Source organism: Rhynchophorus ferrugineus, unplaced genomic scaffold (assembly GCF_030347505.1).
Source record: "Rhynchophorus ferrugineus isolate W39M unplaced genomic scaffold, kcgeb_rfMv2 rfM4, whole genome shotgun sequence".
In the NCBI taxonomy this organism is placed as follows: domain Eukaryota; kingdom Metazoa; phylum Arthropoda; class Insecta; order Coleoptera; family Curculionidae; genus Rhynchophorus; species Rhynchophorus ferrugineus.
This window is the reverse complement of record NW_027472583.1, coordinates 55,319,908-55,464,086: the sequence shown is the minus strand read 5'-3', so window position 1 is coordinate 55,464,086 and position 144,179 is coordinate 55,319,908. Positions and strand designations below refer to the sequence as shown.

Below are 144,179 nucleotides of genomic sequence, written 5' to 3'. Positions count from 1 at the left end.
TATATATTTATATATTTATATAAATATTCCAATATGTTTAGACGACGTCCGTGAAATACCGATTACAATTTTCTAAACTGACGCAGATTTATTCTTTTGATAACATTAAAGGTAATATGTTACCAAAACATGTCAGAAACCACAAATTCATAATAATGATACGATTCTAAAGCTTTATTAGTAAGCAAATGAAGAGTTTATGAAAGTTACGGAAGCAGAGAAAAATGTGGGTGAGAACCAGTGTTACCAATTGAAATGAAATTCCCCAAATTGGAGAGAATTTTTTTTTACTACCCACAAATTTTCTTGAAATTTTTGTTAATAGATGAAAGTAGACTCAAGCGTAAAAATGACATTTATCTTTTTATTTATTTATAATATGGAAAAAAGTGTAATGTCGTCGATTATGGATTACAAAATTACATTTTTTCCATACTTTTCTTGCCTCTTGCTTGGTAGGTTCAACTTGGCACAGCCGCCCATTTTCTTAGTTCTTCCTTTATTGTCTTTAAAATTATATATATATATATATATATATATATATATATATATATATATATATATATATATATATATATATATATATATATATATATATATATAAGGCGGAATAATTTAACCCAGTAGCACTCACTATCAATGTTATCTTCCTGAAAGTCAACGCCATGTTGATCAAAATCGAGCATAGCATTTTAAAAAACTCCGTTTAAGTATGGTTATTGATAAAGTTATAAAATCATGTAAAAACAAAAACTACTATTTTCAAATATGAAGAAATTAAAGAAATTGAAGAATTCAATTGATGTCCATAAATAACTTTAAAAAATGTTATGTAGGAAATTGCAGCAATTATGTGAAATGATGACATATTTGGAGTCCTTGTAAAAGTGTCCTTGAAAATCCCGGTATTTTCTCCTCATAATGATCATTCCCAAGAAGTCCCTTATCAACATTGTCCACTTCTTTACAGAATGGGAAATTCTCCACAACTTGGCAACGCTGCATGTTACAGCCTATATCCGATTAAATTAGAAATTGATAATACGTGAAACCAGTCTGCTGCGTTTGTTCATTAAAAATAACAACACGTTTTTTTATTACTAATATTGTATAATATTGTTACTGTTATTAAATGCGCAAAATTTCGAGAAACCGCAATAGCAATTAAGTCCTGTTCTATTTAAAAATAATGACGTTTACCATTCATCGAAGCTCAAGAAGTTAAACACGAATGAGAACTCTTCAAGATCGTTTGTTTTGTGGGAGTTATTTTATTTGTTAAGTTACGACGCGAATATTATATGCTCGAACGATCGCAGAGAATTTTCCTGTGCGGCGTAAACATTGTTCTCCCTATAAAACAAATGCAAATACGGTAAAACATAGGCCTCGAAGAAACAACAATTATACGTTTGTTAGTTATGACAATTTCCCGGATGTTTAAGGTTAAAAGTCAGCTATAAACTGTCGTGCGCATATCGAAAGGATGCTGACCGAGCAGCTAATATCCCTGTATGAGTATGAGTTACAAATTATTTCATAGTTTTAGCAAGCGTCTACTTAAAATAAATATATGACCATAAATAGTACAAGAACTAGAGTAAATATTGTTGATTTAATCAAAATCATCAATATTTTGTTTAATATTAATTCATAGTGTCGTAAACTTATTGAATGATGTAATAATTTCTTGTACGCCTTTGTATAATTTTTACTAAATATTTTAATATCAATTGACTGTAAATTAATTAAATTAAAAAGAATAATATCAACATTTTATCAATTAACAAAATAGTGAAAGTAAGTTTAATACTATTGTTATTAACATCTTGCCATGAGTCACCATTGGGTATATTGGTATGCTTAATTTTATTATATCTGGAAGTTCCATTAGACCTCTTTGTGGGTTATCTTTATACCATCTAAATCCTATATTACACAAAAGTGTATGATGGGATGATGATCCCCAAAGAGCAGCATATCTCTAAGCTTTCTATGGATATGGATTTCCAAACTACCTTCAACAAACTAGCTTCCTCTAAAATAAATGTGTTAAATTATATTTATATTGTAAACACTACTCACTGATTTTATGCATTTCATATATTTTAGCGTTGGGAACTGTCGACCGAAAACAGTCGAAACAGTCGATAGTCGCAAAATAATCGAAACAGTGGATAGTCAGAAAACTAGCGACTGAAAATAGGAATTACTATTTTCAGTCAAATGCACGGTTCGACTGTTTTTTTCAATTTGTGATGCCAGACGAAGATGAACGAACCCTCTCCTGTATAAACTGTGAGAAGGGAAAAGACGGAGATCATTGCTTGGAGAAGTTAATTTTATCTGTGATTATATTTTCCAACGGTTGTATAAGCGAGATGGAGATATACATATTCCTTCACGTACTAACTTTTAAAAAGAAAAGAAAAACAATTACTCAATATTATTAACGCACAATTAATAATTTCATTTTAAACGAAGTAGGATTACTTTTATATTTGCATGTTCTGTGGATCTGTAAAAATAAATCGTATATTCCTATGGAATGGAATAATACCCCACAAATGTTTTATCGTATTTTAATATGTAAATTGCTATTTTTAAAAAATATACTATAATACATTTAAACTATACCATAGAACTTACCAAAAGGATCGTAAAATTATGTAAGGTCGCGACTAGGACGGCAGAGCCAGAACATTAAAAATCAGTAGAATGAATCTATTCGAACCAAAAATAATAACTAAAATTAAACGGCTGAAACAGTCGATAGTAAAAAGTAGTCAATTACTAAACAGTCGATAGTCGTTTTCAGTCGATAGTTCTCAACGCTAATATATTTAGTCTCTTCATCCAACTTCTAACATCCAGCTGATCTTGATTCGTCACCGGCTTCGAAAGAGGACGTTTTTTTTCGTTGAATCAAATATTATATTTTTCATTTTTTAAAGATATTCCATTACCGTGCTCATAGTAATATTCAGTACAGCTGCAACACGCTAATAAATATTTTCAATAAAAACCACAGTAACTCAACATTTAACAGTAAAAATGTTTATTTGGTTCCTGTTTGAAGTAACTAATTAGAGATGCACTCTATTCTATCCAGCTTCGACCTTCTTAATCAGAATAATAATAAGCAGCTATTTTAAATTTATCAAAACAAGCAAAGAATTAAAACACTTGCTGGTTTATAAGCTGTAGTTATTAAAATCAATATTTAGAACAATTTTGCAGTCTTATGACAATCGGACGACTTTTGCAGGCGGATTCGGTTACATATTTGAACGTACCAGACAATATTGTGTGTCTTTTTAACTAGAATAAAATGAGAGGGGAAATATTGTCTGATTCTAAATAGAATCTACAAATTGAAGCAAGCAATACATTAAACAATTTGACGATGAGAGTTCGCTGTTATTCTGAATAGACTACAAATAACAGCGTATGACATATATTTTGTTGATATATACAGTGTAGATAGAATAAAGAACGGAGATTACTTGTTCACTTACCTAGGGTTACATTGCGGATAATCACTACATAGTATAAAACAAAGTCGCCTTTTCTGTCCCTATATCCCTATGTGCGCTTAAATCTTTAAAACTACGCAACGGATTTTGATGCGGTTTTTTTCAATAGATAGAGTGATTCAAGAGGAAGGTTTATATGTATAATACATGCATAATATACTAAGGCAACATTGCTAATTTTAGAGGTTTCTAACGTGATGTCGTAAATTAACCTATTTTTTTAGGCTTATTTAGCAATTAGCAAAAACGCTGCCTAACCCTACGAGTTAGATCAAATTAATGCACTACAGTATTGTACACCATAAAAAGGTCTATAAAAAAGTCCGCGATGGTATATGTTTATCTTTTAGGGATAACCCACATTAACCATTTTTATTGTTTACTTTTTACGTGAGAAAATGGCTTATTTACGAAGCTATTTTAAGCAATACGGCATTAATCCTTATCGAATTAAGTACCTTAAATACAGTGTGCAATTAATATAGATCAATATGGTTCCTTACAGCATGTAAATTAAACAAATATTTTCGGAGATATTACAAATTTAAAATTTGCGTTTAAAAATGTGTAATGTAATAAAAATTGTATGAATTTAGATATTCCAAAGATAGCAGGAAATCCTCATAGTAAGTATAGGGGAAGAGGAATTGTTTTACTCCAAATTTAATGCGTGCAGGCCAAGGGCAGTAATGAATGAACCAAAAATACTGGATCGATTTTAATCATGTTTTCATTGAGTGACATAGGCATATATATTTTATGTCCGTGCAAAGTCGGAGCGGGCCGCTATGTTTTTATATACAAAAATGGTTTCGGGACCGGGCGATGGGAATGCTGATATGTTCACTTTTTGGATACAATGGCCGGCGCCTTGACTGTAAAACATATAGTTTCTTAGAGTCTCTCGAACAAACACTGTTGTTGACGTAATTGAGAGACGAATGTTATTATAATCACCATTATAATACCTTCTATATTATCAAGATAGTGACCATTATAACGTTTTGTTGAACATTTGTATTTTATTTACCAAGAAATAAAAGTATTTCTTACAAAATCGCTAGTTGTCAACAACAACTCGCACCCATTACGTGTGATTCTGTAAACGACTTCAGCTATTCTTCATGTTTATGTTACGTCATCGTTGGTAAGCTATTGATCAGTCCATACAGAGCGAGACCACCCCATCGCATGATTTAAGACAGTGGGTATCTATTAACATCCATATCTCGAAAACAATCTCGTCCAGTAGCTTTTGTCAGAACTTAACTGCCTCTCCCTTCGGTATTTACGCAACCGCTATGGGTGGCTACTATCCGTATGATTAGTAGGTCATTATTTCTGCACCGAATTGATGGCCGTATGTTACGTGTACACATTAAGCTTATTAGTTTCAGTTTACGACGACCAGCCACCAAACGCTCCTAATAAAAATGATTAATGGCGAGTTTTTAACATCGCCCGGCCCGATAAGGGTTATTAATTGTTTTAAAAAACAGGGAATATTAACGCCCGCGTCTGGAATTTTCTGTGGGACTCTCGTTCGAACGGCTCTAGAAAGAATACGCAACGGGTGGCGGTTCGATGGCTTCTTTCCTTCTTATGTGAACCGAGATCCTTATCGGGTAGATTTATCTGATATTTTATCTTATAATATATTAATTACTCGTCACTAATTTGTTTGGATATCTCGTCTAAATTGTTCAATACATTCTCGGAGAACTGTATCTTTCATAACATTACAGTGGCCGGCCATGAAGGATTTCGGAAATTTTGGCAAAAAAGACTTACCTACTTTTTATAAATTAAGTCCATCCTACATTCTTTTCTGTATACAAATTTAGTTCTTACTTTGTCACTAAAATTGTTTATTTCGGAGGTAAACTGTTTTTCAATAGATAGCATGGAAAGAGCTGTTAAATGATTAGTGTTGAGAAACACCTGTCGGCCTCTGATGTTGTCATGGGAGTTGTTACCAGTATTTCTATTAACTGTCTAGTCTTCTTCAACTTATCTCCTAGATTGTTTGCTATTAAACATTTTATAGAAGGTACGGAATCATTTATTAATATAGTATTTTAGTGATATTTCATCATTATTTTTTGGAAGCTTGTTTAGTTTTTTGAAACTCTGCAGGACTACAGCACTTATGCACCAGCTGCCACTGTGTTACACTTTTTTTTGCACTAATTTGTTTGGCAATATTCCTTTAACATTTCATATTGTCCTTTAATCATGTTATTGTCCTCATATCACTAAGATTGTGACTTATACAATAATATATATTTTGTATATATATTATGTATGTGTTTAATATACATTTATTCTTCATCAATCTATTTATTCTAAGCTAAGGGGGAACCGGGAACCCCAAGACGTTGGTCTCATATACCATTTAAGGGTACTTTTACACACTCTGAACATCAAAATGCAGTACTGAGGTACCATCAACTGCCCTTTATCTCTTAGGTTACATTGTTTTGTTACCCTATTAACTCTGTGTATTTTCTGACAACAAATAATTTTGGCAGCTTAAAAAAATGCTCAGAACCAAAAGGTAGAAAATGTCGTAGGTGTGTATTTTGAAGGACAAGATCCACCCATATTATTGTTCAGTATCTATTAGTCAGTTTATTCTGCTTGTAAACTAATATTCACGTTTCATTATTAATGGAGTATATTCACCATAAGCTTCGACTGATGATTTAATAGCATTTTCCTTTAATAAACTGAAGCTGCAGTAATTCGCATATTTGAAAACAAAGGAGATTATTTATGTATGTTAAGTATCGAAAAACTTTTCTACGATATTTTTTAAAATCCTTTTTAAAAATCTCTAAAAAGCTGATAAGGAGGTTAAGATGTAGCAATAAAAACTCTTGAAGTACTTTTTCAGTTTTACTAACATAAACCAAATTTATACATAATATATAAAATTTGAATTAATCTTGGCAAAATAACATATCAAAATTTCAAATATTAATGTTTATTTAAATATACAGTTTCTTCCATAAGAAACAGCTAATGCAAATATGGCTACTGCGGCAAACTCAACTAAGCTGACTAAGTCTCTAGAAATGCACAGAAGCAGTCATCTACCAGAAAGTTTTATTTTTTATTTTTTAAATATATTTTAAAGTCTCCTTTTACCAACTAGAAGTTTATCTGGACTGGGCCTAAAGTTTAACGTGGGCTCCGAACCACGGTCCTCGCTATTAAGCCTACCGACTAGCGAGTGACCAACTTTTCCTTGTTTTACTTTACACTCTTGTCTAGGACCGTCCTGTCGCCATTACCAATGCACCAACCAAACCGGCTACCAAAAAGTCACGTCGTGTAAAAATTTAGAGACAAAATACCTATTTTATCCTGAGTTAAAATATACTTATTGTCATTGTTTATTAATATTTTATATAAGCAGGATAATAAAACAATGTTTAAACCATTTTATTACAAACTGTATTAATATTCAAATTATACCGCAATATAACGGTTCAATGAAGAAATATCGCTGCATCTCAGGAAATAATGCATCACTGTTACGAAAACAAAATTTGATGTCGTGCATTCCAGCTTAAAAATATCTCTCGAGCTTATTGTTTGTTTACAACCATTCAATGGAAATTTCGGGCTTATCGGATTAAAATGATCCCAGAATTTCTAGTGCCACTCATCAATTGTATGCCCTATTATTTGAATAATTTTGAATAGAATACTGTAGTTTAACACGTTTTGAAAGCGTCGGTTTCTTGGTATTTATGTGCTGTTCAATAATTTGAAGTTAAAATAAAATAATGCCAAATGTGAAGTGTTTTAAATTACTACTTTAGATTTAGCAATTAACGCATAAAAATAAAAGTTAAATGAACTAAATATTTTTGATTAACTCATCTACGCATTTTCTCTCTTCTTCAGAATTAGTGTGAATCCAAGTCACGCCTCAGCGGCCTGAACAAATAGTAGATAGACATAAACTGTAGCTGAGAATCGACCAAGCCAAAAAAAAAACAAATGTTAATAACTTAGGGTGATAAAGGGAAATTCTAAGGAAAAAAGAAGAAGAGGTGAGCAGTATCTATTTATATCCTCAGGAAATTTGGACTATTAGGACTGCGTAAAATATGTAGGAATAAATACAGATAAAAAATTAATCAAGAAATTTAGAAATAGATAAAATAGAGATTGAGTAAATTAGTTTGAACACGTGATGAGCATCGCCTAAAGAGAAATGTAAATATAAAAACAGAATGGGTATCAGTAGGAAAAAAGGAAAGACAGCGCAGAGATCGAGACTGCTGGATGATGCGAAACTTGTTTTGTTGAAGATATGAATATGTGAATATTTTTGTACTACTCTTAGTAGTTCCACAATCTGCCAAAAGGGCAATAAGTATTTGTTATGTTAGTATTATATATACCTGCCATGTAGAAACTCACTTCATTAAGTGATCCCCTGTATACTATTTTAATTTATTAGTCTTATTTTGAGTCTCATTCTAAAGTCTAAAGTATATATGTCCAATAATCAAATCGGATGGTGTTAGACGTTTTAGTCTACGCACTGCAATGTCACTTCGCCTATTTAGCTGATTGTCGAGTACATTGGGATGCACTGCCACTCTTTCGAAGTACTTCACACAAGCAGGTTGAATTACACTCGTTAAGTCCAAGTTGTTTTTGTTTGGCGAGTATGTGCTTCTTCCAAGTTAGGCATCGATCTAGGTGCATACCAAGATATTTAGTATCATCTATTTGTGGGAGTTGACAATTATTGATATAGACTGGTGAACATGTTCTTCTAAGCAGCGTAAAAGTTATATGACTGAATTTTGTTTCGTTGACTTTAATATTAGTGTGTGTAGTGTTTAGTGCTAGTAAGCTCCTTATAATTATTTACTAATTCTTGGCCTTGGGAGAAATTTGAAGCTTTAAGCGAATCTAACATGGGACGTGATGAGTTCTCTAAAATAACAATGCCTCAAAATCTGTAAAATGGTTTAAAAACAGATACTGACCAGATATCACATCGGAATTTCAAAATTATTTTTACTGGAGGTATTTAAATAATTATCAGCCCTTATTTTAACTATTAAATTATATTAATTTATATGTTATTTATGTAAATTATATTTTCGTTATACGCATATACACCTGACATTTATATGTTATTTATTTAAATTACAGCGGACAACTTAACTTTCTAAATGGTTTGCATTGACTCACTCAATTTTGACCACGAACCGTCGTCATGTCCTCAAGTTATGTTACTGATGATTGTTTTGCAGCATCATGATTAGTTCGAAAGCGAAAAGGGTCAAGTTCGTTGCACTAGAGATGGAGATCGCCGATTTTGATTCGTAGTAATAAATTAATCTTTTTCAAATCATTTGACATGGAACCAAAACATCTACCTTCTTAACCAGTCCAGTGTTTTTTTTTCTATGTGTAACTCTCGAAACTATTAATCGGTGTCATCAATGTATATTTATTTCTTTTTTAATATTGTGTCATTTATTAAGTTTGATGGTAGTGTTCTAATGCAAGCAATGTTTATTTTATGTAATAAATGATCGCGTGAACTGTCTTATAATATTTAATAAGGCGGTCTATACTAATCTGTCTATAATAAGATAATCAGAATTTCAGTCACAAAAAATAAAATATACCAAAAAAAATCGGACCAATTTTTAATTCCAATTTAAAAGAGATTGTAAACATTATAAAATACTAAAGGTATGAATTAAATAGAAACCTTAAAATATTTGGTACGGATAACTTCATGGGCTTGCACCAACCAGCACTGTTTTGGACAATGTGTGTTATACCAGCTTAAGCTAGTCAAATAATACCAACAATGTTAAAATGACTGTAGTTGTAGTAGTTGACTGTAAAATGAGCCAATGAATTAATTAAATATTCATATAGTTAAAATTGGACAAACTAAACTAATAATTGGTGTAACTCTCTTGTTTTCTCTTAATTAATCTCGTATAATCCTAGACCAAAGCTGCTAGATATCAATTAATTTGTATCGATAACGTCTTATATGACTGGGGGTGATATAATAAGTCTAAGACTAATGTTCGATTATTCTAGACCGGATGTCTTCTGGGATGATTTCTAAGTTGGTCACTTGCCAGTCGGTAGGCTTAATGCCGAGGACCGTGGTTTGGAGTCCACGTTAAATTGTGGGCCCAGTTCAGATAAACCCTTAGTTGGTAAAAAGGAGACTAAAATATAACAAAAAATCAATAAATACGGCATGGAAATTGACAATTTATCTGGACATTTTTTTATTATATAATTATTACATTGTTATTAGTCGTTTCCGACTAACATCCAATTTGATTTATGATAACTTAAACCTAGGTATATAACTACGAGGACCCGTCGGCCCTATCTCAGTATCAGGTGAAATAATGTTTATAAATGTCACTAATGTATGTTTTATTATATGCACCTCATTACACAATACTATACTGACTGTGGGTCTCTGAAGGTCTCGATGTAAGTAATAAATCCTGTAGTATTTAGGTGCGCCCACAATACTTCTCAAGACTTTGTTCTGAAAAATTTGTATTTTGTTTATGTTACTCTTTGCAGAACATCCCCGTAATTGAACTCCGTTTGTCCATATAGGTTTCAGTATTTCCTTATATAATAGCAATTTGTTATGTACTGAAAATTGTAATTGTGTTCCAATTAGCCAATACATTTTCATATTTTTCAATTCCAATTCTTTTCTTTTTTTCTTTATATGTTCCTTCCAGCGAACTTTTACATTAAGATTCATTACGATTTATTTAACATTGTTGCTATATGGAATGATGCTATTATTGATTGTAATTGGTGCTTGTATGGCTTGATAGTAGATGAACTGCACATGCACAGATTTACTTTCGTTAACTTTTATTTTCCAAGCTTGTATCCAATTATTTATATTGTCACTAACCTGTTATAATTTTCGTGTAGCTTCTTCATTATTGTCTCCGACAGCTATAATCGCAGTATCATCAGCAAATGTAGCCATCGTAATATTCTCCAATTGTTGTATATCACAAGTGTAGAGTAGATAAAGCATTGGCCCCAGTACACTTCCTTGTGGTACGCCTGCTTTAGCTTCTTTTATTGTGGAGTTAAATTCCTCTTGTTTAACTCTAAACATTCTGGCTATAATGTACGATTTTAGTAGTTCCGTATGTTGTTTTGGTAACATTTTTTGCAGTTTATTAACAAAGCCTTCATGCCAGACCTTATCGAAGACTTGTCCACATCTACTAAGAATATGGCTGAGCATACTTTTTTACTTTCGTAGGCTTTTTCAATAATATCTGTTATTCTGTGGCCCTGGTCAATTGTTGAATGCTTGTTAATAAACCCAAACTGATATGTTGGTATTAGGTTTTTTTCCCTATGCGGACTGAACATGGCATAGTTTCTTGTTATTGTTATTGGCATAGTAATATCACGACAGGGTATCCTTTACATGAGGAATAATAAAAGAGTTATATTGGGTCTTGGTTGATGAAAAAGTAAGATGGTTAATTTTTAACATCTGGAAGTTATAAAAGAACAATTAATGAATTTTTTGTGGTATTTCTCACAATCAATCAGCATTTCTAAATTCCTCGCCTGTCAGAGTTCATTCATCGAAGAGTCCAAAACAATGACATCGAACCACATCTCCATACGAAGCCCAATATATTATTATAGGCCATAAACCGTTTGTTCCGAACATGAAATTAAAAAGTGAGAAAGTAGCCGAAAATATTTACGACTTCCACGCTATTAAAAACTAATAAAAGCCAGTTTAGGTGTTTTTGTGGACGGTTTTAATTAAAATAAATCATTTTTCGGTGCCGTTCAGGAATATTTTTATTATCTCCGTTGTGTGTGTGTTCAGCGCGAACCGAACAGTCGCTATGCCACCTGGAAATAAATACATTTGAATATTTTCTTGCCGTTTTAATGGCTTCCGTCGAGTTTTCGTACCTGTTCGTGGAGCTGAACCTGTCGGCTGGGCACAGAGGTTTTTGTCTGATTTATGTCGTCGACTCATGCACTTGTTTAAACCATTACCTTTTTGATCGAAACCATTTCATTCCGTATGTAACAATAAAATGTCTGGGTTTTCTAAAAGAATTTTTTTTCTGTGCTTTTTTTCTCTGACTTCATTTTATTTCGATACCTTACATTTTCAAATTGAATCACTTAAGAAGCATCCAAAGAATTGTGTCTCTACAAAACGTTTTCTAGGATTCTAACTTAATATTAAAGGAGCAAATACATTTATCCTAAACTGTAGAGGCTTTGAAAAGTTGATGTTCTTCGATAAACTCAAATTACAGTCATATAAATTATAATTTCTTTGATTTAATTGCAAATTTCCCTCTTAATTTACAAAAAAGGTCTGTTAAAATCCATGAAATTCGATCAAATATGTATGGTGAATATTTTCTATTAATATAAGCATAAATAATAATATTAATTTGTATGTTTTAATTGTAATGATATCGGTTGGGCACAGAGGTTTCTGTCTGATTTATGTCGTCAGCTCATGCACTTGTTTAAATCATTACCTTTTTATTATATATATATCTTAAACTTTTAAAAATATATATAAATTTATCTTAAACTGTAGGGGCTTTGAAAGGTTGATCTTCTTCGATACACTCAAAGTCCGGTCATGTAAGTTATAATTTCTTTGATTTATTTGCAAATTTTCCTCTTAATTTACAAAAAAGTGGTGTTAAAATACATGTAATTCGATCAAAAATGTATGGTGAATATTTTCCATCAATAAAAGTATAAATAATTATATTAATTTGTATGTTTTGTCTGTAACGCTTTCGACAGTTGATAAGAAACGCTCTGGAAACCAAAAATATATAAAGAGAAGCAAGCGAAAACAAATTGAACACAGAAATTGATAATTTATATTATTACGTTTAACTTTCATAATAAATAAATTGCGAAAAATGCAAGCATAAAAGGGTCAGACGTGCTTTTGCAAAAAAGCATTAATAACAAAAGGATTGGAAGGAGTAATAATTACTAAACTTCCTTCCAGACCTCCAAAATGACTCAGTGATATTTTTATGGCTTCTATAAGACAAATCCCCAATGTAATAAAAATACAAGAATTACATAATGTTTGTCAAATAAAAAGTAAAAAAATATTTAAAAAAATAAATTGGTAATATTTGTTGAAACTATTTATAATATTACTAATATATCTTTATTCAATTACAAATTATTAAAGACAAAAACGTCCGTGATAATCCACAAATGTTTGAAAATGTGGTATTGCAGTAATCATTGGATGAAGACCCAACACATAATTAGCAAATTATAAACTATTACAAGCAATGGGAGAGATCCAAAAGATGGTAAAATGGGTATCACATGAATTAAGCTTGAGATGTATGAAAGGAAATCATTTCACTATTGAATAGTAACGAGTGATAGAAAATTGATGTATTTCGGAAAGCCCAAGTGAATAGGATCATGATTCAGCTGGCGAAACCTTGAAAACTTCGACCACACGACCGTGTTGTCTGGTCGTTGGTGGCTAAGTAGGTTGTTGTAACATATCATGAACTATTGAAACCTGAAGGAACTGCTAATACTGATGATTATCGACAAGAAATGATTAACTTGAACTATGCATTGATAAAAAATAAGCCCATAGTTCGCTTAAAGGTTTTTAAATTTAAGAAAAAAGCGGGTTTTCACTATGACAAAGCATATCTCGCATTGAGAAGCTAGTCGAGATTGGGTTAAAACCACTGGGACGGAAAGTTTTGTCATACTGGTCATATTCTCCAGACCTGAATCCGTCCAACTACCACTTTTCGCATCCATGGGGCACGCGCTGGTAGAGCAGCACTTTTTCAAAATTTAAAAAATTGCTCGGTCAATGATTTAGCACAGAAATTAAACCATTCTTTTTGAATGACATACATAAATTGATTGGCAATTGGAAGGCATTAACGACAAACCTGCTAATGATTACCACCGGTCGTTAAAATTAAGATAATCCTAAATAACACATATTGTTTCATGTGTTGTTTCAATTGACATCAGGTCTACCCTTACTGAAAACCTTATGTATTTAGAGGGAACCAGAAAATTACAAGAGAGTTGAGAAAATATGTAAATATATTAATATCAAATCAATAGCAAATTACTACGAAAGTATTTAAAATATAGAATAATATGTACAGCAGCAATACCTCATATACATATATTCGCCTTCTGCACGGCCTTCAGGTTCGAGGTTACAATTCAGAACGTTTACAGAAGCAGCGCGATCATGCGGTCAAGCGATTCAAATTCTGGTGGTTGTAAACCAACCCCCTGAAAACCCAGGCCATTATTTTCCATAAAAAGCGTTACGCACTGGGCGTCTCGGAATTTAAGATTGAGACCGCAATAATTTCATGGCTGGATACTCCTCTACGGATCTAATATCTACTTCAACCAGATGAAACGGCTTCAAGTTTTCCAAAATCAGCTCATCAGGAGAATATTAAACGCTCCATTGTTTGTCATAAATAATCAAATTCATAGGGAAACTGACACTCAAAGAGTCAAGCACATAATATCTTAATCATTCCACAAACAACAACTCAGCACAAGTTCTTCTGAAAACGCGCTTGTTCGCGAGCTGGTCGACATGCTGGGAGCTTAGCTCCGCGGTACCTCTAACCTCCCCCATTTCCAGGCTGAAACAGCCTCATCTGTCGCTGCAGTAATAACTTTCGCCCCCATACGATAGTATGCAGTCGTGTGTTAACTCGAGTTCGCAAATCTATAGTTATTTTTACTATCTGCTTTTTCGCTGGGTCCTGGTAGCTAATAACAACTGGCCGATTAGCGGGTGCCACATACCCAAATTTAATGCAATAGCAGTAGCGACCTACAGGGTTCAGTATATTGGTAAGCTCAGAGGCAGTCCCACATAACTAGGTCCAACTTGTTATTTCAGGGCAAGTCTCCAGGTATTTATGCATTCCACCGCCTGGTTTTAGGCCAGAACAAATATATATATATATATATATATATATATATATATATATATATATATATATAATTACGCCGAAAACTCTGACATTTTTATGTTATATAAATCTTGAGTGAAATAAATTTGGTTATCGATACAAAACTGTTTTATAGAACCTATTGATACAGATAACAGCGGACAATATATTTATCAAAGGTCAAAGACGCTATTCAGTCTTATTCTCACTCTTCAGTCAATATAATAGTCAGTTTAATTACTGCTATAGTTTATGACGCGCGGACTGCATCCATTGTGTCTTGCATCCTATTCAGAGAATTTAGTTGTAGTAAGATACTAAAGTTTTATTGCTTTATGACAGACACCCAATAGGGATAAGAGATTTACGGTTTAAGCATTTTGGATGATAATGATTCTAACCCCATATAAGTGAAGCTACGAGGGCTATGTGTATTTAAAAAAAAAATTTTTGTACTTTTTCAGGCAATACTGTCTAAAACTCAAGTAGTTGTTAGGTTTTGTTCGGAAATAATAGCCAGCACCACTTGTAATCCAGTGTATTTCAGAAATCATTTTGATATGACAAACATTCCGCAGTATACCAGACGCTTCTTACTTATTTCATTGAATTTTAGGACAATACATGGTTATATAACAGTTAATTAGGAAGAGAATAATCTAAATATTAAGTTTTTGGGAAAAAGATAAATCCATTGATAAAAATGGTTATGTCAACTTATTAGATTTGGCCAAGAGAAAAATCTATGCGTTGTCACTTTAACTAAATGTTATGAGTTAGGATATAAATTGCTTCTACTTGCACTATATTGAAAATATTGGAAAAAATCTTACTCCAACTGTGGAATATACGCTAGTGCCTTTATCGAGCAGGTGTTTTTAAAGTTTCAAGGGTTTGGCCCTCTTCAATAAACTTATATCAATTACAATAATAATTATGTTGAATATAAAAACTATTTTTAATAAAATTTAAATTTGAATTTCTGATTCTTGAATTTCTTTCTTCGAATTCATTAAGCAGTCCTCCTACTTTCAAGCAAACATGTTATATAACATGATTGACACAGTCCTGATTATTAAAAGGCAATTCGAACTAAACGCCACTTTACATTGAGAGAAAATGGTTTTTAAGTGATTTAAAAGCTTTTGTTTTAAATCCTACACCTAATCCTACATCTTTCCACAGAAACCCAGGGGGATTTTCATTTATGTATCTGTATGTTTAATTACCTAGTTTTATTTACAGCTGAATATGAATAATTTTTTCAGCGGTTGCGAAAAAGTATACAGGTATGCTGTATTTATTAATCTGTTGTTGTGGATATATTTTATAACAAGTGCCGTTCATACAAAGTATGTCAGTCATAGTATAACAGTATGTCCTTTGTTGAGCTTCAATTACCGAAAAAAAAAATGGAGATATTAATGGACCTCAGCTAAAATTAAAGACAGTTCGGACACTGGATTGAACACAAATAAAATGGGAAAGTTAAAGATAGGATACCAAATTTCAGACAAGACAAAAAAGGAACACAAGTTTAATATTTAGGGAACAAGGCATCATAAATAATATTATTTCAGATATGCCGAGAAAAGAGCATATTGACGTCGCCTTTTACGCTGACGACACTGCTTTCTTCACGGCCGCCAGGTTCGAAGTTACAATTCATGAACGTTTACAGAAACAACTCGATCATGCGGTCAAGTGGTTCAAATTCTTGAGGTTGCAAATCAACCCCCTGAAAACCCAGGCCATCATTTTCCACAAGAAGCGTTACGCACTGCGCGTCTCGCAACTTAAGATCGACACCGCAATAATTCCATGGCTGGATAACGTCACGTACCTAGGTCTTCACTTCGACCGGCGGTTCGGTTGGCATTCCCAAATCCAGAAAGCAATCCAAAAAGGTTCGGAGATAGCAAACCTGCTATCTTTTCTGATCTGCCCTTCTAGCAGACTTCCCATCTCCATCAAATGCTTATTTTACAAGATGTTAATTCGGTCAGTACTCCTCTACGGATCTAATGTCTACTTCAAGTTTGTTACACCCAACCAGGTCAAACGGCTTCAAGTTTTCCAAAATAAGCTCCTCAGGAGAATATTAAACGCTCCATGGTTTGTCAGAAATAATCAAATTCATAGGGAAACTGACACTCCAGAAATCAAGCACTTCATATCTCAATCATTCCACAAACAACAACTCAGCTCAAGTTCTTCTGAAAACGCGCTTGTTCGCGAGCTGGTCGACATGCTGTGAGCTTAGCACCGCGTCACCGCTAAGCTCTCCCCCTTTTCCAGGCTGAAACGACCTCATCCGTCGCTACAGTCATAACTTTTGCCCCCATACAACAGTACCCAGATGTGTGTTAACTCAGGTTCGCGAATCAATAGAATCGCCGGGCCTTCGTGCCCAATAACGGCTGCCCGATCAGCGGGTGCCATATTCCCAAATTTAATGCAGTAGCAGTAGTGATCCATAGGAGTCAACTGTGAGGCGGTTTCGGTTTAGTGTATTAGTAAGCCCAGAGGCAGTCCCACATAACCCGGTCCAACTTGTCACTCCAGGGCAAGTCTCCGCGACCAGGTATGCGTCATGCATTCCACCGCCTAGTTTTTAGGCCAGAACAAAAAAAATCATAAATAATATTTGCTAACACAAAACGAAACCAAAACAAAACTCATACAAGACCAACAATCAAGGATAATACTAATATGCTGAAGAAATATAAGAACAAGACGTAATTAATAATAGGCCCAAAGACAATGATTCTTCGTTTAGTAGCATGATTCCTCCTACTAAAAGAAGTTAAAATAAACTATTAATTAGAGAGAATAAGAAAAATAACTGAGAAACTGGAGATGCAGAAATATATTACTAACATAAAAATAGATTGAATGCCAGCAAGAAATAGAAATATGTGAAGATTAAAACTGTAATAGTTAAAAGCACATGTCTAGTTTGAAAAGGAGTGAGAGATGATGACATGAGAAGAAAAAACAAGGTAGGGATTATACTGGGAAAATTAGATCTATATTGTACATACGGGTATGTTTCTCCAATGCAGTATTCATAATAAGTATTTTACAATTTCTTTACTCTAATTTTAATATTGCAAAAATATTAGAACAGAAAATTAAAATTAATATAACAGCAACACAAGTAGTAACCAACATACTCGTACAAAAGAGAAATGGTGGTAACTCCTGAAATTTTTGACATAAAATGTAGAACCAACAAATCAATGATCACCGTATTGTTGTTTGGTGAAATGACATTTTGTCGCATTATTTTAATATACTATTTCTATATGGCATTGATATAATAAAAATGACAATAAATTTATCAGAAATCATGGAATTTAACAACCGTAAAACATCTGGTGAAACGAGCGGAGTAAATTCTTCGTCGTTATACCCCTTACGGCAGAAATAAAAGATGCAATAATAAATGTGCAACGCTGAAATTATGTAGCTCATGGACAAAGCCATAAATAGTGTAATTTGAACCAATTAAGTTTAATTAATTTCAAGTTACCGACGAAGGCATTCCGTTATTAAGCAGACATTAAAAGAACGAAATTTTAATCGAAATATCAAGCAACTAATTAAATAATTAATTGTATTGTTTCAAATTTTAATATTGCTGTACTAATCTATGATGATGAGTTTATAAATTCTGAATATTGCTATTAATTTATAAGTATTTTATATAACTGTTGCGGTATCGATTCGATAATTAAGAGTTTAAAAATTACCATTTTTAATTATTAATACTCTGGTATTTCAGGAATAAAAACTATAAATTAATAAATTTCTATCTAAGAAGTTAAAATTAAACGTTATTTCTAGGACATTAAAAAATTAACTGGAGTTTATTCATATTAAAAATGCAATTTTTATTAATATATTTAGTTATTAATTAATCTTACTACAAGGGTTTTATTTTATACAGACTTTCATTAAGATACATCAATCATACCTAATTTTCCTTATACAAATTTGTTATGTTGGTACAACATATAAAAGGCGTTTTCATTACTTTTTCATGTATAACTGGCCAATTGAAAAGTCCCGGGCCTACCATAGTAAAACACATTTTTTTGGCAAAATTATTTTTTTTATTCAACATATTTCCTTTCAAGGGTGATACACTGATTATTATTACCATTTTTGTAGTACGATTTGTCCTTTACTTCAAAATAGGCCTCAGTTTCGTCGATCACCTCTTCATTCGACGAAAATTTCTTTCCAGTGAGCATTTTTTTGAAATTTTGAGAGCAGGATATAGACGCTGGGAGCCAGATCTGGAGAATACGGTAGATGAGGAAGCAATTCGAAGCCTAATTCATGGATTTTTGTCATGGTTTTCACTAACTTGAGACATAGTGCATTGTCTTGGTGAAGCAGCACTTTATTTTTCTTCAAATGCGGCCGTTTTTCGGTGATTTCATACTTCAAACGGTCCAATAACACTATGTAATAGTCGTTGTTGAGGGTCCTTCTTTTTTCAAGGTAATCAATGAAAATTATTCTATGCGCATCCCAAAATACAGACGCCATAAACTTGCCAGCCGACTCTTGCGTTTTCCCACGCTTTGGAACGGGTTCATCGTGTGCAGTCGACTCGGATGACTGTCGATTGGACTTCGGAGTGAAACGATGGAGCCATGTTTCATCCACTGTCACATATCGATGCAAAAAGTCGAGTTTATTACGATCGATCATCTTCAAACACTGCTCCGAATCATTAACTCGTCGTTGTTTTTGGTCAAAAGTGAGCTCGCGCGGCAACCACCTTCCATAGAGCTTTCTCATACCCAAATATTCATGAATGATATGATGTACACGTTCAACTGATATCTTTAGAGTATCTGCTATTTCATCCGATTTCAATTTACGGTCATTCAAAATCATTTTGGGCGTCCACTTAGCATACCACGTCTAAACTTAGCATACCAATCCTTGATGGTTCCTAGATTGTTCTGGGGTAGTGTCCAGAAAGTTGGCATTAAGCCAAGTTTTTGCTTCAACTGTATTTTTTTCCTTCAAAAGGCAATATTTTATCAACACGCGGAATTCCTTAAAATAATAAATAATAATTCCAATAAACATTTCTGATCATTATATTATAACATGTATAGAATCGCTTGATTAAATTTACTTCTGTGTAAAATATTATCTTAATTAGTTAGTCCTATTATAAATGTTATTCTAAAATTTATATATGTCCTACAACTGCAGTATACATTCTGATATATTCCGTTCTGATACGTTCGTTATGGGTTCTATAGACATATTGCGTTGTATCACTGTATAATAAGAAGTGCCGACAATGGCAAGTAATAATTTATTTTAAAACCACTGCATGATTGCTATAATTAGACTTGCTAGCTATATCCCATGTATTGATCCAATAAGATCAAATAGATGTAAATATTGTTTCGTATAGTAATAACTTGTTATCTAATCTATCTCTATCTTGGTCTAGATAGGTGCATAACAAGATACCTAGCATCTTCAGCTTCATCTTGAGGAAGTTGACAATTATTTATGTTCACTAGTGGACATGTTCTTCTACGCAGAGTGAATGTTACATAAGTGGAATCTGCTTCATTTGCTTTAATACACTATGTCTTCAGCGACAGCTGTATTCTATCAACGTGTGTGGACGTTCTTTGATGCTGCTTTTCGATCTTCGTGAGATATTAGGATACGTCGTTTGAATATGTTGTCACAATAGTGATTTTTGTGATTGAGATGTGGATGAGCTGGGAGTTATTTAATTTAACATGCAACTCTGTATCCATACTTTGGCATTCAAGTTCATATTTAGTTTGTTTACAAGTCTCTTTTACGATCATTCTTTTATATATATTATTAAGCCACTTTATATATAATTTTTCAAAAACTTCGTAGTTTATCGGTAGTAAACTTATTGCGACATAGTAACATTTATTTATATTTAAGAAAATTGTTTAATTTTAAGTTTACGAAAATTATAATATTTTCTCTTATATATGGTTTAGGTTTATAATTTATTAGTATATTTAAGTATTTTTTATTTACATTTGTGTCATGGGAAAGGAATTATGACTTGATACATTTTAAAATACTGCATCGTATTGAATATTTGGTGAAGCTAGGCCAAGATAAGAAGAAAGTAATCGAGCAATCAGATAACATATGACGAGCAAAAATAATGTCTCATCGGCTCGCTGTCAAGTGTTCCGGATAATGGCTGTTCAGGTACCGGGGATTGCATGCTTGCTGCTGCAAGCATGTAAGAAGTTAGACCTGGTAGAGGACCCCTTATGGAAGCCCCTTATATTATTATAAATTTCAAGAACGCTCGAACTCGTGGAATTTTCGAGCTCTTCTTATTTTAGAGCTCTTCCATAATGCACGTGCTCTATGAGAAGCTCCTAGCTGAAAGAGTATTTCCCTCCCCAAAATCTCTGGAAGATTCCGGATTCAGAAAGGGCTTTCTTGAACCAATCTTCTCAGTCACCACCAAGTACCCGACGGAGGAGTTCCGGCGATAAAACACGATGCATCGAGAATAAGAATCAGAATAACAGAATTTGCCAAAGAATAAATACAATCAGTATTAAGAGAGAGAAAAAGTATCAAGAGTGAAAATCAAGAAATAAAACAGTAGAATTTTTGCATATGTATGTGTGATGAACATGGGTCAGATGACGGAATCAGTGTTATACTAAACCAGACAAACGGTATGTAAGTTATTACGTTCAGTTCATAATTCTTTTCACCATTTCAGCATCTTTTAATATGTATATTTTTTTTATTATTCATTTAGACTTCTTTGTACATTTAATTTCAGCAGTATCATATTAAGGATAATCTTTTATAATTTTACAACACTCTCTAATTTTTTCTGAAATTTATTTCCGGTTGTTAAATCATACTCGGAAGCTCTTTTACAAATAATATTTCTCATTATCACTACATAGTATAAAACAAAGTCGCATTTTCTGTCCCTATATGCCTATGTGCGCTTAAATCTTTAAAACTACGCAACGGATTTTGATGCGGTTTTTTTTAATAGATAGAGTGATTCAAGAGGAAGGTTTATATGTATAATACATGCATAATATACTAAGGTAACATTGCTAATTTTAGAGGTTTCTAACGTGATGTCGTAAATTAACCTATTTTTTTAGGCTTATTTAGCAATTAGCAAAAACGCTGCCTAACCCTACGAGTTAGATCAAATTAATGTACTACAGTATTGTACACCATAAAAAGGTCTAAAAAAAAGTCCGCGATGGTATATGTTTATCTTTTAGGGATAACCCACATTAACCATTTTTATTGTTTACTTTTTACGTGAGAAAATGGTTTATTTACAAATTTAAAATTTGCGTTTAAAAATGTGTAATGTAATAAAAATTGTATGAATTTAGATATTCCAAAGATAGCAGGAAATCTTCCTAGTAAGTATAGGGGAAGAGGAATTGTTTTACTCCAAATTTAATGCGTGCAGGCCAAGGGCAGTAATGAATGAACCAAAAATACTGGATCGATTTTAATCATGTTTTCATTGAGTGACATAGGCATATATATTTTATGCCCGTGCAAAGTCCGAGCGGGTCGCTATGTTTTTATATACAACGTTCATATTTTTTCTGTAGTGTATTTAATTTAGTATCAGCATTGCACCCGTGCGAAGCCGGGGCGGGTCGCTAGTTATAAATAAAATATATCAAATATAAGATGAATAAATTTATCCACAATGGTGGTGCCGTCAACATGTTAGTCCGGAGACCTGTTCAGGGATGTGTTGTGTCCAAGATTATCAGTTTTGTCGATAAACAGCCATATTTTATATGCAAATATATTTAATAATGTAAAAAAACTAAATTATATATTAGTCTTCTCCGCATAATAATAAGCAAGCGACGCGACAAGTGTAAATCAAAACACATTACCGTCCATCATGTTTATTTAAAGACGTTCGAAAAACAAAGACCAAAACAAGAGCCCGGAGGGCAAAAAATTCGCACGTTAATCCTCAAACCGCAAACATCAGCCACTAGGAACGCCTCCGTCGATTTTTCGAGAAGGTGTGTTGTTTTCCGAGTTCTTCGCGGATCATCGTAGCTGATTATACTGTTCGCGGATTCGGAACTGACAAAATTTCAGTTCGTCGAGTTTCACTATAATTTTCTACCTGATTAACGGTCAGCGATACTCCGCCATTAAGTTTATTAACGTCATAAGGCTGATGTTTGAATAGGAGAGGCCCTCCAGGCCAGGTAATCCGCTCTGATCACGTCGAGATTATTCGATGAGTGTTATCTGTTTCGTTTTTAAAAGAGAAATTATGGGTAATCATCTTTTTAAATGTGTGCGAACTTTTTTATAGGTGATCATTAGTATGTATGGGATCGCGCTACACTATATAAAAGCTTATCATTTTCTTTTAGATTTTTAGTATCCATTGAAATGTGGACGTATTAGGTTCTGACACTTTCTATGTCGTTTGCACTCGTTAATTAGTACCAGTAAATTGGACTTTAGTCGGTTCGCCTTTTTATCATCAAAGAAAAAGACACGTTGCATATTTGGACCCTGGAGCTTCGATTGCTTCTTTGACTACGTTGATTATATTGCGTTATCAACCAGCAATTCAGAGTGGGCTTGGGCATTCTCCTGGTAATATTGGCTGTGAAAAATCTCATAACTAGTTGTCTGAAATTGTTAATTCATTTATGGTGATTACATGTTGAAAACAACAAACTACCCTGATGATTAGCTTGGATCATTTTTATATGCTAATGAATCATTTAAAGATTGAATGAGTTATAACATCATAACGTTGATGTTTGAATAGAAGAGGCCTTCCAGGTTAGGTAATCCGCTCTCGTTACGTCGAGATTATTCGATGAGTGTTATCTATTTCGTTTTTAAAAGAGAAATTATGGGTAATCATCTTTTTAAATGTGTGCGAACTTTTTTATAGGTGATCATTAGTATGTATGGGATCGCGTTGCACTATATAAAAGCTTATCATTTTCTTTTAGATTTTTGTATCCATTGAAATGTGGACGTATTAGGTTCTGACACTTTCTATGCCGTTTGCACTCGTTAATTAGTTCCAGTAAATTGGACTTTAGTCGGTTCGCCTTTTTATCATCAAAGAAAAAGACACGTTGCATATTTGGACCCTGGAGCTTCGATTGCTTCTTTGACTACGTTGATTATATTGCGTTATCAACCAGCAATTCAGAGTGGGCTTGGGCATTCTCATGGTAATATTGGCTGTGAAAAATCTCATAACTAGTTGTCTGAAATTGTTAATTCATTTATGGTGATTACATGTTGAAAACAACAAACTACCCTGATGATTAGCTTGGATCATTTTTATATGCTAATGAATCATTTAAAGATTGAATGAGTTCTAACATCATAACGTTGATGTTTGAATAGAAGAGGCCTTCCAGGTTAGGTAATCCGCTCTCGCTACGTCGAGATTATTCGATGCGTGTTATCTGTTTCGTTTTTAAAAGATAAATTATGGGTAATCATCTTTTTAAATGTGTGCGAACTTTTTTATAGGTGATCATTAGTATGTATGTGATCGCGCTACACTATATAAAAGCTTGACATTTTCTTTTAGATATTTAGTATCCATTAAAATGTGGACGTATTAGGACCTGACAATTTCTATATCGTTTGCAATCGTTAATTAGTTTCAGAAAATTGGACTTCAGTCAGTTCGCCTTTTTATCATCATAGAAACATGCAATAATAACATTCTTTTTATTTATTTGTTTGTAGACCCGTTCCATATTTGGACCCTGAAACTTCGATTGCTTCTTTGACTACGTTGATTATATTGCGTTATCAACCAGCAATTCAGAGTGGGCTTGGGCATTATCATGGTAATATCGGCAGTGAAAAAACTCATAACTAGTTGTCTGAAATTGTTAATTAATTTATGGTGATTACATGTTGAAAACAACAAACTACCCTGATGATTAGCTTGGATCATTTTTATATGCTAATGAATCATTTAAGGATTGAATGAGTTCTGACATCATAACGTTGATGTTTGAACAGAAGAGGCCTTCCAGGTTAGGTAATCCGCTCTCGTTACGTCGAGATTATTCGATGAGTTATCTGTTTCGTTTTTAGAAGATACATTAAGGGTAATCATCTTTCTAAATATATGCGAACGTTTTTATTGATGATCATTAATATGTATGTGATACATATATAAAATACATATTTTTGATATATTAATTTATCTTTCAAGAATTCCAATAGTTCTAATAGATGGAGTATTATATTTTTGTACATTGTGTAAAGCTAACATATATAAACAAATAATTTAAATTATAATAACTAATTAATATATATGTTATATATTATCTAATATATATAATTAATTGTAATTAATTATATAATTGTTCGGAATCTATTCAAATTCTATTTTATTCAGAATTAGGTTAGAATATATGAGCAGAGGATGAATACTAACTGTTTTGTAGAGATGGTAAATGCATTAAGCAGAATTAATTGATTAATTTTATCAAGAATAGTGTACTCAGCTAGTACCAAAAGAATTTAAAAAAATACAGTGATATCAAAATGACTTGACAAGGAACCACGCCATCGAAGAAAACAAGAACTGAACGTAAAAAGGGAAATATGCTCTCTAACGAAAGTAAAATACATTACCTGGATATATAATTGTAGGTGGATTAGGCTCCCAGGGGATACCAAAACGTAAATAAAACGCGCCTAGATCTTTCCTCGTGGGAGATGTGGAAAAGAGTTGAATGTAAATATAATAAAACAACTGTAACCTATAAACTACTGTGGCTGCAGAATTATATTTAGTTTAAATTAATTAATGATATATGCATTATATGTACTATAATGTTAAAATAAATTATATTTGATCACATTCTTGTTTTTATTATTGTATTTTTTTTTGTATTTGATACAGAATAGAATTTTATTATATGTCAAAGCCAAAATAAAATAAAACTCAGACCTGGTATGACATTTTGACGTTATAAATTGAGATGACGTAGGTTCACTGCTACTTTGGATAAACTAATATGTCAAATCTCCTTGTTTTAGACTGGCGCATTAACGCTCAAATTTTAAAATATCGTTTTATGCTTATCAAATGATAAAAATTAAGGAAAAATCTGATATGTATTATTGAAAATGAAAACAAATAAGAACTAGTGGAAAAGACATTTGTAAAAAGCCGCGTAATCCCATCGTCGTCCCAAAAACGTAACAGAATATCACGGACTTCTCGAAGGGAAATTTCTTCCAATCGTGGCCGTTCCGCACACATTTCCACCGAGAGCGGGCCATGAAGAACCGTCATTCCGCGCCGCTTTCCTAATATTCGCCGTGGTTTTTACAAATATAATCGACACATTGTTGCGATTTTATGTGGAGACGTTAACTTTTACAAGGCGAAAGGGAAACGCCAGACATCGAACTCGATATTATCGACTGCCTATCGGAAAGTCGGATTTTCTTATCTGTCGGCTGAATTTGTCTTTATTGTTCACGCGTAATGGCGTGACAATTGTCGGGGAAAATTTAATATTGCTCTTAAAAGGGCGAAGAGGCAGAAGAAAAAAGAAAATACAATAAAACACGCTTTGTTATCGAATATCATTCGATTTCGGCGTTTTACGTGGGAGTCCTCCTCGAACGATGCTTTTTATTATTCATATAAAATGAATTTCGTGGAAAAAAAACTATTTTTAAAAAACACTTTTCAATATTATAATGGGCGTTCATTTCTTTTTAATAGTCATCGTAGTAGGGTTTCAAAACTAGTAAGAATCGAAAACATCGATTGTATTAATTTGTTTCTATTTTTCAAATAACTACATAGTAATTTTATGATCCCCGGGTTACTGTCTTGGTTACTGTTCTTTATCTGATCTATACAGCTGATATCTCAATAACAAAATAAACAGGACCTGGAACACTTACCGACGATACAATTATAATGGTAACAGATATATCTTTGCCTTAGGCTATCGAAAAAGTACAAGTAGCAGTCAACAAGATGTACAAATGTACTAGACTAGAAAATACAGCTTAATAGCTCCAAATACGTCCATGTCAATTTTGCGTTGTAGCGAAACAAAAACCTAACGATATCCCTTGACGGATGCCCAATGCCTCAAGCAGAATCAGTTAAATACCTCGGTATATATCTCGATGGTGAGCTAAATTCGAAACTTCACGATGAACAAAAAGAATGCAGAGCAGATTATACTTAAAGTCAAGCATCTGTACTTGTTAATTGGCCGATACTCTCAACTTGATCTAAAATCAAAGAAATTGGTTTATCAATTAATCATGAAGCTGATTTGGACCTAAGGGATGCAAATACGGGGTTTTACTATAACATCAAATGAACTAGTAATCCAACGAAAAGCTGCACAATGATTTCAAAATCAAGTGAATGTACGAAGTGATCCAAAATTTCGCCTTAGAACATTAAATAAGGTTGCTAAATCATACCAACGCGAAAGCAATAGCTCTATTGCTGGACAACATACAAGGAATTAGAAGATTGAAGTAAACCAAACCACCCGAACTTGTGTATAGTGTATAAGTGTATTCTTAAATTTAGCTTAAGTAGTTTAGTTTTATATTAATTTAAGATATACATACTGATGTATTAATGCAAGTGTAACAGAACAGTAGCAATAAATTAAATTGTAAATTAAGATAGTACTATGCATATCTAATGTAAGATGTATTTAATGCAAAAAAATGCCAACATTTCTATACGAAATAGCAAAAGATAAACATATTTTTTGCAGAAATGCACGATCTTTAAAACTGCCTAAAAATGTTTGTGTCCGATGAACACATCTCCTTCACTATTGGTTCTCAGAGGCCTGGAAATTGAAAATTGCATGAAAATTTTGACGCTATTACTTGCTTGTTTTTCTACATCTTAGGAAGTGATCTTCGGTGGTAAAATAACGATTTGTGCAGGTAAGATCTCTCGGTGGTCAACTCTTTTTGGTCTAATGAATTACTCTTATATCTCATAGGTGTAAAAAAGAAGAAAACCTGTTACATCTAGCTTGTTACCCGAGAAATAGGCCCACTTTTTTAAAATTTTCGTATACCTGCCAACCAAGGTCTTCATATTTTAATTGCTGTGTTTCTTTCTTGTGGTTTTTTTTGAGGACCACATAATAACTTGCAGAAATTTAAGCTTAAAAATCGCCATTTTAAAGCAGAACTGCTTTAAGGTTTCTTGTCGAGTTCCTGGACTTTCTTCCGTGTTATTTATTTTTTTAATATACCAAAATACATCATATACAAAATATAACATACCGAAATCATTTATTAATTAGATAGTTTCCGAAGATTCTAAACCGCGGTGTACCTTTTATTGTTGATGCAAATATTATATATTTTGCATATAATGACCTTGAGGCATATCGATTTTATATCGTAGAGTAACAGTCTACAAATAGTCATAAATATAACGGGGGAGGGGGAAGATAGTCTTGAGGGTTAGATAGTCTTGGAGATAGTCCGGCTTTGCCATCAGCGCCAAGTTGTATACGATAACGAATATCTGGCAACCCCGAGACTTTTATTTGGGACATTATTCAAGGGTGCTTTCATTCATTCAGTCACTGATCATCGTCAAGTCAGACGTGCCACCATCGTCCGCCCAAGCCTCGTCTACAGGTAAATCCCACGTCGCTATTTATTTAGCCACACGAAATTTTTTTATAAGTTCAATAAATCACGGTCACACCGTTATTTATAGTCTATTCAAACTTATTTTGTACATACGTCATCTAAATTTTTGATATCAAAACGTCACAATGTTGTCGCATCAACCCTGAGTTTTAATCCAGTTGGGCTTTGATATACTAAAAAATTCTAATTTAAATAAAATAATTGAATAAAAATGTTATCAAATATAATTTATTTTAACATTATAGTACCTCTAAAAACTATAGTTCATTATACAGCCGCATTAATTTATAGGTTCGACTTATAACTTCTTAGCACTATTGCTTTCAAGAATTTTGCATATGTCTGACAACCGGGCGACCTTCACAGGCTCACTCGTTTACGTGTTCGAACTAATCAGACAGCATTGTGTCTCTTTTTAACTAGAATAAAGTGAGAAGGAAAATATTGTCTGATTCTGAAACGAATTTACAAATTGCGACAGGCAATACATTAAACAATTCGATGATATATGGATAAAAAACTTTGAATATACTATATATGTAAACCATCGTAATTGAAACCGAAAAATTTACTGAATCTGATTTGTAGATGACAATATTAATCACGAATCAGTTATTGAGGAATATTTACATTCAGATACAGAAAGATACATCTAAATATAGAGTAGCTTAATATAAAGAGACCTTTTTAATATATATCTCTAAAATTTATTTCATATGTATCCAATTTAGATAGAAAGTAATATTTCCATCATCAATTACTTCAACGTCTCAATAAAGCTGTTGATTTCTTCGTGTAAACGAAACATTTTTTGCGTATTTTACAACACATTGAGAGTTAATCAGTGTAATGGAAAGATGGGGGCCTTGAAATTCGCAGGCCACTTTATTCCTGGCCAACTGCTATTTTATAAAAAGGACCAGTGCGTATTCGGAGCCTCCAAAGGTCGAACGGAGGACTGCGATAATAATGGTGGAAAGCTGAATGGGGAACGAACTAACTGATGCTATATTAATTGAGAGGGTTTCCTGGGTCGTAAGGGTGTAATTCACACTTATATCGGCTGTTTTCCTCGTGTACTACAGGTCAGATAATCATTACCATCTAATGTCCTACAAATAATTTATTATTTTCGCCATTTTGTTCTCAATATTTAAACAAGGAGGATATGGTTTCTTTTGTTTTTAATAAACCGAAACGTTTTATATGTTTTATATAGGATTGTAATTTAAATTCACACATCCCCGCTATGGCGGTCCATACACAATATGTCATATTTTAATGGAAGTTTAAATTTTGACCATATTGAGAACTGAACTCGATTTGTCCCATGATTTACCTGACATATTCACCCAGAGAAATCATTGAAATTATTTTTTTCATTAACTGCATGAAATAGTTTTAGTACAATCTTAATTTATACATTAATTTATTACTAGTGGTATGTTGAATTTGAATTCATAGTCAAGCAAGACAAGTGGGATTAATATATCAGTATGCACTTCCCATATTAAAATAAAACTAAACTACTCAATATAAAGTATACACTTAGACACAAAACAAGTTCGTGCAGTATGGTTCGCTTCAATCTTCTGATCTCCTACCTGATTTTTTTTTGCTTCTCTTCTATTGTACAGTAGCTGTATTGCTTCCACGTTGCTGTTATTTAGTAATTTCGATTTAATGTTAATCTGCTCTGCTTTTTGGCTAACATAATATGTCCAATTTAACCTACCATCGATATGCATGCCGAGGTATTTAGCTGATAGTTAGTTAGTTGAGGAATCAGGCATCCGTCAAGTGATATAATTAGGATTTTGTCATTTCGCCACAACGCAAACTTCTCTTTGATCTCCTTGAAATAAAAAAGGTTATATAACTCCAAAAACTTGCATTACTTGTGATCAGTTCCATTTACACCAATTTTATATGTTTAGGATCGATATTATATCCTTAATTACTTTACCAAGTCATCAAACGCAAATCACGAAACCAAACGCAAATTGCTAAGCCCTGTAAACTCCTTTTGAAAATTATTATAATGCTGTCCCATCATATCTGAGCTGTTGACTTTGCACTCAAGGATATAAAAGTGGCTTTTTTGATATCAATGATAAAAAATGATCTGAAGGACTGAAAAAGATTGAAGTCAATGAATCATAAGACTTATACACAGATATAGCGGTTCATGAATCGAATGTTTTTAGAAGTTTTAAACGCAGGAAAAAAATATACGGAGGGAAAACAGCTATCACACGAATATGTTAAAAATGCTATTTCCAAATATTTTCAACATCGTGGTGTTATTGCCTGCCAAGTATAAAAGATTTTCTATTTCTATGATATTCGTTTTGTGACTGGCGATGAAAAGTGGCAATCCTAAGAGGGAAGAGAAATATTCATGATTACAAAGAACTGCTGTGTATCCGGTTCATCTGGTGGAGATTGCTATATATTCTGGTTATATTTATCGAACAAATTATCAATATTGACATAAAAAGGAAACTAATGATTTGTTTTTGTAACCCTAAAGAAAAAAATTAGTAAGAGGATGATAAAATGTCTCGAGGTACTTATGTTTCCTTCATAATTGATAGCTCTCGTTTTGGACTCGCTGCAACGATTTCATTCAAAGCCGAATATGCAAATTAGAACAGAATCGCAACTTTTGTGTTCTGTTTTATGAATATTGTCTGTGAGAAAATTGTACAAATTTACTGGGAATAGTGAAGGTTGTTTCATGTTGTATCAAAACTATTTTCAGATGACAAAATTGTATATTATTGTCAAATAATAATAATTTAATCTGAAATAGTGAAGTTTAAGCATAACATAATACAGCAACGTTGTGGTTTAACTATTCCTATCATTTGATACTTGTTACAAAGCAGAAAATATGCCATGTTAATTAATAAAAGAAAAACTGTATGAACATGTTTTCCAACGGCCTTTTTTTTTATTTATTATATAGTTACTAGTCGTTGCCTACTAACCTAAAATTTGTTTATACAATAACACTGCTAATTTTCTGTTAGTACACCACATTACACAAGATCACACATGTTTGATTCTTTTGGATCTGTGTTCTGTTCTGGTGATTTCCAAGAGTTGTATTACTACGATATTGATATGAAAATAGAGCATCTCGTTAGATAGAGTCTTCATTTCCTGGGTGGCAGTCGGTATCTGAAAGTCTCGATGTACGTAATCAGTGCTGTTGTATCTCGATGCACATAGAACACTTCTAAGGACTTTGTTCTAGAAGTACAAGTCTTATATTTATCTTAATATTCACTGAAATTGAATTCCATATGTCCATATAAGTTTCACTACTTGCTTATACAATAGTAATTGCAATTAACCAATATATTTTCCTATATTTTAACTATGGAAATAAAGAAATATATAAAGCACAGTAGGGTAGCTTTGTAGTTTGATTTTGAGCCAAAATATTGCAAATCACCCTGATTGAACCAAGCGAAACTGATTGATCTTACAGACCTAGCGATATTGCAGAAAATGTATTGGAAATATTTCAATTAATACATATTGCATCAGTGTTTCTTCCAATAAATGCCTTTTTAAAGCAATAGAATGATCACCATAAATGCGGGCATCTGATAGTGTCACATCAAGTGAGGAAATTATTCGAAGTGGTGTAGATGTAAATATATAACAAAGAAGGAGCGAGAGAGTAATGGAACAGTTGGGAAGGAAAAATGAGGGAGATAATACTGTATGTACAAACATGTAATATTACATGGATAACAGTGAAGATCCATAAAGCAGAGATGACTATTGGTTTTGAAGGACACTGTGTTCAAAAGAAAAAAGTAACATTGGGTAGCAGTAACATTGAGTGAACTATAATAGTGTTGCATTAAAGAGATCTGCTAGATATATCTTTATTTCTTTATTTAATATCCACATAATATTTAATTAAGTTAAATGTTAGCTTACAAATTTACAATGTATTCAAATTAAAAGCTTGTGTTCATTAAATATTGATTTATTTATGACAAAATACTCTTGAAGCTAAACGATGGTGTAGAAAATATTAAAGGGAAAGTGGCCACAAAAATCGATCATATGTTAAAAGCATGGATGTTACTGAATGCTTTAAATATACCACCAACTTTTTCAACGTACGTGAGCATATGTAAATTTATTTCAAAGTATGTACCGTATGTGCTTATATTGGAGTAGCTGGTTCAATCCTTCAGCGATTATATACACTGTTAGAACTTGTTCACATGAAATGAACAGCATTTCCTACAATGGTCGTGACAAAACTGTCCAAAGAAGCCGTAGACAAATTGTTTTACAAAATATGTATTGAGTTAGAGCTGCATTATAATGAACATATTGAGGAATAAAGTCGAATTTTAATAAAACTTTAAATAAAAAGGAAAATAAATGAACTTTTGTTGTCAATATGACATGATTTCCTTAGGTCTAGATCAGTGTCATTATCCAAATATATGCTGTTAGATTTTTTATGTTAGAATATTTTGTTCAATTGTTTTACAATACTTATAGATGTTATATTAGTTATACAACAAAATAATTAATTGAATGTTATTGTACTCATAATATATGTTTTATTATCGAAATAAATTATTACATCCAAACAAATGTTCGGACAGGACGTCTGTCAGGCCTACTGATTTACTAAATATTATTTCAATATTACCTAGCAACATTTTAGTCATTCATTATATTTAGAATATAAAATCGATCTAATTTAATTAAAATATCAGTTGAATTAATCAAAAAAAAACATCCTAAATGAAGTTCAAAGAAGTTGAGCGAGCAGAATCCAAATGTATTTTTGACTCGGCTTTGAAACATCTTAAGAACGCATCCTTAAAAATGAGATTCAGACGAATACGCAGCCACCATAATACAAAAAAATGAATGAGAGGAAGATAAAACGTTTCGAGATACTTATGATTCTTTCATAACTGATAGCTCTCATTTTGAGCTCGCTGCAACGATTTCATACAAACCAAATGTGCGAATTAGAACAGAATCGCAACTTTTATGTTCCTAATAAGACGTGTTTTAGTTTTAATGATCTGAAGCGCATGTTATATATTCGTAATATCTGAATATTTTTTGTGGGATTATTGTACAAATCCACTGGAAATGATGAAAGTAGTTTCTTGTTATATCAAAATTATTTTCAGATATTATTATCGTGTATTATTGTCTAACAATGATAATTTAAGCTGAAATAGTAAAATTTAAGCTTAAAATAATACAGCGACGTTGTGAAGTAACAATTTCTATAAATTGACGAGTGCCTACAAAGCAGAAAATATGACCGGTTAATGAACAGCAGAGAAACTACTGAATATTAGAATATTCCATATGTTATTCAGTTCACCCTTTATAAACATGTTTTCTTTATGATAATTATGAAATATAAAATACTGCATAACAAGAGAGGCTAACAAATCTTCTAGGTTAGTTTAATTTACATCTAACCTAATAATACTGCAGAGCTAGTGCTAGTATGGTGTATAAAAGATTTACGCTAACAAATGATTTTTTGAGAATCGATGACCTGACATTCTTTCCTATAATGGGAATATTTAAAATGTAATTGTTAATTAATGTTAACGCAAAAATATGTATGCCATTATTTTCATATTGTTTCATGTTAAAATTTGTATGTTCACATTTATTATTTGTTTTATTTCATTTGAATAAATCTGTTGCCGCAGAATACCAAACGCGATGATGCTGCTCCGTCATTTTTTAGATGTTCGGTGACATTTAGAAAAACAACTTAAGCAATCGAAATATTTTCAAACAACTCAACAGTTGATGAGTCAACTGTTTCCAAGCTTTTGCCTCTGATGCGTATTATCTAAAAGGTAAGAAAATATCATTTCGAATCGTTTTAACTATCATTGGGAACTATCGACTGAAAACAATCGAAAGACTCGATAGTCGCAAAACTAATGATTACTATTTTAGTCAAATGCCTGGTTCAACTGTTTTTTTTAATTCGTGATGTCAGGCGAAGATGTAGGTATCTTTTTCCTGTATAAATTGTACGAGTGGAAAGGACGAAGATAATTGCTTGGGACAGTTAATTTTACATGTGCTTATATTTTCCAAAGGTAGTATAAACGAGACGGAGATGTACATATTCCTTCACGTACTAATTTAAAAAAAGAAAAGGAAAAAAATAATTACGGAATACTATTAACGTGCAATTAGTAATTTAATTTTAAAGAAAGTAGCATTACTTTTATATTTGAATGTTCTGTGGATCTGCAAAAAGTAACATCAGAAGTATTTTACTATTTATTATTCACAATTTTAATCTTCTTACCCTATTACATTCACAATCTTGAAAAATATCGTTTCCAAATGCTGCCATATTAATATACAATATATTATTATTTACAAGCAAACTACCAAAAAAAATATAAAACCAGGCATATCGCATATAAATTTATGTAAGCATAAATTGGGTACATTTTTGTCAAAGGCGCGGCTAGGACGACAAAGCCAGAATGTTAAACATAATTGAATAAAACTAGTAGAACCAAAAATAGTGACTAAAAGTACACGATAGTAAATAGTAATAAAATCAGTTGGACGGAAAATAGCGACTGAAAACAGTCGACTGAAACAGTCACTAGTAAAATGTAATAAAATCAGTCGAACCAAAAACAGTCGATAGAAAAAAGTAGTCAATTCCTAAACAGTCCATATTCAATTTCAATCCAAAGTTACCAACGCTAGTTTTAACATTCGACAAGTAAACAGAGAAGAGTAATTTGTGGCGCGTTGTGAATAGGGATGTAAAATATATTTACCACAACAATACGAAGCACAAGAAGTGATGGGTTAATCTACGTGGATAAAATGGATACAAAATAAACTCTTGCATTAAAGGATTTATTTATGACAAAAATATTCTCGATGGTAAACGATGATGTGATAAATATTATAGGGAACATTACCACAAATTATCTGTCATAAAAACATGGAAGTTACTGAATATTGTGTTGAAGAACACCAACAAATCATTCCGTGAAGCAGGTGATGCTTTAAAGTTACCACTAGATATCTACAACTTACGTGAACATTTGTAAATTTCTTTCAAAGTATGTACCGTATTTGTTTATATTGGAGCAACGTGTTCAATCATTCGACGATTAAATACACTGTTGGAAGTGGTTCAAGTGAAATGAACGAGATTTCCTACAAAGCCGTCCAAAGCAGCCATAGATAAATTGTTTTACAATGTAGGTATTAATGAATAAAGTCAATTTTCTACAAAACTTTTATTTGTATTTTGATATAGACCGGGAACTTATTTAGTGAATTGTTACTGCACAGTATTGTCTTTATTTAAATTTCATATCTAAACCTTAACAAGGCCGTAGACAAAAGTTATTCCCCGGAAATTGTACCAGAACGTTTCTAGTCGAAAGTTGAATAAATTCGAAAGTTAAATAGGAGCCATATAACAAAAGTTAAGAATTCAATTATAACCGCACATCATCTCGACGGAATTAAAATATAGTAAAAAAGCCACATAATTCGTATGCAGGTCAACTTATTCCGCGCCAGATAAAACAGTAGCGAGCTGTAAATAACGTGAATGCGCCAAACTTTTCAACTAAGTTGAATTGGATTGTCAGTAAGGCAGAGGAACAGCCTCGCGAATCGACTTCCGATAAGAAAATAAAGTTTTCCGAATAGTTCACTGACTGAAACATACAACACGAATATCGAATAGGAAATAAGGGGAAAATCTTTATGGGGAATTTAAGTTTTTCCGCTAGCACTAAATAGTATCGTATTTATATTGTTCAATGTTACAACAAATGAAGAATTCTTTTACATAGGAGTCGCTGTCTCTCTCTTTATTAACACAATTATCAATAAGAAATTTTATTAAAATGGAACTATTTAAATAAAGGAAAATTTCAACAGATTGCGTTATTTTTTTTTTAAATAATATCGCAGTGATATTACTAAGAATTGCAATATTTGTTTAATGAGTAATATTATGAAGACCAAAATTACTAACAAAACTGAATATTTTCCCATTAAAATCTCATAAACCCATAAACTTATATTCAGTAATATTAATATGTAGACTATCACTGTGCTCTGCTTCTGTACTAATACCACAATATACCTGCACAAAAGAGTTGTAGTCTTTAGTCGTCTTGTAAGACAAGCGTCGTCGAAAAGGTGGAATGACAACATTGATATGGTGAAGAAGTTTTTGCCACCACTACAGGGCAAGTACCTTAATGGCTATTTCCGAATAATTATGGAATACACACTTTCTGAGAAGTATCACCGTGCTTAAGAGAAATTCTCGATACAATATTTTAAAACTGTTAAATTATGTCAAGAATTTTCCTCCTGGCATAACCCCTTACCATATAAATATATAATACAACGAGGGGCAAAGGTTTCGCTACCATTTTAACTATAACTTTGCTCAAAGAAAAGATAAGTAAGTTTGGCTTTCACAAAAAGTTTATATGGTTTTTTTTGTTCTTTTCAACTTTCGGCTCTATTTAAGGCAATTTTTATGAAATCCTGCAACATCTGAAGCTCAATTTCTTCAACTTCGTAACGAATATTGTCTTTAAGATGTTGAATCGTTTGGGGCTTATGCGCATAAACTTTTGCTTTTAATAATCTCCATAAGAAAAAGCCTGATGCTGTTAAATTCTGAGATCTGGCTGTTCATGCTGAATCACCTCTTCGCGAAATTAGTTTTCGTGCAAAAGCGTCATTCAAAAATTGAATTGTTGAACGAGCTGTGTGTGCTGTCTCCCCATCTTGCTGAAACCAAATGTCCTCTAGTCCTTGTTCTTCCATTTCAGGTACAAAATAATTTTTTATCATGTCTTGGCACCGTTTACCAGTAACAGTAACTGAAACATCTTGGTTACTTTCAAAAAAATAGAGATCAATGATGTTTCCAGCATGAATACCACACCAAACAGTTGTTAGTGTGGATGCAATGATGTTCCATGAATTAATTGAGGATTCTGTGTTTCCCAAAACCGACTGTTCTGTTTAATGACATGACCAATGAGAAGAAAAATTAGTTTTCAAAATTCGCTTTAAACTGCGTGCAGAAATGTGTAACTGTAGACTACATCTCCTAATTGATGTTTCTGGAGACGCAACACTATCGCGCACCAGAGCCATATTTTCAGCCTTACGAGACGTTCGTTGTCCAGAATGAGGCCTATCTGCTGTCGTACCGTACTATCGAAAATTCGCATGTAAACGATAAAATGTGGTTTTGTGACACTGGACTATTAGGATATTTTTGACGCAATTTTAGCTGAGTGGCAATAATGTAACGAATATTTTCAATAAATATTATCACTATTTCTGGTCGTTTCTGCGGCGTATATTTATCCATAACCAAAAGAACTGGAATGTATGGTACTCCTGCTCTTATTTCTTTCAATTCTAAATAGACATCATCATTCATAATCATGTTGAATCCAATGCATAGTCACCCATGCTACACCTTACCAAAACTTGCTATACCTTCATGATACCAGGTATCATTTTCATCTTCGCTATTTTTCTTAACTTAGCCGCATATTTTAATCGAAAAGAGCCGTTTATTGAGTCTGTAACTCTATTTGTGTTCTATGTTCCGTTTGAATAATAATAATTGGATAAAAATTGTAAGATATTGCATATTAATTCCCCGAAACTGAAATATTTTTATTAAATTAATTAAAGTTATATTATTCAGTTCATATATATTTGTATCTTACTGCCTTTTTCAAACAAAATCAATGTTGCAGCAGACAGAATTCGTGTTGAGATTTGCGACGACCATTTTTTTGGTAGAATTTGATAGAATGTATTTTATTCAAAGTATTGTCTATCAATAGCTGCTTACTTTTTCCCATCTTTCAGGTAATTTATGGATCCCATCTCGAAATAACGACGTGTCATAAGAAATGATATGCTGATCAGATAAGCCACAACTCATTTTTCTAAACAAGTAGAAATCAAAGGAGCAAGATCTGGTAATTACGGCGTCTAACATTTCTCATTTTAATGTTTCCAAATATATTTTCAGCAAAATGCAGTTGGGCATTATCGGCTCGACATTATCAGTACTCGACTCAAACGAATCAATTGTAGTTCTTAGCTATCCCCATTAATGGTTTCATTAAGTTTTAGAAGCTCAGAGTATTTCACACCCAGCTATTCCCACCATGCCGTTGATTTTAATACATAACTAAGTGGTCCTCATTAAGTTTAGCTTTAGACTATTGTGATGGATCGACTTTTCATCACCAGCAACAATACAGTGCAAAAACTATTCCAATTTTGACGTTGAAGGAGCATCTCACACAAGACCGAATTCCTCTAATCTCTCTTGGCTCCAATCTCGCCAAAAGATATCAAGCAACTTTGAGTTGTTACTTGGGCTACTCTCAGCAATCATCGAATAATAAGCAGCATAAGCATAAGCAGCATAAGCAGCATAAGCAGATAGTTATCGAATAATCCTTTCAAATCCTTGAAATTATTGACATTTTATTGACTCTTCAGAAAGCTTTTCGTTTACGTTGTCAAAATCACTTTTGAAACATCGCAACCAGTATTCAAATATTGAAGTCGATGGGGCATGGTTGCCACAGCATTCGATGATCCTCATCGGCATATTTCTCCAAACTGAAGTATAAAATTAAATCGTCCCTCAAATGCGGTTTACTCGCAACAAATTCAAACATTTTCAAAGTGCTCCTTCACACCTCGACAAATATACCAAATACGATTGAATACACGGTAAGACCCATACGCACTCTGAACTGCTGAAATCATACCCCACAGAGAGATATTTTATTGTTAAATAAAGTGGCGAATACACTGGGACACTATTGTATCTATTGATACTGTTGCAACATATGCTGACGATACAGCGGTTTTATCATGACGCAAAGATTCGTCATCAGTCACAAAAAACCTTTAACTTCATCTGAACAAAGTCGAGTTATGGTTGAAAACATGGCGTATTAAAGCAAATGAGATAAAATTTACCCATGTGACATTCACCCTTTGTAGAAGAACTGGTCTCTCAGCAAAATTGAATACAGCACAAAACGCAAACAGCTTGGGTTTAAACTAAACAAATGTACTGGCTGATAAGGCGTAAATCTAATTTAGATAAAAAGGTCTTACTGTATAAGTCAATACTTAGGCACATTTGGACCTATGGTATTGACCTGTGGGGTACTACTATCAAATATAACTTAGATATTCTCCAGAGGTTCCAGAATAAAGTGTCGTGAGTCATCGTCGATGCCCCATATTACGTGTTCAACAAACTGATTCAGCGCGATATCCCCATAGAACCCATAACGAGTGTGATTTGGAGTGTTAGTGCGAAATACTCTGAAAGACTATTAGCATCTCAATGCATTTGCCAAACAGTTAAATGTGCGCGATGAGAGTGAAGTGCATAGGCTCAAATGCAAACTACCACACAAACTGATTAATAGAGTGGGATTTAATAATCTCTAGAATAAGCTAGAATATCATCTAGAATAAGATTTAGATTATAAGTTTTACAGAAGGTCACTTACTGAAGTTACCGACTACATGTCAGGATAGTTATATTATATAACTGAAATCATATAATAATTCTTATTGCCTATGGGCAGATTGTTGACGTTCTAGGAGATTGATTTTTTAAAAAATATGAGCCTAATATTTCACTCAATGTAACTTTAGTTCCCTATGTCTAGGTCTACTAATTTATTTTGTAACATACTTGCTGCAGTTTTCTGCTTACTCCTTCGTTTTGCCTCTAATAGCTGCAGTGACGGTACCAAATGTAATAATGATGATATTTTAAATTTGGGGTGTATGATAATACATATGTAGAGTAGGTAAATATTTCCCTTCAATACATTGTCTTTTCTTATGCTTGATTGAATTTCTTTTACTATTTCCACTAAGAATATAAGAGATCAGTGTAGTGCTTCTTTAAAATTTTTAAAATTTTATGGGAAAGCCCTTCATGTTAAATCCTATCGAAAGTCATGACACTATGTCTAAAGATACAGCTGAGCTAATATATAGGTCAGAACTGCAGTGTCATTTTAAATTAAAGTAACTATTACGTTTCTGACGCTCCGAAATAAATCATTTGTTTTTTCCAACAGTGTCGATACGTGTGGAACTGCCATCAATTTGAAGAAAGGAACCGAAAAAAAGAAGGAGATCTAAAATAGCGCCGCCTCCTACTACGAGAAATCCATTCCCTCTCGTCGAAGTTCAGCAGGAACGTTAAGTCCTGTTTATCATGGAGCGACACTTTTTTATTATTTACGATGGAGCCATCCGGAACAAACAGGCCAATAAAATTGGGTTTCAATTTGGCCCCCGCCGAACCGAGAGATATATAAAAAAACTGATCACTTATCTCTCTTTAATCCTGCGGACAAGTCATAAATCAGGCGATCGGAAATGCCACAGTCTCAACTTTGCAGCATTAGTTCGATCATAAAAAATAGTAATTTGGTTGCTACGTCATCGGCTTTTTTATTATGTTCGAGAATATTATTATGGAGTCATATTTATAATAACTTGATTGTTTCCAATCTAAGTGATTTTGTAAAATATATTAGACATACAAACTATTGGAATCGTGCCATCTTAATAATTAAAATATAATTCAACTAAGTAGCTGAAATACGAATGATCCTTGCACCAGGAAAACACCAGAAGATTTCACCTCCTAAAGGCCTATAACTTTATTACCGATAATCTCAAATGCTTTTAAGAAACTGTACATAGAGAGGCTCAATTATATAATCAAAAAAGTAAGATCATTCCAGAACACCAATTTAGGTTTCCCAATAAGCATGGAACAATAAAACAAGTGCATAGACTTAACAAGATAAATATAGATTTAAATGCCAAAAAATATTGTTCGGTTGCATTCCTAGAAATATCTCAGGTCTTTGATAAAGTATGGTAAACGGGATTGCGGGTTAAATTTAAAAACGTCTCTCTCATCTGGATTTTGAGCTATTAAAATATTATCTCACAGATCGTCATTATACTCTAAAACAGGGCGATAAGCATATGGAATTACATGTAATATATTCAGGAGTTCCGCAACGTAGTGTACTGGGTCCAGTACTATATCTTATGCACACAGCCGATCTACCGTACAATAAAAATAACTACTGTGGTAAAATACGCAGATGACACAGCAGTCTTAGTCTCTCTTGAATATCGAGTTATAGCATCAGTTAAAATACAAACACACACAAGTAGTGTAGTCATATAACTTTTACGCTTCGTAAAAGAACATGTTCACCAGTCAACTATATAAATAATTGTCAACTCCCGCAAGCAGAAGTTGGCTAAATGACTTGGTATGCACCTAGATCGACGCATAACTAGGAAGAAGCACATACTCGCCAAGCTGTAACAACTTGGACTTAAATTCTACCAAATTTATTGACTTATCGGGCGCAAATTCAAGTTATCATTAGAAAACAAGATATTATTGTATAAGTCTATTCAAAGCTATTTTGTCATATGGATTCAAACTATGAGGAATCGTTATCAAGTTTATTATATCCATCAACGAATGGTTCAAAAATATAGTGTTACGTGCCAGTGTCGATTCTCCGTACTATGTTTCAAATGAAGTAATATAGCGCGATATTCCTCTAAAACCAATAACGAGAGTAATTCAGTGTGTTTTTGTGAAGTACTTCGAAAGAGTATTAGTGCGTCCTATGTACTCGCTATCAGCTAAATATGCGAAGTGACAGTGAAGTGCATAGACTAACACCATCCGGTCTGATTATTAAGATATATATAGAACTTTAGAATTTTTTGTACAGGATGTCACTAAATGAAGTGATTTTCTACCTGGAATGTATATATAATATAAATATAACAAATATTTACTGACCTCTGGGCTGATTGTAGAACTACGAATAGTGATTAAAAAGAATTATTCATATAGCCTATATCATTTACTCTTATATATCACCAAACATATATATTGTAAAAACAATAAATATACCGGACTGATTAAAAGAATAGTTTCTTTACCTAAATCTTGAAATAAAATCGCTTAATTTTTTGCTAATTTATTCCACTCTTCGATCTCGCCCTTGCAGATACCTCATCTTCAATTTGCTTTCAACTGTTTTCGTTTATTTACTGCTTCCTACTTTCCCTTATGTTCCACGTAGGAACTAAAAACTCTATACAACTTCCATGAAGCTGTTTCATAATTGTGATTATTCTTTACGTCATTCATGTTAACTCTTGATGCACAAATTGACGTAGTTAATATCTGCAATATTCGGTCAGTGCTTTGTTAAAAAATACACCTTCTAACGAAATTAGAAATTAATCAGAAATAAATACCACTAAATGTACTTATAGAGAAAAATCTGTCTTCAGAACCACATCAATTACTATCAGTCCTTAAACAAGAACAATTATATATCAAAAGCTGATTCTAAATAACTTGTAAATAAAGAGGGCACAGGATCATTAGACGATTCATGTTATTCTCGAATTTTGATAATCTGTATTGGGATGACATTTTCGCATATGTCAGATTTTTCTTTGACACCTTCCGATAAAGTGGACACATTAATTTGTTGCCTCTACAAAACAATATTATATATAATTTTCCGTGATTTTACTATTCTTGATTGTTTATTATCCAATAATATGTTCCACGGGCATAACCGAAAATAACACAAAACCTAAAATAACACTGCCGGTTACATACACTTTTTTGGTTCAGAATTGCCAGATTGCTTTGATTCTAAAAATTTATAAGACAATATAAATGATAGTAATTGACTGACAGACAACAGAAGCGTTGACCAGAACCTAAAATAATTGTTTATATATTTTGTGTCACTTATCTGACCGCTATTCCAGCTTGCTTGATATGGGCGTATTTGGTTTTATTGGAATTTACTTAATTGTCATATAAGTTTTAACCGTGTTAAATTTAATGTCTTCAATTAATATATAGATTTATAGGTTACTATTAGCATTGGGAACTATCGACTGAAAATGGTCGAAACCGTCGATAGTCGCAAACCAGTCCAAACAGTCGATAATCAAAAAACTATCAAATGCAGGGTTTCACTGTTTTTTCAATTCGTGATGTGAGACGAAGATGTACGAATTCTTTCCTGTATAAATTATGAGAGAGCAATGGACGGAAATAATTGCTTGGAGCAGTTAAGTTTATTTATGCTTATATTTTTTAACGGTAGTATAAGTGAGACGGAGATGTATATATTCCTTCACGTAATAACTTTTAAAAGAATGTTCTGTGGATCTGAAAAAAGGAATAGAAATTTTCAATGAAAAGGAATAATACCCCACAAATATTTTATCGTATTTTAATATGTTAATTCCTATTTTTAAATAATATACAATAACAAATATAGAGAATACAATAGAACTTAAACAAAAATAAAGAAAAGTAAAGACGTACAATACCATAAATACTAAATAAAAATTAAACATATACATAATCATAGAAAGAAAACTAATCCATGACATAATTAAAAATGATGGCACAATAAATACTATAGCTTCTTTACATAAAGTAGATACTTTATTTGTTATTGAACGGAAATATATTTTATCAAAAATCGAGAAAGTAATGAAAAGGTTACCTATTATTGCCATAAAAACAGTACAAATTATTTTACTATTTATCATTCACAATTTTGATCTTTTTACCCTATTACGTTAACAATCTTGAAAAATATCGTTCCAAAATGATGCCATATTAATATACAATATATTGTTATTTACAAGAAAACTAGTAAAAAAGTTATAAAACTATATATATTACTTTTAAATACGTAACCATAAAACGTAACCATAAATTGGATACATTTTTGTCAAGGTTGCAGCTAGGATGACAGAGCTAGAACGTCGATAGTAAATAGTGACAAAATCAGTTGGACCGAAAATAGCGATTGAAACAATCACTAGTGAAATATAGTAAAATCAGCCAAACCGAAAATAGCGACTAAAACAGTCGATAGTAAAAAGTAGTCAATAACAAAATGGTCGATAGTCGATTTGAGTCGATAGTTCCCAATGCCAGTTACTATTGTACATTTTAGTGCTTACCAAACTAGAATACCGCCTGGTATTATCAAAGTCTCATATAACCTATTTTAATCCAAGGTGGCTCAACACGAAATCCCAATAGAACCCATCAGGTGTGTCATTTAATATATTTATCTTCCAAGGTCAACAATTGTAGTAATTTGTAAATTTAAATAAAAATATAGATAAATACAAAATCATATGGTCATTAAATAAATCATAAAATTTTGGGATTTTTTAAAATGTTTATTTAATTATTACATAGTTAATAGTCGTCTAATCTACAGTTTGTTTATATGATAACTTAAATCTAGGTATATTACTAGGAGGACCCATCGGCTCTATCTCAGTCTCTGGTGAAATAATATTTATACATGTCAGTGCTGTATTTATTATATGCAACACACAACACTACACAAGATCAGATGGTTTGATTCTTTTGGGTCGGTGCCCTGTTCTGGTGGTATCCAAAAGCTGCAATACTTCAATATTCTCATGAGAATGGAGTCTTTCCTCATGTCCCCTTGAAATTATCTTGTTTTCTTGGCTGACTGTGGGTACCTGAAGGTCTCGATAAAGGTAATCAGTTCTATAGTATTTGGGTGCGCCCACAATACCTCTTAAGATTTTGTTCTGAAAAATTTCTATTTTATTTATGTTGCTCTTTACAGAACATCCCCATAATGGAACTCCGTATGACCATATAGGTTTCAATATTTGATTATATAATAACAATATATTATGTATGGATAATTGTGATTTTCTTCCAATTAGCCAGTACATTTTCCTATTTTATTGGGAAATATATAATGAATTTTTGAAGTATATGTGTGAAACAATTGTCTTAACGACTACAAATTGCCTACTATTTTTCAGGTGGTTATGAGATTAATGGTCAAGGTGGAAGAACGGTCCTCCTACTGTTGCAATAGTTGTAGGTTCGAATCCCGCCATTACATAGTTTTATATTTAACCTTGATTATCCGATGTTTAATCTCACAAGGACAATCATAACCTGCCGATTCTTATGGAAGTTGGTCATATCATTTTAAGCCCCTCTATTCTAAGGAGCCTACTAAACAGTAGGTATAATCCAGACAAAAACCTAGTTGACAAAAAGGAGACTCCGAAAATATAATAACAAAAAAAAACTAATAATATTTCAATGCAAATCGTATATAGTATATAAATTGTTAAAGAAGTACATGTAAGATCATATATATGTATGTCCATCAATGATTAATAAAAACAAGATTGATAGAAAATGAAGCACAATATTTAATGAGTAAACTTTTTTATCTATATCAAATTTATCGTATATTTGAATGCTCGTATTATGTTGCAACTGCCATAATTTCGCGATTTTGCATCGAAAGTTATACATAATTTGTATTTAAAATTTAATGTTTTTTTGCTCTATTCGAATTATCAATATCGTTGAATATCAAATTTTCACATCAGGAATTAATTAGTTTCAATTTATTTACGTTTAGTCTGTTCATATGTCGCATTTTTTTCATCAGTTTTTGTTGCCGATTAATATTGTATTAATTAGAATATAGCGTATTTGATGTCAGAAAAAAACAGGACAATAAACCATAACAGTAACTAATAATGTATAGTATATTCATCAACTCTGAGTTTTAGTTTAGTTTGGCTTTGACATGCAACAAATTTATAATATAAATAAAATAATTTAACATAAATACTGTTATCAAATATAATTTATTTGAACTTTATGATACATTTAAAGCATATGTTATAGAAGGACTTAAAACTATAATTAAGGACATGGGTATAATAGTGTGTAGGTTAGAGTTTATTATATTTATATTGAACTCTTTTCCACAACACCCATGAAGTAGATTTCTAATCTCGTTTTTTATATAGTCATATCCCCTTGGAAAATATCGAAGTAATGTATTTTATTTTCATTCGAGAGGATATTTACCTTTTTACATTTAGTTCTTGTTTCCTTCGATTGTGTGTTTACTTGTAAAGTCATCTTGATATCACTATCTCTTCTACTACCTGTGTACATCATTCTTGATAAAATTAATCACTGAATTCTGAATAATGAATTTATCAAATCTACAAAACAGTAAGTATCATTCTCCTCAGATACTTTTTAACATAATGCTCATGTTTAATTGTGAACAATTACAATCATATCTGTGCACACAAATCTCTCACGCCCCACAATATCATTGTGGGGTCACAATGGTATTTTGGGCGGTGTTGTTATCACCCTGTCTCATGAATTTCCAGCATTATCACATATCCTGAAAGTTTTTTTTAGTCACTTACACTATCCGAGTCACTGTCCAAGTCAATCACTGAACTGTTAATTTCCAATCTGTATAAAACATGTTCACGATCTACCATTTATCAATAGTATACCATTTATCCTCTGTATGTCTTATCGTTCATCCAAACCGAAGGGGTTATGGTCGACAATGCTTCTTTTCACATATCCAAACAGTTCTTGATGGAATATCTTTCTCGGCCAGCATATCTATTATAGTAACTCTTTGCTACCCCTCATATCAACTCGATTGGATTGAATATACTGTGCTAGGGTGTAGGTCATAATAGTATGTGACCATTTATAAAAAAAGTATATTGTAAAAACCGCATGAAACATTTCATTTATATTTACTTAGTAGTAATTCGAAATAGTTCAGTTTTTAGCGTAGTTTCTTCAAAACTCAATTCATGTTTTGAAAGCCATTCCTTGATTACAGCCCTTGTGATGCTATTGTTGGAATTTTTTCCACCAGTGTACTATGATATTACAGTATATTGTCCAAAATAATAACTGATGGCTCCTCCAGGCTTTTATTGAATTTCAAACCATAACAAAAAAAATATTACGGTTAATTTCTTCATGGTAATCGCCATTGGATTTAGAGAAAAATACTAATTCTGTACGAGAAATAGAACCAGTCCTATTCCCTGCATGAACAACAATATATTTACATTTAATTCTTAATAAATATTATGATCAACAAAACCTAATCAAATGCTATTGTAACTTTTGCCTATTTTCATCAATTTTTGTTGTCTTTATAATTTTTCTAGTACCCCAATAAGCTATATTGAAATATCCAGGTTTCATCAAGATACACAAATTCAAATTTTTTGTCTTCCTTGATTTTCTTGCACGGCTTTAAAAATTGAATTCTTTTTAAGACAATACCTGGAATCCATTAGACCTCTTCTATAAGGGTGTATGAAGGGATGTCTCAAAAACTTCCCTCGAAAAGCTGCTTGTCCCTAATTCTTTTATGTATACTTTCCAGAAAATATTCGCTGAAATGATTTTATTAAATTATGTTTAAATCGATAAAATAGTTTGTGTACTCTGTGTTCTTTTACATTTCGTATATTTGATCTCGAATAACAAGATGGTCAAGATTCGTCACCTACTTCGTACGCAAAAGGAAACCTTCATTATCTCGTTCCTGTTGGAAATAACTTATTAAAGCCGCAATCAATTTGTGACCCTGAATATCTAATGTTTTCGACATTTTCGGACAATGTGATATGATATATTACTTAGCGATTTAAAATTTATCAAAACTATCAAAACGCTAGAACAACGTTTGCCGGTTTATAACCTGTAGGAATTATACCTAATATTTTGAATAATTTTACGTACGTCTGACAACCGGGCGACTTTGACAGGCTGATTCATTTACGGGTTCGAACTAATCAAACCGCATTGTGTCTCTTTTTAACTAGAATAAAATGTGAAGAAGAATATTGTTTAATTCTAAAACGAATTTACAAATTGTGGTAGGCAGTACAATAAACATATTTATGACGCGTATAAAAATAGCCTTTGAATAAACTATATATTTGATATCCGAAAAAGCTTCCTTTATATTTCAAGATTAGGTTAAAGTCATGTTTTGGAATTAATTCATTTTAACTATATATAGCAAATTAATAAGTAACTATAAACATAACCATGGAATTCGAAAATTAATATATATGACTAGTTTGGAATTGACTAGAATTTGGATTTTTTAATTTTATGTAGAGAAATGTCAAAATTATCGAATATCTCAGTTAGGTTAGGTTGTTTGCTGTGATAAGTTGCATTATCAGCAATAAATATTGCGGATTAAGAGACATACACGCACCTAATGCTTCTTTGTGGATTTTTATATTTGATTTTCACCTGTTTGTTGTAAATGTCATATATCAATATAAGTAAGTTCAAGCTTTACTTTTAAGACTACCTTCTTATATAAACATATTTAATATTATTTGTAAGAAAGATGTTTCTTTTCAGAGATAAATAAAATTGCTTATCATCATATCACAAACTATACAACAATACACAAAAAGAAAATTACTTGTCCTTTTTTCTAGAACAACATTAGGAGTAAAATCACGACCAGAAAAGTATCTCAACGGTCCCAATATTTTTCCGTGTGTCATCCTGATAAAACGGCGTTTAAAATCTAATATTATTCGGAATGGGAGTTATGTTCTCTTGTTGTTTACTCTGCTGCTGATATGATCATCAATTCTGGGACCTTCCACCCTTGTCACCCAAAAAAAGCCATTAAATATTTTTGTGTCTTCTTTAAGTCATAAAAGTGTTTACTCTAACGACCATTGATAAAATATTTTCGAAAGTCATTGTTTTGGTTTCCATTAGCTTCTGTTTTTGGTCTATTTTTGTTCTATTTATAATCAGTAATTAGGGTTTAGAATGTTTCTTTTTAAATCATATTTTAACAGTAGTAAATTAATTTTATTAAATTTTTTGTCCATTCCTATATTTTTATAACATGATGGAATATCTATTGGTGAGAAAGTTTATGTATTAACGCAAAAAAAACTGTTATATAATCTCACTAACTGCTATATTGGAAGATTTTGGCATTTCTCCACTTAATATAACATTTTCCAGTCAGTTTTTTTGAATTATTCAGTTTTATGAAACCACCAGAATTGCAATTTTTTCTACTTATTTAAAGAAAATTCAGATCAAACTCGCACTGCGCCTATGGTAAGATCAGTAAGCTGTAATATATTACGAGATGCTAAAACTGATTCAAGCTCTAACTGAAAATGTATACCGATGTCAATTAAATAAATTGAAAAATATATTCTTCCAATACACACCAGAAATAACGAGTAATAAATTGTCCTTCTTGCATGGTAATGCTCCGTGAGAGGTTGCAAGAACTGTGGAAGACGCACTGTTACAGCTTGTAGGAACGTTTGTCGGGTCGATCAGTCGGTCGAGATGTGTGACTGCCGCTGCGATTATTTGTTAGAACATTCACTACTATTTTTGGAAGGAATTTACACGAGAACTGAAAACACTGGTTGAAGAAATACTGTTTATTTCAATGTTAAATGATACATGTGGTCGACGGGATAATTGAAAGGATATTAGATTAGGTAGAGGAAGTACGGTAGCGCTGTGGAAGTGGTAGTATTACAAGGGGATGGAAAAAATAAAATAGAGCGAGACGTCGTCGTGATGGTCTTTTATAGTTTGGAACTGCATGGTACCAATCCACCGGCGTTGCCAAACTTTGTACTTTGTACTTGATGAATTCGTGGTGGCCTAAAGGGTCGTGGCGGTCGCCACATAACTCCCCTCCTAGTGGAACGTACCTCTATGTGGTGCAAGTTCCGGAGTGCACCCGCAATCACGCAAACAAACGCAATCACGCCCGGGGACTGCTGATGAGATAGGAAACCCAACTTGAGCGAGGAGTTTTACGGGATCAGCTGCCATCGGAGCTGTAGCAGGACGTCGTTCGTCTTGGGGCGTTTAGCTTTGTTTGAGGGTACCTATATGCGTTAAGTGTCCAGTTTCGTGATGCGAGGGTGTTCATGTGCTGATGGTATACATGGTGGGATTCTGTGGTTTTCGTCCATCAGGCTAGTCTCGTGGGATGTCGTCGACCATGTGATGTTGATGGGTACCGTTCCTCCTGTTATCTTTCCATGCACGTGTCAAGCACCTGTCGAGTGGCTTATGTTGAGTTGATTTACCTGTTAGGCACTTTGATCACGTCGGGTTCACCAATGGTAGGAATGTTTGTACTCACTACTATTTTTGGAAGGAATTTGCACGAGAACTGAAAACACTGGTCGACGAGAGAGATGAAAGGATGTTAGGTTAGGTAGAGGAAGTACGGTAGCGCTGTAGAAGTGGTACTATTACAAGGGGATGGAGAAAAGAAAAGACAGCGAGACGTCGTCTTGATGGTCTTTTATAGCCTAGAACTGCACGGTACCAATTCACCGGCGTTGCCAAACTTTGTACTTATTGATGAATTCGTGGTGGCCTAATGTGTCGTGGCGGTCGCCACAAGCTTATAAGGAAATTTCTTGTTATATTCTTTAGTATTCAGTATTCTTTGGGACGAAAAAATATTTGCTTGATATCAATATTAATAAAAACAACACCGCCCCTGGTATTGTAATAATTTGCACTTTTATTCCAAGATTTTTACTATCTTTGTGTTGAGTGAGTCACCTTTTTTCTTTTAAAAGCGTTAACATTGCTTCAGTATTTACTAATGAGTTCATTTTGATTTATTGATCATTCAACACCATATTTTAGTAGTTCTCCAAACCATTTTGAGTTTACTTCTTTATTTTTGTGTGTCTTTTATACACATTACACAATTTTCAATAAATCATTGCTTGCTGATTTATTTTTTCTTCTATATCTATTCCTATTTCCATCTTTAATTCGTGGTCAATATGTATCGATTTTCTGCTACTTTTAAAGATCCCAGCATGTCTCTCAATATTTTTTATCCGACCATCCTTAATTTTGCTTGGACTTGGAGAAATTCTTATTTTAGTATTTTTGAACTTTTCAATAAATCATTGCTTGCTGATTTATTTTTTCTTCTATATCTATTCCTATTTCCATCTTTAATTCGTGGTCAATATGTATCGATTTTCTGCTACTTTTAAAGATCCCAGCATGTCTCTCAATATTTTTTATCCGACCATCCTTAATTTTGCTTGGACTTGGAGAAATTCTTATTTTAGTATTTTTGAACTTTATCTGTGTTTATAATTTCATCTTTTGTTTATGTCTCCCTTTCTCCTTTCACTATTTTCCTATTTAACTTTATCATTTAAAGCTTGCTATTTAATTTTTCGTTCCCAAGACTAAGAGTTTGTGATTCCAAATTTGTATTTCTTATTAGTGCCCTTTTGATATACCTTCATTCTTTTAGCATTTATATTAATATATTTTACATATTATATAAAATTAGTGCGAGATAAATATGACGAATAATATGGATTCGTATTTTAATTAATCCATTGTACGAACGGTTTTTTGTTATATTATTGATTTTCTTTCCAGTCATTTTTATATATAATTGATACATTCTGGTTTCAATAAGCCTTAAAACTTATTGCTTTAGACACAGCAAGACAAAACACAAGTATATAGAGCTTGCTCTATCTTTAAAATATACAAATTAAATTTACTTATTAGTAGAAAATACGCTTTTGAGACGTTAAAGCAAAATAAATAATAAATCTGAGTATAAGTTAAATTATTTTTATAAATTAATTCATGTTTTGTTTAGGCACACTTTTATATTACAACACACTTTTTATTAATTAATTTATGAAATCTATATTTTCACGAATTAACATACATTTATTGATGCATAATTGATATGCCTGGAAAATATTAATTTTATATTTTAAAGGTCGAACGAGATAAGCCGCCGAAAATACTGAATAATTAAATTAGACGGGTCGATAACGATCATGCAGCAACAACTGTTTGCATGATCCCGTATTAAAAATAGGATAATTAACATTTATCAGTATGTCTAGTGAAATGGAATGTTGAATCTATAATATCACACATATCAGTATGGCAATTTTACACAAATATTTAATATACAAAGTCAATTTACATATAAATGGAAACGGTAGTTGTTAAAATCAATTGATTAGGTCAATATTAATTTCAAGCGAAAAACAAACAGCAATACTAGCATTACATTACAGCATTAGCACTTATATATTCGCATATCTTTAATATGTCATCTGTTTCTTCCATGAATAATAAAAGGTTAATTGAAAAGTCCCCGGTCTGACATATAGATGGCGCTACTAGAAATAAAGTCGATGTGTTTTTAGTTAGCCCTAACCATCGAAGGATTGGTGTGTAAATTTGACAGTTTCATTCATGACAGTCGGATCATTAGTTTGTGAATATTAATATTTTGAGCGATTGCTTTTGTTATTGTGAAAAAAAAAATGGATAAAAAGGGATTTCGCGTGTTGATAAAATATTGCTTTTTGAAGAGAAAAAATACAGTTGAAGCAAAAACTTGGCTTGACGCCAAGTCTTCGGCTACTGCTCCAGGAAAATCAATCATCAAGGATTGGTATGCTAAGTTTAGACGTGGTGAAAAAGACCCGAACACGGTGAACGCAGACGATCAAAAGGGGTTACCAACGAAAACATTAAAAAATCCACAAAATCACTTTGAATCACCGTAAATATCATATCATTTACGAATATCTGAATATGACGAGCTCACTTTTGATCAACAACAACAATGATTTGTTGATTCGGAGCAGTGTTTGAAGATGATCAAGCATAATAAACCCGATTTTTGCGTCGATATCTGACAATGGATGAAACCTGGCTCCATCATTTCACTCCGAAGTCTAATCGACAGTCATCCGAGTGGACTGCACACGATGAAGCCGCCCAAAAGCGTGAGAAAACATCTGTATTTTGGAATGCGCATGAAATAATTTTCATTGACTACCTTGAAAAAGGAAAGGTTATTGGACCGTTTGAAACGAAATCGCCGAAATACGACCGCATTTGAAGAAAAGGAAAGTAGTGCTTCACCAATACAATGCAGTGTGTCACAAGTCAGTGTAAAGTATGGCAAAAATCCATGAATTGGGCTTCGAATTGCTTCCTCTACCACCGTATTTTCCAGATCTGACCCCCAGCGACCTTTTCCTGTTCTCAGATCTCAAAATAAAGCTCGCTGGGAAGAATTTTTCGTTGAATGAAGATGTAGTCGCCGAAACTGAGGCCTATTTTGAAGCAAAGGACAAATCGTACTACAAAAATGGTATCGAAAAGTTGGATGGTCGCTATAATCAGTGTATCATCCTTGAAAGGAATTATGTTGAATAAAGAAAACTAATTTTGCCAAAAAAATTTGTTCTACTATGGTAGTCGGATTTCTTATACTGTTACCTTTACAAATAATAAATAAGATTCTAGTAATAAATAAGATAAACTACAATTATCTCTTAGAAAAATGAACGGCTCTATGGATATATATGATACACCATTCATTTAGCCTTATTTATACTGTTTTGAAGGCGGCGAAATGCTCCATTCTATGCGAAAAAGTAGTCGGTTGGAACCAGATCCAGAGAGTACTGTGGGTGTGATAAAACCTCCTATAAACGTGCTTTCAACACTACTTTCACTGGTTTTTCTGTATGAGACGTTGTCTTGTCATGCTGCAAAATTACCTGAGTTCGTCTCGGAATGTTTTATGGACTTTTTTGATCAATGAACAATTCAAACTGTTCATATAGTCGATAGTGAGCGGTATAACTATTTCTCCAGGTTTTAGCAGCTCATAATATACCAACCTGGTTCCACTAGACACAGAGGATGATCTGACCAAAGTGATTTGATTTTGCTGTCGATCGGCCGGCTACTTCAGGTGAAATTTTTCCAGGCCATTTGTTTTTAATTTAGTGTTTGGTTTGTCCAATTCAATAATTGGTTTCCGCACAACTGTTTTCTACCTAACAGAACTGTCTTTGCCTTGTAGGTCATTATCACCACATATGAATTATCTATATCACGTTTTATATGTTCTTATGATAGGAGCAATCTTACAACAATTATCTACCAGCAAGCAATGACTTTCAGCGGCTTTTTTCACTTGATAAAACATGAAAAGTAATGAATCCTGCAAATGCGCGATGAATATTAAGATATTTAACGTTTAATGGAATAAGATATGTGACTATATAACGTTTTATTCTTTGACATTTGTACCAATTATTTTGATTATTTACTTGATAGAGTGATACATTGAAAAATCAATAGTCAATTTAACGATTGTAAATACATTCCTTTAAAATTCATTTCTAAATTTTCAAAAATGAATAACCTAATTGTGTTGCTTGTTGTTATAGTATATATTTTCAAGTATTCTTTCTTTATATATACTTTTTTCTTAAGAATATATCATTCTTTTTGAAGATTTCCTAATAATTGGTTATTACTTAAAAAATTATATATTACTGTTTAATAAATACAAACTGACTAATTTAATCTTGTCGGACGATGATGATGATTGATGTCTTGAATATGAAATGGTTCACTTATTAACTTTGTTTTTCATAATGTTGATCGCACAAAACCGATTTTATAACTGAGAAATTATGAAATGTAAAAATGATGGTTAGGGAACAACTTCTTTTATTAAAATCACAATAATTATATTTGTAATTTAAAAATAAGTATTTTTACTTATGAATCCATATTTTTGAAATGAAAATATAGTACATCAATTGCGAAAATTTCATCTTATGGAACAAATACTATTTCATTTCACATATTTTTGTTATATTTTTTTCTTAGCGCACTAAATAGTTTGTGAGTTAATTTCACTAAAATATTCTAATTTTGGACAATGTAAAAAATGAAGTTACTCGAATACAGGATAAATAAATTAACCACACTCAAACGATTTATCACTGGGTCCAGTAAATCAAATTTAATCCAAGTAAATTCGCGCCAGGCTAGTAAAAACATCGAGAGGTAATTAAACGATCCCCGGAAATAACCGACCGCTTTTTTCCCGAATCCGCACAAGACGTAAATTACCGAACGATATCTGTAGCCCTGGCCCGGTTAGATATCGGCTCCATAGAGCCAAATCCACCCATATGAACTTGCTAATGAATATTTATGGGGCTTTAAGAGTATCGTCGCTAATTTTACCGGCTTTTTTTCTCCGCGCGTCGGTCTTCGATAGTCCGACCAGCAAAACACGCTGAGATCGCCCTTGGTCGGTCCGATTCGTCTCGGTATTAACGAAATTGGCGCTCATTGTTTTGCCTCTTGTTTGTTTAGGTTGTCTACTTATCTCTGAACAAACTCGGACACTGGCGAAGATCCGCGGTATGTGGTCGTTTTGTTTATATAGGTTAAGTGTTTAGTTGCTTCGTGTATTTCTGAATTTAATTTGGCGCGGGTTGGTCGAATTATCTAAACAATTTATAATTTATGTTGTAGCTTTCATTAGACACAGCAAAAAATCATAATTATTCGGTAAAAAGTAATGTTGGAAACTATCGACTAAATACGACTATCGACTGATTAGTAATTGACTACTTTTAAACCAAATCCAAATAATTCAAAAATAATAATATTATTTTGCGACAAATACATAAAATTAAATTACTAACAAAACAAATTTAATTTCTTGCTCGGTACTGACTTCAAAGTGATCAATTGGTGGTACTTAAAATAATATAGTAAATAATATGGGACGGTCCTCCTACCGTTGCGATAACCGTGGGTTCGAATCCTTAAAATTTGCGAATTTTCTAGGCAAGAGTGTAAAATCCGACAAGGAAAATGATCCCAGTCACGCCAGTAACCAGGTTGGGTAAGACCGGATGTCTTCTGGGATGATTTCTAAAGTTGGCCTCTCGCCAGTTGGTAGGCTTAATGCTGAGGACCGTAGTTCGAAGCCCACGTTAAACTTTAGGCCCAGTCCAGATAAACCCATAGTTGGTAAAAGGAGACTTTAATATATATATATATATATATATATATATATATATATATATATATATATATATATATATATATATATATATATATATATATATATATATATATATATATATATATATATATATATATATATATATATCATTATATAGTAAATAGATAAATTGGTGTAGGTAGGTATTAAGCTAAATTGTGTGTATATAGTAGAATATAAAATGCTTGTAGTAGATAGGTTAAATAAGGATTTTCTTTATTTTTATTTAATTATTACAACGATTATTATGTACGTATCTTATTTTAAATCGTTTTTTTTTTGTTAAAATTCTAAGTTTGATTATTTTCAATTTTTAATGATTTCCTTATTTATTTTTTGGAGTCGGTTCAATTTTTTTTGTTAAAAATAATTAATTACTATCGACTGTTTCAGTCGACTACTTTCACTTAGTAATTTCGGTCCGACCGATTTGGTTACTTTTTACTATCGACTGTTGTACATTAGCGCTTTTCTTGTTTTGATAAATTTCAAATCGCTGCTTATTATTACTCGGACTGAAAATGCCGAAGCCAAGAAATAGTCGGTCAGAAACAGATTATGTCTCTAGTCAAAAACTTCGAACAAAAACGAGGTAATGGGGCCCCATCTTGCCAGTAAAATTCGTTAGAGAGGTACCATTAATACTATTTAATATGTAATTGTGATATGTATGAGTTTTTATTGAAAATACTTTTATTGTGTTGCAGCTGCATTGAATATTAGTACTAAAATCTCTCAAAAAAAGTAAAACAATATAATACTGGATTCGTCTAACAAAAAACCCCTATATACCTAGATTTTAATTTAATTCGAGAATAAATTAATGAAGTGTATATAAATAGGTACTAGTTTTTCAATAATATAATTCAATATAATTATTTCGGAGATAACTGTTACTCTAGAAAGTATCCAAAGAAAACGTAGGGATATGCAGCTCCTTGAAGGATGTACGTCAGCCCGTAATAAACTATTAGGCAACATACGATTTAATTAATGTGAAGATAACCCATAATGAAGTTTAACAGAACTTCCAGACATAGCCTTAAAAAAATGCAATATAGATTGAAGTTTCATAAATAAATCACATATCAAAAAATGGAACATTAGGTCACTCTGGACACAACGCTAATAAAAAGATAGTGTAAATACAAAGGAATTTGATAGAAAAAGGTAAAATTTAGAATATTATTTGATTTATTTCAATTTATGTCTACATACAAATTGAAGTTTCATAAATAATTCACATATTTAAAAATGGAACATTAGGTTACTCTTGGCAAGACGCTAATAAAAATAGTGTTAAGACAAAATAATTGATGGAAAAAGGTAAAATTTAGAATAATATTAGATTAAATTCCATTAAACATAATATATTTTAATATACATTTTTTTATAATTCATTGGTTTACCCTGGGTAGAAGAAGATGTCCACCAGTGAATATCAATCATCGTCAACTCCCCCAAGCAGAGCATGTTAAATATCTTGGTATGCACTTAGATCGACCCCTAACCTGGAAGAAGCACATACTCTCTAAACGGAAACAACTTGGACTCAAATTATATCAAATGTATTGGCTCATTGGGCGTAAATCCAAGTTATCATTAGATAACAAGGTATTGCTGTATGATTGTATACTCAAGCCTATTTGATTATATGAAATCCAACTATGGGTTACCGCTAGCAAATATAATATATCCATCATTCAGCGGTGCCAAAATAAGGCGTGTCGTGCCATTGTTGATGCTCCGTACTATATTTCAAATAAAGTGATACAACGCGATATTCCTCTAGAACCTATAACGAGTGTAATTCAACGTGTTTGTGTGAAGTACTTCGAAAGAGTGTCAGTGCATCCCAATGTACTCGCTAATCGGCTAAATATGCGACGTGATAGTGAAGTGCGTAGACTAAAACGTTTAACACCACCTGATCTGATTACTGGACATATGTAGACCTTAGAATAAGCTTTAGAATAAGATTTATTAATTAAGATAATATTTTATACAGAAGATTGCTTAATTAAGTGATTTTCTACATGCCATGTATATATAATATAGACAGAAGAAATACTTGTTGCCAATACGGCAGATTGTGGAATCACGAAGAGTAAAAAAAATATAATAATTCATTGCAGATATATTGTTCTTCATTCGAAACAGAAATTATTTTTTTCGCTGAGCAGAGTTAGTGTTTTCCTCCAAGTCTAAGAGCGACTACCTTGAAGAAGTGAATCATAAGTTTTGAAAATCACTAGTTAAAGGACCAAGAGGAACCAACAACTATTGTTATGGACAATGGACACTATAGATCTATGGACACCATACCATAGTACACTTCTGGAAAAGATTCTAACATATATATCGACAAAGGCTGTAATTAAGAAATGGTTTACGTAACATAAATTGGTATTTTAATTAGTTGTTTGCTAAATATAGATTAAATGTTTAATTCCGTTTTATGTAATTTACTTTTTTAGAAATAGGCCTGAAGCAACTGCATATATCTCTGCATATTCAATCAGTTATACATATTCAATTAATACAGTAGGCATATAGGTAGAGAAATATAGACAAACATGAATTATTTTAACATGTGGAAAGAAAAACGATCCCTTAAAATTAATTCACTACTTTTCTAGTAACATTTTATAAAAACAAACTATAAAGGTCGAAAATATAACTCTAAATAATTTACTGAATTCTGAAATAGGGATAATTAAAAAAGATTAAAATTTTTAAAAAAGCTTTAATGTTTTAAATCCAAATAGGTATTTTTATAGTATTAATAAAAAACGAAGCGAATTAAAAATGTATTGTTGTTTGTTGTTCTGTAGACAAAAAAGGTGCATTTTTGCGTTAAAATGAATGTAGTAAATTCTGAAATAATGTCCGTTAAAAAATCTTAAAACTATGCTCCGTAAATAGCATAAACGTACAAAGGACTTAAAAAATGGACTATAAAGGATTATTTCTATTTTAAATTAACAATATAGACCGAAATAAAAATGTTTGTGGTGTATTAATTGTTCTACAAAAAATATTTTTACATAAAATTTACTTGGGCTTTCAAAATAACAAATATTTTATTACTGAATCACTTGCAATGTTTTAAATAATAGTTAGAATAATACGAAATTTCTGTCTCAACATCTGACATAAAGACAGAATGGAATGGATAAAAGAAATATTGAATATTTTCTGTATATAGTTTATTCAAAATAACAGTAAACTCACGTCATCAAGATGCTTAATGTACTTCCTATCGCAAAATGCAAAATGCATGTCTGCAAGATTCTTCAAAACATTAATAACAATAAATAGAGCTTATGCTAAGCAATGCTAAAAAGTGCAGTATCTCAAATTGTTATTGGAAAAATATAGACGAAATGTTTAATTGGATTTTATGTAATTTACTTTTTTAGAAATAAGCCTGAAAAAAGATAATGGTAGAGCAGACGGGTGAACAATATGGCCACATATATATTATTTATCTTCCTCCTTATCACCGCATATTCAATCCAATTGAATTGATATGGGGTGTGGCAGAGAACTATTATAATAAATATGCAGATCCAAAATGTTACATAAGCAAGAATTGTCTGGATATGTGGAAAGAAGCATTTTCTACAAAATAATACGTTTGCTTTGGAGGAACAGCAGCAGGCATACTGGTGAAGATCATGACAAATGGTGGAAATGTGTATCATAGATGTGTTAAACATATTGGAAATGAATAGCTTAGTTACTGAACTGAACAGGGATTCAGAAAGGGACAATAGCTGAATGAGACTTTCCGAATGTAGGATTAGGATCTAAGACTAACAATTAATGAGACGAGATCATAAGAGTGATTATGGGGTGATAAGAGACAACTATATAATTAATATAGGGTAGCTATTTGAGAACAATGCGCATATATATGTAATTGTTCAGAAAATACATGAGCATTTGGTTAAAAAGTATTAGTAGAGAAGGAATACTTATTGAAGGAACTTTTTTGGAGATGGCAAATATATTAGAGAGTGTTGCATTGGTTATGTCGAGACTTATCATGAAATATATATATACATATAGTGCGAGAAGAAACTACGGAGAAATAGAGTGATTTCAGTGATGTTAAGAGTGTTTTAGCATGAGACAATTTATGTAAAATTGTGTGCGTTCAGATTTAAGTATTTTAATTTGGGCCAAAAATATTAAAAATAAATGTACATATAATAAGTAAAGGTTAATAAGTCTAATTGCATACTTTTTGTTTGCTGAAATTTCATCAATCTTACACTTACTATCTTGCTTCGTTTACTCTATAAATCAATTAGCAAATGCCCAATGCTGCCCAATGCTAACAATAATACAATATATTATTTTGCATATTCTTGAATGTATTAATTCATATTATTTTAACATATTATTTTACTTAAAACTTAATTAAAACTTATATAATACATTAAACGCCATTCATTCAACAGAAATAATGCCCATTGTTAGTTGTATAAAGCGATTTTCTACGGATTCTCAATATTTAATATCATCCTTTCAACCTATTGTGTCGCAGGTTAATCAATACCTGACCGGAGGGGTCAGAAATGTGATAGTTTCATTTAATATTGGGTATCGGTGACATGGTGATGACTCATGTCTTTTCTTCCCTACAACTATTTGCAAAGAATGGTTATTCTGAGAATATCAAACCCTGATTTTGATGTATTATATTACTAGGTCAGAATTAATGCAAAAAATACATTTCTAATGACTTATATATAACATAATATATATATATATATATATATATATATATATATATATATATATATATATATGTATATATATATGTACATATATATATAAGTATAAAAAGTAAGAATAAATAACACATTAACTATAACTATTTACTTGATTTGCATGTAACTCTAAGGCAGGTCAAAAAGTAATTCCGAGTTTATTTAATAATAAGCATACTTATCTATCTACGCTATACTAAGCGCATTTGAAAGATAATAGTTTAAACAACATTAGAGGTAGGGTATAAAGGTATAAAGTTACGTATAAAGTTAGCTTCCTATATACAATAAATTTTGTCACATGTTACTTTTTGCTACTGAAAATATGAGTGTTTAGGTGAACGCCAGCGTCAAGAATACCTCAAAGTTCGACTACATTAGACCCAGTGAACCTAAGTATTGATTTGTAAAAGAATATCTTCCATATTCTTCTATAAGAATATCCCCCACTTCACAAGAAAGTCTGAAAAACATTTAAAATAATAAAAACACGATTCCCCTTATATTTAATTCATAAGTTTTACCTTCGCACAACATTATATAACACAGCTGCTATCTATATTACAGATAATACAGAAATATTAGCAATAGTAGTGAATTCATCCCGGTAACTCCTATCTTCTCTGAATAAAGTTGCTTTTGGACTAGGAAATCGCGAAAAAAATTAAATGAAGCACAGTCGATACATATTGAATTCACAGCGTATCTTTATTAACGGAATACAAATTCTACATGCCAATACAGCAAGATATCTTCACATGACACTGGATGCCAAACTTGTTTGCAAGGACCATATAAAAAAAAGCGTTATGAACTCAACATCAAAATCAGAAAAATGTATTGGTTGCTTAGACGGAACTTTGAGATTTCAAGTTACTTACTGTATATCAACAGATACTGAGATCGGTGTAGAGCTATGTAGTTCAACTGTGAGGCTGTGACAGTGACTCCAATGTCCAAGTAATTCAGATGTTCCAATATATGGTGCTAAAGTATATTGTGAATGCGCCTTGGTATGTATGCGTTTGTAACCTCCATCGAGACTTATAAAGTGATATGGTTACTGACACTCATAATATTAACCGATTCCCACCAAAGAAGACTCCAGAACTGATTCTGAACTGAACATAACAGAATGTTTGGATACTATTCAGTAGAAAATAGCTTCGTTGTAGTTGTTTGTTAGTAGGTTAAGTGAGATTAAAGTTAATTTTTAGTTGTATACCAGTTTTAGTAAATAAATTTAAGAATAATACGTTTCACAATTAGTTAATAAGTGTGCTAAAGCATATTAACTTAATTAACTAAATTAGTACGATTGTTGATAAGATTTTTTAATGATAATTCCACCAGAAATAACTTTATTATTACAACCTTTGTGTTAAAACAATTTAAATTTTCCAAATAGATGGCATCATACCGTGCTAAATACGATGGATGCGATAAAAGCAAGTAACAGATAAGATACAGCCAAATCTAACGAATTCATTTGAAGTAATAATGCTTTTTAGCTCTAGTGTAAAGCGCAATAATAACCATCGTTTAAGTTCAAGCAAACAGTTCATTAATTATTCTATTAGAAACGACCATCCTACATTTAATCCTTTTATTTATTTTTATAGTTTGAGATCTCGCCATTTCAAGGATATTTATTAGATATTTATTATAGGTCCTTTAGATAATATTTTTACAATACATGTTCACATAGCCAATATTGTATAAACGACATAATCCTTGAAAAGTTAGCATTTATAAAGCGAATAGAACTTAACTTGTCGGCTTGGTTGGCGAAGTGGTAAAGGCGACAGGTCGGTCCTCCGACTGTTGCGGTAGTCACGGGTTCGAATCCTACTGGGGCATCAGGTTGTATATATGTTTGTGATCCTTTAGCATTTATTATTGTCCACGTTCCAAGAGTGCAAAATACGACAAGGAAAATGATCCCAGTCACGCCAGTAACCAGGCGGGGTACGACCGGTTATCTCTGTTCAGAGTTCACGTTAAACTGTAGGCCCAGTCCTGATAAACTCCCGTTGGTAAAACGCAGACTAAATAGAAAGACTAAGTAAAGTATATATAAAATAAGAACTTGACTTGATAAAAGAATAGGTTATTTTTTTATTTTATTTAATTTAACGTGTAGCGACCTTGAGGCATGTCGAATTTTACATAGTGGAATAACGGTTTACAAAATACCCAGAAATATAGTCCCAGATGTTGAACACGGGCGGGGTGCCAGCAGCGCCAACTAGAACCCGATAACGAATAGCTGGCAAAATGTTATTGAAGGGTATTTCCATTCATTGAGTACCCGACCATCGTTTGGTTTAGACGTGCCACCATCGACTGCCAAAGCCTCGTCACCAGGTAACACCGCTGCCATCCGTTTTATCTGTTTTGTATTTTTCACATTTTTATATTACTTCAATAAATAACGGTCAAATAATATAAACACCACTGTTTCATTTCGTTTTACCTCCATTCACCGAGCCACATCATTTACCTTTAAAACGCATTAATTAAGTTTAAATTAATCTAATTTAACCTATCGAATTCGAAATTATTTCTGAGACATATCGTTAAAAATACAAGGACAGGAATAATTACAGCAAATATCCTAATAAAGCCTAGGGGCAATATATAATATTTTTATCCAGCAGTGTATACAATAATCAAGATGTTTACATTTTTTATCTGATATCATTAATAAGGCTTTGGCAGTATACAACATTTTAAATCATGCATGTATATGAAATATTTTTTATAAATCACCGCCCACGATATCATCAATCATACGATGTCATTCCGACATGTGTACGTTTTTATTCGCCAGAGCGGTTATATTCCCAAAACACCTATGACAACTTTATTAGGTGTAAACCAGATTATCAATACAGGAATAACTAAAACGTATCTACTACATAAAATATCCTGTTATACTAGATATTTAATTCGTTTTTTTTTAAATTTTTATCTCTTCGGTAATATAATAACTCATGATGTAATATTTTGTTTTTAATATCTAAAATATTTCTGCTAGGTATGTCAAAGGTACTCTCTTTTATTTAATTCATCATTGATTAAATCAAATTGAGTAGATGACAATCATTAAATTATGCAGTATATATTTATTGTTGGTCTGTATCTAAAAATAAACAATACCCGTAAAAATAAAATAGCTATTGAAAATGCAATTTTTTATATATTCTAAAGTCGCCTATTTTACCAACGAGTGTTCATCTGGACTGGACCTTCTGTTTAACGTGGGCTCCGAACCACGGTCCGCTAACTCTCGACTGGCGAGGGACTAACTTGTAGATCATCCCAGAAGACATCCGGTCTAACCCAGCCTGGTTAAATGCGTGACTGGTATGGTTATTCCTTGACGGATTTCCCAATTTGCCTATAAAGACATTTATAATTACAATCACAAACATTAGGTACTTCCGTGAATATCGGAACAGTAGAGAACCACTGCTAAAATATAACTTTAAGATGGTAATTTACTACACTCAAATTTATTCATTCACAGAATCAGTGAGATAATTTGTATTCTTGATGGTGCTGTTAAAATAGAGACATCACGTTAGACAAAATGCTGAGTAGATCAGATGGCAGATGCTCTCGATTTGATACATAATATTATATACAGATACATTCATCATGCAGACCTGTATTCCAATGCCAAAATAACAAAATTTTTCCACTACCAATGATTGTCGCCGAGTAACCTATCAAGGACTGCACGATGCCCTCGGAGTCAAATGGTTTCACTAATTATTCCAAGACTTCGTCGTAACATACAAAAGAAAGCTACCAAATCACAGAAATACAGAAGCAACATAACAGCTGGACGAGCAGCAAATATGGAACTTGTATAAAGGTTACAATTGTTACTATTAACTTAACTTACGCTCATTTAACGTTAATCTGGGAGTTACATATTGACGTACTAATCCTGCACTTATCTTGCTTGTGAATTTATTCAAGTACTAAGCAAAAATTGTTATATTAAAAAACAATAACTGTTTATATTAATTTTTAGAGTTGCAGAGACTACGAGTTATAATAACCGTAATAAAGTTGCCTGCTAACATTTAAAAAAAGACATAATCAACACTTGGCAAGATGCTAATAAAGAGAGTGTAAAGAAAACAAAAGTTGATGGAAAAATGTAAAAATATAATTTTTTTAAAAAAGAAGAATTCAATGTCAATATAACAATTCTAATCTAAAAGCTATTGTGGCGGTTTAACTAACTATAGTGTAGGGCCTTTGATAATAAATGCATTAGATGCACTATAATGTTAAAACAAATTATATTTTATAACATTTCTCGCAAATTGAGATGACATGAGTTCACTGCTACTTTGGATAGACCATACATAAACATTTTAAATATAGTAGCAACCATATAAAAAATGATCTGAAAATGTAAACAACTTAAAACATAAACAATACTATATTATTACTTAAAATATATATAAACCAGTTGAAATTAATTAATAAAAGGCCTAACTAAAAACATATTGAATTAGTTCTAGTGGCGCCCTCTATGTGTCAGGCCGGGGACTTTTCAACTGATCTGTTATTAGTTTGTGAGTTATAGCACTTTGAGTGAAGCAACTTTTGTTATTGTGAAATTTTTTTTTATATAATATCTTTATTAGATACGCTTAGTATAGTCTTAATTATAAATTAATTTATTACTACATTTTATTTGTACTTGGATTAATTCACAAGCAAGACGAGTGCGAGAAAATACATCAATATGCATTCCTCATCGTGAAAAAAATGGATAGAAAGGAATTTCGCCTGTTGATAAAATATTGCTTTTTGAAGAGAAAAATACAGTTGAAGCAAAAACCTGGCTTGATGCCGAGTTCCCGGACACTTCCCCAGGAAAATAAATCATCAGACGTTGTGAAATGAGTACCGAAAACGGTGAGCGCAGAGGACGCCCAAAAGAGGTTGTTACCGACGAAAACACCAAAAAAATCGACAAAATGATTTTCATTGACCGTAAATTGAAATTAAATGAAATAGCAGACACTTTAAAGATATTAATTGAACGTGTACATCATATCATTCACGAATATTTAGGTATGAGAAAGCTCTTTGCAAAGTGGGTGCCGCGCGAGCTCACTTTTGACCAAAACCAACGACGAGTTGATGATTCGGAGCAGCGTTTGAAGATGATCAAGCGTAATAAACCAAAAATCAAGCAAAAATAGAGTTTTTGTGTCAAAATGTGACAATAGATGAAACATGGCTCCATCATTTCACTCCGAAATCCAATCGACAGTCATCCGAGTGGGCTGCACACGATGAACCCGCGCCAAAGGTGGGACGACACAACGGTCGGTTGACAAGGTTATGGCGTCTGTATGTTGGGATGCGCATGGAATAATTTTCATTGACTACCTTGAAAAAGAAAGGACCATCAACAGCGACTATTACATAGTGTTATTGGACCGTTTGAAAGACGAAATCGCCGAAAAATCGCCGCCGCATTTAAAGAAAAAGAAAGTGCTGCTTCACCAAGAGAATGCACCCTATCACAAACCAGATAAAACGATGGCAAAAATCCATGAATTGTGCTTCGAGTTGCTCTCTCATCCACCGTACTCTCCAGATCTGGCGCCCAGCGACTATTTCCTGTTCTCAGATCTCAAAAGAAATCTCGCTGGTAATGAATTTTCGTCGTATGAGAGGTGATCACCGAAACTGAAGCCTGTTTTAAACCAAAGGACAAATTGGACTACAAAAATGGTATCCAAGCCACCCTTGAAGGGAATTATGTTGAATTAAAAAAAATGTAAAAAAAATGTGTTTTACTGTGATAGGCCGGAGATTTTACAATTGATTTGTTATGTGTAATTAGAATAAATGGAAATGTCGAACTTAACAAACATATAATACCAAAAAATTCCCTAAAAAGTCGAAACATATCAATGCAAATGGTCAACATCGAGAGATAATCAACATCCTCAGCTTCCGTTGCCGGACCATTGGCTTCTGCATCTTACGACACGGTCCTAATCAGAACCGATTGAACCAACCGAGTGCCGGCCGCACACACCATCGCCAAAAGGTGGCGAAGAGGTCCGTACAACCACCACCGCGTTCGTGGGCGTTCGGATGCCGTCGGCACGTTGGCGATTGGCCGATGTGTAAGCGCGTCGGGGAAACCTTTAGCGCCACCGACGCCAGTGGCCAAACGTCCGCTGCTTTCGTTGCACCAGGGAGCTGCTGAGCCTGTCGTCTCGGATATCATCAGTTTCGATTCCGATTTCCCTCTTTGACGTTGTCGACGGTCGCGAGATTCGCGCGCGTCCTTTAAATTGTGATTTACCGACAGTCAAATCGTCCTTACGCGGTGGATATTTTAGATTTGTTCGATGACACTCTCGTCGAAAACAATCATTGTTGCTGTTTGATCGGTGTGTTGGATGTTCTGGAGGAGGTCTGTGGTGCTTTGTGTTTTGTGTGAAGTTATTCGCCATTGTGTAACTAAGAAATAGTGTACTGTTAAGCTATGGTGGGAAAAGTGCTTGGGAAGCTCTGCGTCAGATTGCTGCTGATGTTTCTCATCGTCCTGCTGCAGGATATCAATTTAGATGCAGCGCATATCGAGGATGAACCTGGTAGGACCAATTACCATTATCTTTAATCAATGACTTTTTAATTGCAGTTTTTGTTGAATATTACGTTCTTTTATTCTAGTACGTGCCACAATAAAATCGGTTAAACCGTGTGGCTAGTTTTCATTAAAAAAAAATTGGATTCTGGTTTATTAAGGTCTAATTAAATTCTATTTTAATTTAAAAATCTTAGGATCTTTTTCATTTTTAGAATATTTTCGTGTTTACATCATTTCGTTTGATGATTTTACTGCAACATATATATATATATATATATATATATATTTTTATATATTTTTATGTTCAAGTGATTTTTATGAAGAATACATAATTGTGATCAATAGGTGATTAACAAAAAGTTCTTTAAAATAGTATATAATTTTGAAATTAAAACATATATATTCTATCAAAACAAATATCAAATCTAAATATTATAGTTTATAAGACAGTATCAATTATCGCTTAATTAACATTAATCGGGAATTACACCCAGTTTTGCAAGATTTCCATAAACCATCATCTTCTAATTCTCATAATTGACTAAAGACAATAATTATGACATAATATCAGAAATATCTATGGTATATATTAATTAATGAAATATATGATTGTATTTTAAAACATATTAACATTGAAGTAACGAAAATAAAATAGGCATTACTTTTCCACTGATTAGAAAGCAGAAAGAATATTAATTAAAGACAATAATAACCAATAAATAATGTTTTACCATAAATCCACAATTGGTAAACGCTAAAACTAAAATAGAATATAAAATAACTGTATCAATATATTTACTAAAATTATGTGAATAAGAACCTTATATATAAGAATATTCTTAAGGAATACATAAATAAAACAAATTGGGAATTATTCTTTGACTTTATCATGTATATTAGAATAATAGCCAACACAACTAGGCACTTTATTTTTTGAGTGTTTAGAAAAGTATATTAAAGGAATTTATTTAGTCATTGTATGAACCATTAGCCTTTCAAAACATAGGTCTATGCAGTAAATAATTAAAATCATTGATAAGAATGTTCCATATATTATACAGATGTTTAATTCAATGAAAGTATATTTTTTTATAAATACTTGAACGCTTTGAAGAAATTAAGTACGTTTTTTTGGAAATAGTCTTTTATTATTCAATATATTACTATATATATAGATCTATACATTACCTTTAAAATGTTTACAAATACGTAATATTAATAGTTATTTTGTTAAAAATAGTATATACTATATTTTTGAATGTGAATGCGTCTTAGAATTACTATATATAAGTTTGTTGATAATGGTTACTTGTACTGATAAGAATGCGAGCGTATAGCACTAAAACAAGTAATAACCCACGATAAAACATACATTGAATAACATGGTCTATTGAAAATCTTAATTTTCATTTATGACAGACTTTTACAAATAAAAGGAGATAATAATTGAACGTGTTGAAATAAATAACTATCATCAAGTATCAGTTTCTAATCCCTCAATAATATGGAAGGTATTTAGCCCGATTTTAGTTCACAGGAAGTGTTCAGATATTCATATAAGAATTAAAAGCCAAAACCTATAAATGTTTAGGTATTTTGTTGGGAAATAACTATATTAATAACCTAAAACACGATATTCATTTCTTCGAGCTCGTTTTCGTATCAGACTGATTTAAAATTAGTTTCTAATGCCTGTCTATTATTCCTATAAAATTTTGTTCTAAAAATAGTAACATAGCTTCATCCATTATTCATTATTCAATAAAAATTATTTAATGAATACTTCCTTTAATAGCATAATTAAGTGAAATCTAGTTTACACCTTATTTATGTGTATATCGGAGAAATAAAATATTAAATATATTGTTTTTGCAACAACCTTTGAAATTAAGTGCCTAAATGCATCAAATATTTAAAATTAAGTATAAATTTAAAATGCTTTATAAACATAATTAAAATTTTATTTAATATGTGTAAGAAATATTGTTAATTTTTCTTTAATATGGATAAAAATATCGATATATCTATAAAACTTTTTCAGAAAGAGTTACTATTTAAGATAGTTAAAAGAATCGGGTACACTATGGACTGCAAGAATATGTATGATATCTAAAAGACTAAAAGTTAAAGTAAAATAATAAAAACTATTCATTATTATAATATATAATTAATAATTCATTATAATCAATTATAATACATAATTTAACCATTATTATACCATAATATTAATTGAAAACCAGTTATTTCACTTTGTTTATATATATATATATATATATTATTGTAGCAGTATTGTGCCATATGATCTCGTCTTTTCATTCGGTTTGTCTGATTTTCCGAAAGCGGAAACAACGTTTTGTGTTTGTGCTAATTATGTTGTTAATTAGCAATATGTTTTATATGATGCAAAGTCGGGAAACGATGGGATAATGCGAATTTAATTACACACAGGGTAGAAGACAAAATATATTTTCTGTCACAATGCAAAATGATATTGTCTGCTGATTTTAAGGTAGTTTTTAAGGTAGAGCTTCATTAATATTATCTATTTTGCGTTAGAATTTCAGAATAACATACTGAATCATCTTTGTGATTTGTCTTCTCTTGAGATGTTTATTTTCAACAGATCCTTTATTTAAGTAGTTAATTGTAAACTCTTCAGACTCTTACATAAACAATAATTTAATAGTGATTAGATATTTCTTAATTTTAAAATATACTGTAATTATGATTGCTCACTGTTTTTGAAATTTGGTAACAATTTTCCTTTTGTTTTAACTTCTTCACACAAGCAACCCATACATTATTGTTACTCTGAATTATGAAGCTTCTCTGAATAATAAAGTACAGCTTTCTGTTGAGCAATTTAAGGGAGTAAAGCGATATTACTCTTATAGTTTCGATAAATAAATATGTTATTACATTTTTCCTCATAATTTCATTACGATATTTTTTGCACTATTATTATAGTTATCAACTTGAATATTGTAAAAACAAAACCGAAAAAAACGCATGAAGAATAAACCTGTTGTATGAAACTGGAAAATTATGATGATAAAGAACTAGTTCTTTAAGCAGCTAATATACTCGAAGATATTCTGCAAGTTTGTATTGCAGGGTAATATGAACCACTTTTTGTGGCGTAATAATGATCTAGATAATCTACCACATTACCATACCACAAATTACCATGTGCTATTAACGTTATAGATATATTCCCTTCATCAACAGCAAAAAGCGGTAAAAAGAACATAAATCAAATATAATGATAATACTATGAGTAAATGAACAGAAAATTAATTATTGAATGAACATTTTTAAGACGTCCCTTAATCGTTTAATTAATTGTTATTGTAAACTTTTTCTGTTTTTGCTATATGCCTAAATAATTGTAAGATGTTAAAATCGTGGTGTTATTCTTAATAAAGTTCCTTACGTGTGACTAAACTGTCAACTGGGTATGTTATTTAACTGTCATGAGTCGCTTGCATGAAGATATTCATCTTAGGACTTTTATTTTTCGCTAGGATAATGACTCTTCTCTGCAGTGGTTCTTTGTGAAATTTTAGTCAATAACTTAACTTAGAACAACCCAATTTACTTGATTCAACTTCTGGTTATACACTAGACTAAAACGAATACCAAGTTTTTTATATTCTATTTTCACCACGATTTTTCAAAATATATTGAGTATTCTTAAAAAAATTCACGACAATAATCAAGATTATATATATATATATATATATATATATATATATATATATATATATATATATACAAAAGTTTTAGTATTGCTGTTTTAATGATTAAATCTATAATTTATTGAATTTTTTAATATTGAAATGTGTTACGTCTCTTTTTATAGAAATTTGAAACGTCTTAATATTTTCATCTTTTGAACAAATAATAATAATTTGATTTCAGATTTTAGGTTTTATTTTAAATTTGTGGGCAATTTATTTATTTAGTGAGTTATATCTATAAATCTACATATACATTGAAAAGAATGCCTATTTTAACATGATTTTTTATTTGTTTTTTAATGATCCTGTGGCAACTTCGTCCCTAATAATAAAACAGATTAGTCATATAATTTCAAAGCTGTTTCGTGTTTTCTGGCCATTAAATTTTGTCACATTTAGCCATTTATATCCATTGAAATACCCAGTCTGCTAGTGCTTTATGTCCTGGTAAAGATAAGTTTCATTAAATCATTTTGTAAAAAATAGTTATTGGTTGCAAAAAAAAATTGGTATCACTTAAACAAAAGCATCATTGTCATTAATGTCATCTTTTTATATGCTCCTCAGATGTTTCTGTTATTCATTCTATGGTCATTGTTTACTTAAAGCTCCTTGATTGAAATGTTCAAGAAAGTTGTTTTTTTAATGTTTGTAGTGTTTTCAAATAATTATTTACTCGCTATTGTGTTCATTTATATTCATTGTAAATTAGTCAAATTGACAGGTTCTATTCATCACTAAATTCAACAAACAATAAATAAATGTTGTGCAATTTGATATTCATTAAACACAATAGTAAAGATTGTTGATAAAGTTGTTTAATTATGATATAATTGAACGTTATTTATTAAATAGATTAGTTCCACATCTAATGTTTATATAATTATTCAAAGACTTAAAGACATATATATTCTTCTCTTATAGCAAAGCAAAAGTCCTATAAATATTATAATATAATAATTTATATTAATATCCTTAACATGATAATAAGTATTAGATTAAAAATAGTTTATAAAGCTTTTATACTGCAGTTATAAACTTTAGAATAAAAATAAAATGCCTTATTCAACGAAGTTCATTCTCAATACCATAAAAATTACTAAAAATTCGAAATAATTGTTTAAATTTCATATCAACCATAGTTACCAAAAAGGGGCTTTTAAGAGATATAATTTAAGAATAAAGCAAACTATTTTCTATATATCCTTAAATAGTTCTTTTTTTAAGATATTAGCACGTATTATGATTAGTTATTGTAAAATAGAGCAGTTAAGTTTAAGAATATTGCGATATTCACTCATTTAAAATTAATTATAAGCTAATCTTTCTTTTTCAAGTGTCTTAATACTAGGACTCCATAACATTCATATAATGTCATATTCTCATTTCATTTAAGGTCAACAGTCCGCTTAAAACTTTATAAAAAATTAATCGGCGATGTTCTGTTCTATCCCACCAAGAAAACAGTCGGCATATGTTATTATTCTTAGAAAATAAGCAAGAATTTTGGGTGTTCTGTCAGAGAGAGAAACCCTATGATTTATTTCATTTTGTAATAGCAGTGTACTAAAGTGGTCAATTATTGTAGTTTATGTTCTGACAAAATAATTGTCATAGCCATAATTTTGAAGTCTACATGCAAGAAGGTGGCGTATCATTTTTTCCGTTTCTTTACACTTTTGTTTTTTAAAACAAAAACGTCAAATAATATTCTTGCATTTTTATTTTTTTATTATGCATTAATATTAAAGGATCAAGGTTTTTTCGAGTCTTCGAACCAATTGTTGAATTATGTTTCTAGAATGGCTTTCGAAGTCTTCTCCTATTTGCTTTTAATGTTTCCAGTAGCCGCATTCTTATGTATCAAAGCATTTGGTTAAGTTTGTAGAATAACTAGAAGCCAGAGGAAGCTAAATCATGCGAGCAGGATGTCCAGTAATTGAAAAAGTATCTATCTGGCCTCTGGTGGGTGAAACGCACAAACAATATTGAAATTATATTCATTCAGATAATAATTCCTCATTGTGAATATAAACCAGACAATGAGCTGTTTTTAATTGAACGTTATTGTTTGACTTGAAGAAATTTACTGCCGAAACCCATTAGAGACTTTTAGGAATTTATGGTGATGCTGCTTCGTCATATTTCAATAGCCGAAATTGGTTTCAATGACTAAAAAGTGCTGATTATGATAGCAATAAAAATAACGGTCTAGAACATCAAATAAGTTCGAAGGAATTGAATTGCAAGACTTATTGCATGAAAAGCAAGCTGAAACTCTCAAAGAACTTTCAGACTGCTTAGAAATTGACGAAGCGATTGAGATGACTGAAGAGAATTCTTTGGCGTGTTTTGCCTAACCATGAAATCATGAAATTTCTACTATATTATTTTTAAGGAAATAAAGATTTATCAGAAAAAAATCGGTGTTTATTATTTTAAAATGATCAAAATAATTCCTTTTGCGTACTAATTATGTACTCTACAGTGCGTAAGTGCTGGTCTTGGACAAATACAAATACAGATAGAACGATATTTATTTCATGAAATCCACATATTTTTAATATTTTTCAGACCTAAGATTTTTGAAAATTTATTAGAATATTTATATGTATACTTATCATGGCGAATAGCTCTATTTTCAGGTAATATGTGATCAAATACATTATTTGTTATTAATACGCTTTACCGAAATATGTGTTTTTATAAATCCATTTGTGATAGTTAATGTACTGTCGTTATTCCAATAGTAGCCACTCACAGTATATTTTGACTTTAATGACCGGTCATTTGAGAAAATTGTGTTAAATACAACTTATTTTAACTATAATGTATATTTGGCAACTTGATAACAATAATTTTAACACCATAATTTCTGTATCAATACTACTTGTTGATGGAGCCTATTTTAATTAAAAAAATATATATAAAATTAATTTGAATTGATTTTTTGGACGCTAAAATTCTTTCTAAATAAAAAGCTCGATAGGCATTTTGAGATATATACGTAATGTATTATTTTTCTTCCTTCAAAATTTAACGGGAATGAGTATACAGTATATAAAAATATTTGTATAAGTTATGTTAGTTAATATATGAGTCCGTTACAATAATGGCGGTTTTTTTCTATGATGTAATTTAACAAAATTATTATATCGGTATCGAAAACTTCTTGATAATTTCTAGATCTGCTCGAAATTTCTGTCAATTTGAGGGTTTATCAATAAGTTTAAAATACATATAACAAAATATAGTAATATCATATTTTTTGCTAAAAACTTACGTCATACGCTAGTTGAACTAACAGTCATGGAGCGGTACTCATAAATCTCCTGTTGTAAAATTAGTTGTATGATAGTGAGGATATATAAGGTCTCTTTGGGAGTTCGTAGCAAGAGAAAATGAAAATATATGTACACAGTTAGTTACCTGCGGAACATACAGAAAGCAGCTATACTTATTACAAAGTATACCAGGATTGCATTTGATATTTCGAGATTCTAGATAAAAACAATTATTTATCGAAATGGTTGTATGGATTTTCAAAATGTTTGTTTCTATATTTCTTCTTTTGCACTCTGAATTTACTGAGAAACGTGCATTGGTATTAATGCTTCTATAGAAGGATAACAGTCAACTGAAAAGTCCCCGGCCTACAATAATATAACACATTTTTTTGACAAAATTTTTTTTTAATCAACATAATTTCCTTCAAGGGCGATACACTGCTTACAGCGACCCTCCAACTATTCTATAGCATTTTTGTAGTACGATTTGTCCTTTGCTTCAAAATGGGCCCAGTTTCGGCGATCACCTCTTCATTCGACGAAAATTTCTTCCCAGCGAGCATTCTTTTGACATCTGAGAACAGAAAATAGTCACTGGGAGCCAGATTTATAGAATACGGTGGATTAGCAAGCAATTCGAAACACAATTCATGGATTTTTGCCATCGTTTTCACTGACTTGTGACATGGTGTACAGTCTTTTGGTGTTGGTTTTTATTGGTGAACCAGCACTTTATTTTCCTTCAAATTTTTTCTTCCATCGAACCTATAAAATATCAGAGAAATATGAAAGCCGAATCTGTAATGTAAATTTTATATAATGATTTTGTTTTTTTGCTTGTTGTTTTAAATATTCTTAAAGTAAATTTTAATAGCAACTAATAAAACCTGTTAATTACAACTTAACAATTACAATGTTTTCCATTTAGTATTATTAAGTTATTCAGTGTATATAGAGTAGGGCTGCAGAAAAAATATCGATATATTGATGTTTTCTGAAAAAATTATCGATATTTTTAGCCGATATTTTTTTATATATCGACATATCGAAATAAATCTTTAAGAGATTTAGAAAAAATATATATATTTTAGCCTAATATTTCACTATTTTTATTTTTTTTTTAAAATATCGATATATTGTTTTGTAAAATATGGATATTTTTTATATTTATTGCAAAAAATATCGATATCTTTGATCTGAAGTAATCTGTTACCGCAATCCATTGAACACCTTTAGCAGTTTATGGTGAGGCTTCTTCATCATATCCTCATTGTTGGTGGTGATTTCAACGATTTAAAAGTGCTGATAAATTCGGTTTTAATAATGTGATGAAGTATTACAAGCAGCACAATTTATTTTTTGAAAGTTCATCATTAAAATACATGTACAAGGTTAAGTAGAGTCTCTTTGAGAATGCGGATTCTTCCTCATGATATCTAAAGTAGGAGAAAAAAACTCCTGGCAGAAGTAAGTTCTAACCTTTGAGCCTTGACGTCCTAGAATGTTTTCAATATTATACCAAAATACTTAGAAATCAGTTGAAAACACTCAGCTTTTTTGTTTCAAACCTGTGCAATTGAAGTATAGCTGTGTCTCTTAGAAAACTGACTAAACTCTTTTTTGTGAAGACTGTTTATATTACATTGCTTTTGGAATATTTTGATGAAAAGCCTACATTTTTGATGTTGTTCCATAATTCCATGAATTATTATTTTACGATGTTTCAATTACATTTCTGTGTAATTGTCTTGTTTTTTTTTCACAGTGAAAATATGGCGTATCTACATGGTTTATTTTAATTAATAACAAGGCGTAATTTCTTTGATTTAATATTCTCCAAATATTAAAAGATCCGCATTCACCACGTTTATTACATAACCGTTTCTAGAATTTCCAGAAATATCCGAAATAATAATATTAAAGAGCATAGTTCGACCCGGATATAATGAATCATTCGGCTTTTATATGGCCAAAACGCACTCCATTAACGAGACAATAATTAATCATGAGATGTAGAAAAAATTACCAAATATTAGAGCGCGAGGTAATATCATATTTTTATCGTAGATGAAGCGGATACGTTTTAATAGGACTTATATTTACGATGGTAATAAATTTTCCGGTAGGAAATGAGTGCGAGAATAATGAGAATCATATTCCCAAAAACGTCTTTTTTCGTTTGTATTTTTAGGGCGTTAACACTTATACGAGGGTCACTATTTATATTTCGGGAATAGGAAAAAAACAAATAGTTAAGCTGCGATTATATTTTTATCGTTTTTCAAAGTAGTCACCACGATGATCGATAAACTTTTGCATAGACCTAAACCAATTTTCAAAGCATTTATTCCATTCCTAATGAGGTATCTTCAAAACATGATTTTTGAACGCTTCAATAGCTTCCTCGGGTGATGAAAATTGTTGACTACGCAGTTTATTCTTCACGGATGGGAACAACAAGAAGTCACTGGGTGCCAAATCAGGGCTGTACGGCGGATGACCCATCAATTCGATGTTTTGATTGCTCAAATAGCCTCTTGTTTGAGAGCTCGCATTATCATGATGAAGAACAATCCGGCGTCTCTTGTTTGTTTTCCTTATTTCACTGAAGACATCTGGCAAACAAATGGTTGTGTACCAATCAGAATTTACTGTTCTATGATCCTCTAGAGGCATTGTTGCCATATGACCAGTTTTCCCGAAGAAACAGGCCACCATTTTCTTTGAAGTGCTTCGTGCGTGAACAACTTTTGTTGGGTTTGGTACATCTTGGAACACCTATACAGTCGACTGCTACTTACTTTCGGGCTCATACGAATATATCCATGATTCGTCATCTGTCATGATTTTATAAACGTATTTCGAAGCACCGCGATTAAGCATTTCTTTGCACCAATCGACAAAAGCGATTGTCAAATTGTGTGGAATCCAACGCGAACATAACTTTCGCACAGCCTTCGACCTTCACGAAACTCGTCGGACAGCGAACTACGACCACGATTGAATTCATTAAAGCAGCGATGCATGGTGGTTTTTGATGGACCTTCATCGCCAAAAGTCAAATTAAGTTGATTGATGCACTCTTTTTGTGATAATCCACGTCGAAAATCGTAAAAAATTATCGCACGAAAATGTTCATGATTCAGTTCTATTTTTTGCCGAGACGAAACTTTTAACTAAATATATAATAAACAAATAGCGTCCGAGCGACAAAATGCTTTGAGTACGTATATCGTCAAGTGGACTCACATGATAACAGTGATTTAGTACGATTTCTACAAGTTTTACAAGAAAAGTGCAAAGGATTCATCATTCGAAGCGACAGTCTGAGATATCTTTATATATATAATTCATGTCCGTGTGTGTGTGTGTGTAACTGAACATATTGTCTATCCAATAAATGAGTGAATTCACGTCACATACATTGATGATGTCGAAACGTCGCAATTTAATGTAAATATAATAATGAAACAAAAATGTCATAAAATAAAATTTATTTTAACTATATACAACATCTAATACATATATTATCGAAAGACTTAAATTACAATTCGTTTAACAGACAACAGTTTCTATATTAGAGTTAATCCACCTAATTAACAATTGTACATCCACGTGATGTATTTCACTTTCTTTTGAGAGCATATTTATCTTTTCATTTTGAGTTCTTGTTTCCTTCCTTGCTGTATTTCCTTGCGAGTGATTCTGATATCACTATATTTGGCATTAATATCTTCTGTTAGTACTTATGTATATTTTTCTTGATTAAATTTTCTAGATTTAATTATTGCATTACTCTTATTGCATTTGCAACATCTGCAAAACCGTTCTGCATTCTCTCTACATACATTTTAACCAAATGTCATTATTATTCTAAACAATTACACACATATCTTATGCACATATATCTTTTACACATTACAAGACGAGTTTCTACAGTTATAATACATTTTCGGTAATTGTCACCATTGAATTATATTCTCACATCCAGAAAATATCGTTCAATCACTGTCACTTTTTAAGACACTATTAAAGTCTATAACTACTCTGTAACACTAGTACAAAATTCCACCATTTGTGAAACTTCAAGTCAAGCTAAGGGTGTTATTATGGACTGTTATTATAGGTGTTATCCTACGTATCCAAAGTGTTCTTGCTTGTATCTTTAACATGTTATTCTCAAAAGTTAATTTATAGTACGCAAGCCATTCCTTAATTAATGGCTTTGCTGATCTACTTCATGGGATCTTTTCCGCTTTTTTTGTATTCTATCGTATGGTATAGGTTCCTCCTAATTCTTTAACACCTGCTTTTCACATCATAAGTATTATGGTTCACTTCTCGACGGTAGTCGCTGTTGTACTTGGAGAGAAACATTAACTCTGATCAGGGGGTGAACCATTGCTGTTTCTACTACGTAGAACAATATATCTACAATAAATTATTAAAATATATTATGATTAAGAAAATGTTTACCTTTTTCCATCAACCTTAGTTGTCTTTAAACTCTTTTATTAGTACCTTACCAAAGGCGGCCTAGTTATCAATTCTTATATATCTAGTATATCTATGTCAATATACAAATTGAAATAACAAACCTTTCAAGTATTTTATTATATCTTTTTACAAAATAGCTTTCTTTTAAGGCAACGTCTGGAAGATCAGCTAAACCTCTTCGTGGGTTATCTTTACAGTATTTAAATACCACGTGTCAGTATATAAAGTAATGAGTTACATTCTGCAAAGAGCTGCATGTCCCTATATTCCTGATAATTTTAACTTAAAAAGTTATTTATATTTCTTTTATGAGTATTTATCAAAAGAAAATGCCACATCTTCAAGGATGTTCAGGAAATATTGGTTGATGTACGCATAATGCTGGAATAATCTGTAACTCTCGATTAAATAGAACTACAGAAGAACTCTAGACGGATAATGCAAATTTAAAAGATCAGGTTGCAAACACACGTTTAAATAAAAGTCCAGCGTAACACAATGAGCGTCGAGCTAATAGATTAAGACGACAGGCACGTCAATTCTGAACATAACGCCTAAATGCCTAAATAAAAATTCACATATTAGGGGAGTTGAATGAATTATGGGGAGTTTTTGAGCAGAAAATGAGGAAGAGATTTCCATCTTCAATATCATTAAAGCAATTGGCGCATGTTTCCGTACATAAACAGCTCTTTGGGAACTATTCCGGTATTCTATGTGAGCCATCTATGTAGTAGTCCATCCCTTATCAAAACAATTAGCGATAATAAGAATATGAATTGGTCTTTGTAAAGAGTCTGGTATTCCCCAGAATTTCCAAGACTAAAAGAGAAAACACCCAAGTCCCGCCCTCATTCAAAGACCCAACGATGGAACTGGATCTATAAAAACCCTGACACAGATACTCGACGATTTCCCAATCCCTCAGAAAGCGACTCTATATAAAATGCTACTCCGTCCAGTCGGCCTCTTCGGAGCACAGGTCTGGTACAGTTACGTCTGTGAGAGACAACTTGAACTACTCCAAGTGTTCAAATCCAAAAAAGTCCACGCGTTACTCACTGCCCCATGGTTTATGAGGAACGTCAACACTCATCTCGAATCAGGCATCCTTTTCGTGAGGAGTTACACGAACATGATCAGTGTAAGGTTCTCCCTAGGGGCCTTAGAGCTCGATGACAAATTGATAACATTTGATAACATTTGTTTCTAGCTAGTCCTTCTGGAACAAAAAAAAACTCGACGGTCTCTTCTTCTCCAGGCTCTCTCGACTAGCTATATCGTCATCTGTAAATTGTCTCACTCGAACAAACCATAAATAATATCATAACTTTACCACGTGTCCATCCTTCAATTCTCACATATATGAATTTATTCTGTGAAGAATTGCTGCTGTTTCAAAAGCGAATGGTGGCTCAACATCTTATTAAAAAACATATATTATGTAAACGTTACGTGTTCATATTATTTTGCCCCTCCACTGTATGTAATTAATAATATCATTCAACAATTAACCATTATTACACAATACAATACATATATTATACAATAAACAAAATTCATTCAAGACAATCGTGCTGGGTCTCCAATTCAAATTTTCAAAGAAATAGTATTGAGGGAAATATTCTATTATTATGTAGTTATATTAAAGGGGTATCACTTAACATTTTTTTGTATAATGCGTGACAGACGTATACGTATAATCGGTAGCACTTAAAGTATAATACGTGATGTTGTCTCCTCACCGGACATCTTATACATATTAACGATACCCTCTCCTTGTATTTGGTAACCCAATTTGACTTTTTTAGTTTATTGGAGTTTGAAATAGTCATAAATTATTCATGGCAAAGGTTGGTGGGTCTATTTGATATATTACGACAAACTCTACTTCTGTGTACTTGAATTTCGAATGTGTTTTTTTAGGGTAATTAGCCAGGTGTTAAAGTATATCAGTGTCAGAGAATAAAATGCGGAGAAGCTTTATATTGAATGTTTACAAATTCATAATTCGACTGGTGAAAGCGCACTGTAGAAAATAAATGAAGTTGAGAAAAAACCCCCAGCTATTTGGAAAAGGAAATTCTTGTGGCATATATATGGAACAGTAGAGAAAAGTTGGATTTAAAGAAAACAATATGTAACTTGGTCCTCTGGCCGTCCAATAATTATTTGCGTGGCTAGTACATATGGTTATGTTGCTAGAAACTAGCTCAATGAAATAAAAGTGTGAAGGGGGATATAGAAAGTCATGATTAGAAGCAGACAAAAATGACATACAGGGAGTTTGATTTAGGGACAGGGCAGAAGCGGCAGCAAGAAGAATATGCTCTAATACTGATACACAGGATAAAAGTTAAGTGTAAAATATGAACTACAAACAATGTTCAAACAACAATAAAAATATATTTAAAATTTGAATCTACTGATTTAGTGTGATATAGCTGATGCCTGTTTGATAGATTATATGTTTTAATCGCGATTTGCTAATAGTGACCTGTAGTTCTAAACCTTAAATACTTGACAACTTAATCAACTAAATAATTTTTCTGACTCCATGACCCAGAAGAAACCCACATATCTTGGTTAAGTAGTCTTAAGCCAAAATATTAATTATAAGTATCTTAACCATTATACACTGGTTTAAGTAAATGAACCTCTTTAAATAATTAAGTTTTTATTTTATGGCACTTTACAAACAACTTTTTAAAGAGCAACAAAATTTGGCTGTATATATATATTGAACAGCTTTACACTAAAACGTTCTAGATGTAGTAAAATCACAGTTACCTTCAATGTAATTTTGCCATCGCCCCATTTGGACATATTTTGGGTTTAAATTGTGGGTAATATTTTATATTATATATTTGTAAACACTAAAATAAAAAGACTATATTTGTTTAAATAAAAGCCCTTTATTCGATAAAAATACTGGTTTATTGGTCCGACAGGTATGACATGGCAATGTGTTTCGAACAATGGACCAAAGCAGATTGTTCTGGAACCATTCCGTGGTGCTGGCTTCGCTCGTTTATGCTGACTTAGTATTTGGTTGTTGCACAGGGCGGTACCATATACTAACATATATCTATCCATCTAACTCCATACGAGGGTCACTATTTATATTTCGGGAATTGGCAAAACTGTTGTCATGTGAGCCCACCTGACAGTTCCGTCGTAAATTTTGACATTTTTGACGATATAGGTACTTAGAACATTTTGTCGCACCGACGCTATTTGTTTATTTTATATTTAGTTGAAAGTTTCGTCTCGGCAAAAAATTTAACTGAATCGTGAACATTTTCGTGCGACGATTTTTTACGATTTTCAACGTGGAACTTAATTTGACTTTTGGCGATGAAACTCCATCAAAACCCACCGTGTATCGCTGATTTAGTGAATTCAATGACGGTCGTAGTTTGATGACCAACTAGTTTGGTGAAGGTCGTCCGAAATCGGCTGTTGTGCCAGAAAACATCGATGCTGTGTGCGAAATGATTAAGCAAGATCGTCATGTCACCTATTGTGAGATTAAGGCATCCCTAAGCATTAGTTCCACCATCATATATGCAATTTTACATGAACAATTAGCTGTGCGAAAGTTATGTTCGCGTTGGGTCCCACACAATTTGACAATCGCTAAAAAAAAGGCTCGTGTCGATTGGTGCAAAGAAATGCTTAAGAAATTCAATCGCCGTGCTTCGAAAAATGTTTATAAAATCGCGACAGGTGATGACTCATGGATATATTCGTATGAGCCCGAAAGTAAGCAACAGTCGACTGTATAGGTGTTCCAAGATGAATCAAATCCAACAAAAGTTGTTCGCGCACGAAGAAAATCGGGAAAACTGGTCATATTGCAACAGTGCCTCTAGAGGGTCGTAGAACAGTAAATTCTAATTGGTACACAACCGTTTGTCTGCCAGAAGTCTTCGGTGAAATAAAAAAAACAAACAAGAGGCGCCGGGTTGTTCTTCATCATGACAATGCGAACTCTCACACATCTTGAATTGATTGGTCATCCGCTATACAGCCCTAATTTGGCATCCAATGACTTCTTTTTGTTTCCATCCGTGAAGAATAGCTACGTGGTCAACTATTTTCATCGCCCGAAGGAGCTATTGAAGCGTTCAAAAAGCATGTTTTGAAGATACCTCATTTGGAATGGAATAAATGGTTAGAAAATTGGTTTAAGCGTAAGCTAAAGTATGGATCATCGTGGCAAGTGGTTTGAAAAACAATAAAAATATATTTGCAGCTTAACTATTTGTTTTTTTTCCTATTCCCTAAATATAGATAGTGATTCTCGTATAAACAATTATATACGAACTAGATTTCGCCTATTTAAGTTAAACCTCTATATAATACTATATGGTCTGTCTCGTCATATCATAATATTTAAATGTAAAGAAACTTTCCCCGAATCTTTCCAGAACCGATTTCAGTAATATCGGCACGAATTTCCATTTCCAAATTTGATTTGGATAAAGAAAGAAAAGATATAGGGTGGTAGCAGGTTTTTTTTAATGAATCCATATATCCTTTGTGCGAGGCACAAAGTAAATTTTCAATAAAATTTGTACAAATAGAATAAGCCGAATTACTTCCTGGTGTTTTATCATTGAACACGACCAAGTAAACGAAGGAGCTATTTCCCTTGTCTTTTACCGTGGCATAATTTTAATTATTTGTCGTTCGCCTTCGCCACCGTTCTTTCATCGTTAAAATGAATTTCTTTATAATAGAAGTAACTCAATTTTATTCGTTCATTACAAAGCGCCAGCCGTAAAATCGCTTTGTGTTCCCTTTTTTCTTCCCCACTACCATTCGATTTTCGTCTCAAACACGGCGACGTTAACATATATTTTCGTATTTTAATAATTAAGTAGTACTTATGCTGTGTTTTATTTTAGAACCATCTGTAATCTATAAAGTGTTACAATTTTTTCTTCTTCTCTGTCTACGCCGTGGTAATTTGTCTCAGTACAGTGAGCCACTGTGTCGTCCAACTTCTAAACTGTTTGTTTATTAATTTTTTTCTAATAACTCTCTTAGAACTATCCTGACGTGCCGAAGATCGCTTCAGTAGTGATCTACGGTACAACTTATAACCTAGTAAACAACATAACCTTATAAACAACTTATATTCTACATACTATTCTAACTTATTCTAGAGATTACTAAATCTCACTCTATGTGTCTATTAATCAGTTCGTATGGTAGTTTGCCTTTGAGCCTATGCACTATACTGTCATCGCCCACATTTAACTGTTTGGCGAGTGCATTGAGATGCACTAATAGACTTTCAGAGTACTTCGAACTAACACTTCAAATCACACTCATTATGGCTTCTAAGGGGATATCGCGCTGAATTAGTTCGTTAGAGACGTAATATTGGGCATCGAAGATGACTCGCAACACTTTCTTCTGATACCTCTGGAGTATTGCTATGTTAGATTTGCTAGTTGTAAGCCACAGTTCAATATCTTACGTCCAAATGGGCCTAAGTATTGATTCATAAGGCAAAACCTTGTTATCTAATGATAATTTAGATTTACGCCCTATCAGCCAATACATTTGGTTTAGTTTAAGCCCAAGCTGTTTGCGTTTTGTCACCATATGTTTTTTCCATGTCAAAAGCCCATGAAAATGTATTTCCAGATATTTAAAATTGTGGAAGTTCATAATTATTCAATTTTATTGAGGGTCATATTCTTCTATAAAGGGTGAATGTCACATGGGTAGATTTTGTCTTACTTGCTTTGATACAAGTTGGAGATTCCATACAAGTTAGATGAAGTTGGAGGTTTCTTGTGGTATCGTCAGCATATGTTGCAACAGTAGTGTTTCTTGAGGTCGGTAGGTCAGCTGTTTCCAATAGATATAACAATGGGCCAAGTACCCTGCGAGACACCCGAATATATTGGGTGTAAGTCAGTGTATTCGTCACCCTATTTGACAATAAAATGTCTCTCTGTGAGGTATGATTTCAGCTGTTGAGCGTATGGGGTAAAAGATTTTTTTAATTTAACATGCAGTCCAGTGTGTTATATCTTGTCGAATGCCTGAGAAATATCGAGAAATGCCCCGGAGCAATATTTTTTATTGTTCAAGTTTTTGTTAATTTGGTTTTATTTATGTGATGCACTTTTCTGAGGATTATTTTAAGATTCTTCCAGTAATTAGATTAGATTAACTCTTGTTTGTTTTACTAGCTCAACAGTAAATTTCTCATGTGGCAGATCCATCTGAAACGGAATATTACGAAAGTCAAGTATGTTTCTGTTGTGGATATTTCAGAGAGGTATTCTTCATTAACGAATTAGTTTATTACTACTGTTCTATTGTACATGCATTAATACACAACCAAAGCGAGTACGTTGCTGTGATTCAGCAACCTTATTGCATGTTTTAAGGCGAAATCGTGGATCACTCCGGAATTTTTTGTGAGAGAGCTTCCATCTGTGGGCAGCTCCTATCGTTTCTTGCTGTGCTGTATAGTTGAATTCGGTATGTCCTTGATGATGTCCATTTTGCTCTCATAGAAACATGAGTGGATTTGGTTCGCCTTCATGCTTCACTATACTGTTATTGATAGGAGCTTCTTTACAACTCAAACAGGTCAATTTTGAGAAAAATATGATATAGTACATTCGTCCTTTGTGCCGCTTCACCTTTTTTACCTTTGTTTGGTTAGGCAGATGTTCCTTGCTACTAATTATTGGAGAATCATGGAGCTGAATATGATCTTGCGTACTTTAAAAATCTAACTGTTCGCTTGTACTCTACATATTTTCCTTAAGAATATGTTACTTTTCTGTTTCAAATGACTGCTTATTTTTCAACTTTATTCATTTTCAATTTAGAGTTTTTCTGAGATGTACTTGGTTGTTGTTTACTGTTTTGTTCTGCGGTTCTTTCATGCCCTCTATTAATCAATTATGATCAAAATAGTCCACTCTCTCATAGTTATACTGTTTTCTGTGTCTTGCTATGACCAAAGTGAATTGTATAGTTATTTAAAATAATCTCTATGTATATTAATACACTATTTTCATATGACGGCAAGTTTGGTAATGGGAAAGCGAAAAAAGTTGCGACTGCAAATTGTTTTCTATTAGAGTTATCAAAATAAGTACCAAAATAGGTTTAAAGAAATAGTTATTAGATGTTATAAAGCAACCAATATTGAAAAGTACAGACGTTGCTATTGACTAGAATAATATGGCGAAGCTTAAAAAGTTTAATTAATTTTTTTGTATATTTTGACATAGTTTAATTTCTAACTTTCTTTTGACATAGTCTAATTTCTAAAATACCCAACAGGTACTAAAATAATCAAGCCAGTAATAGGATATGTTGTGTGTTACGTTCTCTTTCAGTTTGTGGTGACAAGAGTATATTATGAGTATGTATATCCTACATACACCAATATTGAGGTTTGTCATAGGACAGGTTTCACGAAGTTAAAGAGAATGGTACTCCAACACAGGCTTTTCTGTCTCTTAACCGTCTTTGAGGTCTGTTGTTCGAAGACCATGTTGCCTAAGAACTAGTTTTAATCATTATAACATTTAAGAAGTCGATTTACTAAAATTCATGTGATATGTATATGTTATTGCCTGCGTTGAATCTTTAATTCACATGTTCCGAAAATAATATTCACCAAAAATAAAAAAAACTCCTAATTCGTCCAACGTAGTTTAAAATAATAATTCTGACAGTTCAGTTATGTAACTGCAGAATAAGTAAATTCAGGTTGGAAGTAGATTTGTACCTGTACATCGTTAATCTTAGGTATCTACTAAACGAATCCTCATTTGGTTTCGTGGTTGAGGGCATAAGAGGGAAATTTGAAATGAAATGACGTCATAATGAGAATTTCCCTACATTTCGTCTCATATCCCTTTTCATTACCCAATTGGGAAATATTTTCGGTATAATGAATGAAATATACAGGGCGGGTCATCTGCTATTATTTCTGCTGCTACTGTATATTTTATATTTATTAATCTTGTGAATATTAATAAAGAGCTAGGTGTAGTGTTTGTTCTATATTCTGTTGAGTAACAAAGTAGAATATTATAAATACCTTATTTCTTAATTTACAATAAATTACAATTCTATTTATTATTCATACGTCATCGCTCTTTTATAATTATCATAACTAAATGAAGTAATTGATGTTTTGCGAAGCTTTCTCCGCGTTATTTAATTTCATATATTCAGATACATATAGATATAGGTTTGCTCTCTCTGTATTTATGATTCGTAAATATAATAATGGTTGAAATACAATATCATCCACCTTATTTTATACATTTCAGTGTTCACAGAAATAGTTATTGTAGGAGTCTTCTAGTCATAGACTGACCGCAGTAATGACAAAGTTTTCCGAACAATTTTTAGTATTTTATTAGTTTATTCAAGTATTTTATTTACTAATTTAACAAACCCTTTAAGATACTTATTCAAAAAGTATTTGATGATATTCGATTGATGGATTGAAAAATGATTTGATGATATTCTTTATTTACCATAAAATGTAGGAAAATGTATTGGCTAATTGGAAGAAAATCACAACTATCAGTACATATGTTAATACATTGCTATTGCATTAGCAAATACTGAAATCTATATGGACATAAGGAGTTCAATTATGAGGATATTCTGCAAAGAGTAACATAAACAAAATACAAATTTTTCAGAACAAAGTCCTGAGAAGTATTGTGGGTGCATCGAAATACTACAGTACTAACTACCTACACCGAGACTTAGATACCCACAGTCAGTTAATAGATCAAGAGAATTGCAAGGGGGCATGAGTAATGAAAGACTCAATTTTCATGAGAATATTGAAGTATTGGAACTTTTGGATACCACCAGTGCAGGGCACAAACTCAAAATAATCAAACCCTCTGATCTTGTGTAGTGTTAGTAGCGAGGTGCATTAAATAAAAAATACAGCAGTGACATGTATAAACATTATTTCACCAGAGACTCAGATAGGGCCGATGGGTCATTATCATAAAGACAAATTATAATATTAGTCGTAAACGATTAGTAATAATGTAACAATTAAATAATAAAAAATAAAATAAAACATTCTTTATTTACCAATTATGTACAGTGACACAAGTTTTCGGCGCAGATATTTCTACGACAACTTTTTAAATATATTTCAAAAGTTTCTAACAAAAATACAAATGGTCGACCATTTTATGTTTTAACGAAATTTTCTACATTAACTAATTTCCTTCAACAAAGAAGTGTCATGTAGTAATTTGAGTACTTCTTCATCCCTAGCATTATTAACTCAATAAATAGAACAAAAGAAAACGAAATTACCTTACTCTAGTACGTGCTTTTATCTGAAGCTGAGACAAAAGAATTAGTATTGACATTTTTTAGTTAGAACATCACTCTTCGCGCGCTAACTTTGAAGGCATAAAAGACCTTTACCCCAAGCAAAACCTTTACCATATCAGTCGCTCTATTTAGTAAGTGACGTCTTTTTTAAATAGGACTTTTTGAGGGCGGATATCTCCCAGGCGTTCGAGTAGTTGCGACTAAGCACGCTGATTGAATGAGGAATGAGATTGGCTGTTAGCTGAAAAATCTTTTTTAGAATCGTTTTAGAAAGTATTACAGTTGTAATTTGTTTTTTGCCTTTTATTTTACAGTTTATTTTTAGTATTATAAAATCATTGAGCTATTTTCATAGCTTATAATTTTCCACGAATTGCTTTTTAATTCTCACGATTGTACTAAAGATCTTCTGACTACTGACGTATTCCAAAAGTGCGTTCGTTCTAATTAATTGTTGTTCATAGTAACATAGAATTAAGCTATTTTCAGAAACACAATTCAAGCTATAAGTTTAGATCCGAAACCAAAAATTCCAGAATATTAATCTTCATACAGTCTAGATTTTTAATATCCATATTTTATTAGCCACCTAAAGACTCGATGTTCTCATTTATCACGATACTTTTTCCACATTTTTTACACATTCCGGAAGTTCGGAGCCTACGTTAAACTGTAGGTCCAGGTAAAATATCAGTCAAAAAAATATATAACTGTTCTAAAAGTAAATTAATATTCATAAATAACCGGAAGACCATGAGATTATTTTGATTATTAATTGATATCTGTAAACGATTTGAAGAAGTCTGGTGACTGAAGTCTTCTACATATACTTTCTTGTACCTAGATTTCAATACTAGTTGATAGTTACAACTTAGTTAATAATCTGTAATTGTAATCTGTTACTGTCAGAATGCAGATAACTGTCTTAATAACTGAAAAATATTGAAGTGATTGAATGATAAAGTTATACATCACTATCAGAATTACTATCATAATATTGATCCTGTTGACGTTAAATAATGATGACTATAAATTTAGTTTATATTGAAGCATGCATAACTTAGGATTTGATATTTATGTGGTCCAGTTTTCAACTTTTATATCAGAAGTTATTTTCAGGAACTTTCTTTTGAATTCTATCGATGATAATAGAGTTGTTCTTAACACAATATTTATCAGATATTGTTTCTTCTGATCGTCACTTATTTTAAACAATACGACAATACCTAACTGAACAGTTTTTCTTCTTCTTGCACGTATTTTGATCGCATGTTGATATTAAATCAATTATATATTGATGAATTTGCGACGTATCAATATCAATAACATAATCTCAGTAAAAATGACAAAATTACCGAATTTAATCGGTAATTTTGACATTTTTATACATAAAATAACAGTTTTCCATTTAGTTTTATTGAGTTAAGAGATTAGTCACTCTAATAATGAAGGAATGACTCTAATCTTAAAATTGCATTTTTTACTTTCGTAATTTGATTTCAAGAAATCTACTACCGAAGTCTTTCAAACACTGTTAAAAATTCAAGATGCCACTTCGTCATATCCCAATTGTCATATCCTAAATGTATATTGATATAGCGTGTTCTGATTACTGCTTGACCACTTTGATGCAGCAGAGTTTGACTGGTATACTGCGTCAACATACTGAAGAAGTGAGAAAATGAATCGATAGTTATATCGTTGCCAAACCAACATTGTTCTTTTGACACAATATTGCCATGTTACCAGAAAGATAGGATAGATAAAGGAATGTCTTCCTTATACAACTCTAAGAAATGATGGAAAATATTTCGTTTAATATATTGTACCAATGTTTACCTTTTTAAAATGAAAATTGATCAGGACACGTGCAATATTTTAATATATTCTATGTTTTCTCTTACCCCTTTTAAATAACTTATAATTTCCTATGCAAAAAGCAAACAAGATGCTTTTAAAATATTTTTGTTTATATCGACTAACAGTTTTTGTCCTAGCATTTTACTAGGAATCTATTGTTACATCTCTCTTCTATTTCTCAAAATACTGAGCAGGCCATCTTTGATATGATCCTAAATTTAATTCCATTTACGTCAAATCTTATACTTTCAAGTGCCTGCTACGATTCCACCAAACGTCACCCTGTGAGATGTCAAAAAATATAAAAGGGATTCTACATTTATATAAAAAAAATGCGTCCCGAATAAAATGTAAATATTTAAGGGTTTTTTTTTCGTCGATATTGCTGACTCCAAGGACGTGACGTGGTATATTTTATTCCAGTGTATGACATGCGGAATTTTATCGGGAATATAAAGGGTGCATTTTAATGGGAAATTTATTAATCGCGTTACATTGACGGATGAAATGCGTGAAATTTTAATTGACAGCCGCGGACGAGTGTGTCCTTTTCGGCGAAAAAATTGCATGGCGCAAGGTCGAATGGCCGAATGAATAGCACCATTTTATCTACCTGACCTTTCTTGATTGATGGAAAACATATCGGGGTATTGAGAAAAGATTAATGGATACAAAGGATATTTAATTGTTTGGTGTTATAATACGATGATTGTATAAATACTAATTATATAGTGAATATTAATATTTAATCATTCACTCTGAAGCTGATTTTTGTGCATCCGAATAATCAGTTCTCATGTTCAGAAATAATAATATCCTACTTGGTTACCCAAGTTCTACTTATTCTTTAGCTCAACGTTTAAATTCAATACCACGTTCAGTTCACTATCAGTTTGGCTTCCGTAATAAACACAGAATAACAGAACAAATTCACAGGTTAAGAAGCTTTCGACTAGGTGTGGCATACTGTACTGCAGGTTAAATTGTAAAAGCTTTGCGCTAAACGCACTTCAACTACTGAAGTCACACCCCAGACATTTTATTACAAAAGAGGATAACGAGAAAATTAATCTACATCCAATATATTCAGGTGTTCCGCAGGGCAGTATCCTTGGTCCATTCTTATATTTATTATATGCAGTTGACCACCGACCTCAAGAAACATTACTGTTGCAATATATGTTGAGGATACAGCGGTCTTATCATCATACGAGGATCCAGAATAGCGTCAAGAAACCTCCAACTTTATCTAAAGAAAGCCGAATCGAGGTTGAAAAAAACGGCGTATAAGAGCAAATAAGACAAAATCTACCCATGTGACAAAAACCCTTTGTAGAATGACTTGTTAGATATCTGGGAGTGCATTTTGATCGACGCTTAACATGAAAAAATATATAGTGACAAAACGCACCCAGACATAAACTAACCCAAATATATTGGCTGATAGGGTGTAAATCTAAATTATTCTTAGATAACAAGGTCCTGCTATATACGTAAATACTTAGACCTATTAGGACCTATGATAGTGAAGTGTGAGTTACTACTATCAAATCTAACATAGCTACTCTTCAGAGGTTCCAGAATAAAGTATTGCGAATCATCGTCGATGTTCCATATTACGCCAACAAGCCAATTCTGCGCAATAGACTCTTAGTACATCCCTATATACTCGCCAAAAAGAGCGTAAGCTCAATTCATACTACTATACTACTATACGAACTAATTAATAAACATATAAAGTGAGATATAATAATTTCTAAAATAAGTTAGGATAGACTGTAGAATAAAGTAGAATAGTATCTAGAATAAGAATCGTGCAAGAAACTATCGTGGAATTTTTTTTCATAGAATATGTTAAATATATTGTAAAATATTTTATATCTTTTGTTTAGTATTTCGTAATTTATATTAATAAGATATAGGTAACGTAATTGTTAGTCCTGATTAAGATAAAATGCTTAAGGTTTTATAACAGAAGTGATAATAATTTAATATGCACTCAGCGACAAAACTTTAGAACACGCCACACTTGTTGTTACAACTCTTGATACTTATTTTAATTTATATATATTTTTTCTCTCGGAAATGTTTCATATAGATTTTTACATAATCTAGCTCTAACTTTTTCAACTCATTTTGGATAACATTTTTGGTTGTTCAACATTACTAATTGTTTACTATTTGAGTACACAAAATATACTGGCTTACTTCACTAGTTTTCAATGACATTCATCTAAGTAAATCGATCGCTCTGGCTACCTTATAATTTGAATTTGTATTTAAACAGATTTGCAGTGTAACTAGCTGCATTATCTTGGTAAAAATATATGAATGTTATTTCTATCTTTACTTCTAAATCTATAGCAACCAACATCTAATCCTAACTCCACTGGAAATCGTGTGAATTTTTCTATATATTCTTCATAATGGGTGCATATAGGCATCTCAGTTCGGCCCATAAGGAAAATATGAGTAAATTAACTGTGTCCTATCAGAAGTTTTTCAGTTATGCTAAGTTACAAGGTAAGTATAAGCGAATGTCTTGTAATATTCTCACATTTGATTGCTTGGGACCATGATTTGTACCATGTCCATATTAAGCTGTGGATCCACTCCAGATAAATTCTACCTATTAAAATGATAACTGATAAAATATTCATTATCAGCTTTTAAGGACTATTTTAGCTACCGCTTGTGTTAGAATTAAAATACAATTATATCTTTTAAAGATATAACAAAATATTAATGTTTTATTCTCTAATTTTATTTTCCTTGAATAAAATACTTAACTGTAAAACCTATAAAAAAATATAGCAAAAAATTATATTATCTTAAATTCCTATATATCTGCCGCATAAAATAAAAGATAGCTTTTACCTTTGCCTTAGGCTAAACCTTGAAATAAAAGTAGATATTTTGTGAGCGTTCTATTGCCCTTTTATTACGTAATAAATTTTCTATTATATCGGACAGAAGTAGATCTAAATGTATGAATTTATATTAAGATATAAAATGTAAGATTCCTGTTTATTTTTAGAACCGATATAAATTGAAGGACCCACTTTCAATATTTTTCGTGTTTTTTTGGTAGCACTTGAATTATTTTATAGTTCTCGATTATTTTGCTGGATCTACCGCTTAGCGTGGGTTTCTATATATGGTCAGAGACAGCTTAAGCCTACCAACCGGCAAGTAACCAAATTAATGTCATTCTTGAAGACCACAGCATTTTCCGGATAAGTACTGGAGTGATTGGGGTGATTGTTTTGATTTGACACTCTTAGATCTGGATTACAATTAAAACCATATGGATAAATTACATTCATGCTCTGATAAGAATTACAACAGCACCAGGAAAAACCTCTGGGCGTTATAATTATATTTATATTTATCAAGAGGAATGATGTAGTGAGATTACCTTCATGTCTTCCAGAAGGTGCTTCAGAAGCATTCGATATGAAGTGCATACTCATTAGAATAGTCTTCAGTAGTAAATACTATAGTTTAAATATATAGTCTAAACACAAGTCTTCGAGTTGCCAAGAGGAGTATCAAGTTAAATTATCCTGAAAATGGATTGATGTAAACTATTTGGTAAACATGGTAGTCCAAAATATGCAGCATATTGCATATAAGCTGCAATTGTTTTAGATTGCTAGCGAAGTGGTGGTATCAGTTTTTGTCACGGAAATTGTATAATGTCATTGATAATCTCCAGAATTTACAATTTACAATTTCTGAAAAATGAAAATAGATGAAAAAATTCTGGGGACCATTTGTTTAGGATTTATTTGTACTAATTGTTTGTTGTAATAAACAGTGTCTGATTATTTTGTTTGTTCTATTAGTTTAAACCCTGCAGAACTATAATATCAGTAGAAGTATTCTGCAAATGTAAACAAATAAATTTTATAATTACAAATTTACAGGTTAAAAATAATTTTTAATGAAATAGCAAAATAAATTTGTGTTTTTGTATATTTAGAGACGAAATTTAATCCTGTAATAAATTTTATATTATTTGTTGTTTTTGAATTGTTTTTGTGTATAGTAAAACACATTTTAAAATATAGAACAGAAAACATTATATTATACATGATTTCAAACGCGATGTACTTTTGTTTCAAAAAATATTTATATTAAAATAATGTGTAGTATATTTTTCATATTTTCCAAAGAGAATTTATTCATATAAATTTCAAATATAAATCAATGACATATGCGGCGTTCTTAACCAAGATAGCATATAGTCTATTCAAAGTTATTTTGTACATACGTCATATAAATTTGTGACGTCAAAACCTCGCAATGTTACCACATCAACTCTGAGGTTTAGTTCAGTGTGGCTTTTACGTACAACAAAATTCTAATATAAATAAAATAATTGAGCAAAAATGTTATCAAATATAATTTATTTTAACATTATAGTACATTTAAAAACTACAGTGAATTATATAGTTACAATAGTTTATAGCATAGAAAAAATAGAAATTTCACGGTATAGGCGACCTTGGGGAAATGTTTTGTTTAGTTCAATCAACTGTAGCGCTGCGAACGCAAATTGTGATTGGCAGTTTAAATTCCAGGTGCCGCCACTAACATGAAATGTGATTGGTCGATCAAATTGTGTGAAATCAGCATTTTCTATGGGCGTCCATTTTTATGTCTGTTGTTTGTAGGTTATGGTTTTTGTTTAGATCACGAAATTTTCGTTTTACGTTGTGCATATTTTCTGTTTTACATTAATTATTATGGGATAATAATATAAAAATTGATGACAATACGTCAGTGTAGTAAAAGATGTAGTGTACCGGGGTAAAATTCTACTATGGAAATTAGACATCGTTTCCCAAAGAATGCTCTCGCTCTTTTCCGAAAATGGGTTGATCAAGTAAATAGTAGTAAGTTACCTGGATAAACCACAATGCAAATATATCAACGTCATGGTGTTTGTTATGGACATATTAGTGAAAAATGTAGAATTATCCTTCCTTCACGAACAGGTATTTGGGTAAATGCATATCCATCATTGGTTTTATCAGGTACATATAAAATTATCTATCTACTACATGTCTGTTTATATATTGTTTGTTTACAGAAATTCAAAAACTTATGAAGATGTTAGTAGTAATAAAATTCAATTAATCTACCAAGTTGTGCGTATGTTGTCAGTGTGATGTCTCTACATAAAGAAGTCTTACAAGAAGGTAATAATTAATATAACTGGATAATTAGTAGTAATAAATACTACTTTTAATTGTAAAATACCCCTAAAATATTTGCAATACTTTAACTTTTTAGAACAATCAGTGTTCAATCATTTTATAGTAGAGGAATTATATATTTAAATTTGATTGCCTTGTTAAGAAAATATTTGTTATGGTGCCATCAATTAAAAATTTAATTGCTACTTTTAGGGGATTTATTAACTTAAAGAAATCTATTTTGTCTAAATTTACAAATAACTACATTTGTTTAACAAATCTTAACCAAAATTGCTTAAAGATTTTTGTTGGATCTATTAGAGGTCATTGAGGTAGAAACAGCATCCTTCCCCTAGTATGTTCGAGAAATTTTTATAAGGGCTCATCATTTCAATTTTTTCACATCATTCTCCCGGAGAAAATTGTGAAGAAGATGAACATGTTAGATAACTTATATTCTTTTTTAACGGGAGATCTACTACTACTTGAGGTTGTTAAATCACCAGTTGAGTCTATATTTTCAGTTCCAGAGAATTTTGCTCTGAGGAAAACAAAAGTCTAATATTGTATTTTAGTCTTAAGACAACATGCAATATTTGTCTATATTCTATATTAAGTAGTTCCACAGATGAAATACTCTAAAATCTAAATATTTTTAAAAAACAACAAAATTTTAAGTTATTCTGAGGTTTGATTGTATTTTTGGTTTAATGAAGTTAATGTAATATCAACAGGAAAGGATTTAAAGTTTATCTTCAATATATCAAGATAAGTTAGAACTCTAATAGATCCCATAAAATTGATGGCACTAAACATATATGGGAAGGCCTTATAGAAGAATTATAGATATTTTAATATTGCCTAGAATAGAGTTCATAATTGTTTTTTTTTTGCTTTTTGTTTATATATATTTATATTATTTACACTTATGTATATTTGTATAGGATTTTATTTTAATAAATTAATTTTAAAATTTAAATTTGATTTTTATTTAAATACTATTGGCCAATAAATGTGACGTCACAAAATAATCAGGGGAAATGGCAGACCAATCAAAGCAAAGTATTTTCCTTACAGGTTTCTACATAACTATTTTAAACTAACCAATCAAATTCGCGTTGTCAGCGCCGCCAATGATTGGACTAAGCGAAATTTTGCCCCACTACTTACCATTGCAGTTGCACACCCCTGGTTTATAGGTTAGTGTTCTAACCTTGTGGTGACGTCAGTCCTCTTCTTCTTATCGCGAACTGGCCACAGAATAAGATTGACCTAAAACGATCAAGGGCACGCAGAAAAATAGAGAGCAGAGGCATTCATCTTTCGACGTTTAAGCATCTTACATTCAATCAACAATCATCCGTTCAATAATTAAATATTAAAACATTTCCATTAGTTAATTAGATGTATAATAGTTAGTGTTATTAATAAAGTGTTAAGGGAAACGTAGTTTCATTCAATAAATTACACGAAGACCTCCATAACCTATTATCACTATTGCTTTCAATAGCTTTGCATACGTCTGACAACCGGACGATTTTGATAGGCTCATTCGTTTACGTGTTACATCACACAGCACTGTGTCTCTTTTTAATTAGAATAAAATGGGAAGGAAAATATTGTCTGATTCTAAAACTATTTCATAAATTGCGACAGGCAATACATTGGAGATCTTGATGACGTATGTACAAGAAAACTGAATAGACTATATGCCACCTTTCTGGTCAAGTCATAAGTAATGCAGAATTTCTGGTGTGTGTGAGGGAAAAATAAATGGGGTAAGACCCAAGCTATACAGGGGATGCGTCAAAATATCAACTTCTTAATCAACTTTCGTTCTTATGATGAGAGATAACGATATTCTTATTGATTTATTTGGTCCTTTTTGTTGCCTGTTTTAGTCGTGTTGGTTGTTCACAGTAGTCGAACTAATGGTCTGGCCAACAACTCTTTCCAATGTCACCAAGCCATTTTCAAATATATTTTCTAAAATTAAATATATATCAATATTTTCCTACTTCTAAGACCCCAACTAAATACTGATGTAATTTTCTTTTATGCTCTTCATCTTTAGTATCAATATAGGATTTGTAACTGTTTATTTGTTTACTAATCATGAGAAACCCCGCGTAATTTTAGACGAATTATTTTGAAGGTAAATAATGTAAAATATGATAAAATTGTTTCTAGTGTTTCACATTCGAAGGGCAATGCTTCACCATATCAGATTTCTCTCCGAGGTTATATTAGAAAGGAAGTAATTCGTTTGAGATGAGCCAGTCACGACACTTTTGCTGAACAAATTCAGACACAGATAACATTAGTTTGGAAATGTCTGTCGAATGAAAGGTGCAAAAATTGCCGACAGACTTCTATGAAGAAATCGACTTTTGAATGTTTCACAGCAAAGAGCTTCCAAAGAATATGGATTAAGATTACCCAAGACGATCTGAAGAACTAGGAGACTAACATTTTCCGATGCCAAAGGAGTTGCGTGCTGGTTAACAAGTGGGCACTCATCATCATCTAATACGCTACTGTTGTTGAGGCAGCGCTTTTAAAACTGTTCACCAAGACCGCTGATGAGTGGAGACTAATCTTTAAATTATTTTATACGATTTCTATCAATGTCTTTTTGTTGGTGGTCACTGTATTTATATCATCAAGTTTCATTGTATCACAGAAATCTGTAGGTAGTTTTAAAGTCTACATTCATTCTACTTGTCTTTATTATGAAAATTATGAGGAATCACAGCTGTCATCATAGAACATATATATTATTCTGTAACATATAGTAATATTATAAGAATATATATATATATATAACATATAACATTATTATTCATCAGTTTGCATAGCATTCTGTTTATTTTTACTTGTTAAATAAACGCGGCGTCAGATATTCATCATCTGTTCTTTGTAGTTTATACCAAAAAGGCATTCGATGGGATAAAACAGAACTGGCGCATTGCTCGCGCGAAGCACGAACACAAAGTTAAGTGCTACATTACCATTTCATCTCGCATCGCTGTATAGAAAATAGAAAAACTGCCGAAACCGTAAAATTACAGACGCCCGAAACAAAAGTTTCGCATCTCCCGCGAAATTCTCCGCTATCGATTAAAATTTGAATTATTCCCATCGTTTCGACAGTTGTTCTCGCACTAATTCGTGCATCTGGATGCACCTTTTGTGGATGCCGCTCGCAATTTGCCAGGAAATGGTCTAAAATGCTGAAATAAGTATGATTTTTCTCTTTAGCTCGAACGGAAATGGGAGAGAAAACGAGTTGTTGAGGTTTTGTGACGGATGTGGTCTATTAAGGATAATTAGCAACTAAGGCATCGTCAATTTTGTTTTATTTTGCCCAATAAATTTTACTGATTAATATAATGTATGCGATTAGTCTGCTTTGGTATAATTCCTAATTGTGGGATAATATCTGATGTATCAGTACATTTTTGCATTTATGATCTCTTTGATGTTTTCTCCATATTTCACAGACTATCCTGTTAAATCTTAACGAGCCGGCATGCTTGGCGTAGTGGTTAAGGCGACAGGACTATTCTACTACTGTTGTAAACTTATGTTTGTAGTTATTTATAATTGTGTTTGTATATAAGGTAACGATCACTCCTGTAACCGGGCTGAGAAATACCAGATATCTTCTAGATAATGTCTAAGTTGGTCACTCAAGAACCGTGGTTCAGGGCCTACGTTAAGCGGTAGGTCCTATGTAAATCGTTGGAAATATATCGATAAGTTTATAAAATTAATAAAAATATATTTATATTTTTATCTTTTTTTAACAAACTGTTTCCAAATAGGGGACCGCTTTTTGTATCTCGGCTACACTTTTCTAATATATTTTCTAAAATTAAAAATAACTCAATATTTTCCCACTTCTAAAGTCCCAACTAAATACTGACGTAATTTTATTTTATTACTATTCGACTTATCATGCCAAACTGTTTTGCTGATTATATTTTGTTAACTGATTGATCATTTTCGACCTCTCAGAACGAAAATAAATGCATTTCTATAAAACCATTTATCCGATTTCGTTAATTTAATACAATATTTTTGTAATTGTTGATTACTGTCATCATTCCTATTTGATATCATATTTTGACTTCTTCTTTTGACCCAAGATTGTAGTAATAGTCTGACATAAAATGATCATAATACTCAAAATGCTTCAAAAAGTGCTACTGATAGGAAATCGAAATATTTCACATTTAGTTTACTGTGTTCAACATTTATATTACTCCTTTCAAGTACTTTGAGTGCGCTTTTTGGAATTATTCCAAGATTTTCGTGTTGAAGACAGTGGAACTCTTTGTTGATTAAGATTGTAGGAGTATATAATTTTTATTTTAGTTCACATATATCTTCATCAACAATTGGTTCAAATTCTGCATTCTACATGTTGCGTATTTCTTGGTTATTAGAATCAAAATCCCTACTTTTTGCAAATGTTTCGTAAATTGTATGTTTTCTTGGTGGTGAATATCATTTTATGTTACATGTTACAGTTTTTATTATACAGTATTATTAAGAATAATTTTTCTAATTGTGGCCCTATTTATCTTTAGTAAATTTTGGGTCATTTCATGGTTTAACACACAATCAGTTGCAATTGTATTTAAATATTTTAACTGGTTTTATATTATCATAATACATTGATTGCTTATTTAAAATGACACAAAAGGCATTCTATTTTTTTGTTAATTTCTATGGATGCCCTATGTATTTATTTAAATATAAATCTCTTATTCTTCTACTTAGATAACATCTAACTGCAACAAACTGAATCATTTCTCCTATTGAATTTAATTAGTTTGTTTAGTTTTTTGTCTATATATATATATATATATATATATATATATATATATATATATATATATATATATATATATATATATATATATATATATATATATATATATGAATATATATATATATATATATATATATATATATATATATATATATATATATATATATATATATATATATATATGTATATATATATTCATACATGTGTTAGTTTATTATATTATTAGAGCTAATGTATCACGGAAACTAACATCGGGCCACAAAGCTCGTGAAGCGAAACGAGAAGGGAGGAATGGCAGTGCTGTGAGCTATAAACGCGAGCTATTAAACAAACGGAATGGGCATGGCATTTTTGCGGAAAACGTAAACAACAGTAAAAAAGCCAATTTGACCCGTTGTCACTGCTTTCTCTTTGACATAATTACGAATGGGTAATAAACATCCCGGTGCTGTTTTTGTTCCGTTTGACGTATCTCTGCAGCGAAATCTATGATAGATACATCATCGTTTATACTCGGGATTCGGGAACAAAAGGGGTAATGTACTATTAAAGGTTGCACTGGCCATCAATCTTGAATTTTCGGTTCTAAAAAGTAAATTTTTTAAGATAAATTATAATGCGTTTAAAATAAAGGTAAGTTGTAATTATGGCGATCATCATTATGGTGATTCACGTACTCAAGATGGATAGTCAATGTTAGATATCGTTTATGTGCGTCCGGTTGGTGTCTAACTGGGTTAACCTTCTCTTACAGCATTCTTTCTTCGTCATGTTTTCCTCAAACAATCAATTCATATCATTTAGTAACCGTCCTAGTTTCCAGGTGATTCATCTCCGCCAAACTTTTGTTTATTCTCTAAACTTAAGAAACTACATGGAGGCCATCCAGAAACCCAACTGAACACCATTTTCGAAGACTGGGTAGAATTTGGCAACAGTTCAGAGGAGAACACATTGTAAAGTAATTAATCCGTTTATAATTTAGCTTCTTAATAAGTTTTAAAAAGCTTTTTTTGATCACAGTGTTTGCCTACTGTTTAGAACTCTGTAAATTATAAATTAATGAGTTGTGAAAACAACATTACTCGACTATGTTTCATTTTCGCTGATAAAGCCATATTTTTTACTTGCGGTTTTGTAGAATTTTAATTTACAAACTGTGTATTATATTTGAATACATCCTGTTTTTTATTAGTTCTATATATGCTCATATTATTTTTAGTATTCATGTTGTTTTTATTATGCTTACTTCGCCACTTCTACACATAGTATAGAAAAAAAGTGTAGAAAAATTACTTTAAATGTTTTGAAATTTGAGTACTTTGGAATATTCAGATAGTAATAGGTCAAAGGAAAAGTCTCCGGCTTACCATAGCAAAACACATATTTTTGGCAAAATTAGTTGTTTTATTCAACATAATTCCTTTCAACGGTGATATACTACTTATAGCGACCCTCCAACTTTTATATATATCATTTTTGTAGTACGATTTGTCCTTTGCTTCAAAATAGGTCTCAGTTTCGTCGATCACCTATTAGTTCGACGAAAATTTCTACCCAGCGAGCATTCTTTTGAGATCTGAGAACATGAAATAGTCGCTGGAGTCCAGATCTGGAGAATACGATGGATGAGGAAGAAATTCGAAGCACAATTCATGGATTTTTGCATCGTTTTCACTGGCTTGTGACACGGTGTATTGTCTTGGTGAAGCAGCACTTTTTCTTTTTTCAAATGCGGCCGCTTTTTGGCGATTTCGTGCTTCAAATGGTTCAATAGCGATATATAATGGCCGCTATTGATGATCCTTCCTTTTTCAAAAGATACATATATGTTATATCGTTGTTGAAAGCGATATACAAAATGAAAAAAAAACTTTATTGCGATATTTACTACCTACTAAAAATCATGTCAAAGCCACAGTACTTTATCTTTCTTGAAATACGGCCGCTTTTTGGCTATTTCATGCTTCAAATTCCATGGGCATACCAAAATATAGATGCCATGACCTTGCCAGCTGACTGTTGTCTTTTCCCACGCTTTGGAGCGGGTTCATCGAGTGCAGTCTACTCGGATGACTGTCGATTGGACTTCGAAGTGAAATGATGGAGCCATGTTTCATCCATTGTCAGATATCGACGCAAAAACTCGGGTAATAAACCCTTGATCATCTTCAAACACTGCTCCGAATCATCAACTCGTCGTTGTTTCTGGTCAAAAGTGACGTCAGACCCAAATATTCGGTAAAAATATGATGTACAGGTTCACTTGATTGTCTGCTATTTCAATTTCAATTTAAGGTCATTCAAAATCATTTTGTGGATTTTTTAAATGTTTTTGTCGGTAACAACCCCTTTTGAGCATCCATTGCGTTCACCGTCTTCGGTGCTCATTTCACCACGTCTAAACTTAGCATACCAATCCTTGATAGCTGATTTTCCTGGGGCAGTATCCGCAAACTCGGCATCAAGCCAAGTTTTTGCTTCAACTGTATTTTTTTCCTTCAAAAAGCAATAATTTTTCAACACGCGGAACTCCTTTTTATACAAAATTTTCACAATAACAAATGTTGCTTCACTCCTAATGGTTTAATTCACAAACTAATGATATAACGACTGTCGAATTTATTCATCCATTTTTTGAGGGTTAGTGATAACTAAAAAAACATATGCATTTAATTCTAGTAGCGCCATCTATGTGTCAGGCCGGGAACTTTTCAATTGACCTGTTATTTCATGACACCTCTTTAGGAATGATAGGATTAGATTGATTGATAAAATTGTCCAAGGAACAAAAAGGTCAGATAATAGGGGACAAGTTATAAATCCTTTCAGATCTAGTTATAAAATATTAAATATTTTGAGAGACACTTGTTAAAATTGTTGGTGATCACTGATATCATTGAAAATGTCAAAATTATATTAAAGTCGTTATACATTAAAATTAATTTAATATCTAGTAAACCCCGTTGATACCAGAACCGACATTAAAACTAATCGAAATTGACAAACCCCCTTCAAATAACTGAAAAGTCCCGAACAGCTCCCGTACAGGAGGGACGGGAGAAAACGGACCACGCCGATAATCAAAACAGAAATTCTCATAACTCGAGAGATAAGTGGCGGTTGCCGAGAATCAGTTTAACTATTTTACGGGTTAAATAGGGCGAGAAAGCGGCATTCGTTCGCAGTTTTATTACGCGCTCCGTCCTTAGTATCAATTGAAAAAACACGATTCGTTAGATAACTCGTGTTTAATTCGGTTTGATGTCGTTCAAATTGATTATATAAGCTATATCAAGTATACCCGAAAGTACTTTTTTTTCAGAAAAAAACTTTCAATAAAAAACTATGTATTGGCCATTTGATTATATACACCTTGCTTATGTTCCAGGCAATTTGTAGATGAATTAGCAGAGTGCTGCTCTGCAAGCGCGTGTTCTTTTGTGGCCAAAAGTGGATAGTCGGATAGGGCAAAGTCTGGAGTGTACGACGGGTGCGGTAATATGTCCCATCTGAGTGCTTTCAACGCTTCCTTGACCGGTTTTGCTGTATGAGACGGTGCGTTATCGTGCTATATGATCACTTTGCTGTGTCTTCGGATTCATTTTAGACGTTTTTAGATAAAGGCATAGTGCAAATACATCATTTTTTTATCGGCAACGATCACTATTAACTGTTTCACCAAGTTTCAACAGTTCGTAATACCCCACGCCACTCTATTCCCACCAAACACAGAGTCTTGCGACCACAGCGATGTTGCCTTGGGGTTGATCGAATCCACTTTTTGTCCGCCGTTACTATTCGATGCGGGAATGTGTACCGATCATATCTTTGAAACAACATTTCTCAAACGATTTTTCCATTTGCCTGTCATTCAGTTGATGTGACACCCATCTTCCCATCTTTTGGTTTTTCTCCTTTGCTCGTAATCAGGCGCTAATCGTTTCATTGGCCACATGTTTCTGACAATAATTTTTGACTTTGGGTTGGAACGTTCTTTGTCTTGCATATCGAAATAATCACTTTTCAATTATTGAAACAACGCTTCACGTGTTTTTATAAATATATGTTTCTTTCGCAAAATGTCACATTTTTTTGTAGCTTGATTTCAGTAGAATCATTTTATTCCATATGTGCCAAATCATTATATCGCGTATTATAGTATAGCGACATCTGTTAGAAAAACCGGTAAGCACTTTCCGGTACACGTGTACATAGAGACAAAAATGTTAATGACTGAAAACATTAAAATATGAGGATCTTGAATAAATTCTTATATTCAACAAACATTATTTTCATATTTCTTCTTTTCCTCCATAAAATGAGTAAGTACAAGAAAATATTATTTAAGACACATTTTATATAGATGACTAAAATACTTAAAAGGTAAATGGAAAATGAACTAGTGATTTTAGAATACAGACCACCTTGCTTGATACCAATTGCGAGTTTATGAATAAAAAGTTCTGGAAAAGATTTTCTGGAAACCAAGGATTTTTATCTCCTATTCAATAAGTAAAAATGCTTCGGTCTTGCCTTTTTCTCCTACTTCAGTTCAGTTGGTTTCAACTAGTGTAGTGAGAAATAGAGGTATAAAAAAGCCTTTATAACACACAGTGGCGTAGGTGTGTTATGAGTAGTGTCTATTCTCTCTTGCTCCAATTATTTCCATTTTTGTTGCCTCTGAGTCGCAGTTTTCGTGCTTCAGTCGATGTTTGAATAAGTTTGAATTCCTCTTATTTGAAGCATTTTTCTAATACGTTCATCTCAGGCTCGTTTAGGGCCATCAAAGTATCTAGTATTGGCATAATAGACCAGTTCTTGACGTCTTAAAACATCTTCGTTTTCAGCTACCTTAATACATAGAAATCAGTTTAAAATACTCAAATGGCCTTTTTTTTGTTGCAGACCTGTGTTACATTGATAAAAAAGCTGGTCTGGATTGTTATAAAAGATGTTAGTGAAAAAATTGTTTTTTTGTTATAGATTTGAGATATATGTTTTAGTTTATTGAATAATACAAGCAAATATGTCTCAGGAATTCGGAATTGTATATTAATTATTCCTCTTATTATTTGAAAGATAATAATACTGGTACAGCATTGGTTCCCCCAGACCCATAGAATATAGTCCTCGAATAATTTCAGCTATTTTAAAAGCAAATTGTGTCAGGTCCATGTTATTCTGTCTTCTGTGTATTATATAGTATGTTTGTATATATTTCTTGCGCGAAAGTAATAAGTTTTATAAGCATATCAGTATATAATTTAATAATTTTTCAGTATAAAAATAACCATTCCGATAAAAGATATATATATATATATATATATATATATATATATATATATATATATATATATATATATATATATATATTATATTGTTGTTGAAAGAGATGTATAAAATGAAAAAACTCCATTGCGATATTTATTACCCATTAAAAATCATGTCAAAGCCCACTGCCTTCCGGCAGCGTATTCTTTGGTTCACCGTTCCTTCGATACCTGCTATATATAAATTTATTCTCATTCCCCCACCGAATAATTATTCAATGTTTGCAAAACACTGCTTTGAAATTCATCGTGACCCATAATATTTTCTTTGGGATCCGTTCTCGTTCTCGCGCTACTCCCAATCTTTGTCGGAGCTCGCCTTTTGTACCTGTTAAAGATTTAAAATTGAAATCGGAACAAGTAACGATTACATTTTACCTTATTTTTGATCATATTGACTTTTGAATTTCTTTTTACCGGAAGTTCACTTGTGTATTATGATATGCATATAGCAGATATAGCCATTTTATATGCTATTTTATACCAGGTTATTCAATAAATTTGTTTATTGGTTAACAGTATAACTATAACTTAAAAAGGCTTAGTATTTTTGTCAGAGAGTGTCAGATAGCTTCAGCATTGACGTGGTGTTTGTTCTTGATTTTGGGTAAGTTTTTAAACAGTTTCCCTTTCGCAACCTCTATGGAGAAGTTGTTACCATTTAGTACATTATTTCTGAAATACCACAGGGCATTAACCGCACTCATAAATATCTTGTTCTGAAATCCTGCTATGCCCTGATTGTTCACCTTGAGATAACTCATTATCTGATTAGCATATACCGTAGTACTTTATTGTATCTTGATAGTGAAGAACTTCGAAAAATAGCCGATATTTTCTTCTTCCTGATCAGCTTCGAGTTTTGTGTGATGTTTTGCCGAGTTACTGTATGACACTTAGATGTTATTTATTTTCATAAGACGTGTTTAGAAGAAGATTAATAATGAGCACTATTAAAATGATCTACTTTATTAAACTTCTAAATAGAAGAAATTTCGAGATAATAATTATTTTTCGTTTTTTCTTTTGCCTAAAACCAGATATGGGAATCCTGCTACGAATATCTGGTCGGGACCCTCAGGAATAAGCGAGTTGGACTGGATATGTGGGCAATGCCATTGGGCTACCTACTAAACCCCACCCTATCAACTGATCCTATGATCCATCATTATAACACCATGCAGCTCGCGGTAACTGAGTTAATCGCTCGCCGGAGAAGAGCTGAATGAGTTATTGCCCTAAAGTATCGGCCAGTTCGGTACTATATCTATTATCTGAAAGACGAAGAGTGGAGAAATATCTCGAGCAGAGCTCGTGTGAACTTGGGGGACATCTGTTTCTCCATGAATTTGATTATTCCTGACGTACCAGGAAGCATTGATTATTCTCCTGAGAATTTGCTAGGTGAGACGTATTTGAGATAGACACTGGAGCTGTATAAAACGATTGATCGAGCCATCATCTTGTACAAGAGAGATTTCTGGAGGGACCTTTGAATCCGGGAGTTCCACCTGAACTTGCGATCGAAGACAAGACCGAGATAGGTGGCTTCCTCTGGCCCTGGAATTTCGGCGTTCTCGACTTCAAGATGCGATGTGCTCGAAGCAAAATGCTTCTCGTGGAAGAAGATGGCCTGGGTTTTCTGTGCTTTGACTTGTAACCTCCAGAAATGGAACCACTGGACCGTCTCATCGAGTTGTTTTTGGAGTCTGCCTTGGATGTGCGGTGCTACTCCTGAAAAAGGAAAGTAAACTGCGTAGCAGTATATTGGTCCTGATATTTTAAGAACTTGTCAACAAATAGAACTTGGTAGTGAAGTCTTTAGTTGTTAGTTGCTTCTTCACTATTGTCTCCAATAGCAAGTATCAGCAAGTGCAACTATAGTAATATTTTCTGCTTGTTATATGTCACATGTATAGAGTAGGCATGTATGTGTAAAGTTATTTTTATTTTAACTCTTTTAATGAGTTTAAGATTCAAGGTATTGCTTCGATAACATTTTATGGAACACTTTTAAGTACCCAACAGTAAAAAGCATATTTTAAATATATTTATAAACAACATTATTTAGACTACTTATCATTACTGCTAATTTATATCGAACCGGATTCGTTGGCGCGATAGTTAATGCGACAGGACGGTCCTCCAACTCTTGCGATAGTCGCGGGTTCGAATCCTGCTAGGGCTTGGACGTACTTAATGTTTCGTTATTGTAACTATAAATGTCCTTATAAGCAACAGTGGAAAATCCGACAAGGAATAACCATTCCTGCACGCCGGTAATCAGGGTAAGTAAGACCGGATATCTTCTGGGATGGTCTCTAAGTTGGTGACTTGCCAGTCGGTAAGTTTATTGCGGAGGACCGTGGTTCGGAGTCCACGTTAAACTGTAGGTCCAGTCCAGATAAATCTTTGTAAGCAAAAAAGAAGCTTTAAAATATTAAAAAAAAATCATTTTGGATTAAATTTAATTAGAAGACACATACTCTAAAATGTTTTAGAGTGAATATAAATTTCCAAACTTAAAAAAAATGTTCAAAGCTTGAATAGAATGTATGTGAGTAGATAGAAAGATATTGTCTGTAACTTACATATCAATGCTCTATTAAAACTATAAATATTCTGTAATAGCTTTGTTTTGGTACAGTAGCTGATGAATATAGAAAATTGCTTTTAAGACATTGTTAAACTTACTGCTCAGTTTTATGAATTATCCTAAATAAATTTTCCTTTATCTCTCACATTACTCAATACCTTAAAAATAATGTCACAAAAAACTCAAGAATTATTTTGGTATGATATATTAGTAAAAAGTACAAAACCATTTCATTAGACTTACTTCCCACCTATGTTTATTAATAGCAGGATACTATATATTATAGTAAACAATTTAATTAATTAAAGATGTTCTTTTATAACTTTTAGTCCAAAACTGAATAGCAGAGTATAAAAAGAATGTAGGCATTTTCATTGAACTGTTCAGAATTCGTTGTTTTCGTTCTCAAGATCAAAGGAAAACCCCTGGAATATCCTGTATATTTCCTATATATAAACTGTCTAAACATAAAAAAACGTCTGAATGTGTTTGTAATCGAAAAATGATGTAGGTAATACTACAAGGGTCGATCTTCAATAGCCGAGACAGGATTGATGTAAGTTTTAAAATATTTGTAAGGTGATATTTTTAAATTCGTAAATAAATTCTTTAAGAGTACTGACTAAATATACATCGTGTAAAAGGAAGATGAAATAGGTTAATGCTCACACCTATTTATAAACCAATCGCATAAGAAATATGAAATTGGCAAATTATTACAAACATTTCCCCACAAATTTGTTTGCGTAGTATCCATCGTCGGTGGTGAGGGCGTATCACGTTTTGACGTACATTTGTTTGAAATAATTTCAAATAGTCCCCGTTTTACTCTCGACGGATTCTAAATCCTATATATTTTGCCAGGATTTTTGTTTGAATCAGTCAAATGAAGTCAGTTATGATCTCTTTATAAATATGTCTAATATTAATAAATAATTCTATTGTGAATCTTATAATGCATTTACCAATATAAAATAAGCAAGGTTGCCTTTTATATATCAGGATTTGGTATTTAATATAAGTAATTCCTTGTCAATGTAAACTTACTGTTTTTAAAGGTATGGTTTCATGAAGATTTTTGTTATAAATTTTGAGGATAACATGGTTGTTCAGGTATAGAAATCGCTTTCATCATAATTTCTTCATAAAGTACTGCAAATAATGTAAACGAGTCACCAAACATATGTTTTAAATGTTAGTTAGTAGATTTGTTATGTTCGTGCGATATTGAATGTAAAGTGGTTCCAGTAATGAGCAAGAATATGTCTCAATATCACGATTCTATTTTTATCATCACTTTGCTCAGTTTTGACTAATTATTGTATTAATAATTTAATGTCTCTAATATTCTTTTTCATGCTTTATGGACAATATATATTTAATACATTATTTAACTTAAAAAATTATAAAATTATTAATAAATCCTTATTGTATATATATAAATATATATTATATATATATATATATAATAATAATTATTTTATATAATTATTATTTTATTAAAATTATTTAATAATATATACGTTATAAAAATCTAACCACACTGTTCTCTATATAGGGCACATTGAAAATAGCGTACAAAATAAACAAACAGTAGAAGAAAATGAACCAATCAGATCCCGTCGTGGATCTTAGCATAGCGAATAAAATAAGTAATATGTTAAAGGTAGAGACATCTACATGTTGGACGTCGCGAAACATTTCGCCAAAATTTCCTATGAAGTTAAATCTCTATCTCTCTATGGTATTATCAAAATTGTCTAAACAACAACCCTCGTCGAATGGGGTACTTCCACCCTCGATATCGCGGATATTATTCAAAGTGCGTCGCGACAAAATAACTAGAGCGAAAAATATCTTAAAATGGCGGAAAATATAAAGTCTCCCCGTAATATTGTACGGGTTTGGGTAAAAAAATCCAATTTCCATTATTTATCAGCGCTCAAATCCCTTTATAAAATTATCATATCATTCACATGAGCTGATTCTTTCACAAAGAGTCCCACTCCCCCCTCCCTCACGGTAGTAAGTCGAAATTTTCGTCTGAATTAATTTTTATTTCCTTTTCGGTGCGCCTCTTTTCTGTGAACGTTTTACCGGAGACGCAAAGTGGAGTAAATTAAAGGGAATAACAGAAGTGGAAAAGCTTCTTCTTGGTGGAATTTTAGAGACAGTAAATTTTCTAAAAAAGTTGAATCTGTGAAGTATTATTCATAAACAATTAAAATTTTTAAGCAATCTCGTATTATTATTTAGCTTATGTTTTTAGAAAATGAAACTTACTAATAGCTGTATATATACTACTTTTAATATGTCTACCATCTTATAAGAAGCTAAGAGAGTGCATGGCTTGGGCTGAAAGGTTAATTACTGTTTTTTTCAGTTTCTAATGAATTTCGAGTAGCACTTACCATTCTATTGAACATATAAATATTCTTATTTAATTTAATTTTGTTAAACATATTGATTAGAACAATTGGGGTTAACTTTTATATTTCGGGATTATGTCAAGTGATTTTAATCATATATATTGTGAAGTTTGTATGGAGATTAAAGCATCGTTAGGTATTACTATCAGTGTAATATGTCCAAGGTTGCAGATATATTTTACTGTCATATTAAGCTATCCTGGCTGACAGAACTCTGGTGAATACAAATTTACATATTTCGAAAATTGATATAGCACTATAACATAATTATAAAATAATATATTTATTTCTTGGTAAAAACTATCGCTAAGAGACCTTTAATAGAACGCTTCATAGGTAAATAACAAAGAAGGTACGTGTGGGATTCATCTCTATCCAATTCGGTGATTATTCTATGCTTTACAATATTTGTTTAAAAGTTCATCTCAGATAAAATGATACTTAACTATTGATTCCAAATCTTCGAAAGATATTTTACTTATCTTTACTTTAGTATGCTAAGAATGATAAAGGGCTGTAACACTTATTTAAAAACCTATGACGATAACTCCTACATTTTTCTTCTAAAAATATTTCTACATATATTTAATCTGTCTACCAAGAGCAGGGCTTTGTCACTTCCTTCCGAGAAATTCCTTGTTTTGCATCCTTTAGAACTCCAACTCAAATGTGCCTTTATTATTGGTATTTTGTCATTTTAACTATGATAAACGCGAATTAATTTTTTGGGGTGTTTTCATTACTTTATAAAGCCACATATTTTCCAATCCAATGATGCTTATTCCAAGCATGTACTATTAATCGAAATAGTTAAAAATCAAAGGGGTGAAGGTCCGATGAATACAGAGGGTAAAGTATCATTTGCTGTGTTTCAGCATCTATAATAACCATTTATTTTCAATGTTTAGTTTAGATTTATCAATTACCAAAATTGGGCTTGCGCATATTTAACAAACAAAATTTCAGTTTGCAGCATTTTATGAATTATTCCTTCAAGTTTAAAATATAGGAAAATGTATTGATTAGTCGGAAGAAAATCACAATAATCAGTACATAATAAATTGCTATTATTACAAGCAAGTGTTGAATACTATTTTACATAGCGGGACAATTACTCAAAAGAATCAAACCATTTGATCTTGTGTTGTGTAGTGAGGCGGGTCTAGTAGATAAAAAGTAGTACTAATACATAAACATTATCACACCATACACTAAGATAGGACCTGATAGGTTCTCCTAGATATATACCTAGATTTAAGTTATTGTAAAGGCAAATTGTAAGTTAGTCTGCAATGACTGATCACAATGTAATACATAAAATTAAAAAAAAATACCTTCAAATTCTATCACAGTTCACTCCAAGTCTATATCCTCTATATGAGAAGATGTGCTGTAATATACCGTAGGTCTAAGATAAGCTATTCAGATTGCCTTCTTTTTCCCTCTTTCTTACTGGGAAATGAAAACTCACTATGGAATATCGAAAATGTATTTTCCTCGCATCCGCGAGTGGTGAAAGTGAGAGTGATTATACAACCTGGCTTTCTCACATATTACACATGATCATGGAAGAAGCAAATCCAGATAGCCAGGTGCAATTTGAGCGGACCCTGCTGAATACACAAGTTTGGTCCATTAGGAGGAACCTCTTTTTAATCGCTATCTCTTTAAAAAAGTTAGATTTGCAAATTGCTATTGAATCGTCACTACCAACTTAGTCATTATTTCTTTAAAAAAAGTCGAATTGAGAGGCCCTTCTGTTCCATTTGTGAGAAACAAGTGTCCATTTCCTATAATTTAACAAACTGCAGACAGTTATTAACTAATAGAAGAAGTCTTGGGCTTGTCTTATTTATTGAGGAATGTTTTCTTGCATCAGAATTTTTGAATTTTATTTACTTAAATAAATACTAATAAATCTACCTTTAATTTGAAATCTTATTGTACACAGCTTCATTCTATTATAAATTATTCAGCGTTAGCTTACAGATGTCATAACTGTAATAATGTAAGTGCTCTACAACTGCATTAATTTAAACACGATACTTTTTTCAAGCAGAATAAAGACTAAAGGACTTGCTTATTAATTTTATGTGAACCAGCTCTCAACTAAATTGTAATAAATTTGTTTTTTAACAGTCCTTTGTTTCATCCCTCCACCGTCTATTGAAAACGCTCTTCTTCACATACGTTAAATGATAAATATTCTGCGGGCGGTCTCAAGGGGAAGTTTAATAAACCCCATAAACCCTCATAACAAATCCTTCATCCGTTTCGTAATTCGGACCAGTCACGGGTTGCAGGTCAGCCGAAAATCTTGGCGTCGCAGCAGGAAAAGCACCACCAGCAGCAGAATCGGTAGCAGCAATAGCCGCGGCGGCGACCGAACCCCACGGCGCATAAACTGACGATCGTTGCGCCAAAAAAGAAATAGAGCCGCAATAGTGGTCCCCCGGGAAGTTACTAAATAAATACGCAGGCAGATAGTTTAGCGGAAATAAACGGCCGCTTCTCAGCCGTAAGGTTTTCAAATTTATTGGACAAATTTCCTTTTTCTAGCCGAATGATCGAGATGGTCACGCTGAGTTGAAAACAAATTGAGTTTCGTAAAATACACGTCTTAAGTGGCTTCAGAATTACATGAAATTGCAATCATAACGGAAACAGAAAAACAAGAAAACGTTAATAATCGAAGTATTTATTAAGTCATTTGTTTTTAAGTACAATAAAAGAAGCTAAAGCAGGTGGACCACAAAGAAGTGTAATGGGACCAATGCTTTATTTACTCTACACTTGTGATATACCGCAAACGGAAAATATTACGATTGCTACATTTGCTGATGATACTGCGATTATAGCTGTCGGAGACAATAGTGAAAAAGCCTCACGAAAATTACAACAGGCAAGTGGCAATTTAAATAATTGGACACTAGCTTGGAAAATAAGAATTAATGAAAGTAAATATGTACATTGGCAGTTTACCTATTAACAGACCGTACAAGCACCCATAATATTAAATAATACTATCATTCTATATAGCAACAACGCTAAATATCTCGGAATGAATCTCGATGCAAAACTTCGCTGGAAGGAACATATAGAGAAGAAAAGAAAAGAACTGGAATTGAAATATTGGCAAATGTATAGTGAGGTGCATATATTAAAAAATACAGCAGCAACATGTATGAACATTATTTCACCAGAGACTGAGATAGGGCCGATGGGTCCTCCTAGTTATATACCTAGATTTAAGTTATCATATATCAAGACAAATTGTTGGTTAGACGGAAACGACTAGTAACGATATATTAATTAAATTAAAAAAATTGTTTCCCAGATTAGAGGCATTCTGTTTATTTCTAACTGAATGTTCATTAAAATTTAGAGAAATCCTATAAGAAACATATCAAGAAATTAAAAATCCCAAAAGTTGCAAGCTGATCAAGTGAAGAGTTTTTTAAAAATGTCGCTCACTCTTTGGTACGATTGCAACCCTCCCAGAAATATGAATCCAAAAAAAAGAAAATTCTTAATCTAAAGAAAAATGTAGTTACGAGAATAATGCGCTTAAAGATTCCAAAACACTAAAGCACCTTTCGTTAAAACAACTATATCGCCGAAAATGATTTAAAAAATGTAAAAGCTCTTTTAAGGGCATATTTTTAAAGGATTAAGCTTTGAAATTGTTAGAACGAATCTTTTCTTTTCAAATTTATAGATCACAATATCCCTTATGTTAGCTATTACTAAAACTGTTGTATCAGAAGCGTTGAACAGACGGCTGAATATAGAATCATAGAAACGTCCAAGTTTCATTGCCTTCATGTAATAATTAGGGTACACCATGTATATTACTTATATATATATATATATATATATATATATATATATATACATATGTGTGTGTGTTTTTTTAATCTCTTAGAGCTTTAACAATCTATCTGTGGGCAATAAGTGTTATTATATGATTTCCGTTAAATAAGGTAACAAGGTCTTGCTTTATAAGTCCATATTTAGGACTATTTCAGCCTATCGTATTGAACGTCATATTACGTCTCCAACAAACTGATTAAGCGCGATATCCCCTTAGAACATATAACGAGTGTAATTCGAAGTGTTAGTTCGAAGTACTCTGAAAGACTATTAGTGCATCCCAATGCACTCGCCAAACAGTAAATGTGCGCGATAACGATGTAGTGCGTAGGCTTAAACGCAAACTACCATTCGAACTGTTTGTTGCTGTTACACATAGAGTGAGATTTAATAATCTCTAGAATAAGTTAGAATAGTCCTTAGAATAAGTTAGGATAGACTTTAAAATAAGTTAAAACAGTATCTAGACTAAGATTTAGATTACGCGTTGTACAGCAGATCATTTACTGAAGCGATAGTTATATTACAAGTTATACATACGCAAAGAAAGAAAGTATTGTTACTATATATGTTTAGTTCGATTAATTTTCGACCACTCTATGGTGATAACTTAGTTAATTTTAGTAAATAATAGCACTAAAAAGAATTTTTACAAAAAAAATTTGTTACAAAGAATGGGGATAAGCTGGATGTAAAACCCAAGAATATTAAGACTAATAATTAACAAAAATTAAGGAAACTGTTGGTTGTAAAAAGATTATTTTACGTATTTTATTCGCCATCGTTACATATTTCCAAAAAAGGCCTTTTATAGCTTTTTCAAGTAGCCTTTCAATATTAGTGTTCAATAATGGCGATGTAATTTGGTGTCACATCTCGTGTTTATCACGAATTTCTTATTATTATTAATATTTCATTTTATATGTGCTGTTCATGGAGGGTTTCCTGGAATAGTAATGATGTTTTTGTTTTGAATTATAATATTAGATTTACTTTTCAATTTTCTCTCAACTTGTTTTCGTCTTATTGTCCTTGAAAAGGAAAAACGTTCGTAAACCTGATCCTTCCGCATCAATATTTCCTGATTGCTTTTCTTTATGTCTGTATTCAATTGTCTTTAAAATTCGTTGTTTTATAACGTCTTCAATTGATCTGCTACGCGAACTAATGCTTTTAAGGTAATGATTGGTATTAACGAACATTCTCAGTTTTCCTGTATTGTCTCTTTAACCAAACGAAATAATCTGAATTGGATACATAATGACATATGTTTTAAGAGGAATAAATTGTTAAATGGAAAAATGGAGTGCTACATTAGGAACAAAATCTTTTTAAAACGCTACGAATTAATCCCATCATCTAATGGTAGTCAGCACGCTTCGTACACAGTTTTTAGATCGCCTTTCTCAATCGTATTACTGGGTGAGCTGTTTGAGAAACTTGGTTCATTATATTCTTCTAACTGTAAGTTCATGTGGAACCAAATATATAACGAAAATAATCTTCTGGAATGTTCATTTTTAAAGCACGATAACTTTTGATTTATAAACTTGTTACTTTTCAACCTCGTTATAGTGTGGCTTTGCTGATTAGGTATTAATAGAGATAAAATGTTTGAATTCAAATATCACGAAAAAAATAAAATAAATATAAATAATTTTTTTCCCCAATCTAAGCTTGTGAGGTAATAATGAAATATTCCAGTCAACATATTCATAAAATATTAATTTTCATAACAAAATGAGAAAAGTAATTCAAGGTCCGTATATGAGTATAAGTTCTTAAGTCAATACACTTTAGCAGTTGGAACGTTTTGTATGTTTTTTATATGCTAATGTAACCACATTATTTAATAATTGAGGAAACTGAAAAAAGTATCTATTTATTTTTTCGACGCAAAACGATTTGTTGTCAAAATAAAGAAAAAAAAACAACATCCTTGTTTGGTAAATAGAAAAGAACTATGTAATACTTCCGGTTTATTGTTATACAAAGAAAAATACTATATTTTTTCTAATAAGGAAGTCTATAAAAAAGCACGATTTCGATTGATTTAAATAGTGAAGGATATTAAACCGTTATACAATTTTTTTCGTTGTTTAAGAATATGATTTTCCAACTCAAATAATGGCATTTAAACATTTGTGTAAATGAAATAAATTAACGTAAACTTGTTAGTTCCATTTTCTCATTTGTATTTAGATTTAGAACTGCGGTGGCCATGTATCGATATAAAAAATACTTAAACAAACTAATTGTTAATACAACTTAATGTAACTGTTTGATTTAAAGAAATCTACTGTCAAGCCCATCGAATACTTTTAGAAACTCTTAATTAAGATGCATATTTCAATCGTGGGTCAACAAGATTCATTTAATTTCAAGACATATAGACCAATTTCTAGCTCAAACTCCCAAAGGCCTTTCATACAGCTAAACATTGGATGATTCAATTGTTTCCAGACGTTTACATGTGACAAGAAAGACCTAATGAGAGAAAAAATGATTACCATACGAATTAACTGAAAATACTGTTTCAAACATCGCCATTTTTCATTCAATGATAATGAAAAAGAAGAGTTTTCTATGTCGCATTATAATTGGGGATGAAGAATGGGTCAGCTACAACAATATTGACTGCAAATAGTCATAGGTTACTCCAGGAGAGCTCTCCATATTGACGCCCAAGTGGGATATTCAGGGTCATATCAAGTCTTACTATGCACATGGTGGAACCAGTAATGTGTAGGGTAATCTCGATAATTAAATCAATTGAATGATGTATAGTTGCAAAAAGATCAGAAATGACAAATAACATACGTAATGTCATTCTCTTGTATGACAACGCTTGGCCACACGTTGCAAGAGAAGTGTTGATTCATTTTTCAGTTCGAGTGGGATGTTCTGGCGTACCCAGCGTCTTTGTAGGAATCACGTTTCTTGCCTTTATATTGATTTTGGTAGGTTGTTCCAACAATTCATTACTATTTTTCAGTCATATTGTCGACGGGAATACTAGGAGACAAATTACATCAAGCTTATACGGAAGTGTTAGGGATATGAAATAGCAAAGGAAAGAGAAAGAGACGTCGTCGTGCTGGTCTCTTATATCCGGAACCACGTGATACCAATCCTTAGCGTTTCCAACAATTACATTATTTACACATTTACAAGTATAAAATATTCAATACTTTCACCTAATATTGACAGAAACATCAATTGATAGGTTTTTAATCAACATCAAACAAGAACAGTCTTCTTGCTGTATATACTTTAACTAATTATCAGTGAAAGGTGTTGTTTCTCGTCATTTTCTAGGCTTCTGGTACTGCACTAATACACTTAACAATCTTTTAATTTTCATCAAAATACATATTTAAACAAAAAATAAGGAATGAATGGTAACATCAGTCTGAATTATTTTGTAACTTTACCTCGTATAATTATACATATAAAAGGCGAAGAATAAAGTTCAGATAGGTGGAAAAATCCGAATGTAAAAATCTACCGCAATTGTGTTCCGACTTTTCGGTAGATTATTTCCGCGAATAACGATTTCCATCTTCCACCTGGAATTTATTGAGACGTCTAAAATGCAGAAGTAGCAAAAGTCTTAGCGTTTTATTAGGGCCCAAATTAAATTTAACGGCGGCACTAGCTCCGGGCGATATCTTTCTGCAGATTTAATTTTAATGTCTCGCTTTTTAGGGGTTGAAACCAATTTCTCAGCTGCATTTTTCGCGCGGATGATCTGATTTCCGAGCCAGATGTTGCGTCGCGTAAGGAATGCGAATGGAAATGACAGTAAAACTCGGTAATCTTCCTAATAAATTAGTTTTTACTGTTGCGCCTGTAGGGAGACGCATTTGAAGTGTAATCAGTTATCGACAGGTTCAGGATTCATTCATCGTTAACGTCATGAATGTTAGCTGGTGCTTGTTATACGTTGACTTCTGGAGCAGAACATAGTTTTGACTAAATAATGTACCTAGAAATTGAAAAAGAGACAAATTTGTAAAACTTATGTTATAACTTTAAAGAAACAAATCTTGTAAGCTGGTCTTTTACATATTTTTTCAGAGCAGTATATTTTTAAAGACCAGCGGTAACCTGCGATCATATAACGTTCCAATCTACCACGTTACCTTTTTTTCTTCACTTTTAAATCCAGGAGGAGACGCTTTCCTGGTTCCTCACTATTATTTGGTAAATTCCTGTATAGGAAATCTGTCTAGTGTGTAGATAGTGTAACTTTATGCTCATATTTGCATCTAAAGTTTTCATATATTTTGCATAATTTATTTATAATTTGGTATTAAGTAGTTATCTAGGACCTTGCTTTAGCATCACCTTCAGAATACTTCATATAACCATCAAAATTTTTGCAAAGTTTATATATCTCATGCATGTCGGTATTTGATAGGGACCAACAATTCCATTTTATAACTTCTCCTTGGCCAGTTTCTTCAACAATTCCTCATTATTTATATAGGCTTTATCAATAATTAAGGATTATCTCAAAGGTGATGTATCTCATTTTTAAAAGACTTTCTTCACTTTACTACCCCACACATAACTAAAATTCGGACAGCGAATTTTAACTACTTAACGGTTAGATCATGTTAGTTAGAAGGAAGTAGATTCTATTTTATATGACCGTAGGTGAAAAACTTTAGGAGTAATTTTGCTACAATGTAGTCGATCCAGTTATGTAATTTTCAAGTGCCTGGCGTTTGTATATTGGTAATACTGTCCGGTTTGCCACTGATATATATATTTTGTGTGTACTAGATCTCCTCTGTTTGAAAAGTAGTTGACGAAAATATATATGGAGCTCTTCTAACAATGGAAATCTATGTGTAATCTAAATATGTGTCCCGTCCTGGCTATGTCTTACAGAACTGGGTATGCAAAATTCGAGAAGATTGGCTACCGCCATGGTTATCAACTATTAGCCTGAAATTTCTTCTCTTTTAGTAAAAATTTTGGAAACAATAATTTACAAAGAAACAATCACAATAGAGTAGTTAGATAGAATTCATTAGTTAGTTCACAATAAATACATACAAATTATTGTTTCGTTCTATTGTATAGGCCTATTTTGGTAATTACGAGAATTGGGTGGTTTAAAATAATTTTTGAACATGTATTAACATCCAGTAGTACCTTACGAAGGACAGTTATTAAATTTTAATTCGATTCAACGTTATAATCTTGAAACGGTTTTTTGAATTTAGGATATAGTGGGCCCAACGGAGCTATATCAGATGAATTGGGCGGTTAGGGAATGATGTGATTTGAATTTTTAATGAAAACATGATATGGAATTAGTACATCAATGTATTAATAAAATAAGTTATGAACCTGCAGTCTTGCAGTCATATAGCTTTATTTAGTTAAATTTTTTATCGTGATTATTAGATTTAATGTCGAAAATATATATAAGCAAGTAAATAGGTTCGAGAGTTCAAGAAAGTACTGAATAAAACGATATAATAAAAATATTATTGCATAAAATGAAATATTAAAAATAATTTCTATATGTCTTTATATTTTTATAAAAGCGCCATACCAGAAGATATATCAGAAGATATATTAGAATCATATAAATAAACATTACCACAAAAAAAAGACCAAAATCGTTTAGACTAAATCCAGCCAATATAGTAAACGGACAAACCACCACTATATATGAAAGCAGTGATATTCTTCTAAAAATCTCCAAATATCATCAACTTTGATCGCTATTATTCTTGATCTCCAAACCCCATTAATGAGTTGACTATATTGTACATTTAGCAGCCTAAAATGAAAGGATTATCGTAGTTTTAGATGAAAGAAATCTCAGTCAATACATCATTATTTGTATTTGTATTAATGTATTGTATTTTCCTTGTAATTAGATAATTAGGATGGTACTGACAATTTTGTATTTTGTTTATTTGATCCATGTCTACTTTTGTTAGGAAATTTTATTATTTGATAGTATCACTACACACTGTTCTTACGTCTTAACAAAATTCTGTTTAATTTCTTCTAATTTAAATATATTAATAAAATTAATTAATAATAAATGTCCAATTATTATCAGTTACTACAATTTTTGCTACTATTCTTGATGGACAAACCTCATGAATGACTTGACTACTTCCAAAACAACAGGAATAATTTTCATCTCTGTTCTTGTTATCATTAAATTTTGGCATATGTTGATAACTATTCGATATCCTTGAAAACGATATGTTATAAATTTAGCAACTAACATTCCTACTATACATAAAATTGCTATTGCTGTAAGCATGCTGTTTGCATTTTATACCTTTTAAAAATTTAACCTTACATTCTGCACTTGTTCTCCCTATTTTGAAACCGACGTATTTTAAACCACCAAGAATAACACAACAATTTAATTGTTATTGAGATGGGTATTTGCTGCATATTAAGACATATTTTTATATAATACGAACTTGCCTCCATTATTTTAAAAATTTTATATTGACTGATAATTATTATTTCGTATACAGACGAAATGAAATATCAAATATATTATAATATAATTAATAGATATATTGAACAGTAAATTCAAAATTATTAACTTCAAATTGGTAATGGTAATTCACGGTAATACTGATCTATAAAACAGAATGTCGTCATTATAATATGTTAATGCTATACCCATTTACAATTTTGCTCGTTAATTGAAAAACTGTTGAACTGGAATTGTAAATAACTGTAAACATAGAATTATTTGCATTGTTTCAGTTCTATATTAAATATTTTAGTGAAATGCTGTTTAGAAATCGGCATTGTATATTACACGTCGAATAGCAATACTAATTAAGATAATTTGTATAAATGATGAATTGCTTTAGTAAATATCAGTTATATATAATTGAATTAAAACAAAAATTTGTTTAAAATTATCAAATATTACTAAATAATAGTTTTTAGTTAACAAAATCAAATATTAATGTTAGTTTTTAATTGTTGCGTTGAATAATTATTGCATTATTAGCAAATATATCTGCTGTTATCAGATTCAATCAAAATATAATTGTTTTTTTGTTCCGTTTTTTTTTGCTGGCTTGGTTGGTGCAATGCAACACGATGGTTATCCTCCTATTGCGATTGTCGCAGGTTCGAATCCGGCTGGGACATGGTCGTAAATTTATGTTTGTGATAGCGAAGAGTGCAAAATCAGTCAAGGTAAATGATCCGAGTCACGCCAGTAACCAGACTGGGTAAGGCCGGATGTCTTCTGGGGTCTCCAAATAGGTCATTCGCCAGTCGATACGCTTAATGACGAGGGCCGTGGTTCGAAAACTACGTAAAAGACTAGCTTCAGTCCAGATAAACCCTAGTTGGTAAAAAGAAGGCTCTAAAATATATATTTTTAATTTAAAATAGTTTTATGATACCAGGAAGATTAGCTATTGTTCTGTGAGTATTCTCAGTGGATTTAGGAAAGTGCTGGATATATTGCATGTGTTAATTTTGCAATTAAATTGAAAGCCCTATTATTAATTTAAATAATAAGAATGAACCACTAATTAGCTAAAGTCTAAACAAAAATGAATTATTTTTACGGAATAATCACTATGGAGATTATATTATAAAATATTGAAAGTAATCCAACAAAGTTTTAAGGCAATATTGCGACGTTTTAACGTCATATGCCTTGCCAGCAGACTGTTAGTTTTTCCACGCTTTGGAGCGAGTTTATCGTGTGCAGTCTACTCAGATGATGTCGCTTGGACTTCGGAGAGAAATTATGGAGCCATGTTTCATCCATTGTCACATATTGACTCAAAAACTCGGATATATTACGCTTGATCATCTTCAAACACAGCTCCGAATCATCAACGCGTCGTTGTTTTTAGTCAAAAATGAGTTCGCGCGGCATCGACATGGCACAGAGCTTTCTCATACCCAAATATTCGTGAATGATATGATGTACACGTTCAATTGATAACTTTACAGTATCTGCTATTTCATTCTATTTCAATTTACGGCCCCTTAAGATCAATGGGGATTTTTTAAATGTTTTCGTCGTTAACAACCTCTTTTGGTCGTCCACTGCTTTCACCGTCTTTGGTGCTCATTTCACCACGTCTAAACTTGACATATCAATCCTTGATGGTTGATTTTCCTGAGGCAATGTCCGGAAACATTTTTGTTCAATTATTTTATTTAGATTAAAACTTTGTTATTTGTCAAATCCAAACTGAACTAAAACTCAGAGTTGATACGTCAATATTGCGACGTTTTAACGTCATATACTTGAATAACGAATGTACAAAATAACTTTGAATAGACTGTATATGATTTTTCACATATGGCCTTATGACAATAATAAATTTCGCGACATCTACGATTCGCTGATGACGGTAAAAACGGCGCTCTCCATTCACCGGCGAAATATCTTAATAAATAACCGTCGCAAAATAGCCAGCTTTGTCGAATATGGTTTTATAGCAAAATAAAACGATTTAATGAACCGATAAAAGGCGCGATGAACTTCACCTCGACATAAATTATTTACGATACGATGGTCTGGTTTCTCTCAATAAGTAGCTGCGTTTCTCCAGCTCCTCAACTCTCGAAACAGTTGCCGACTTGATTATACCACGGAGCAGGTTTATTTCGATTCATATTTCATTCAGGATGTTTGCTTTGCTATAGTGATACCAGTTTGATAATTCGTTCCGATTTTGCCTGCAGATGATAATTTAATATGTTGTTCGTCATGTGTGCAATATGAATATGAATATGCGTATGAAATAATAACGCCTGAAGAAGACGTTTTCATACAGACGCTTTAGGGTTTTAAAATCCTTTGTTATATATTGTATTTTTTTTTTTTCGTTATCTCCTATATACAAAGGACGGATGGAATAGTCTACTTAGTATACAGTTTAAATAGTTTCCCACGAAATGATCTCCCATTCTTCTACCAAAAAGTGTTCAAATTTCTTCAGTTATGATAATCTACACCGCATTCTCTGATATAAAACTCTCCATAACTGTTCAATTAAGTTGAGGTATAGCGATCGTGTTAGTCAGGAAATATGTTTGGTAATATTTTGATGATCTTCACACCAAGAGTGAACGTTTTTGGCTGTTTGTATTGACGCATCCACGGCGCACGTCATGTATCCATTTGATTTCGAGTCCAGCGTGCAGCCTTTCACTGGTTACGTGGCGATAAGCATTGGTAAATAGTCATAGATCTTTGTTTAGGGTGCGTTGGATTACTAGTTGGTCTGATGTCTTAGTGCAACCCCATATTTGCACCCCATAGCTCTAAATTGGTTTTATAATTGACTGATAAACCAATCTCTTTCATTTTAGGCCGACTTGAGAGAATCTTCCGACTAACCAGTACAGTTGCTTGACTTTGAGTCTAATCTGCTTTGCTTGTTGTCTAACATACTTGACCTACGATCGAGATATATTTAGAGATATTTAGCTGATTTTGCTTGAGGAATCGTACATCCGTCAAGTAATATAATAACGCAAAATTAACATGGACAGATTTGGAATTATTAAGGTATATTTTCCAAACAAGCAATAGCTATATGAGACCTCGTAGAATTATTGTAGACATCTGCTTCTATAGTGTAGTAGTTAAAGCATTTAGCTCCTAAACAGAAGCCAGGGGTTCGATTTCCAATAGGGACAATAACTTTTTGTTGTTGTTTAGTTAGAACATTTGCCAAATCACCTAGGCTATAAAATAAAATAACTGCATACCTTATTAATTTATCGAGTAAATATCTAACACTAAACAGAACTGATAATAATAAAATATTTTTAACAAACAGTTTTGTTTAAAATATTTTGTTATCCATTGTAAAATACTCCGAATATTTCTCAGAACGTTTTTGTACACATAATATACTCAACTAAAGACTTACATGTTTTATATGTTTATATTTCTTCTATGTTTTTGTGCGTTGAAACAGTTTTTGGGTGGTCTTCATGTACATTGTCTTGGAGTTCTTGTTGAATGATTCTAATTATAAGCAGTTTATTGAAATACGATATTCTATGTTCCCCAATATATACAAAATACTGTTAACTGTCATCAAGTCATAAACATTGAACAGCTCTAAATATATAAATGCACTTTGACATTGCACATGTCAATGAAACAATTAGTACCACTTTAATATAAATAAGAGGACGATAACTTATCAATTACCACAACTTAGCTCCCATTTTGTTAATTTTATCAAAATATTATATGCAACATTATCAATAGATTATCACAGAAATTAATTACTGTAAGTACTAAATGTAATAAAGTTACACTTATCATTATTTTGTTTCAGGTAAGTTCGTCAATTTGTCTTTAAATAACAATACAATAAGACAAGAAGCCGGAGAAGGTAAGCAAATCCATTAGATCTTAAAGTACTTTAAACGAAACCAAATATAAATTGAAATTGTTTCTCGTTGATATCACAACTCTGACTTATATAAGAATTCATAACTAAATACCTTATTAAATAATCTATATTTTCATGTATGTGTCTTAACAAAACTAATAAAAATACATCTAGTACCAAATTGTAGATCAAGATTTTCATCATATAAGATCTAGTTTCAACCGTTACTTGGAGTTTTTTCGCGTTTCAATTTATATATGGAGATTGTGAATTATAACGATTAGTAATACAGCAGGTAAATCTGATATTTGTAAGCTCGAAGCTTTTCAAATCCTAAAAAAAATGTGTTGCTAAGATCTAAATAATAATCTTGGAAATCTACAACCGAATACATGCAAGCACACATGCAGTATTATAATTCATATTTTACTCCTGTTTTATCGAAGTTTAGTATATGTTAGTGAAATACTGAATAATGTGTCTAAACTCACGAAATTAACACTATTTCTTACTTTACGCCTATTTACACTCCTTGTATACATTGTCAAAGTTACATCAAACTTTTTAATGTTAATACAAGGATAGTTTGATATGCCGAAATGCTTTCAGTCTCAGTTGTGAAAATCTACATGCATATTCTCAAGATTTACAGAGATTATTTTCCGTTACCTGACCTGAAAAAATTGCTGAGTAGTTTAGTGTGGGTCAAATGAAGAGGCCTGAAACAAACCTACTATTTAAAAGGAACCTAATATTGGAAAAACCCTGTTACTAAATGTATATGTAGCTTAAAAAGAAATTATTTTGAAAAATTAAACGACTTTTTATTAAAAAAAAAATCATTTCAATGGTCACAAATTTTTCGGTCTGTCTTCGTATGTAGGCTGGAAGGAAGTTGCGTAACTATAAAATTGAGTTGCTGTGAACTGAAAAGAATAAGAATACATCATAAAATACTACCTGCTTTGCAGTATTTTTCTGTAGTATACGTCTATAATTATATATTGAACAAAACAAGGCCGAATTATATATTATATAACAAATAATATTTCGCAGCCCGATATTATAATGAGTTTCCGTTATTATTTTCCGGCCATTATATTTAAGTGAATTCTAAACACGCTAATGGATACAAAACTGTAGGCCGTGAAAGAGATTTAACAACGGTTAGCGCGATGTAAATTCACAGCATCAACACGTAACAAAGGCCCATATCGGCCGACCGAAATAGTCGCGGGTACAATGGTATTGGTCGGAAAGTACACTTTAACAAATGCCATTGGTATTTTTAGGACTATCGCTTTTGTAACTTTACAACCATCCTGATAACGTATTGACAATATGTGGACGGTTTTATGTTTTGATGGCGCTAAATTTTTGCTGGGGAGATAAAATAGTTTAAATGCAATCGGTATAACACCTCCATCATGTATCCGGTTTGGTACATTAAACCTTACAAAATTGAAAGTTCAATGCTATTTTAATACTTCATATTCCACTAGTCATAGAGAGAAAAATCCTGATATCAACATATCCGTTTGGATTTATTAACAAGCATTCAACAATTGACCAGGTCCTCAGAATAACAGATGTTATTGATAAAGCCTACGAAAGTAAAAATGTATGCTCAGCTACATTCTTAGATGTAGCACAGGCCTTCGATAATGTTTGGTATGAAGGCCTTGTTGATAAACTACTATAATGCGACGCAAAACTGTTCAACAATTTAATCTCATGGAACAAGTTTAAAAGTGGCCGAACAGAGGAATACAAAACAAAGATTCATACTTTTGTATGGGTTAAACCAAAAAGTGATAAATACACTAATAAAAGGGAACTCCTTAACTCAAACAAGTAAGATTAGAAAAACTACTGAGAACTTGGCGCTATAGACTCATGAAGTATATTTCTAAACGTCTCTATATTCTATCAAAATTTTGCTGTAGGAACAGTATATTTATTGATGAATTGTGACTTACTGTAATTTATTAATTATATTCATTTAATTATTAATAAAATTACATTTCGTGAAATAGTTCTTACTTCATTTTGTGAAGACTTGGTGGTGAAGTCGAAAGTCTTACAGGTTGCCAATATTGAAATCATGCAAAAAATATATCGAGAAAGGAAACCCATTGTTCTGTATTTTGTCGTAATAACCGCCCTTATATGATATAATGCACCATTTCTAATACTATAATATCCTTGTAAGAAACGAAGAAATCTATAGCACTTTGCTAACGTTCTGTTTTTTCTTTTAGGATACGGTTATATAACTATATAAGAAATATAATATACCATCAAATTGTTTCCTCTTGTCTCTTTGATGGAAAAGCCGACAAAAAAGAACAAAGATAAGCATCAAAATATATCGTTTCTATACACTTATGCCAGCGATAAAAAAGCAGATATGGATTTTTTTGTCTTAAATATAAACAAACTTATGGGAGATTCGATATATTCCCATCCTATGATATTATTTACCAGAATATGCGATAAAATTTCTATTATTTTTTAGTTGAATATGATTTTGTCTCAAGTTTGATTATCTATATTGTTACACGATATGCTCATTTATACTTTTATTTCATACATAAAAAAAGACTATTAATACAAAGAGTATCAATATATTTTTTCAAAAGTAATTATATATATATATATATATATATATATATATATATATATATATATATATAAATATATATATATATATATTTTTTTTTCGACAATATGTCCTCTGGTGTCACTACTGCCGCTTTACTTCTTTGTCTCTCAATGAAAGAGGTATACTTTATGACGATTTTTATAAGTAAAGATAGAATGTTTTAGGTGAAGTTAAGTTTACATTACTGGTCAATAAGTTTGTTTGTTTCTTATTACATTAAAATCTCATTTCAGTTTATTCAAGCCTTATTCATATGTTATTCTCGTAGTATATATATATATATATATATATATATATATATATATATATTTTCTATACACTTATGCCAGCGATAAAAAAGCAGATATGGATTTTTTTGTCTTAAATATAAACAAACTTATGGGAGATTCGATATATTCCCATCCTATGATATTATTTACCAGAATATGCGATAAAATTTCTATTATTTTTTAGTTGAATATGATTTTGTCTCAAGTTTGATTATCTATATTGTTACACGATATGCTCATTTATACTTTTATTTCATACATAAAAAAAGACTATTAATACAAAGAGTATCAATATATTTTTTCAAAAGTAATTATATATATATATATATATATATATATATATATATATATATATATATATATATATATATATATATATATATAAATATATATATATATATATTTTTTTTTCGACAATATGTCCTCTGGTGTCACTACTGCCGCTTTACTTCTTTGTCTCTCAATGAAAGAGGTATACTTTATGACGATTTTTATAAGTAAAGATAGAATGTTTTAGGTGAAGTTAAGTTTACATTACTGGTCAATAAGTTTGTTTGTTTCTTATTACATTAAAATCTCATTTCAGTTTATTCAAGCCTTATTCATATGTTATTCTCGTAGTATATATATATATATATATATATATATATATATATATATATATATATATATATATATATATATATATATATATATATAGATATTGTTGTCTTTATAATGTATTAATGTTTTTGGCAAGTAAATAATGGAAATATATTAAAAAATTTAACATATCACAAATTTTATTATAACAAGTGAAATGGTATAAACAAGTGGTAATCACTAAATATGAAATAGCTTAACGTCGTAAATATATTTCTCTGTTTTTGTTTAATATTCCGCTGTTTTTAAAACTTGTATTTTAAGACTTATTGCAACTATGAGCTGATCACTCTATTTGGACAGAATATATGTATTGGGTTGATGCGTACATATTGCTTTTTGACCATTTCTATAATCTACAAATCATGCAGTCTTAAAATGCTTTTTTAAGTTATGTTTTTTTTTGATTATCAATTAGGATGTTTGACCTTTGACAATTCTTCATAATTAAGTTAATATTGTGTTATTTTAATTACTAATTTAGCTTGCCATCAGAGAGAGGGACAATTAAGTCAAAATCATTCTACAGATTAATGTTTTAAAAGTATGCCATTCTAGTAAGGGCTTATAAAAGGTAAAATTCCTGCAATAATTTTGATTTTGATTTCATTTTGCTTAGTTATATGACGTTTAGCTCAGTTTCGTTTTAAGCATTGTGTTGTGTAGACGTCCAAATATTATTATGGATAAGTATACGCGACAAGAACGAGCAGAAATAGCGAAAATATTTATTGAAAATAATCTTTCTATTACCGCCACTCAGCAGAAATTGTGTCCTAAATATTCAAAATGAAAAAAAAATGTAAAGACCAAACAAACTTTATAACTTAAACTAAAAGATGAATAAAAATTATAATATATTCGAAATGTCAACATCAACAAAATTAGCAAGATGAAAAAATTGCCCATGGGTAAATCGAGAATATTGTGGCGTATTTTTGGAGTATACTACTCGATTTCCATCTAGCTTGTTTTGTTATAGCCTCAGAAATGTCGATGGTTATTGTTCTTTCAACTACCATATTATAATTTTTTTCTTGAACCCCTTTTCCAGAAACAAGACGGTAAAATTCTAAATGTATCTACAAAAAGTAACAGCTCCCATTTTAATTAAAAATTCATAAGAACAATTAACTTAAACAACATAAAAACAAATCTTTATGATCGAGTTATTAAAGAATTTTTACTCCGGCGTATAACCGGAATTTTGGGGAGGCTTTTTTGTTGCCATCCTCGCCCGTTTCCCTTTTGTTGTTCGATATTAAACTTGTTTTCTTCGTAGTAATTAATAATTAAATTAATTAGTTCCCTTTATGCATATAGCTCCTAAATATATGTTAGGTTTAATGTAATTATTAGGACAGGATGTACATTTTGTCTTTTAAAATGTTTATCATGACTCTTAACAAAAAATAGTGTAATATTTGGACCAGAAACTGTATGAAGCTTATAAGGTTCGTACTAAAATCAGCGACATTCGATTTACTTTTTGATCTAAATCTTTTGGAAGCTTCTGAACTGATTCTTGTTTAGTTCAAATGATAAGGTTTCTTTGGAGAATCCCAATCAACCTACAGAGCCAACCGAATATATTGATTGTTTGACTAATTGTCTTTATAATATATGAATCTTGCAATAATCATTATTCTTAAGACAAGGAAGAAGGCAGTTGATATTTTATTTCTGCTTATCACTGATAACTGATTCTGCTAAATAGCACGCGACACAATGGGGTAAAGATTGTAGGCCCAATGAATGAATTCTTCAGTTCGGACATATATAATAAAGTGTAAAAATTCAATTAAAGTACCCTCTTTTCTTCGCCTTTGTCAAGTTATTTGTTTCACTACTTAGCCTTAAATATTAATTTCGTTGTTCGAATATAATAGTTATAACACATATTTTCTGAATCTCTACGCCAAATAATTGACATTGCTACTTCTTATTTCGAGCAACGTTTCTAAATTATATATGTCTTTTAAATTCGGTTGATTGTTGTACCCATTGTATTCTCTCTCTTATCCTATGTTAATGTTGCTAGTTATTATTATCCTTTTCTTTATGTACTTTGTTTCTCTTAAATTCTCTTTGTATTGTATAACCATAGTTAATTATTCATTTGATTAAATTTGCTAATTTCACAATATGTACGGAGTAGTGAAACGTTCTCGAATATTTTTTCTGGCAAAACCTAACAATTCATTTGGATTTATCTTTAATTACCATCATGTATGCCTTTATTTCGTATATAATAATATGTATTAATACTCTAATAATTGTGTTTCCAATAGAGGACACGTTCGTAGCCATGTTCATAGACAACATCAGATAGGATGAGACTCAAAATCAAATAGTAATACTGATTAGTCAGAAGATATTCCCAAATTGGCCTAAAATCAAATCGTTCGGTTTATAACTCAATAATATAAGTTTTCTGGAATTATTTGGTTCAAGTATGAGGTTGTGCCGAAACATCAAACCAACTAGTATTCCAGGGCTGCAAAAACAAAGTTCTTCATTTTTATCGCTATGTAGACAAATAACTGAACAATGAGTCTAAAAAAACTAAAACTAAAACTCTAACTCTAAATTTGACCTTCTTAACTATTGTGAAGTTCGGCCAACATTATTTCTTGTACTAGAAAACATTTTTGCTGTAGTCAACGTTATATTGCAAGATATTGTTACCGTTATATTGAATCATCTTTGGGCATTAATGTGAAGAACATTAAAAGAACATTCATGAACATTTAATTGTGAAAAAGGTTTATACACGTTAGAGCATGAAGTGTTACGATAAAATTGGTTTAGGCAGATCTAAAAGTATACTGATCACCATGATGAACTACTAGTTTTCAAATATAAATATCAGCCGTCATATTACCCTTCATAATAAGAGATAAATAAATAATATTAATAGAAAAATATTTACTTAACAAAATTAAAATCTTTCAATGCTTAATACGAATAATATCCATATGTAGACAATAACGTGAACTGGTAGAACTTTCCTAGACATAGCTTTAACAATGTATGCGTTTCTCTTTTAAACATTTAATGGAAAATAAACTAGCAATAAAGTGAACGAAATAATTCTCCTTTACAAGGGTCGGGAAAAAGTCCGGAAACAAAACACAACCGGAAAAGTTCCAATTTATTCTGCAACTAAAATTGCTTCCGTTCCGAAACTTCGTATTTTAAACTTTTAAAAGTTAGAAATAACGAGGTATCCAATCGAAATACTATAATATGGAGTCGTTTTTCACTGTTTGTTTCTGACATAATTATACATCATGTGTGGGTTTTTATTCTTAATTTGCATGTATATAGTCCCTCCAATTATTACACGTCATCAAAATTTATGACGTCGCAATGTTTCCGCATCAAACTTAACTTTTGGTATACTTTAACTTTTACATATAACAAACTACGAAAATAATGTAATTGACTTAACGAAGGACTTAAATTACGGTTAATTATATCTATATAGTTTTGTTTTATTATATTTATGTTAACACTACCGCATATGAGATAGAGTTCTAAACGCGCATTTTACGTAGTGATATCTGCTGGAGACCTAATCCATCTGATTAGCAATTATATATCCAAGTACTATGTTTTAATTTAATTAGAGCGCATATTTGTCTTCTTACGTTTAGGTCTTGTTTCCTTCATTGATATGTTCCCGTGTTACGGTTCGTTATGAGGCCATTTTGATATCACTGTATTTCTCCCTTACTACTGTGTGCATTTTACTTGTAAAATTACATAGATTTCCCATATATTTTCTGATTTAATATGATTGATAACCATAATTAGGCATTTACCATTAGGTTACAAACCCACATACCAATAATGTTAGCTAGTCACTGTCACTTTCAGTATATGTCACTGTTCAATTCAACCACTATAATGTTGATTTTCAGTACATCTAACCATTCTTCCAACATCTACCACATCTGCGTGTTTTCCAACAGTTCATCCAGACCAAACGAATTATTGTTGAAAAAGCTTCTTTCTATATATCCAAACATTTCTTACATGTTGATCCTACAGACCGTGCATGCCTACTGCATTAATTCTTCGTCACATCATTCGATTGTATTATATAGGCAGTGACAGAAGTAAAGTTTGTGGCCATATTGTACTGCCGTCTGATCTACAGCGTATCTTTTCAGGCCTACTTCTAAATAAGTCCATTATATAAAGCAATTAAAATTTCATTTACATTTACCGAGTAATAATTTGAAATAATTCATTCACGCTATATTCATTGAAAAAAAATATCTGGAGATTGCATTAGCTTTCGTGGTATATCGTTACACCATTTAAGACCTATGTTTCCTAACAGTATATGAAGGGGATGTTCTACCATAAACCCTAAGTCTTCTAAGGATAGTTCCCAAACTAACAGTTTTCTATTAAATAGCTTTTGAAATGTGATATGAGTATGTTTATATATACAAAAAAAGTTATCTTGTATAGTCACCGGTTTGTATACGGACGTTTTCTCTTTGATGATTCCAACATTATAGAGTTCTGAATTTTTGAAAAGTTATAGTCACAGTGCTTGTATTAATATTAATATCGTATTGAAAATCATTGAATGTGCCCAGCTGGAACACACTAAATGATTTTCAGAAAAAGCCTCAGAAATAGCATAATATAAGTAGCTGTCATTATCGCGCTCTTGGTCAAAGTAACTAACTAGAGACACAATAATTTCCTGACTCCTTAATATTTAATAGGTCTGGCATTTTCAATCATGCATAGCGCCAAAGCGTTTCCCCATTAATAATTTTTAATTAATAATACGACTGTTTTAAAGAATTATGTAGACATTTGGCAACATGGCCCACCAGTTCTGAGCCGAAAATTAATTCTTCCGAAGCACCGGACAATTCTATCTCTTTCCTACTAGGCTATAATGAGAGTGAAAAACAGTTTAAATAGAATTTTATAAACTGCAATTGACAATATATTCGACGTCATCTATGTCGTGTATTGGCTGTTTTATTCAGACTATATTTCAGTGAGCTTCTACTACTATAGTCTCATGATGTAATGAAGTCATGAAGTTCTGTATTCTGGTAATATTTTTCATTAAGAAAACCTTTATTGAAAAAAATGGTACATGCTTTAATCGTTATATTTTTACTTTCTTCATCTGTCTGGCAATATGGCGGCAACGTGATATATCCATTTTCGCATCTCTTCATCAAAAGGGTGTACTGGCGATCTGAGCAAGTAGTATCAGAAAGCACTATGTCTGGTGAGTAGGCTTAGTGCGGTAATACTCCCTATTCGTGCTGCAACACTATATTGCTTTATTATGCAAGAGGATGACTACCTCAATTAGTCGCTAATACTAGTCTCTTCTTCAACAATATGTTGTTCTACTAGGTGTTAAAGTTTTGTTTCGTTATTAAAATAATTTGGTGCCAATATTAAGCAATATATTCAGTCACGAAAATATAGAGTAAATCGAAATCACTAAAATTAAAGTCTAAATACATGTAATATGTGTAAATATATTTTATCTTAATGAATTAATTTAAAGCACTCGGCGTATGAACATTTTCAAAAATACTTTTCTTCGGTACATTAAATTTTAACTAATTTTTTGGTAGGAAACGTTTAACTGAAAGAATGAGGTACTTCCAAACAGCTGTTGGGGTTAATGGTTATCGTTAATTTAACTGCTGCAATATATTTAAAGGCATTCTTACGACGAGGCTGTAAAGTATACGAAAAAATTAATCAACTTCTTCCCGCCACTAGTCAAGTTTCCAATATATGTCTTCTTGAGATATTATAACGTTTAACCGTTTAACATATATTATATTTTTTAATTTTCGTCAATATATACAATGATTGTGATATATTCGGCTCTAAGATAATTAAATATTTTTTGTTGATATTTTAGAATCTCCTTTTTACAAACTAAGGTTTATATTGACTGAATCTATTGCTTAACTGGCCAGTAACCAACTTAGAGATCACCAACAGTCACAAACATAAATTTACTGTGCCAACCAGGCTGGCAATAAATATTCTTTTCTTTTTATAGCATATGCTAGTCCACTGATATATCTAAATCAAGGAGAATATTTATTTGGATATCCGTCGATGCCTTAAAGATGTTCAGGTTAAATATTGGAAAGCGAAAATCACTACATAGTATAAAACAAAGTCGCCTTTTCTGTCCCTATATCCCTATGTGTGCTTAAATCTTTAAAACTACGTAACGGATTTTGATGCGGTTTTTTTCAATAGATAGAGTGATTCAAGAGGAAGGTTTATATGTATAATACATGCATAATATAAGGCAACATTGATAATTTTAGATGTTTCTAACGTGATGTCGTAAATTAACCTATTTTTTTAACGCTGCCTAACCCTACGAGTTAGATCAAATTAATGTACTACAATATTGTACACCATAAAAAGGTCTACAAAAAAGTCCGCGATGGTATATGTTTATCTTTTAGGGATAACGTACATTAACCATTTTTATTGTTTACTTTTTACGTGAGAAAATGGCTTATTTACGAAACTATTTTAAGCAATACGGCATTAATCCTTATCGAATTAAGTACCTTAAATACAGTGTGCAATTAATATAGATCAATATGGTTCCTTACAGCATGTAAATTAAACAAATATTTTCGGAGATATTACAAATTTAAAATTTGCGTTTAAAAATGTGTAATGTAATAAAAATTGTATGAATTTAGATATTCCAAAGATAGCAGGAAATCTTCATAGTAAGTATAGGGGAAGAGGAATTGTTTTACTCCAAATTTAATGCGTGCAGGCCAAGGGCAGTAATGAATGAACCAAAAATACTGGATCGATTTTAATCATGTTTTCATTGAGTGACATAGGCATATATATTTTATGCCCGTGCAAAGTCGGAGCGGGCCGCTATATTTTTATATACAACGTTCATATTTTTTCTGTAGTGTATTTAATTTAGTATCAGCATTGCACCTGTGCGAAGCCGGGGCGGGTCGCTAGTGTTTTATAAAATACAGAGCCAATTATTGAAAGTGTGATACTGAGGATAAGTGCCGAAGCTTAAATATTGAAGCCACGTTTCAAGAAGTACGAAGTACGAGGACGAAATATTGATAGCGATGTTTAAATCCAACAGTATCTCGATATTAGTCCCAACCTGTTAGAGTTCATTAGTAAAAATATGTTATGTTAGAATATACTGATAATGAAGGTTTACTTGTCAAATTCATTTGGGCATTTCTTGTAATTTTGGGTTAAAATTACCACTAGTTGAAATCGTAAGACTCTAATCCACAACACATGTATGTGAGCATCAATCCTGTATCAGAACAATTAGTGATAACAACAATCTGAATTGGTCTTTGTAAATAGTACGGTAATCCCTAGGAGACAAAATTTTTTGCAGAATTATGGAACTACTAATACTAAAAGAGGAAACACCCAAGTCTCGCCCTCCATTAAGGACCCAACGATAGAGCTGGACCGAGAAAAACCCCTGTATAAGATGCTTGGTTCTAGCTGGTCAGTCTGGAACAAGAAAAAAACTCGACGGTCTCTTCTCCGGGCTCCCTCGAGTTTCTGTGTTTTCAACTGTAAATTGTCAGTCACTCGATCAACATCTTCGATTCGTATATGTATATATAAATGATAATGTAAAAATATATTAAATAAGATAATAAACAGATGCAGGAAGTAGTTTTCAGATACCAGCACTTGTTTAAATAGCAAAATATAACCTAATAGCTATGTTAATAATTATTCTACATATATAGAACCACACGAATTATATTGCTGTATAAATATTATTGAGATTGCATTAGGTAATATTTAGAATGTAAAAAATATTCGCATATTTTTTAATATCCTTTCAAAGTAACTGATATTAAACTATCTATTTTAAGATACTCTATATCGAATCCAATATCCATTTACACAGTAGAATTATGCAGCTTTTAGCGTATCCCCTTGTTCTTGAGCATTAACCATAAAAAATACAACGATAAGGCGTCAGGTGTTTACAGAGGTTTCTTCGCTCACTTAATTAAAAGGGATAATCGGAAATGGTGAATGAGCTCACGGCGGCATCGTATCTCCGGCATTAAAAGGCCGAAAAACTTCATATGTAACGTGTGATAGGTGAAATGGCCACCTTGGAAAACGAGTTTGCTTCTTTAATGAAGTAGCTGCTTATGCATAGCGGCGACTGGTTTGGGATCAAGAACAAATTGGATGTTCTGATTTTTAAGTATGCGATAATATTCGAAGTATATATATATATATATATATATATATATATATATATATATATATATATATATATAAACTTAAATTCTAGATATTATGTTTCCTTTTAATGTAGTGAAGTATTCAGACGATATGATTTTGATCTATATCATCTCGGTGTAAGCGATCCCGTAAACAAAAATACAATCGAATGAGGATAATGGAAAAATAATATGATATCTAACGTTAACGAAAAACAATAGAGAGCGAAATCACGTTTTATTATATCTTTGGAGGTATTTTGACGAAATATTGCCGGTAGTGGTTGATATAATGGGTTGAGGAGAAAGTAATTTCGTTGTCTTATGTTTATATTCTTATGTTATGATAACTTAGACTAAACAATAAAGGATTACAGATTTCTTTATTTAGATTTCAATTATAAATATCATAAAATATAAGGTGAGCGTTTGTCAAGTGAACGTTACAACAACAGTGAAAAATGTCGAAAATACAATTGTAAGCTTTCCATGATTAACATCTATTACACTGAATCACTCAATATTTTTAAATAGGAAAGATATTGCTGATTAAAATACATTCGCAAACATAATTAATGGGACTTGTGAATCAAAATAAAACGCCAATTAGTCACCAAGTGATTATTAGAAATTAATCAACTGTTATGAGATTTTTAGAAAGCATAAGAACTTGTTTGCAAATTACTTAACTGCTGGAGCAATATACATAGCATATTTTTGTAATCTTCTGGATCCAATGAATGCCAAAAAATAATAATTATAATTGTAGACACATTGTGAAAGAGTATTTTGTTAAATTCACTGAATTACAAATACAAGTACGATATTGTTTCGTCAGATTGAGCTTTTCCTTAATTAGTCAACTTTCGCCATAACTTTACCAGCCGACTGCTGCGTTTTACCATACTTTGGGGGGAGTTCATCGTGTGCAATCCACTTTAATGACTGACGATTAGACTTCGCAGTGAAATAATGGAGCCATGTTTCATCCATAGCACAAGAACTTGCTTGCAAATTACTTAACTGCTGAAGCAACATACCTAGTATATTTTTGTAATCTTCTGGATCCAGTGAATGCCAAAAAATAATAATTATCATTGTAGACACATTGTGAAAGAGTATTTTGTTAAATTCACTGAATTACAAATACAAGCACGATATTGTTTTGTCAGATTGAGCTTTTCTTTAATTAGCCAACTTGGTAAGCTAGAACCAATTGGTCTTTTGCTGATTTCGGGTTCAGAATGCGGGACTGGGATAGCCTTGTCTTGTCTATCTACGGCGAGTAATGAGTGGGTAGGGTTTTAATAAGTTGGTTATCGTGTGGCAAGGTTCCAAGTGAGAACATCAAATTAAACTTGTTTGGGGAACTGTATAGGAACAGCATTCCAAATTGTGCATGGGTTTTCGCGGTCCTCACGAACCATGAGGCATTAAGTAACACGCGGACGTTTCTGATGGGTATACTTGAAGTAGTGCTTACTGAGTCGCTTTCTGAGTGATACGATGTATACTTTTTCTGCAGAGTAGAAGGTATAGGATGCTGTAGATGCCATTGCCTTTGCAGATAGCATGTTGAATTTGGACTGACCATTGGAACCTACTTGTTGATTTGGAGGTGATGCGTATGGAAACCCTTTCGACGATGGAGCAAATTAGCCCTCTATTTTTTTGATGCTATCGCCTAGGTGAGTTTTGCTTGAAGGCTGTTTCTAATGACATCGGGACTGTATCCGATGGTGAAGAACACTGTGTCGTCTGCATAAAATTGCTGTGTTTAATAGCTTGGGGAGTGGAAAATCGACCGTATACAGGCTGGACAGGGTCGGGGTTAATAGAGGCTCTTGTGGAACTCCTGGGGATCTTTACTTGGAAAGACCTATCTTCCAATTAGGAGTGAGTTAGAGATATTAGGTCATCCGGTAAATCTTTTTTTTTTGGCTTTGAATATTAGGTCGTTGCTCCACTCCTTGTCGGAAGCTTTGGATACATTTAAAATGATGGCTCCAGTCTTGTGATCTTTACGAAAACCCTGATGAATGGTGGTATAATATGGAATGGAATGTATAATATGGTTTTTTCGCCAAGTTTCTGGTTACTTCAAGATATTCCTATCAAACAAAGGGAGAAACCCTACCGGTGGTGGTATATTTGTAGGCTTTCTAGAAAACCGCAATAGTGTAAAGTACTTTTTGTAACAAGCGTATAGAACTTGATGGGAACCTACTGAAAAATAATTGAATCAAAATCATGAAGTATTTTCTTACATGTGCAAGTGAATGCTTTTATTATGGTTTAATTTCCGAAAAATTTATTAAAGATAGTATTGTATTTTATTGTGTGGTTTCCTGAAGTCGTTTATCCATTGTCCCGTCGGCTTTCGACAACACGGCATCAATATTAAAACAACCATTGCATATACACGTCCATTTTTTCACTCTAATTGTCGTAATCGGGTTACTTTTCGGACACGTTACGTCTCGCTTCTGCTTCTTACCGTTTCGGTAACGTGACACGACAGTTAGAAACCGTTCGGAATAAAAAGAAAGAAAGGGAAAAAAAAGGATAACGAAACAAACGACACACGATCCGTAGCCGGATTGGGTGGAGAGGTGACCACCTTGGAAATCGAATCTATTTCATTAATGAAAGGAGCGCTTTGTGCGAGCCACAGAAAAAACACGGAGCGTTGTAGTCGCGTAGGGGGAGGGGGTCGGCGGGGTCGAGTCGCTCCCAAAAAGGAAATAATACGACGATTGTTTGTTTGGCTTTTATGTTCCCGAGATTGAGTATGGTCTGTTTTCTTTACAAATGCGAACTAAATACGTTAATCGTGAGCCACGTTAAGTTGTCTACACAAGTCGGCTTGAATGGGGCCAACAAAATATATCAGTTTCGATTTAGAAATTATTCATGACGACGCTATTTACTTAAGACCAGTCGAACCTTATTTTGGACCCATTAAAACTAACCTCAGTAGAATTTAACGTAAACGTTAAATTAATTAAATTAACGTAAAATTTAAAATACAGACGTCATAACCTTACCAGCCGACTGGATTTCCCATGCTTTGGAGCGGGTTCATCGTGTATAGTCCATTCGGATAACTGTCGATTAGACTTCGGAGTGAAAATATGGAGCCATGTTTCATCCATTGTCGCATATCGATGCGAAAACTCGGGTTTATTACGTTTGATCATCCTCAAACACTGCTCCGAATCATCAACTCGTCGTTGTTTTTGGTCAAAAGTGCGGCACCCACTTTGCACAAAGCTTTCTCATACTCAAATATTCGTGAATGATATCATGTTCAGGTGATCTCTTGATATCTTTAGAGTGTCTGCTATTTCATTCAATTTCAATTTATGGTAATTCAAAATCATTTTTTGGATTTTTTAAATGTTTTCATCGGTAACAACCTCTTTTGGGCGTCCACTGCGTTCGGTGCTCATTTCACTACGTCTAAACTTAGCATACCAATCCCTGATGGTTGATTTTCCTGGGGCAGTGTCCGGAAACTTGGAATCAAGCCATGTTTTTGCTTCAACTGTATTTTTTCGCTTCAAAAAACAATATTTTATCACCACGAAATTCCTTTTTATTAATTTTTTTCACTATAACAAAAGTTGCTTCACTCAAAATGCTGTAATTCACAAACTAATGATCCGGCAGCTGTTAATTTATATACGCAAATTTTGAGGATTAGGTCTAACTAAAACATATCGATTTAATTCTAGTAGCGCCATCTATGTGTCAGTCCGGGGAATTGTCAATTGATCTGTTATTTATTCAAGCGGCTGGAATGAAGTTGCTTCTTATAAGCTGATCGAATCTGACCGAAATATAAAATCGACCTTATCGATTTTAATCGCCAGTGAACAGCTAAAGTTATTGAGACTGGTTTTTAAAGAAGCGACGAAGAATGATAAACAGGAAAAGCATTGTCTTTCATAACGACAAAGCTAGGCTACAAACATCTTTAATGTCTCAGAAACAGTAAATTGAGAGTAAATCGCCAGCAAAAATATAGCCGGAACCTTACCCCATCCAATCACTACTCTCCTGCAACACGTCTTGATGGTGTAGAGTTGCCAGAATTCTTAAAGAGAATTTTGACAGAAATGACCGAACTATGATGAATATATTCAGTTTGAAGCACTTAAAAAAATATTAAGTAACGTTTTCTTCAACCAATTATTATTATGTTAAAAAATGAAGTGATATTATATATTACACCTAAAATATTTTTCTAATCTTATTATTCTTTAATAATTATAAAGGAGTGTTGGAATTGCAAATCAGGGCTCTTTGTTTTTAAGACATGTGAGGAAATTATTACTTAAAACATTTGCTGACGACACAGCACTTTCGATGGCGAAAGATGTATCTCGGTCTAAGGCGACAAAACAAGTACAAGTAGCGGTCAGCAAAATCTACAAATGGACTAGAGACTGGAAAATACAGTTTAGTATTTCCAAATCTGTCTATGTTAATTTTTAGTTGCGGCAAATTGACAAAATTAATTATATCGCTTGAAGGATGCCTGTTTCCTCGCAGCAGATCAAATGATACTCAAAGTCAAGCAACTCTACTGGTTAGTCGGAAGATATTTTCAACTTGATCTAAAATCAAAGAGATTGGTCTATTAGTCAATCCTAAAGCCTATTTGGACCTATGGGGTGCAAAAATGGGGTTGCACTAAAACGTAAAACCCACTAGTAATCCGACGCAGCCAAAACAATGTTCTACGATTAATTACCAATGTTTATCGCTACGTAACCAACGAAGAGCTGCACCATGATCTCGGAATTAAATGGATACACGAGGTGATCCAAGATTTCGCCCTAGAGCATGAAACAAGTTTGAATACAGCTACCGGACAACACGCAAGAAATCAAGATTGAAGCCAGCCAGACCGCACGAACTAATTTAGTGCATAAGTGTATCTTTAAATTTAGCTTAAGTAGATTAGTTTTATTCTAATTTGGGAAAAATATATTGATGTATCAATCCCGTACACGCCTGGCTTGTATTAATGCAAGTACAACCGAATAGTGGTAATAAATTAATTCTAGATTAAGATTGTACTAAGCATATTGAATATGAGATGTAATTAATAATAAAAAACATGTGGAGAAATTAACAACTAAAGAATTTCCAAGTACTGTATTTTATTCTTAATCACGTTCACTCTTAGTGATTACGATTTACCCGATAATTTAGCTCGTTACTACAATCACTTGGATTTTATTAAGAAATATGTACGCTCATTATGTAATGATAAATCGTAACAAAAGCAATTCCAACTAACTAGTTCAACAACACCACGCACATCATTAATATGATTCGCAGGCCGTACGCGATATAAAGAAGAATCAATTGCACATATCACAAGAGATTATAATAAATTGTTTACTGGTAATTACGTTTCGAATGCAAATAAGACTTTAGAGTTCTTGCGTTTTATTTCTTCGAACGGTTTTGTCGCAGTATTACTGTCGACGTTTATTAAACATACATACCAGCTAGATTAAGCTGTTTCAATTGAATATTTATATATCTACAGGCGCTCTTTCTATACGGCATATTTGCAACGAATGATTAATGATATTTATTTGTTAAAATATTATCCAGTATCATTTATTAAAAAGAAATTAACGATTACCTGTCGCATACTTAAGTTAAAATAATAATTCGTAGTTCAGCATCTTCTTTCCTTTGTTTGTAAAATTTCTTCTAATGCTTTATTGTTGGTAAATTTTCAGAATGTAATGGCCTTTTAGACCTAAATTCCACAATGTTTTGCCACATTAGTTCGATAATTAAATCTGTTAAAACTAAGTTTTGGTTGTATACAGAAGAATACACCTTTCGAGACCGATCCATATCAGGACTTCTTGGAAAGGAATATGAAACAGTGAAAAGTTACTAGGTGTGTCGGAAAGTCATTACCGGTTTTTCGAACAAATCTACAGAATCGATACATCTTTTCCATATTTCAGACAAGTTATGGATGCCGCCCTAAAAAACTGTTTATCTTTTGAGCAGAACCATTTATCTAGTTATCTTCTAATTTATTTCCACCTTCTCATCTTTTGTCTTTCCCCATTGCTGATAATCGGTCGGTAATCCTTTTGAGTTTGGGTTGGGTATCAGTAACTTCATCTTCATCCAGTAACTCTTACAGTTTCGTATCTTAAAACTTATTCGGACTACCAGAACGTTCTTTGCCGTGTACATGGAAATCACTACTGCAGCCGACGACTTTTTTAGGTATGAAATTTGACAATTTCAAAGAGGTATAAATCTAAAACATGTATAGATGTGAAGCTTGATGTAAGTAGAATAAAATGACTTATGGGCCTAATCATAACAGCCTAGCCAGATCTCTCTGAGAGAAAAACCGGTAGTGACTTTCCGGTACACCTCGTAATTGGTTGTGTTTCTAATCCTATCACGACCGATTTTGCTTGATTGAAGTGAAATAGGTTCAATTTAGATTAATGATCCGTGAATAGTTAGTCCTGTTGGAGCTTTCATTCATCTCATATTTTCATGATTTTCAGCTTTCCACAATGCTACGTGTCTTTAACTCTTTTACAACAGTTTACATCAACTTGGTCTATTTTAGTTGACCGTTTATTTCTACAAAATAATCAGAATCAGAAAAAAAAGTAAATCAAGACTTAACAAATTCGAATAGATGAAAAAGAAAAATATGTGATATGACGGATTTAGAATTGTTAATGCTGTAGCGACCTTGAGGCATGTCGAATTTTACATAGTGGAATAACGGTCTACAAAATACCAAGAAATATAATCCCAAATGTTGAACACAGGCGGGGTGCCAGCAGCGAAAACTAGAACCCGATAACGAATAGCTGGCAACCCCGAGACCTTTCTCTGGGATGTTATTTAAGGGTATTTCCAATCATTCAGTACCCGACCATCCTTTGGTTTAGACGTGCCACCATCGACTGCCCGACTTTTAAATTTTTTGTCCAAATTGTATTTCTTTCACAATATTTTGAACTCTTAGAGATTTTTACATCACTGTTTAAGCATCAGCGTCTCGACTAAACATTTCTTTCGGCGCTATGTTTAAATCATAATGTCTTCCTTTGCTCGCCGTCTCCCTCATAATGGCAGACAT

The 144,179-nt window shown here is 32.0% G+C and overlaps 1 long non-coding RNA gene across 1 annotated transcript; it reads left to right on the top strand.

Moving 5' to 3' along the window:
• Positions 1-67,324: 67,324 nt before the first annotated feature.
• Positions 67,325-125,207, top strand: LOC143195895 (uncharacterized). The gene is made up of 2 exons (XR_013005607.1): positions 67,325-67,750; positions 125,109-125,207. It is a non-coding gene; the product is annotated as an uncharacterized LOC143195895 (long non-coding RNA).
• The last annotated feature ends 18,972 nt before the right edge of the window (positions 125,208-144,179 follow it).